General features: G+C 47.4%; 1 protein-coding gene across 16 annotated transcripts; it reads left to right on the top strand.

The window, feature by feature from the left end:
* Positions 1–33,692: 33,692 nt before the first annotated feature.
* SMCO4 (single-pass membrane protein with coiled-coil domains 4) lies at positions 33,693–104,331 on the top strand. 16 transcript variants are annotated; one of them, XR_006608729.1, is made up of 5 exons: positions 33,709–33,923; positions 35,712–35,922; positions 48,397–48,565; positions 72,918–72,993; positions 104,123–104,331. XR_006608729.1 is itself a non-coding variant. In XM_045087195.1 (4 exons), the coding sequence occupies exon 4, from the start codon at positions 92,482–92,484 to the stop codon at positions 92,659–92,661; it is 180 nt and encodes a 59-aa protein (XP_044943130.1). In that variant the 5' UTR covers positions 58,521–58,704; positions 72,918–72,993; positions 89,677–89,902; positions 92,398–92,481; the 3' UTR covers positions 92,662–93,194. The 16 variants fall into 16 exon arrangements, 4 of the variants coding, with proteins under 4 accessions (XP_044943130.1, XP_044943128.1, XP_044943129.1 ...); XR_006608726.1 differs by lacking the exon at positions 48,397–48,565 and adding an exon at positions 71,763–71,975; XR_006608730.1 differs by lacking the exons at positions 48,397–48,565; positions 104,123–104,331 and adding exons at positions 71,763–71,975; positions 92,398–92,471 and having other exon boundaries at positions 33,714–33,923.
* The last annotated feature ends 487 nt before the right edge of the window (positions 104,332–104,818 follow it).

Raw genomic sequence — 104,818 nt, forward strand, 5'->3', positions numbered from 1 at the left:
TAGCACAGAGAAATATGCCTCTGAGTAGCCAAGCAAAGATTAATTTCTGTCCAATGGACTCATGTTAAGGTGGGGAAAATATCTAAAACATCAAAATGTTTGGGAGTAGAGTTTCCACTACATTTAGGTTTTATTAATAAGGATCATTTTATTTGAGGCAGAGCCCAAAAAAGCACTGTTTTCCTCTTCTTTTATTTCATTATTTTTCTCAGTCACCTACTTGTTCATTATTAGCACCCATCCAACAAAATTTGGTGTGGCTGAGGTGTTACGATATTAAGACATTGAGGAAATACCGTCATTTTAGATGGCCTGATTTCTCATTGATTTTAACTCATTTATACAGGTCTAACAAATCTCAAGACCCAACTGAGATCAGGGGAAACGTTTTTTTGATGAGAGGGACATGAAGGGCTTCAGCGTGTCCATGAAAACTGAATCACAACCCAATGCAGTTCTTTGGAGAAATGTTGAATTGTAAGTGACTCAATGCTTCTTGTCCTTAATACAGCTCTTGTGCCTATAAACAGGAGGGAATATTATTGATTCAAAAGAATAAGAAGGAAAATAACAAAGAGGAAATACAGAAGAATGAAAAGAAAAGAAATAGATTAGAACAGGAGGATGAGGCTCCTGTCAGAGCATTGCAAGGACTTACCAACTCCTCCTCAGCTCAGGATAAAGTCAACTCTTCAAATGACCAGAATAACACACCAGCCCAAGAAGTGTGGATGACTAGCCTAAACCCCCTTATAAAGTTCACTTCCATGAGACACCTGGGTGGCTCAGTAGGTTAATCCACTGCCTTCGGCTCAGGTTGTGATCCCAGAATCCTGGGATCGAGTCCCACTTGGGGCTCCTTGCTCGGCCGGGAGCCTGCATCTCCCTCTGCCTGCTCTGCCTGCCTCTCCCCCTGCATGTGCTCACTTTCTCTCTCTCTCTCTGACAAACAAATAAAAACTATAAAAAAAAAAATAAAGCTCACTTCCGCAAACATATTCAGTTCTGTTCAGCTAGTTTACCAGACATTTATTGAGCCCTACAATAGGGCAAGCGTACTCAATCTATGTGATCTATTAGGACTATCCCTTACTAATTAGTTCCAAAACTCTTAGGACACACACACACACACGTTTTCATTACTTTTAGATAACATCAATCAAGTGTACTTTCCTCTGATCACTCTCTTTTCTCTTCCTGCACAACTGGAAACCAGAGAAGTCAAGTCTTACACAAACAGCCAAGAGTTATAACTGTGAAGATGGCTGACCTGATCTCCTTTGCCTTCACGAGGGGCCCTTTCTACAGCAGCATCATTTAATTTCCACATTTATTAAGCACTTGCTCTCTTTCAGACACTAGAAAACTTCCTTTTAGACATTTCAGACAATTCCTTTCAGACAATTCCTTGGCATTGCTTAATTATTCATTAATTTTCAAATGAATATACATATTCTTTAAAGTGTCAGGCTAGGTGTTGGTATTTCACCAATTAAAAAAATATATGTATATACACAGATATATGTATATACATAAATATGTATATATATGTGTGTGTGTTTATAGTCCAAAAGTACAGTCTGTAAGTCAATGTGTTGCCTTCCACAGGATATCTGCTTTTAAATTTTTTCAGCTCGCAGAATAAAAGACTTCGAAATGAGGGGAGGAAAAAAGTCAATTCCTCTGCTTTCTTAAGTTCCATAGTGGGGGCCTGTCGATTAAACTGAGAAAAGAGAAATTAACAGGAGAAAAGGAATACACATTTTTATTTGATGTTAATATTTTATTTTTTATGTGTGCAGACAGCATCATAGAAAAGAAATAAAGACCCAGAGAGGCATTAAAGACCTGGGGGCTCATATGCCATCTTAACAAGGATAATACATTTGAAGAGAAGTAGCAGGACAAAGGAAAAAGACTGCTGGGGGCAGTGCATTGAGGGGAGGTAAATATAAGGTTAAACATAATGGAAGATAAGGATTATTTTAGTGGGTTTGTGCAGACTCATCCCGGTGCCAACTTTCTGTCTCTAGGCATAAGGATTGTTCTCCTGGTACGGGAGACAGGAGGGAGAACGCCTTCACAAAGGGAAGTGCTTATCCGTTTTTAGGTAGACAGGGGAAGAGCAAAGAGCTCTTCTGTGTTTGCGGCTTCTTAATTGTCTTCAGTTCAAAATACTCTTTATGCTAAAGTGGCATCATTTTGGGGTCGTATATTCAGATCCCCGTCAGTACTTCACTGAAGGAGTCGGAGATAGCAGTTTCTATAGCGGGGGTTGGGGGGGGGGCTTCAAGACCAGATTGATGTGGACTAATTTCCCAGCAGGATGAGGGAGTTAGGAAGGCAGAGGCGTTGGAGGGCGGTCTTCCTGGAACCAGTTCCTGGTGGTCAACTGCACAGCGGACCCCTCGGGTGACCCTTTTGTGATGGTTTCCCGTGGGCCAGTGAATGTGCTTTTGGGCTTTCCTTTGGGCTCTTATTCTCGGAACTACCGTGGTTCCCAGGCTAGAGTTAGGCTCCTCCCTGTTCCCACCCCCACCCCCTTCCATCTCTGCCCCAACCCTGGACCCCACGCGGCCAATTTCCTGCATCCGTGAGCTCTCTCCGCCCGAGACTGCACTCCTCGGTTCCTACCCTGGCCGAGTGACCTCATCTTCTCAACCTCAGCTTCTTCAGCTGTCACGTGGGGCCTGTACCATTTGCTCCAAGCGTCTCGGGAAATTGTACGGATGTGAAACTTGCACGTGGTCACGACTAATGTTCCCTGGGCACTTTGGGGAAGGCCAGGCTCTTCGCTCAACACCCGACGCTTTTATGGCAGGAAATCGTTGAAAACAGATGTACAAGTAGGAGCCATGACTCCCCTCCTCCTTATAGAGTGGAGGGAAGGGGAAGGAGGGGAGGCAGGGGTGCCAGAGGTCAGTGTTTATTTAGTGCCAGAGTTGCGTGGAGCATGCAATCTGTCTCCAGAGCTCCAGTTGGTCACCAGGCCCCCCAGGTCCATTTATTCTTCTTTCCTTACAGAGCTCTCTAACGCCCCCTCCCGGCCGCTGCTTCCGGCCGGCAGTTTCTCTGGCGACCCCTACTGGAAGCCAACGTGATAGCACCGGCCGCTATGGGCCAAACGGAGGGCTCCCTCGAGTGAAAGCTTGCGGCTCTGCGGCTCTGGCGTGGGGGGGGGGGACGGGGAACGACCGGTAGGAACCCTGTCCTCAGGGGTCCCCCTCGGTCAGCCCCATCGCACCCCAGCAATCCTTGCCAGCTCCTGTTGAAGGTCTGACCATCTGGAGAAAGGCCTTTCGAGTCTCTGCAAAGCAAAAACCAAAGTGCGCAGTGGACTCTTCCAGTTGGACCGAACCCACAGCTTAGTCACCTTATACACCCAGCGTGGTGGGGGTGGGGGGGTAGTGGGAACTGGAGTGGGAGTGATTTCCAGGCTCTGGGTCTGTTATCCCTTCTGAGAGCATTTGCAGCTATCTGATTTACTTATTTGCGAGAGAGCACAAGCAGGGGGAGCAACAGAGGGACAGGGAGAGCAGGGTCCCGGCTTGTGGAGCCCGAAGTGGGGCTCGATTCCAGGATCCCAGGATCATGACCTGAGCCAAAGGCAGATACTTAACCGACTGAGCCACCCAGGTGCCCTGCCTCCTTTTTAAAAATAAAATTGTGGGATGCCTGGGTGGCTCAGTCGGTTAAGAATCTGCTTCAGCTCAGGTCATGGGCTCAGGCCCAGCGTTGGGTTCCCTGTTCAGCCAGGAGCCTGCTTATACTTTCTCTTGCAAATAAATAAATAAAATCTTTTAAAAAAAAATAAATAAATAAAATCTTTAAAAAAAAATAAAATCTCTTAAAAAAAAATAAAACTTGTTTCCATCTGTAGAATGGGGCACTAGAAGGATGAATTCTGTCTGTGAACGTGTGCAGGCCCCAGGAGTCTTCTCGTCAAGGGTGCTGGAATGTCATGGTTAACAGTAAGAGCAACACGGAGTTTGAAATCAAACTGAGTTTGGATCCAGCAATACCACATGCTAACAGTATGCACTGGACGAGTCCTGTCCTCTTGCTGACTTTCCTTGTGTAGGAAGCAGAGTAAGGGTCTGGAAGAGGGTTAAACATTGAGAAGTCTGTGCAGCAGTTCCATTGGTGTGTGCATCAACAAATGGGGTTTATTTCTTTAACTGACACTCATATGGGCCTTCTTATGTGTCAGATACTATTCCAAGGGCTTTGCAAATATGAACCCGTTAATTCCCACTACAGTCTTATGAGGTAGTGTTCTTATTGTATCTGCATGGATTATTAGATGCAGGGTGATTTCTAGACCCGCTTCCAACCTGGGATTCAATAACCAGGCTCCTGGGATGGCCGTGCTAGTAACAGACCTAGCCAGGCAGCTCTTGGTGAACAGAAACTGATGCCTGATGGACTGTCTGACTGTATTAGCTACTAGCTTTCTTGATCCTAAGGATTTAGGATTTAGGTGGTACACTCTTCAAGTCTCATGCAGCTTAGAGCCCCTGAAAATACCCTTAATCAAGTATTTTCTTCTGCACAGACATATGAATTAACAAATTCTTCCATTAACCTTGCAAGCATGTTTTGGCTGCCTGGAAAGTTCTCTCCTCCCCCACCAACCTTCCTCTCCTTCTTCTTGTATTTAATTGCTACTATGTATTTAATGCTTACCCATGCCAGGATCCAGGTTGGAGCCCATGCAGGCTCAAACCGTGTGTGTTTGAGCAGGAGAGTGACAGCATCCAGTTATGTTTTGGTAAGTCATTAAATATAGACCTCGCCTGATCCCATTCATGCCCTTGCTTATTTACATAGGTCGCTTTAATGTGCCCGGGATCTATTCCCATCACCGTCACTGAAGGTTCCCTTCCTCCCTGTCTGCAGGCCCCTGTGACAGCTAAGTAAATAGCAGAACTGAGGTTTTCCATGACAACAATTTCCCATTATTTAAAAGGAAAAAGAAAGTGCTTTATAATGAAAGGTGAGAAAAACAAGATTGAGGTAAAAGACAAGGCAATCAGAAGATAGAAATGAACATGGCATCTAAAGAATCAAAGAAGGTCAGGAGACAGCAGGTCAGTACCAGCTGGTAATTACGTGTTAAGACTGACGCCACGTAGCTGCATTTTTCAAAAGCTAACCTGCATGACAGATTTTTCTGTGAGTAAATGCTTGAGTCCTTTTCTGTTCTTACAGATTTTTTTTTGTTGGACCATGGAAACTCATAACCTAGATGGAAGGAGGGAAAAAAGGAGAATCATTCCTTGATTTATTCATTTACTTATTTAATAGCCCTATATTAAATTTTTATTATGGCTCGTTTGGGGTCCCACACTATAGGTAGCATTTGGAAAACTATAAAAACAAGCAAATTGGGTAGAGAAGGGTAGAGAAACGGGCTTTGCTTAGGAGCCAAAAAAAGTTGGTTGTTTGCTCAAGGAAAAAAAAAAATGGAACTGTATCAGTTCTACATTTAATTATATGGGGGTTATTATAAATGATAGTTCTTCTTTGCCAGGCAAAAACAAACAAACAAACAAACAAAACTAGTTTTCACCCATAGCAGGAAGAGTTTAGAGGCTAGAACGGAAGCTTATTACTGAATAATTAAAAGTCCACTTGACTGGGGTGCCTTAGCAAAGGGCATGGCCTGGGCAGGGCTTAGAGATAAGAGAGCTGGAGGCCTTCCTTCACACTAACCCTTACCCTCTCCATCTCAGTTTCAGTGAATCAGGTTATTGGAGCCTGATCAGCATTGCTGGGAAATCTTTACTCCGGGAGTCTAGATTTGATTGACAACAGCACAATTCCCAGGCCCGCACTGGGCCAGAGTTTTTCATCTTCAGTGTGGATGAGAACCTATACAATTTACTATTATTGTTGTTGCTATTATTATTATTATTTAGAGAGGGACTTGTTTAAAATCCAGTTCTCTATTCCCTTGTCTACATAAATTTGTATTTAATTAGCCTGTAGTGGGGGCATAGGACCCAAGATTCTGTTTCTTAGTTAAGTGTTCGATATGAGTGATCCCAGGCTAGTGTATCGGTCAGCTTGGGCTGCCAGAACGAAATAACGCAGGCTGGGTGGCTTACATAAGAGATTCATCTTCTCAAAGTTCTGTAGTGTAGAAGTTCAAGATCACAGGGTTGGGAGGCTTGGTCTCTCCTCAGACCTCTCTACTTGGCTTTCAGATGGCCACCCTCTCGCTGTGTGTTCACCGGGCCCTTCTGGGTGAGCATCCCCGAGGGCTATCCTTGATAGCAAGACTCATTTAAACAGAGAGAGCCCGAGGTATACAGTCACTGTGTATACTAGCTCTCAGAAGGACACCAGGCAGATTGGATCGGCACCCACCCTGAGATCCTCGTTTTAACTTAATCGCTCCTCTAAAGGTCCCTGTCTCTGAATACTGTCACATTCTGAGCTCCTGGGGTTTAGGGGGACATATGGATTCTGGGATGGGGATACGATTTAGCTCCTGACAGCTAATAATCTCTAAATTTCGGTGATCTCTAAAATTCTGGGCCCCCACGAAAGCTGGATTGTACCTCTTTCCAGGCCCAGGTTCCCCTTTGAAGCTTCTTATAGAAAGAAGTACCTTGGGGTGCCTGGGTGGCTCAGTGGGTTAAACCTCTGCCTTCAGCTAAGGTCATTATCTCAGGGTTCTGGGATCGAGCCCTACATCAGGCTCTCTGTTCAGCATGGAGCCTTCTTCCTCTCTCTCTGCCTGCCTCTCTGGCTACTTGTGATCTCTGTCTGTCAAATAAATAAATAAAATCTTTGTACCAAAAAAAAAAAAAAAAAAAAAGAAGAAGAAGAAGAAGTACCTTGCGGGTTGGGGTGGGGATTTGGTGCCTGGGTGGCACCAAGCCTTTGCCTTCAGCTCAGGTCATGATCCCAGGGGCCTGGGATCCAGCTCCACATCAGGTTCCCTGCTTAGTGAGGAGCCTGCTTCTTCTTCTTCCTCTGTCCTCCCCTTCTTGGGTTCTCTCGTTCTTGTAAATAAATAAAACCTTTTAAACAATTAAAAGAAAAAGAAGTACTGTGGGGTAGCTGAACTCTTATTTTTATAGTCTCTTCACTTCTCCAGCCAAAGTTTTCAGCTTTAATTTGGTGACATCTGATCCTAATCTCCAGGCCCTCACTGGTTTTACCACCCTTTCTAAGGTGCCTGCCACTTCTGACTGCCCCCACCCCCTACACTGGTTTCAGCTATGTTATTGGCTCATCTCCTTATTTGTCCCCTTATTTCCTGCCCTTCTCCCCTGTTAGACTGTACATTCCATCGAAGAGCTGAACTGTAGAGTACAGTGCCTGGCATACAGTAGGTGCTCATTAATTATTGATGCGTGAATGAAGATGAGTTGAGATGACCTTTAAGGTTCATCCAAACTCTCAGATTCAATCAGCTTTTCCCCTTTTCTTTTCTTCATAAATTTTATTTATTTATTTGACAGAGAGAGAGAGAGAGCAAGAGAGAGATCACAAGCAAGAGGTGTGGAAGAGGGAGAAGCAAGCACCCGTCTGAGCAGGGAGCCCGATGCAGAGCTCGATCCCAGGATTCTGGAATCAAGACCTGAGCCAAAGGCAGACGCTTAATGACTGAGCCACGCAGGCATCCCAGCTTTTCCCTCTTTATTCATCCATTGGGATGGTATGTAAGTGGCTTCTTCCCAGCTAGAGAGGATGAATAAATTGTGTGCAGTACTAACCCCAGCGATAGCTACCTAGACTCTCGGAAGAAGTAAGAAGTAGGCTCACTTATCATCCCCCCAAAGTCTTAGTAGTACCCTGAACGTCGGGGGTCTGGACTGTACCACCCAGAGGTAGGTCAGAGGACGGCAGTTAACCAAGAGCAAGTGTCACATACCACCCATGATGTCGGAAGCCCTGCACACGAGTCCACGTGCGCCCACAACTAGAGTCTGAGTGTGATCGTCAGGCTTCTTGCAGATGGTCAAAAACATTTATCTACTTTGGGCCTAAGACATTTGCTGGGACAACACAAACAGTTAAGCTTTTTAACTTCTTCTTTTAGTTTGATGGAAAGAAAGATGCTGGAATGTGTTCAATAAAAACAACAGTAAAAATGCAATAAAACTAATAATAATAAAGGAAAAAATTAAAATATCAAAAATAATTTAAACAGAGAGTCTGAGGTGCAGTGGCTAATTATAGTCTCTGATTGCATTGTATCTCCATATATGCAATCTTAAGTCTACAGAAGGCAATATTTTCAGAGAGCTTTCATGTACTTCTTTATTGAAGGCCTCAACCCCAGGCTGAATTGATTACTTTTTTCCATATACTTATTAAATCTGAGAGCAGATATTTGTTTCTATGTCTGTTCCCTCTCCTATAATGTGGTTCATCGAGAACAGTGATCACATCTTATTTATTTCTGCATCTCTTGCACCTGCTACTGGCCCGGGAAAATTATTTACTGAATGAATGACTAACCAGGAGATTTAAATTTTATTGATTAGTAGGTATTGCCAAAATGTTTTATGGCAAATTAGACCGAGACTCATTCATTCTGCTGTGATCATTTGGATGTGCCCTGCTCTCAGTGATTTTGTTTATAGAATTTTTAAAAACTGGTTTTTAGTCTAAGGTCAAAATATCTTAGAACGGGGAATGCCCAGCATGTTTGGGGAGGAACGGATGAGAGAGAAGGATGTCTACACAGCCCACTTCTAGGAATACAAGATGATTTTCAAATGATCTTATGTCACACATAATCAAGAAAGTAACTGTGTTGAAGGGGAGTCAAATACCTGTAACACAATGGGGAGCCTTAAAAAAAAATTGTCTTGTGCTCCAGATTATACACATTGTTGCTCCAGTCAATAGTGTATATAATAGCAAATTGATTTTAATTATTAATCCCAATAGTCCCATTCACTGAAATATCAGTTTATAATAAAGCTGTTACTTTGCTCCCAAGCTCTGGAGACCATAGCCAGGCACCTGCCAGAGAGGTAGTCAGGGGGGGATTATTATTAATTATCTGTCCAATTATTCCTCTCTCCCTTAGGAGCAGCAACATTATACGCTCCACATTGAATGAGGGCAGGAGGGATCCACTCATTCCCACCTCGCTATCTCAGGGTCCTTCTGACAGAGATCGGCCTGGCGTGCACCACAGGCTGCTCAGGGAGTAACAGCTGTCCTTCCAAGGTCCACAGAAATTTATGCCACTTGGGGAGATGGATAGAAGTTTTCTGCCCTAGAGAAGTTGTTTCCCTTTTCCTCAATCTCTTTCCCTTTTCCTGGCTCCCCTCTAACTCCCCCTCCCCCACACTGCCCCCCAAAGAAACCTTCCTTCAGCTCTACTCTCTTCGTGAGCTAATCTTTTTATCATTCTGGTTTTTGGGGGGACAGCTTGGGAAGATGGAGAAAGGGCTGTGAAGCATCTTTAAATTGAATAAGGCTCTCTTTTTTTTTTTTTTTTTTAAGATTTATTTATTCATTTTAGGGGGATGGGAGGCAGAGTAAGAGAATCCTCAAGCAGACTCCCCACTGAGCTCAGAGCCTGAGGTGGGGCTCGATCTTACAACCCAAGAGATGATGACCTGAATCAAAATCAAGAGTCTGACTCTTAAGCGACTGAGCCACCCAGGTACCTCCCCCCCGCCGTTTTTTTTATTGCAGTAAAATATACATAAAACAATTACACATATACATATACATTTAATACAAAACATATACAATTGAATGGCATTTTGTACATTCATAATGTTGTACAAACACCACCACCATCTAGTTCCAGAACATTTTATCACCCCAAAAGGAAACCCCACACCCATGAAGCAGTCACTCCTTATTCCCTCTTCCCTCCAGCCCCTGGCCACCATTAAGCTGTGTGTTGCCTCTAATCTACGTGTCCATTCTGAATATTTCCTATTCAGTTTGTGGCCTTGGTGGCTGGCTTCTTTCCCTTAGCTAGGTTCATCCAGTTCATATCAGCACCCCCATTCTTTTTTATGACTGTGTGGGTTTACCACATTTGGCTCATTAATCAACATTTGGGTTTTTTCCAAGCAAACTTTTAAAAAAGATTTTATTTATTTTTTTGAGAGAGAGAGCGAGAGAAAGAGAAAGAGCGCACAAGTGGGGTAGGGAGAGGGATGAGGAGACTTCCCACTGAGCACAGAGCCCTGCATCGGGGCTTGAACCTGGGACCCTGAGATCATGACCTGAGCCGAAATCAAGAGTCGGACACTTAACTGACTGAGCCACCCAGGCACCCCTCCACCAAGATTTTTAAGGATATGCTCCATGCATGATCCCCATTTCCTAAATCTAATGGGGGACCTGGTTTCTCCCCTAACAAGAATAACAACCACTAATGACAGCAATCAATGGTTAGAAAGAGCTCGCCTGTTCCAGGCATTGTGCACAGTGGTTTACAAACATAATCCTATTTAATCCTCATGGGGCCGGGGGCTCAAACCCAGCCAGGATCTACTGCCTGTTCCCATCTTGAGGGAGAGGTGCAGGGCTCTGCTGTGCACAAAAGCAGCCTTATCAGGGTGCCTGGGTGGCTCAGTGGGTTAAGCCTCTGCCTTTGACTCAGGTCATGATCTCAGGGTCCTGGGATTGAGCCCTGCGTCAGGCTTTCTGCTCGGTGGAGAGCCTGCTTCCTCCTCTCTCTCTGCCAGCTGCTCTGCCTATTTGTGATCTCTATCTCTCTGTCAAATAAATAAATAAATAAATTTTTTAAAAGCAGCCTTATCAACAGCACTTTGGGGTAAATATTCTCATGCTTCCCAATCTAATTTAAGGAAAAGGAGAATTAAAGAATTTCCATCATGTATTCAAGATTACACATCTAACAAGGAGGAAGAGACCAGATGAACCCAGATCTGACTAGGTCCGTATCCCTGGCCACTACCACCTACTCGATTCACATTGGCAAGGACCTCTGTGGCTTCCTTTCTTCTTCCAAGATTTTCTTTTCCATAATCCAAAGTGAAAGCTCTATTTTACACTCCACCCCAGTCTGTCATGCACACGTGTAACAAAACAGTTTCATGAAACGACACTTAACCTTAGTACCTGCAATCCACTTTCTCGTTCTATCTCGTGTTCTTTTTTAAGAGAAAGGGTAAAGCTCCACTAAATTGATTTCTAACAGATTGTCACCCACAGTTAAAGAGAAAAAAAAAAGCCATGGCTGAAATCTGACATCCTCCCCCCCACCCCCAGTCTTTACTCAACCTTTTTGTGATATTTGATGCTGTTGGATAGGTCTCTACTTCTCGAAACTCAGCATGTTTTTGGATTGCTCTCCTTTGGGCTTGAGAATGAGATTTCTGGCTCTCTTCCTGAATCTCAACCTAAATGTCTTATCTGTGTTTTCACTGTAGGGGCTCAAAGCGAACTGCCTTGTTCATGCATCCCTCTCCACCTTTTCAAAACTATTGTTTCTTTCCCCCCCCTCTCTACTCCCTGCCTTAATTAATGTTTGCTTCATCTTTCTCAAGACAGGTAAAGAACTCATAAACAAAAGGTTAAATGGACACGGAAAAGAATATATGCAAATGGCCAAGGACATGAAAGCATGCTTAACATCATCAGGGATCAGATAAATGCAAACCAACACTGCCAGAACCCATTACATACCCACAAAAATGTCTAAAATGCAAAAGCTTGACAATGCAAGTGTTGGCAAGGATGTGCAGTGACATCCATTGCTAGTGTGGCTCTAAAAGGATATAACCACTTCGGGGGAGAGCTTGGCAGGGTCTTATAAAGTTAAGTTTACATTTTCCACATCGTCTAGCAATTCCACCCCAGCTACTTCCACCATGAGAAATAAAAACACAATCCACAGGGAGACATGCACATAAACGTTCAGAACAGTTTTCTTTGTAATAGCCCCAACTTGAAGCCAACTCAAACATCCATCAATAGGAGGTAAAATAAATAAAATGTGGTACGTTCACGCAATATCTAGTACTCCGCCAAACAAAGGCACAGACCACTAATAGAGACAACATCCTTGTGGATTTCAAAATTAATACGCTGACTGAAAGCCACCAGACAAAAAAGAGTGTATATTGTAGGATTCTATTTATATGACATTCTAGAAAAAGAAAAGCTACTTTATTGGGACAGAAGGCATGTAAGTGGTTACCCAGGGTAGGCGGGGTGGGGGAGTTGTTTCCGGACTGCGGAAGGCATCAGACAACTTTTTGGATGATGGAAATACTCTGTCTTGTTTGTGGCTACATTTGGTTGTGGGTGTATACACTTGTCAAAACTTATCAAACTGTATCCTTCACATAGACACATTTTTATTTTATGAAAAGTGTATCTTTAGGAAGTTGATTCAACCAGCCTATGGGAATTAAAAAAAGGGGGCGTTTCTACCTCTTCCTTTCTGTTACCTTCTACAACAAATAAGTTACTCAATTCTCCTGACTCAGACTTTAAATATTTCTCCCAAATAACACTCTTCTCTCTCAGCTCTATTGCTCAGTCTTACTTCCGATCGCAGGAGCTATCACCCCCCCATCCCCCCACCCTCCACCAGTGTGAGAACTTCCTGTCTTTCTCCACCCTGGCTGGCTCCCCTCAATCCCAGCCAACCATTTCCCTTCATACCATTCCTCCTCATATTCCTCTCTTCCCTTGACAGCATGCTGTCATCAGCTGCCTTCTGTCTATAGGTCGACATACAGATCTGTCCCCTCTCCCTCCTGCAAAAATTTACTGGGAAGAGGCAGGCCTTCAGCCCTCCTTGCAGAACCATTCATACCCGGATCCTCTCCAGGCTCATTTGCAGTCATGTTGAGATTTTACAACTTTACACCTTTGTATATTCTGCTCCTGCCGCCTCTTTTGCTCTTCCTTTTCTCCCTTCCTGTGTATTTCTATTTCTTAGAGATATTCTTCTCTGTGAAGCTTTTCGCCACCTATCCAGGCAGACGTAGGTATTTCAGAACCTATTGCTCAACCCTAACACAGCACTGGCTGGTTATCACTTGGTTGTGTCTGTGAAGTCTGTTCCCTTTCTTGGCTGTGTACCCTTTGATGTTATGGGCTGTGCATAGTCACACCTGGGCCTCTAAGAGTAAAGTACCAGGCACACATACTGCCCACATTTCTACTGAAGAGTAAGTTAGCAACATAAATTCTCCTGCTAGAATCAATTTTTTTCCTTTCCAGTCCTCCCATAATCTTTTATCAATGTCTTTCTTGTAACACTTCTTGTTTCCCCACTAGACTGTGCACTTTAAACAAATTTGCAATATTTTAAGCACCTAGAAATCTTTGCCTTAATTTTAAGCAATCTTGTCAAATCTTAGCCGGCTTGCTGTGTTTGCTTCAGATGTTTTAAAAAAATAAATATGACATTTATAGATAACAGTGGGAGGCTCCCAAGTACCCCTTCCCAAAGCTATTCCCTTTTTTCCCTTTCATAGGCAATCATTTTCTTAAATTTGGTGTTTATCATCTATTTGCATATTCTTAAACCATGTATGTATGAATTCATAAATAATTCATAGTATTGTTTTACATATTTTAAAACTTTACACAAATAATATACTACTACACACATTCTGAAAGTTGTTTTTTGTTTTGTTCGAGATTATATTTTTACATTGATGTATGCTGATACATGTAACTCTAATTTAAATGGGTGACTTAAGGACTACGCCTGCAAAAACGTTCAACTAGATGTAGTCCAACTCTGGGTAAGCAGAGAACACATTCCGAAAATATGTATGTATCTTTTATATCAAATTTTTCTCTCCAAACTTCACTGTGGAAGCTGAGTCAGGCACCATCTTTAAAACCTCCTTCTCTCTCACGCTTACATCTGATCACATTTACCTGATGTATCTTTTCTCCTCGCCCTCCACTGCTGCTATCCCAAGCCACGGTCCCATCGGGTCTTGGTGGGACCACCATGACAGTCTCCCAGTTGGCCTTCCTACTTAATTGGCAGCCTCCCACCCTTCTCTCCTTTACACAGCTGTTGGGGCAGCTTTCCCATAAGTCTAACCATATCAGATATGACCTTGACCTTAGCCCCTTTGGAAACATCTGTTATTCTTGAGATAAGGATCAAATCCTTATCTCTGCCCAGCTCTCGGCCTCTCACCCAGCTGCCCCTGCTCTTCAGTTCCCCACCCCTCCTGCGTCCCCGCCTTCTCCTGAAATTTCCTCCTCACCCTCCTCGCACCTCACCCCTCAGTCTAGGTCAGCTTCCCTTATTATTCACTCTTAAAGAGCCTTATCCTCCTCCTGAGTCTATTAATTCCAATTCGGCATTCCGCATTCACGCGTGGGATTGATGGGATTGATTGGCTGGCTTTCAGCTGCACTCTATGCTTCCTGCAGGATTGAACCGTGTAGGTCTACGTTTGCTCTTCCATGCATCTGGACCTTTCTTACAGCAAGTCCTTCAATAAATATTTGTTAAAGAGTAACTGAACCCCTGGGAAATTGATATAAAGAAATAGACCATCAGATGATGCAAGCAAGCCTCGTCTCGAAGTGTTGGGTTAGATAATCATTTACTTCGAATGAACAAGAGTCAAGGACACTGTGAATTGTGGGGACATGTGCCCTGATAGGCCAGGGAACGTAGCCCTTCCTGAAGGCCGAGACTTGGCAATTCCCAATACCCTGTGTCAGAAGCCAGCTGGCCGCCCACACCTTTGAAAGCACAGTGATACATTAACCTCCAAGGCGAAGTCCAAGGGCACGACTTTGCTGTGGGGCTGTCTGCCTGACTGCAGCTTCAATAGCCTGTTCTCCAAATGTGCACTGACGTCAGTGGGAGTTTCTTGTGCTCAGTGTGCCTGCATCAGCCTCCGCAGCCAGGTTCCAGCAAAGAATCTGGCTTAAGGACATTTCACCGGCTACCTCTTTGGGGATTGAAGTGGAGTTCAGCCTTGATACTTTTTCTTTTCGTTCTTTTTTTTTTTTTTTGGCCCTAATGCAATTTAACCTTCAGCTGCTATTGGTATTTCCTCCCATTTTACTATTTATAAACTATTAGATAAAAATCTGAATGGGGTGCTAGAGTGGGGGGTGGGGCGTTGGGGTGGGGGGAGGTGGGAGGAGAACAATCAAGTTCTCCATCTTTTGTAGGAGAAACGTTCTGGCATTTCGGGATCCAAAAGAGGCTTCGGAATTTAAAGCGTTTTATGTCTTTTGTATTATTAAAAATGGTTTTCAATCTTTAAAATGTTTAAGCCTCTGGGATGTCAGAAAATCCTCACCGAATGAGTACTCGGAGGCTCCCGTTATATATAATACAAGAAATATGCTCTTAATGGAAAAGATTTCTTGTCAAGTGTTCATTAAAAGTAGAGACACGGAACCCTAAGTTTCATATAGGGTTCTTTAAAATACGGTATGGCAAGATACTACAATATTGTCTGAAATGTCCATCAAAATAAACTTCTCGGTCCCTAGTGCTCTCAGAGTATCCCAGTCACAGCTTGTATGGGGCTTCTCAGAGAGCATCGTAACTTAAATATCTCCTTGCTCAGACTATAAGCCCCTCTGTGAGCACATTTTTTAGCTGTTTGTGATAGACTTAGCTTCCATCAGGGTTTCTGGCCCATGGTAGGTGCAAAAGGAAAATGAACTGGGATCAGAGATGTGTTCGTGTTTTCAGACTCCAGGGCCTTGGCAAATACCTAACCTCCTCGATTCCATTGTCCTATAAAATGGGGAACCATACCTCCTCACAGGGCAGCTCTGAGAATGAAGTGAGGTGTGTGTCCTCCAAGTAGTCATCACGAATTTAAGAGCCAGGATGTTGGGCTTGCCTGTTGCTGGCTGTGTGACCTAGGGCAAGTCCACAACCTCTTTGAGTCTTGGCTTCTCATCTGTAAAATGGAAATGATAATATCTTCCCATCAGTTTTGTGACGAGGAACAGATTTCAGACTGCTGGTTTGAGTGGACCCAAACCAAAGTGTAGTGACTAACACAGTACTTTATTTTTCCAAGCAGGAATGTTCCAGAAAAGAAACTATCATTTACCCTCACCATAAAAGAAAGAGTATTTTAAGACTGAGAAAAGTGGGAAGTGTTAATTTCTTCAAATGAACGTATCTTTAAGAAAAATATGCTTTCCGCTGTCTTGACTTCAGACTGATGACAAGTTTAGTCTTGTGCCAGCAGGAGCCCATGTCCAACCTTTGGAAACTGGTAATTAGACAGATTAAATGAGGTGATACGTGTAAATGGCTGAGCAGAGAGCCCAGCACACGGGAAACTCTAAGTAAATATTAACTGCTATGTCGTAGTTTTCTATCATCATCATAAATTAAAACACTTAACAATTCCATTAAAAAGTCTGATGAAGGAACCAAATGTGTATTATGTTTGTATTGAGTGAAGCTAACAAAGGAAAGAGGTAATGACACGAGTAACTGACCAGAAACTTGGGGAATAGCGAGATTAACAGCAAACATTCACTGAGGGAGGATTTCCTTATGTTTCAGGCGCTCCTTCAAGTATTTTGCATGCGTGATCTCATTTGTGCTTCATGGACACCCCATTTTTCCACATCAGGCAACTGAGGCACGGAGAGGTCAGGGTCACCTGCTAGCAGGTGGGGGAGGCTGACCGTCCAATCCAGGCAGTCAGTCAGACTCCCTCGCTGTGATCTCCTGCCTCCGTACAATAAAGATAAAATATATGATAAATTCTAATGTAAATGAATGTGCTGTATAAATAGAAGAAGCAAAGAGAGGAGAGGAAGAGCAACAGACTGTGTCATTGAACTAGATACGGGGCAGCAAGGAGAGAAGCATTCAAAGATAGGCCGATAGCCCCATAATCACATCCGGTCTTATGTAAAAATGTCATGCTCTAGAAATGTGTCAGATACCGTTTTAAGTGCAGTTGAAGAATTTGATGTGTCAAGGGCTTGGCACATCACCTTTATTTTCGGCTGGGCTTCTCCAGTTGGGTTTTCTGAAGTGTGACATGCCTTTGATAGTGATGGTTGGGAGGGGGGAGGCGCGAGCAAGGGTGGGGAGAAGAGCCGTTTGGCTCCGAGTCTCGTTCCCAGCATTTTAAATCCACGCCATTGCCAAGGCAGCAGGGGAAAGTGCTGGGAGGGCATGGCGTTCCAGCTGGAGAGGGTGGAGCGGCCAGGTGGGCAGCGGGACCTGCCTGCCACTCAGCCACCTGCAAAGAACCCAGTCTCATGAATCAATCTCCCTTCCCTGCAAAAACGCCTCTGCTTCATTGCTCTGTACCAGCTCCCTGGCGGGGTCCAAAAGCCAGCTCTGGAAGCGGGCCTGGGCAGAATATAATAAAACAAGAGGTCACTGCCAGCCCGTGGCCAGCACTCCACTGAAATTGGCAGTAGTGGGCTCCCAAACCTCCCTCCAGCCCAGAGAGGACTTGCGGGCTGCTTGGAGATGGTTCAGCTCCAGCATGCCCTGAAATATTCCCAAGCTGACACTCCACAGCAGGGACCCGCGGAGGACCCAGCCAAGGTCCTAGGGTCATGGAGGGGGCTGCCAATGAGAGTTGCTCTTTTGAAGACAGGAGACCTTTCTTCTGGGTTGAGGCGAAGCCTCTGAGGTTCATGGATGCCAAGGCACACAGGCTTTCCATCATCTCATTATTAATCTTGTTTCTTATTAACCCAAACAGACACTGTAGCCCTACCCTGGTACTACTCAGCACCGAAATTATAACCTCTTCGGGGTTCAGATTGATGGTATTTGCTGATCCCAGGCTCTACTCTAAGTCCTTTATGTGGATTATCTACTTCTCAAGACCGCCCTTCGCAGAAAATGATGGGAAGGGGGAGGAGAGCAGTAACGCGCTGAGGGACACACAGTGTGTTTCCAGCCACACATCAGCAGCTTTATCTCACGAGGGTTACGAAAATAATTATTATTTAAGAGTTCATGTCTCTTTCCTTCCCAGATGCATTATAGGCACTGAGGGTTAGGATTCGAACTGGTGAACTGGGGGGAGAAGGCACAAATATTCAGTCCAGAACACAGATTTCATTTACTCATTTGGGATACATTTATTGAACACCTACTAAGTGCGGAGGACTGTGCTAAATGTATGCCTATACAAACACACACAAAGGTCACCCAGCCTGTTGTTTGGGAATGATTCCCATTGGGAATGGGTTTTGAGGGTAATGCACAGGAAAGTCAATGGGTTATTACAAAATGACAAGGTCTACCTGGCATGACATTTGCCATTCAGGAAGATCTTAGCTGTTAGTCATGTTTATGTTGCCCTCTCGAGAATTCCACTAGAAGTTAACCTATTTTATTTATTTATCCATATATTTTATTTTAGATGCAATAAATAAGAATGTCCTTTTCAGATAAAACACTTAAATTAGTCCAATGGTGGGTATGCATCATTAAAAATATATGTATTTGGTCTTTGTCCTTGGTTCCTGACACCGAGATCCTAAATCCCTTGGAATTTCTTGAGGGTGAGGGACACTAGGGATGTTTGTTGTGAAGAGGTCACTTGGGGCAGGCCCTCAGATAGCTTCAGAATGGGGGCATGTGACTAGAAAGACCAACCTTTGTTTAGAAGCCTGGAACTTTCAGCCCCTCCCCGCTCAGCCTGTGGGGAGGTAGGAGAGGCCTGGGTGTTGAGTGGATCAGGTCATTCAGAGAACTGGGGGTTGGCTGTGGAAAACAGGCTGTGGCATTCTTGAGGGAGCAACATCAATCAGTTTGTCCATCATTCGGCACAGACATCAGAAGATACACCTATCTTCTGTCAAAAGTATATTGCTGACTCAAAAGCACAATTTCATTTTTATGAATTGTATGAAGAGAAAAGATAAGTGTTTAAACATTTCATAGGATGTTCCTGTCCCAATTATTATTATTATTATTTTTAACTTAAATTTTGTTAGTTGACACACAGTGCAATATTGGTTTCTTGAGTAGAATTCAGTGATTCATCCCTTATATACAATACTCAGTGCTATCATGACAAATGCCCTCTTTAATACCCATCCCCCATCTAGCCCATTCCCCCTTCCACCTCCCTCCCCCAACCCTCTGTTTGTTCTCTATCGTTGAGTCACTTATGACTTGTTTCCCTTTCTCCTTTTTTTTTTTTCTCCCTTCCCATATGTTCATCTGGATTTTTTTCCTTAAATTCCCCATATGAGTGAGATCATATGGTATTTGTCTTTTTCTGACTCACTTATTTTGCTTAGCGTGATACACTTTAGCTCCGTCCACTTTGTTGCAAATGGCACAATTTCATTCTTTTTGACAGCTGAGTAATATTCCATTGTAGACACACACACACTTCTTTATCCATTCATCGGTTGATGACATTTGGGCTCCTCCCATATTTGGCTATTGTTGATAATGCTGCTATAAATGTACCCCTTCGAATCTGTAGTTTTGTATCCTTTTGGTAAATACCTATTAGTGCAACTGCTGGGTCATAGAGCAGCTCTATTTTCAACATTTTGGGGAACCTCCATGCTGCTTTCCCGAGTGGCTGCACCAGCTCGCATTCCCACCAACAGTGCAAGAGGGTTCCTCTTTCTCTACATCCTTGTCTACACCTATTGTCTCTTATGCTGTTAATTCTAGCCATTTTGGTTCCTATCCCAATTATTATAAAGGCCTCCTAGTTCCTCTCCCTGCTTCTCTTCTTGTCCTGCTCTGCCCACATCCCCTCCCCTGAGCATCCAGGGAAACAGTGCTAAGAGCCCATCAATGACTTGCAATTGTTTTTAGGTTAAAACCCAGATTTCTTACCATGGCTGAAGTGACCTACGCCATCTATCTTCTATCCTTCCAGGCTCCTAGGATGATGATGATGATTGACACACAGCTAGCATTTACTGAGCATCCACTCACACTCCACATACCCTACTTCTCCTCTTCTTGAACTTTCCCAGCAGCCACCCCCTGTTCCTTTCCCTTCCAAATACTCACAGAGCCCTTTTTCACCTCTGAACTTTTGCATTTGCTGTCCCCTTGGCTCAGGATGCTGTTGCCTCAGCTCTTCCATAAGAAGAGGACCATAAACTGGCCCACATCCCTTCATCAGGTGTCAGTGCAAACATGGCCTCTGTGGAGAGGCTGTCCTTGACCCCTCCCTCCAAGCAGCTCTCCACAATTACATCCTTTCCTGCCAAGGAATCCTTGCTGATGAGCACTTGCTCGAGCCTGTCAAGGTCATGTTTATTCTTTTCTCATGCCCATCTGTTTTCTCAACTACAATGTTCTGTAAGCTCCATGGTAGTGGTTTGCCAACCACTGCCTTGCTCACTGCTCTAGCACCAGTACCTAGTGTGCACACAGAACGGAGGAGGTGCTCAGTATGTATTTAGTGAATGAACTGATGAATAGGTCTTAAAAATGTTATGTAAAATGTTAAAAAAAAAAGTCCCTACACATTTCTTTGTAAGTAGTGACCACTTAACCCGTGTCAATGTTTATAGATTAACAGGCTGGGTTTTCATATGGTCGCTAGATCTGTGTGCACTTGTTGGCTGGCTGATCACATGAAAAGCAGCCCAGATGAGCCTTGGGGAAACATACCTAAGTGTTTCAGATACAGCCAGATGACTGGGGTTGTCCCGCCACTCAGTTAAGAGCAGAGAGCTGCAGGAAGAAGGAGGGAGTCTGGGGCTGTCCCAGAAGCAGCAGGTGCACATGCTTTGCATGGGGAACGGTTTAGTGTGGGCTGGAATTTGGGGTAGATGGGGTGAAGGTGGAGGGGTGATGAAGGTGGGAGATAGTGTGAGGGCTAGAGCACAAAGGATGGAGAAAGTTACTGAATGCCGTGCCAAAGAGGACAGGCTTTATGCAGTGGCTAGCCATGGGAATGAGGAAGAACCCAGGAAATCAGGGGGATTAGATTAACGCCCCACAGAAGGCAGGGCATAGACTGAAGAAAGCAGGGGCTGCAGGTAGGACACGAGGCTCTCTGTCTGTGATGGCCGTACAGTCGGAATGGAGAGGAGGCTGTGCACTGATTTAATGCTCAACATGTTGGCTCAGTAAATACCAGATATACCAATGTGCACATTGAAATATACCACACACCATATAAACTGGTTAAAGACAATTCAGGTCTTAGGATAGAGAGGTATATGCTTTCTTAAACCCCACTCTGATTGCTAATGTAGAAGTCACCATCACATGTCCTTAAATGAAGTACCGTAGATTTAATAGGTATTAGATTGCAGGACTAAGGGCTGGAAGGGCTGCAGGGTAGACCAGTGTCCTTAGCCTTCATTTTCAGAGTATGGCCTTGATCTTTACACCAGGGGCTTCTTCATGCCCCTGACCACACCACACACTCGGCCATCCCGAGTTTGGCTCTAGCTCTCAGCTCTCTGTTTCTTTCTCCTACCCCCACCAGGTGGGGTACTCATTCTTCTTGGCCAAGGTACGCAGTCACATCTGATGCCTTTCATAACTTTGTTCAGGTAAACTCAATTGCTGGGCTCTATGCTCCTGTGTCATTTGCATGGGGTCCTATCATGTAAATTACACATGGGGGCACAATCCTGTGGGGATCAACAGGGCAGGCTCTAAAGATAGACTGCTTCGGTGTGCCGTTGACCAGCCATGTGAATGACTAGACTGCTCTGAGCTTTAAGTTTTCTTATCAGTGAAATGAAGATAAAAATATCATCTCTAATAACACCATCCATCAACTACGGGTTTTGAAAGGGTATGATGGGGTAATACATGGGAAATGCACAACAGTCCCCCTGTTAAGTAAGGGGTTAAGTTTGTTAGCTATTTTCCTGCTTGACTGTGGGTTTCTGGGCAGAAGGAGTGTAGGTCTTATTCATCTCTGTAACCTTGGAGCCTGGCACAGTGCCTGGCACCTGGTGGTCCTTGGGATATGCTGCCGAATCAGAGGATTGCTCAGACGAGGAAACTGAGGCTCAGAGCAGTTAAGGGACATGTCTGTGGCCTCACGAGGCCATGCACACTGAACCTCATGAGCCCTCGGCCAACGCTCTCAGGTTTGGGCCTTGAATTGGTCACCTCTGAATACGGAATCAGCTATTCTGCCTGTGTGCCTTTAGCAAGGAAGACTCAGTGCATTTAAACTCACTTTTCAGGTTGCCTTTTATGACGACTTTGAGAGAGACATTTACAGTTACTGAACGTAAAAAAAAAAAAAAGAAGTGTAAACTTAGGAAATTACTGTGATTTAGGGAATGATAGGTGTTATTTTTTCACAAGTTTTATATCATGTGAGTGCGTGCTATGGAATAATTGGAACAAAAGTTGTAGATAAACCTGAAGAGGGCTTATTTTTAAGATCAGGCCGGATGGCAGTGCGTGCATTCTCTTTCAGACCTTTGCAAAATGGGTGGTATGTGTAACAAGTGAAATGTGAGCTATTTCCTTGCAGTATTTATTGGTCTCATGCACTGTGACACGGTGGTGTACTCATGCTCTGGGGCCCTGATTTAGAGCCTGAGTTTCCTGAGTGTGGGTGTCAGGGAGGTGGGGGAGGGCAAGGAAGGGTCCAGTTTCCTGCCCTCAGAACTGAGACGTCTTGTTCTCCACCTGCCACGACTCTGGGCCTGCTTCTGATTTGAGCTGGGAATTTTGGGATCCCGAATCCACTGCAGACTGGTTCTGCTGTTGGGCCCACTTTGACCTGGGTCCCCACTTATGGAAAGGAAACCAGTTTGTTGATTTACCTCTCTGCATCAGGCTTTTATGTGCTTTATCTCATTTAGTCCTTGTGAGAATTTCACAAGTGACGAAAGAGATATCCAGAGAGATTCGGTGACTTAATCAGGATTCAAAACATGGAAATAACCCAAATGCCCATCGACTGGCAAACAGATTCACAGAAATGCAGCATATCCATACAAGGGAATATTATTTGGCCCTTAAAAGGAATGAAGGGCTGATGCAAGTTACGTATTAGCCAGGCATCTTCAGAAAAAGCAGAAGCAATAGAAAATATGTACATATATCTCTCATATAGTAATATTACCTATTAATAAATATAAATACAGTATATACTAATATATGCCATGCATTAATATTACATTGTATATAATACGTCACTATTGCCCATGATTATGGAGGCCGGCAAGTCACTAGACTGTGGTCTGCAGGCTGGAAACTCAGAGAGATAATGATGTAGGTTCCAGGCTAGATCTGAGTCCCAAGGCAGGAAAGGCCTGATGCTCCAGCTTGAAAACAGTCAGGCAGAGAGAGAGAGAGAGAGAAACATATTCTCCCTTACTCAGCCTTTTCGTTCCTTTCCGCCCTTCATTGACTTGGGTGAGGCCCACCCACGCTGGGAAGAGCAATCTCCTTTTCTCAGTCTATTCACTCAAATGTTAATCTCAACCAGAAATACCTTTCCAGACATACTTAGATCATCTGACCAGATAGCGAGGCACCCTAGGACTCTGTCAAGTGGACACAGAAAATTCACCATCACATGCTCTATGACATAGATGCACCTCAAAAATGTGCTAAATGAAAGAAGGCAGACACAAAAGGTTACAGGTTGTATGGCTCCATTTACACAAAACACCCAGAATAGGCAAATCCATGGAAACGGAAAGCAACTGTGGTTGCCAGGAGCTGGTTGGGGGGGGGGCGGTGGCGGGGAATAGGGAGTGACTGCTTAATGGGTATGGGGTTTTCATTTGGGGTGATGAAAGTATTCTGGAACCAGATAGCAGTCACGGTCGCACAGCACTGTGAACGTACGTAATGCTGCTGAATTACAGTCTAAATTGGTTAAAATGGTACATCTTCTCTTGTGTTTTTTTGGCCGCAAAAATAATAATTTTTAAAACTCTGGTGCCTCTGTCTTTGAAGACCTTGTTCTCGCACAGCTCTATGTGCTTTTGCCTTGTTCCTGATTCTCAGGCCCTACCTTCCACCTGGCTCTCCTGTGAAGAAATGGCTCAGTCCGTCCGTCCCTCTGTGGCAGGGGCTGCTGGCTTTTCAAGGCCATCCTTCCACTTCCCTTCCCTCCCCCCAACGTTGGGCTGGGGCTTTGTCCTAAAGCAGGAAGCTATGACGTCACTCATTCCAACTTCCTGCCTGCTTGTGCTCTTGGCTGACTCCTCCTTCATCTCTCCGTAGCTCCACCTGGTCCCAGCTGCTTCTCTGAACTCTCATTTTCAGCCTGTCATTGTAGGGACTGGAGTTCCATGGGCTGCTGCCAGGCCAGTCTGGGCATGTCCATCTCAGGGAACCAGCCAGGCTGAGCTGTGTCAAGGGCTTTCAGTGTCCTCCCCACTCACCACCAGTCCTTTTCCTCTGCAGACTCTTCCTTATTCTCCTACCCTATTCTTGACTCCTTGTCCTGCATTCCTGACACCCTGTACCTGTCAAAGTATCCCCAAAGTGACAATTAGCCCTCTGCAGAAATGGGGTGAAGGCTATTCATTCTGGCCTACTTTGCCCTTCCCCAGCTGTGTGCATGTTCCTGGAAAACGTGGGTATCATCCACACCCCTTTACCACCACCTCTCCCAGTTAACCTTCCTGACCTGTACCTCTAGGAGAGATGGGACATCAGGAAAAGAGCCACATAATCCACAACAGAGAAGAACTGAAACACTAGGAATTCTGAATGCAAAAGGAGAGAAAAAACCATAACAAGCTCAGAGGAACATGGTTGGGGACCCTTGGGGGCCTCCCGACATCACTGAAATCACATGTTGTAGGCAGCTGTGTCTCCCCTCCATGTCCCTGGACCCAAGGCCCCTGTTCTGTCCTGTAGGTGCTTGATTCCATTACACCTCATCTTCCTGCCAATATGAACCACATACCGCACCCCTTCCCAGCCCCCAGCAGCCTTCAGACACCTGGAGACAGGGCACAACCTGCTCATTCTCTGAATAAGTGGCCATACTTCATTTGCAATGAATTTCCCAAAGTCCCTGCCTGAAAGGGATGATGTCATTCGACATGTAATGGGGGAAAAGAGCCCTTTTTATCTTCCAGCTACAAGGGGAAGCAGGCTGCATCTGGGAGAGATGGTATAGCAGGGAAAGAGCTCTGAGTGAGGCCTGGCTCACCTGTGCAGGGCAGGCAGGAGAGAAGGATTCAGAGCCTCATCAGACTTCTGGGGGGCAGAGGAAAGAGACACACAGGAGCTACGACAGAGGCGTAGGGCTCTGGCCTGAAAAAGCAAATTTCTTGCTGATTCAGAGAATCAAGCAGTTTCTATCCTGCTGGGTACTGCAGTAAAAGGGAAGAGGAAGAAGACACAGTCCCTGCCCTCAGGGTGGGGAGTAGAGGAGCCTGGCGGAATAGCCCGAAACAGCAGAGGAAAAATGGTTGGGAAGAGTGGCAGGGAAACCTGGTGCAGGCTAGACCAGTGTGACTCTAACTGACACTGCGCCTAGTTTCCTCAGCCCCTAAATGGTCATGAAGAAACAGTGGTGCTCTTCCTAAAGTAAAACGAGATACCTGATGTGAAGCCGTAACCCAGCACTGGGCACTGTCTGTGCCTCACAAAATGTCAGTTCTGGTTTTCCCTTTCTGAGCTGAGCTGCCTGGGCATCCTCTTGCAGGCTGTGGGCAGCCACAGGGTTCGGTGAGCAGGAAAAGAAGTTCAGAATCCTGGCAGAGAGGGAATTGGGAAGGCTATGAGAGGGGCTTGTGGAAAGTTAATTCAAGCCTGTTCTGACCACATCCTGGCAAAGACCAAAAGCTCTAATGGGATGCACTGAGGTCCCGGGGCCAGGTAAGTTACTGGAATAGGAAGGCTTGCAGTGATCCCCCTCATGCCCTGCTTGAGGCAATATCATGTCTGAAATCTCTTCCGGAAAGCTCTCTAGAGCTCTCAAGCAGTGGGGGCGGCCAATCCCTGGTCCCCCAAGCAGAAGCAGAATGTGTGGGATAGAGAGGGAGGGACTCTACCCTCCCTTATCAATCATCGTTGCCAGCCATTTTTCACTCCAGCGGAAATTTAGTAGGTATATTAAAATGCATCCAGGCACAATAAAACCTTGTTTGAAGTTTAAAATATAGCTTGTCAGATGAGTATTTAGTGGTGTGTTTTAATATGCAGAAGTGCAAACCAGAATTTAATGTGTAGGCTAAAGCACACATTAGCAATTTCATAAGTGATCGGAAATTGCAGTGTACATGAGCAACTTGGGGGGAGGGCGGGATGGGAGAAAGAGGGAAACAAAAGATCATAAAACCTTGGGATTCATTTTCTCTTTTTTTTTTTTATTCCCCTAAGTAGGACTTTGAATTCCCAGGTGAATTTGTAATGGCATTTCCTCTTATTTATTTATTACTTTATGTTATGTTTTATTGAGATGGAATTCACATAACATAAAATTAACCCTTTTACTCTGTATAATTCAATGGCGTTTAGTACACTTGCAGTACTGTGCTAAGTAACGTCACCTCTGTGGACTCCCCTAACAGTCCCATCACCCCCAAAGGAAACCCGGATCCATAAGGCAGTCCTGTTCCCCATTAAGCAGTCCCTCCTCAAGTCACCGCCCTCCAGCCCCTGGCCATGACTAATCAGCTTTCTGTCTCTATGGATTTGCCATTCTGGATCTCTCTCTCTTTCTCTTCCTTTAAAAAATGTATTTATTTATTTATTTATTTTGTTTCTTTCCTATGATGCATAGGAGCTTGTGTGTTTCTCTAGGCCACCAGCAATGCCTGCTGCCTTGGAAGAATTCAGAGGTTGTGGTGCTGGGAGCCAGTTTGTTGATGTATAAAAAGGAGAGGGACTGCAGGATAGAGCCTAGCTTTCTCGAATCACAATATATGTAGGGCTAGGAGACTGGCCTACTAAATTTCTCCCAAGGGGGCTGTTAAACTTTTTGTATCACTGACCCCTTGGCTGGACCTCTTCTCAGAACAATGATCTGAATAAAATAAAGCATATGGGATTTCAAAGGGAACCAATTATATTGAGATGCAGTTATAAAATACTGAAGTATTTGGTGGTCAAGTAATATATGCCTCTTTATTAACACATTCAATAGCAAGATCTAGCTGTGGGTCTAATAACACTGTAATTTTAAAGTAGGAAGAGGTGTAAATTATATTTTGAGATGTCTGCAACACTGTAATGTGATATGAAGATATCTGATTTCTACTGGTGGCAAAGTCACAGGTATTGCTAATAATACTGTAGCTTGTTGCTTGTGTTCATAATTAAACAGAACAAGAATGTATGTTTGTGAAAATAAAGATATAATTTTCCCCCCATCCCAGTTCACTCACAGACCTTAGTTAAGAACCTTTGCTCTAGGATTGATGGTTTTGAATCTGTTTTCAGGCAGGGGTCCCTCTGAAAATCTAACAAAAACTGTCCCCCCCCCCAAAAAAAAGCATTAGTCTATAAGTACAAGAATTATATCATGTTTGTGGACCCCCTTGTGTCCATCCATGGATAGTTTCCAAGCCACAGGACCCCAGGTTAAAAACGCCAGTTCCAGATGTATTAACGGTCAAGGGCACTGAATCATTTAGGATTCTTTGGCTATAAATAACAGAAACTAACTCTGGAACCGGGCAGTTTTAAAGGGTCTTTGTGGGAGAAGCTTCTGGACAGTCTCTGCATCTCACATCCGGGATGAGTAAGCTCCATCCCGTGGCCAGCCTTTTGACTCTCTGATCATTGTTCCATGTTCTGTTCAAGTCTGAGTGGCCTGAGTTGGGCTGGGCGCCCTTCCCTTCACTAAGGGAAGGCTAGTCCCCTTGTTGAAATATTTCAGCAGACTGTATCTAAAGAGGATGAATAATTTGTCAGAGGCAATCTAAGACATTATTGTGAAAAATAATTGTTTTTAAAGAAAAAGAAAAAGAAAAGATAAGGGTGTGGACAGGAGGCAAGCAAAAGAAAAGTTCACTTTGCATCTCATGAAAATAAGTGATGAGTACTGACACTGTTTTTGTTTTTTTTTTAAAGATTTTATTTATTTATTTGACAGACAGAGATCACAAGTAGGCAGAGAGGCAGGCAGAGAGAGAGGAGGAAGCAGGCTCCCCGCTGAGCAGAGAGCCTGATGTGGGGCTCGATCCCAGGCCCCTGGGATCATGACCTGAGCTGAAGGAAGAGGCTTTAACCCCCTGAGCCACCCAGGTGCCCCAAGTACTGACACTGTTTTAAAGATTGTATTTATATAGTTGAGAGAGAGCAATCAAGCATGGGTAGTGGGAGGGCCAGAGGGAGAGGGAGAAGCAGATTCTCCAATGAGTGGGGAGCCAGATGTGGGGCTCAATCCCAGGATCCTGAGATCGTGACCTGAGCTGAAGCAGATGCTTCACCAATGGAGTCACCCAGGCACCCCTAAATTCCCCCCCTTAATTCTAAGACATACCTTCTGGGAACATTCTGATGCTTTTGAAACCATAACACGGCTCTCAGTATGTACATATGTTGAAAGCAGCCCTGCCTTCCTTCCCATTCTCAGGAAGGTAAACTGTTGTTAAATCTGGGTTGCATCCTACTGTGGAGGAGTCTTAGAACCGGAGGAAGTATGGCCAGACGGAGTCAAAGCCATTCACGCTGATGCCTTGAAGCATCAGGGAGCACACCCCAACCTATGCACTCCAGGCCAGCTTCTTTTCATCTTTACCAACGCATACTTTACCTAATTCGGCTGTGATTTCAAATCAGATGTTTGTGGTATTACTGATTGTGGAGCTAGAACTCAATCCCATTGAATGGGTGTTCATGGAGCCGTAGCTACAAGTCAAGCTCTCTTCCAGGCACTGCGGGTGTTACAGCAGGAGGTGAACACAGAGCCTTCTGCTCTCCGAGCGCTTACAGCTAGGATGTTGAGACTGCACACACATGCCTGCACTGCTAACCTATGTCATATTTACTTGGAAGGCCTACCTTAGTGCTGCGAAGGGAAACCAGGAGTTCAGAGAGCTGAGTGGAGGAGACAGATCCTGGGGCAGTCCCTGCTCTGAACTTGTGTGGAGAGAGGGCTCCTAGGACTCTTCTTGGAGGGGAAGAAGGCTCTGAGAAGTTGCACACCTCATCTTGGTCATTATCTAAGAGATACAGAAGCATTGGGTGAAGAGAGCCATGGACCCAATGGGCTTCTCATGAGGCCAATACCCATTCACCTCTCAAGTCTCTTTTTAATGGTCACTTCCAAAAAGGTCTTCCCAGACCCCTCAATTTAAAAGTAGGTCTTGCTATCAAACTGAGAGTTCCTTGTTCTCCTCCCAAACTCTTAGCAGAATTTGTAATTCTATGTTTATTTTTCTCTCCGTCGGTCTGTGACCTTCTCTAGGGAGGGGAAGGACTGTGTGTTTTTGCTTGTCTCAGTACCCACAAGTTTTAGTAAATGGCCTGCACATACAAGGTGCTCAGCGAATATGTGTGGACTGATTGAAAAGTTAAGTATCTGCTAGAAGCCATACCAGGGCTTTCTGTTAATGGGGAAGTGCAACTGGGGACAAGGACGCAGTTTTCCGGAAACACCTTTTGGTGTCAGAAGTGTGCCAGACAAAAAGGACGGCTGTTACAGAAGTCATTGATGAAGATCTGGAGATTATGGATCTGAGAGCTAAGATGACTAACAAGTGCTGCTTTTGTGGGTGGAATTTAAACCTGAAGTAGATTATTTACAACCTATGGAACAAAGGTGGAGCTTCCATCCTACCCACGTGGGCTGTTCTGTCTTTAATGGGACTGGGGTGGGGGGAGGGGACGGTGTTGTTAGTGTGGTCCTTTTTTCCCAAGCCAAACCCACAACAAAACAAACCAAAAAATAAAAAAATGAAACTCTAAAGGACTTAGAGAAGCCTGAAGACAGGCAAGTTAATGAAGCTCTTATTTCTCCTTGAAATAGAAATTTAACATTTGCCAGCAGGGAGAAAGTTGTGAAGAAACTGAATTGAAAGAATCCACTGGGGTTCTTGGCTTGAGAGTGTGCTTTGGTTGCTGGCAGCAGGGAAGGCATAGGGATTCCTTTCCCCTCCTTTAGCTGCAGACTTAAATTTCACAGAACCAGAGGCAGTGAGCGTGAAGATCTTGGTTGAACTTTCCATGCGTGCTTCGGTGCCTCTGTACAAATGAAAGCAGAGATCTTTAAATGTTTCCTTCGATAGGATTTTATATCTTTCTGGAAGTCGGAAAGGCTACCTTTACCATAGAATTAAGTATAATTGTGTTCAAAGTCTCTGTTTTAAAAAAAAATACATTTGACATTATTACCAGTAAGAAAAAGACATTTTTATTGTAATACTTGAGACTTAGTAGTTTTCTCTGGGGAATTCAAATTCTAGCTAAGTGGTTGGAATGGGTAGGCTAGTTTCTGGTGGAAATACAAATGTCTGGGGACTTAATGCCCTCCTACCCCTCAAGTATATGAAGTTGTTTATTTTCCCCTCGAGGATTAGGGAAGATAAATGTCACCCCTTGTCTAGTTCTAAAAAAAAAAAAAAAGTCCTTCTATAAAGTCAGGCTTCTGGGAATTTGTATCAGATTGAAGTTCAACTTCAACTGAAGGGGTTAATTGTTTGACCTCTGTATTCAGCTCTGCCTGACTTAAATGTTTGAGGTGTCAGTTTTACCCTTTGTTAACAGGGACTAAAACCAGTACCTCTTCTTAGGGTAAGTGGCTTCCCTTCGGTAGAACAGTGTTTGGTGACCTAGGAAAGACTCGTCCTGATACACATGTGCATGTGAGTGTGAGGACAGACACGCGTGCACGTACATGCACACACGGTCACTGACTAGACCTCGAACCCAGGGTTTCATTCCCAGCAGGACATCTCCAGAACCTTGGGCACAGATGCAGTCCTGGGAGTGAAGCCTTGTTAGCCCCATGTTCTGACCAGGGGAGCTATATGACTGCCAAGTGGACGTGAGGCAGAAAGGGAAACAGAGGCTTCTGGGTGCTTGAGACTAAACAATAGTGGACTGAGTGACAAGCTACCGAGTCAGCTGAGAACTTGCAGGACTTTGTCCAGGGGCCCGAGATGGAACACAGGTCATTTCTGAGGCGTTCGAGTTGCATGGACCAGTACGGATACAAAAAACGGCTGGGAGGAAACTGAGGCTGCCAACTTCTCATTTTGCCAAAAAAAAAAAAAAAAGACCAAATCAAAACCCCCCAACTATCACAAATACAATATTCACTTATACAAGAAAGGAAATCATTTAGCTTTGCATTGCTCTTATGACTCTCAGGTTGCCCCTGAATGGCCAAAACCGCTCCACAGACCAGCTGCCCCCACACAACCAAGGATAAGCCTGCGAACCCTGTAGAGACCACTCGGCAGGCACACACAGGGGCCCAGGGAGCACGTTTATGAATACACGCTGCCAGCCTCTGCCCCTGGCAGCTGAACCCAATTTCAGGTCTCAGGGTTGTTATTTCTGCAAATGCTCTGAGGCACTTAGACTTCCCCATTGGAGACCTCCCCTCTGGCTTTGCTGCTGATAAAATTTATCCCCAGCCCAGCACAGTACAACAGGGCGCATCCCTGATGCACCAGGCAGTGTTTTCTCATTTATCCTGAGTGTGAGTCCTTGTCTCGTTCCCAGCATCGCACACCGACCCAGCATGGCATGTCTTCTACAGATCTGTGTCTTCACTTCCTTCATGACATTCCAAGACAGCGAGCCCAAGGCACAAGTGCTCATCAGTCCTCTCTGCTTTTTCCATGTTTGCTTACATCCCATTGGCCCACGAACGTCATGTAACCTAGTCCAAAGTCAGCGTGGGAGGGGGCTGCAGCAAGGCCACGGACACTGAGCATGATTCCTTAGAGGTCATTAGTGCAACAATGTGTGAACTTCCCTTCTTCGACATGCATTGCAAGATACAGAGCCTTAACTTATAAATTATGGTGCTTTCACAAAGACGCAATAGAGATGTTATTACCAGTATAAGGAAGCATTTGGAGTCACCTTATTAACGGACTGAATCCTACATCAAATGGCTCTGCTTGCCTCATAAAATTATTCATTAATTTTTAGCAGTGGCTTTGGGAAGTTATGTACATAATATTTAGAGGAAAATGGCATTTACAATTATAATGAATTCAAGCAAGCCATACAGCAATACCACTGCCCCAGTTTGGAACTTGAGGCTTGCTAATTTCATATTTAAGGGCACACATGTCTCCCTCCCCCATTCCTTCCCCCTAGTATGTGTGGCTGAACGAAGGTGCCTGTCTCATCTCCTAGAACTCAATCTCCTTGGAAGGTAGGCATCTCACCTCCTCCAGGCTTATTTCCCTCACTTATACCACTCAGTAGATGCTCCCTAAATGCTTGTTGAAATGATCATTGCCTTTTACTGAACACTTCTCTGTTCCAGGGACTTCACTCAGAGACTGGGTCACCAATTCTCTCTCAATGCCCCAGATAAGGGTCATTCTCTACAGTTCACCCCTGAGGGAACTGAGGTGCCCAAAGCCCAAGGGGGATGGGCTGGCCAACCCAGTCCCACCTGAGGGCAGGACACTTTCCTCACAGCTGCCTTAAGTGAGGAGCAGGAAGCGGACAGTCAAAAGTGAAAAGTTGGCCTCCAGTGCGGAGAGAGGGGCCAAGGGAAGAGGAAGAGGGAGTAGATTGCCATGACCCTCAAACTGGTCACTACCTTTGCAATAAAATAAACACTTGTTAATGAAGACATTGGCCAGCCAAAGGCTGCTTGAAAACCCTGTAAGAGAGCCAGTTCTTGGGCTCTTTAAACAATCAACACCAGAGAATTCTTGGTGGTGAGGAGGGACTGGAGAGGCCTTTTGGGCGGGTGACAGTCCCACAGGTACAGGATATTAAGCCTGTCCTCAGGTGAAAGGTAGCCTTTTTTTTTTTTAAACGTTTCGTCTATAGTTTTTATTACCTACTAGATCAGTAATAATCGTAAAAATCGTGACCATTTTAGACACTACTGTTACGTGGCGCGCGTGTGTGTGTGTGTGTGTGTGTGTGTGTGGCAGGGCAGCTGGGCAAAGAGCTTTGCATACAAGCCATGACCTCATCTAATCCTCACAACAACGCGTTGGACGTAGATTTTATTATTCTTAATTTATAGATGAGGTAACTGTGCCCACGGAGACCGGCTTCCCAGAGATTTCCTGGCTTCTGAGTGGTAGAGCCAAAACCCTCAGTCTGTTCGACTAAATGCCCCGTATAACATTTAGCTGTGGGCTTTGCACGGCTTTGGTGCTGGTCTGAGGTGGGAAATCGGGAATCCCATTTATTCAAGCTACGCGACACACGTGTCTGTGTAATTTACGAAAACAAATCCAGGTCAAGATATCCGTCCGCTGGAGGTTGAAAGGCCTCCTGTGGCGAGCTGCACGAATCTCTACTCTCATTCACTCTTTCGTTCCCTCAGCAAGTTATTTACTGCGCACTTCGGTTTTCCAAGCAGGGCGCAAACCCAGCCCTAGCGGAGAGAATGGCGAGCGCGAGAGCCGTGGTGTTTGGCTCCCCGACACCCACCCCCGTCCGCCCGCTCTCCGACTGTAGTACCTCGTGGGCGACGCAGTCGGAGAAGCAGGAAATGTGTCAGCCCGAGGATGACCTGTACCGGCGGCGCCAAGTGGCTGGGTGGTCACGGCAGCCTCCCTGGAGGCGGCGGCGGCCCGGGCGCGGTACGCGACACTGGTCCCGAGGCCCAGCGGAACCCGCTCTGAGGCGAGAGTCTGGTCCGGGCCGGGCCGGGCCGGGGGGCAGGGCGGGGCGGGGGCCGGGGGCGGGGTGAAGGCGGGGAGCTGGGGCCCAGGTCCGGGCGGGGGGCGGCCGGCGAGTTAGGGTTAGGGCGAGAGGATTCGGCTTCCTGGCGGCAGAGGGCGCCTGGCGCTGCGGTCCGGCGCGCCGGAGCCGCCCGCGCGGGCGCCGAGAGGAGAGGCGAGGCGAGGCGGGGAGCGCGAGCGGCGGCGGCCACTGCCACGTATTCCCGGCAGTGGCGGCGGCGGCGGCGGCGGCGCGGGAGGAGGTGAGCGGCGGCGGCGCCCGCGGGCAGGTGGGCAGGGAGCGGCGCGGCGGCGCAGCGGGCGGGCGCAGGGATCGGGCGCCGGGCACGGGGCGGGGGTGCCCGCGCCGGGACAGCGCGGTTCCCGCCACTCCGGCTCCGCCTCCGCGCCCGGTTGCCGGCCGAGGCCCGGGCACCGAGCCGGTCCCGAACGCAACTCGTGCCGGCGGGGCGGGCGGGGGCCGAGGGGCCGCGAGCCCGCCCGCCAGTCGCGGGTCCGGACGGGAATCCCCGCCGCTGCGGGAACGGGGCCGCGGCCGGAAAAGTTGGGGCGGACCGCTAGCCCGCGTGGGCCGGGCGGGAAGTGCGGGTGCGGGGCGGACCCCGGGGGGCGCAGGGACGCGGTGAGGGGCGGTCCCGGGCCGGAGGCGCGGCGGCGGGGAGGGCCCCTTTTGGGAAGGCGGGAGCCGCGCGGCTCCTCCGCGGGCGGGGAAAAAGGAGGTGCGCGCTGGGTCTCCGGGCTGCCATGGGCAAGTGTCCGGCCGTGGCGGGGGGAGGGCGTCCCTCCCTGCGGGTGAGGGAAGGAGGGAGCGAGGCCCTCCATGGGGGGGCGAGCACGGTGGGGGCGCGGAGGCGAGCGGGTGGCTGGGTAGAGCGATGAGGAGAGGGCTTTCCCTACTTTCCGCCTCCTTTGGGTCAGACCCCGAGACAGGGGTCAGGCTTAGAGAGTTGGGGACACCTCTGGCGTCTGAAGACCGGATGGGGAGTTCTTTTAAGGGGTGCGAGAGGGAGCTAAGCGTTGTTTCCTCCAGCGCTTGGGGCAGGTACCTCCCCTCCCTGTTTGTCAGGTTCACCTCCCACACCGCCGTGCTTTTGTCCGGGGGAAGTTGAGGAGGGATCCCCGAGTGGGCGAGATACTTAGGGTTCCAAGGTGAGCAGGATTGGACTGTGTGAAATCCCGACTACTACGGCAGCGCGCTGTCTGAAAGCACAACTCCGACTTGCACCCATACCCACCCACCTCGTTCCCTCTGCATAGGAAATGTCAGGGATTCCCGGGGCTGGGCCAGCAGGTCCGTAAAGGCCAGCGGCTCCGCTGCTCGAGGGGTCCGGGGCATCCTTCAGGGGAGTAAGACATGGCCCTTCATTCCCTGGCTGAGGCTGGTTATTTCAGAAACAAGTGGTTCTGGAGACGCTGGATGCTTTATTAGAACAGCCTGTGTGGTGCCCCTTGACAACAGCGATGACTCATGTCGCTTTTCTCTCTCTCTCTCTCTTTTTTTTTTTTTTTCAAATAAACTTGGTATTCAGGACACAAGTATGCCAGGTCATTTGTGACTTCGGTAGAACTGGAGACCCACACCTTGGGCCTTCTGAACCCTAGTTGTAGTTCTAGATCTGTCAGCAAGGAGGATGACCTTGGATGGGCCCTCTCTGAACCTCAGTTTCCTTTTCTCTGAAATGGGGTATAAAAACAGAACTAGACAGGAGTCAGCTTCTGAGGGAGACTGAAATCTTTTTCCTTGTGAGACTAGAACAGACGCACGACCTCAGCATCAGCAGATGATAGGGATATCAGGAGGCACTTAAAAACAGATAAGATGCAAGAAAGACCGCAAACAGCAAAACAAAATAAACAACTAATAATAATTGGTACAAGATTTATAGAATGAATACTGTTCTTATGCAGGCCATTAGCATATGTGGCTGTCCAGCTGTTTTGACTCTACAGTTGTTAAAAATGCTTTGAAAAAAACTATGTCTATCTTATCTGCGGACCTGAATTTTTTTTCTTTCGTTTTAACCTTCAAGCCTGCAGTGGAGGCTCGGTTGGGTTGGTCTTGGTGCACTTTACTCGAAGAACACCCCCAGGATCTCTCATTGCCATTGTACTAAAGATTTCCTTCTGACTGATACTGGGATCCTTGTACCAACACACTTCCATCGTCTTTTTCACTGTGGTTTGAGAAGTCGTGTGCCGATTCCTGTTGCATCCGGCATTTCTTCCCTGGTCTCCTTTCAAGTGAGTGTCATTCCTCTGCAAACAGTTCATTGGATGCAGCACGTTAAAAATAACTTGGAGTCATAATGTGTCCACTCCACTTCCCCCCAGACCCCAGACCCGCTGGGCAACCTTGGGCTAGAACTTCTAGGTCATCTGCTGACTCTCCTGTTTGGGTACTGAGGGGCACCCCAGAGTTGAAATGACATGGCCAGGCCAAATGGCACATTAATGAGGAAGCCATGACGCTGGAAGGGGAGGAGGATTTTTTTTTTTTCTTTCTTTCCGTTTTTTATCACAACTTGAATGCTCCTATCCTTTTGTTCTCTTCCATTAGCTTTCAAAATCCGTATTGGGTTTGACCACATCATTTTCAGTAATCCTTTTTTGTCAGTTTCTTGGAGGCTGAAGTTAGTGGTTATCTCTGAGTCCGAAGTGGTAATATTAAGTCCTCTCCCAATATGTAAATGTGTAACTAATTATATTGAATCTTTAGAATATCTATAGTGTTTATGTATGTGTGCTTGTCTGTGTGTGTAAGTTTTATTTTCACTAAGGGCTATAAAATTAGTGAAAATTATGAAGCTAATAATAGTTACTATTTGAGGCTCTACCACTTACTAGACACTGAAGAAACAAACTGTAAGTGTTACAGCTGGCTTGTGCAACTTGCTGATGATCTTTGAAACCAGATAGCCTTTGTGTAATAGTGGAAAAAGAATTCTTAGCTCTCCTACAGGGTGGTGGTAGGAAATGACATAATGTATATGAAAAGCAATGTGTAAGCTGTAAAGGATCTTGTAGCCCAGGCAATATTTTAATGAAAGCACTTGGTACTGGAAGCTTGAGTCTGTGAGTCTTGGTATCCGATAGGCCTCATCGTACCTCCTGAGCCCATCCCCTAACCTCTCTGAGCCTGTTCTCATACATAAAATCAGGATCACTGCCTTATATTAACTGAGATCTAAGTGTGTGCTCAGTGAAGGTTGGCGTTCACCCCTTTCTCTCCCCTTGCTCACAGGCCCTCGGGATAATGGGATTGATGAAGTCTTGCTATAGTAATTGTCCTCAAGGGAAAAAAAAAGGCTTTTGGGGTACATCTTTGTACTTATGAATAGTTCTTTCAGCTTTTGCCCTCCTGCTCCAATGCTCAGTGCACATGGTAAATATTCTAGGTCCTGCCATCATCTAAAAGGAGGGAGAGCAAAACCAGGAGCTAGAAAGGACAGTCTTTGATAGAAAGTTGAAGATGGGTGACGCTGGTTTCCCTTTGCGCATTTGGTGCCCTGTCTCCTTTTCATTCATTTTGTTGGGCAGGGAGAAAGATACTGAGTTTGGGAGCATTTCTAGCTGGAAGGAGGCACTGGAAGAGCCGCAGTGTAAGGTGGGAGGGCAGGGTGGGCTGAGGACAGGGTGGTCTAAGGGCTGGACAGGAGATGGAAGAGTGGAATCTGACAGTACAAGCCAGAAAGGTTGGTGTGAGGAAATCCTGGTTAGGTGTAGGATCTGGCTGAGTTTGGGGCCAGTTTCCATCCCATCCTATAAGGCTCTCTTGCGGGGCTTTGAAGTTTTTGTGCTCCAGGCAGATTTTGACTGGTTGTGGTGGCATCATAAATGGGTTTCCATAGTAAGTTGTATGCTGGAAAGGAAATTAAATTCCAAGAGGGTGTTTGTTGTGACTGATGCCAGAATTTCTCGGAGAATTTTATTAAGATTCCGTCAGCCTATAAAAGTACTTCTTAGTTCTCTGAAGATATTAATTAAGAAAGAGTTTTCAAAAAAATGAAAGTGTCTCCTTTGGGAGCTTTTGAAATGTAATCTTTCTAATCTTTGGAACAAATGATGTCCAGAAAATCATAGAACTATATGTTTTAGAAACATTTCCTCCCCAGAGTAATGTTTTCCTTCTTTTCCAATTCCTTCCCTCTTCTTGCATTGTTTTGATAGTGAGTTAATTTTGTTTTTTTTCCCATTTTGGTAGCTTAATCTTTAGGTCAGTGACCTTTCGTGTGTAGATCTCTAAGAGTCTTCTTTGCCCTTGAGTTCATGGCTAGTCATTCATTATGAAGAGGTGGCAAAGCATAGGCTCCAGGACCCAGGTGGGGGGACAAGTAGTCATCTCCATCATGGTTCTTGAGGAGCAAGGCTGTCTACAGCTTGGATGTAATCCTGCCAGCAGCTCTGGTTGGTCATGCTATCCTCGACGCACGGCTGCGGATGTGGGCACCTGAACACATGTGCGTCCACGTAGCCAGCCAAAGGTTAGTCTGAGTGTCCACTGTGACCCGTGTGACTCCAGTACCCACACAGGTAGAGACCTTGCCTGCTCCGTGGGGGCTGGACTCTGTCCTGTAGGCTGGGGGTTCTTCATTAGGGAGAGGGGGTCAGGTCTGTGTTTTAGAATGGGTGGTGTGGGATAGGAAGTTGGGACTGGAAAATGAGTCCATTGGAGTTCCTGGTACTGTGGAAGGGTGATGAGGGCTTGAACCGGAGACACTGACTGTGGCAGTGGTGATGGTGAATGGGGACATGTCAGGATGGATGGCGTTTTGTCCCTTTGGATGTGGGAGCTCAGAGAAGGAGGAACAAAATCCAGCCCATGCTTGTCTCTCCTCACCCCTCCCACTGTAGCTCTGATCTCCATGCAGACTCTCAGTAGACCAAAATTGTCCCTTTGGTTTCTTTCAATGGCTAGAGGAAGGTGCCCAAGTCCAACCTGAGAGTGCCTTCCCTCTCTTTGCCCGTCTCCTAGCCTTATCCTTTCTGCTTTTCCAGGAGCATCTCAAGGGATGGAATCCAGGTTCCTCCAAGCTCATTTTCAGAAATGCTGGTTCAAGCACTGAGGCCAAGGGAAAGGTGTCAAAGGGAAAAGTCCCCAGAGAATGAAGCCTTCCTGGGTTGGATTTTAGACTCCACGGCTCCCTGGTAGACTCAGTGGACCCACCAGGGGTGTGTGGTCCTTAGTGTGGTTCTTCCCCAAGAGGTGATCTGTCTCTAGGTCGGGGTGACTTGAAGCCCCCAGTATGCACGGGATAGGGGGAGGGTTGGTCAGGAAATGGGAGTGGTGGTGGGTGAGCTTACAGAGCTTGCCCTGGGAGGAGATGGGGCCACCCTCTCATGAAGGGTGCAGACTCCTCACGGGGCAGTGGGGTGGGGGGGATGGGACACCAAACTCAAGTGAAGCAGAGTCAGGGCCAGGGGACACAATCAGTCCTGGTGGCTGGGATGTCCACATGTCCTCTTCATAGGATGCTCTTTTGCCACCTCAGGGCTCTGCTGGTCTCATGCCCTGTCCCTCCTTCAGTGCTGGCCTCTGTAATAAACTTGCCTGGGCTTCTGTCTTCTCTCTTCCAGACTGCATAATACCCATGCCCTTTAGATGGTTTCTCCTCGCTCGGCTGAGCCGGTTGATCAGGTTCTAGCTTTATTTGGGCTTTATCCTCATCTCGAGGCCCTTTATCGGACCGTCTGCTTCTGTCTTCTGCAGTCAGCTGTCTCTGCTGCGAGTCACTGCAGAAGACTCCATGCCCCCACTTTCTGCTGGATGGTCACCCTTTCCTTTCAAGATGTAAGCACTTTTCAGTGCCCTGAGAGCAACTTTCTCGGCCTTGCCCTCGCTGTGCACACAGGGCCTGTCGAGTTTGGCTGCTGTACTAACAGGGTGCCTGGTTCCTGGGAACACATCGGTGCCTGGGGGGTTAGTGTCTTGCCTGCTTCTCAAATGTTATGCCCTAAGCCAAGCCCGTCTGTTGGTTCTCCCTTTGCTCTGTGTTTAGTGGAGTGTGTATATTTGTTTTAATTATTACTGGGAAGCAAACAAGATCTCTATCAAATATTTGAATCTACAGAAGAGCTGCTGCTGGCAAGCAGAAGGAAGAAATATATATTTAGGCAGGCTACCATTGATTTCTCTCTCCTTTTCCCACGTGGTTGCTGCTTTGTTGGCAGAACATTTGATTTGTATACTGGTTCAGTCTGGATTTCAGTCCCGAGCTAGAGAAGATGCTTGGGCCCTCTGCCTAAGTGGGGGGGGGGGGGGTGCTCCAGGGAATGGCCTGGGGCTGCGGCGGGTGATGGTGGTGGTGGTCTTACCCTCCCTGTGCCCCCCGCCCCCTCCGGGAGCCTGGTGCCTGGGGCCGTTGTAGGGAGGCTGGAGCTTGGCCAGGCCGCTGCTTTGGGTTCCCTGGGAGCAGCTCTGCTGGCCTCCACTCTGCTGTTGGAAGAAGGGAGTTCTCTCAAATTTGGGTATTCTGTTATTTTCTTGTCCTGTGGTGCTAATGGGGAGGAAGGCGTTAGCATAGTGAAGTTTGGGGCCCAGCAGGTTTGGCGTGAGTTCAGCTTCCGCAGAACTTTCACAGAAGTTTTTCTTGGCTCCCCGTCCCCCAGCATTGCTCTTATTCCCTGCCCTGCTCCCAATCCAGTCTTTCTTCTGTGACTTTGAAATTGAACTTGGGGAGACCTTGGAGTGTGGCACCAACACTTGTGCAGATGGGTGGGGCAGTTTCATACCAGAGAAAACCCGGCGTTGTTGTCGCAGCTGCTGCTTTTGTATTAGGAGTTCGGTTGCTTTTCTCCGCAAGAGTATAGGTAATATGTCAGTATATGAAGCTGCTGTACCCCACCCTCCTGTTCAAGCAGCATGGAAGATCCTCTCTCCCTCAGCACCCTTATCCCACCCGCGGCAGCCCTGCTGGGGCCTCCGAAGGAACCAATTTTTGCAGTTTGTTGCCTAGCCTGCAACCATCCATCAGCCCATCCAGATGCAGATATGTGTCGTTTTGTTTCTTTCGTAAGCAGAAACTGATTCCACACTATGTCCCTGTTCACTGTTTCGTCTTTTTGCCCAATATATTGTATAGAATTTTCGTGCATGTAGCTCTTTTCTCTTAATTTGTCCCGTATTTGGCTACAAAGTATTGTATAGAATAGATCATAGTTTATGAGAGTTCGCCCGCTTTTTGCTTTTCATAGACGCGTAAACCAACTCATTGGTTTTGCTATTATGTTTTCATACATGGACATGGCTATGGACGTACACATGTGGATCTCTAGGAGTGTAACTGCTGTGTCAGAGGTCGTACACATACATACATACATACATTTATTTTTTCATTCATTCATTCGTTCATTCATTCATTCATTCATTCATTTTTTTGACAGAGAGAGGAGAGAATCTTAAGGCAGGCTCCATGCTGAGGGTGGAGCCCAACACGGGGCTCCATCTCACAACCATGAGAGCATGACCTGAACTGAAATCAAGAGTCGGACGCTTAACCAATGGAGTAGCGTAGGTGCCCCAGGGTGCTACATGTTTCAGGGGTTTCCCTGACGTGTGCTCGCAAGGACCATACTGGTTTAAATTACCAGTGGCCTATGAGGCTGCCCATTGTTCCATGGATTCGCATTCTTCTGGTGAAAGACGTGAATAGGGTTAGTAAGCCTTTGATTGATTATTGGATGAGGCCTTGAGACTCATCATTTAGTGTCTAGATCTCAGTGGCCAAGTTCGTCGTAATCTTGGAGGATGAAGGAGATAAGCTCTCGAGGTCTGAGACTCTGCTTCAGGCGGCGTGAGGGTCCTACTACCAGGGGTATCAATGTGTCACTGGAAGCAGAGGCCTGTGGTTTCACTTTCTTCCTGCTTTTCCCCAGAGGCTATATACTGTAACAGAACACTTGAATTTTGGCGTAACCTGCCAGAGTATTTCTGTGAACCTCTCCCTGAGGAGGCAAGCATGTGTAAGCAGCCTCTGGAGACTGGTGGGTCCTGGATTGTTGACGCAGGGATTCAAGGCTGGACGGCTGAATTGGGAGGACATTTAAAGATGGTGGGCTGGAAAATCAGACGTTCTTGTGTCTGGAAGAGCCTCCGGGAATATGGTAAAGCAAGATTCTTTTCCTCCACGGTGTGGTGGTCTCCCTCCATCCTGGCTTGTTGCGGGACTATTATGATGGGTTGTCTCTTAGTTGGGTGCCTTGGGGAGAAGCCATGGTTTCTTAGAAGGTGTTCTGGGGGGCTGACCTGGTAGAGGAGGCTTCTAGAGGCCCCCATGATTGGGCTCACCTGGGCCAACTCTGCAGGCTGAACAGTCCAGTGGGCTTTGGGTAGCTCTGGATTCCTGCCTGACCATGTTCTTTACCTGCCAGAGGGTAAATGGGGCCAGAGAGGAGTGATGGAGGAGTCAGCCCAGGGTGGTGTGGAAGCTCTAGGGACAGGCCAAGCCAGATTCCTGCCTGTGCTTAGCCATTTATGGCTGTGTGACTTAAGCAAAGTTCTGTTTTCTGCCTGGGTCTCAGTTTCCTCATCTGTAAACTGGGATCATATCAGTACCTACCTGACATGGTTGTTGTTAGGATATGGACAGTAATGTTTGTAAAGCTCTCAGCATATTACCCAGTAAGTACTTGGTAAGTATGCTCTGTGTCCCTTTTCCTTAATAAATGTTTATAAATCCATAGTGTGTATTACATGAGCTAAATATCAAAATACAAATAGTGTGGTTATTAAAGAGGGGTATCAGGAGATCAGTAGGTGACTAGAGCCAGCTTAGGATCAGTTGGAGTTGTGGGACTAAAGAAGGGGAGAAGACAGAAGGTTTTGGTGGGGAACGTTTGCAGGGGCAGGGGAGCAGGTGTTACGTTCTCTGCTCTCACCAAACCTCCTGCTGTGAAACCCCAAAGTCCCCATGATGCCGAGAAATTTTTGTTTTGTTTTTTTTTTTTTTTTTTTTAGATAGACTGAGTGTTAGGGGATCCTTAGTACAACTTCTCCCCTCTGTTTCTGGGGAGGATGAGTGAGGGCCTGAGAGGTGAAGTGTCTTCCCCGTGCCACACGGCTGGCTGTTTCAGAGGGGAGATGGGGTCCAGCTCTCCTTCTCCATGGGGTTGAGACTTTTCTCAGCCGCGCTCCCTCCCCACGTGCCACATACTGCCTGTTTCCAGGGGCAGGGATAGAGAACCTCAGAGTGTTGGTGCTCTGCCAGCGGCCCCTCCTGAGGCCCTTGTGAGGTGAGATCACTGACATTCAGAGAGATAAAGTCAGGTACAGGTCAAGATGAGGCAGGGCTGGGATTCTGACTCAGGTCGGCCTGGCTCCAGTGCTCGTGCTTTACCTGCCTGGTGACATTGCTGGTGGCACTGGCCCCCAGCTGATGTCTGTGCTGGTTTGTACCCCTGCTTACCTGTAATTGCACTGCTCTCGGGTGATGTCCACACACGTGTGTGCACGCGTTCTTATGAGTACGGCAAGTTCACCCGAAGTCCCTCATTTGTTCGCTGCTGGTTGGTTCCACAAACCGGAGGTCTGCCGACCACAGGTTGAGCATGAAGAAAGTTACACCTGTGCCCTCCAAAGCAGGCCGGGCCTCTGAGGTTCAGAGGGGACAAGGGCAACTTCACTCGTGGGAGCCAAGCTTCGTGCGTGAGCTTGTCTGGGGGCCTCTCAGCAGCCAGCCAGCAGGGACGTGGATGGGACCTGGGCAGAAGGTGTGGGTTGTGGAGCTCAGGATACAGAGCCCTGTGACAAGGGGCTAAATCGTGTGTGTGAAAATGAACTCTGCGAACAAGACGTGGCCTGTGGTGGGAAGGATTTCAAAGCAGTGTGCGATAGGTGCCAAACGTCCAGCCCCAAATGTAGAGGCAGCAGAACGGAGATTTCCTCTGGGCTCTGCAGGTCTGAGAAGTAGCACAAATGAAAACAAGGCTTGCCTACCCCTTAGAGAGCCGGTCGGCCTGTCTTCTATCCACCCTTCAGGTTGCCAGTGAGGACACTGAGACCAAGAGTGATAGTCCTCACTGGGGGCCGGCTGAGCCAGGGGCCCACCCTTCTTGCCCCTCCACCCACACGTGCAGGTGGCGATCGCTGCATGTGACAGCTCTCCCAAGGGCTAGCGTAACACTTCGTACCTGGAGGAGCTCAGTGTCATTTGTCAGATGAACAAACAAGGTCCCAATGCAGTTCTCACCCTGGCTTCTCTGTCTCTGAGCAAAGTTAGAGCATTTGCCTCTCAGTTTTGTCCTCTGCAGGATGGGTACAATACCCCTGCTTCCCTTCTAAGCTTGTCTTCATTCACTCAGAATGGGCCAGACACTTTTCTGTGTCTAGGCATTTGGTACTGAACCAAAGAAGCTAAAATCCTGTTCTTCCGGGGTTTATTCTCTAGTGGGGGATGGGGCAGGGAATCAGTAGTTACAATTCATGGTCCATCCATGTATTATGAGTTTCCTGGGCCTGCTGTGACAAGCACCACAGACTGGCTGGCTGATGGTTCTGGAAGCTCCAAGGCGGCCCTGGTGGCTGCGGGCAGGCCTTCGTGTCCTTCATTGATGGGAGCATAGCTCTGCTCTCTGCCTTGGTCCCCACATGGACTTCTCCCTGTGTCTGTGTCTCCTGTGTTCTTATAAGAACACCAAGGTCATTGCCCTAAGGGCTGCCATCTTCCAGTTGCCAACTGTGGTCATGTTCTGAGGTCCCAGGTGGACATGGATTTTTGGGGGGACACTCTTTAGCCCAGAACAGTATCTGGATGGTGATGACTGCTGAAAAGCAGGGGGTGTGCAGAGGATAGAAGGTAGGGTGGGGAGGTGTGGATCAGGCAGGGCTTGTTGAAAGGGCAGGGTTTGAGCCTCCCTGTGGAGAAGTGGGGGGCAGGAGCTGTGGCCTGGAGGGGCAGCAAAGGCTTTGAGGTGGACGTGTGCTCCTGCCAGGATAGCTTGGGGCCCATGTGGCTAAAGTCCTGTGCGTGCACGTGCATGTGAGATCAGGAGAGCCTGAGGGCTGGGAGCTAAATGAGGGCATCTGGGATGGCCTGGTAGCTCTTTGCCAGCTTTTATGAGGACTCTGGACTTTTGCTCTGTTGGGGTGGGAGCTGCCCTCGTGGCTGTGAGCTTGAACCGAAGCGGGTCTGGCAGTGCTCTGCTCAGCTTGGGATCTTTCCAGATTCAGACGGCCGTCACAGGACGGTCTGTGTGCACCCAGAGAGGAGCCCCTCTTTCTCTGTGCTTTCTTTTTGAAGTGTGAGTGCTCTGGTGACCCTTGATCCACTGCCCTTTCCTGTCCTCGGTCCTTTGAGATGTCTCCACCCACCCACTTCCCCACCCTCTAACCACAAGCATATTAGAAGAGAAAGTAGCCAGACCAAGCTCGGGGTGGCTGGGAGTGCCAGGAAACTCGTGTGTGTCAGGCCTGCTGGGAGCTGCTTTTTCTCCTCTAGCCCGAGGCCTGCCTGGTGCCTGCTAGGCCTCCGTGAAGGTGTTTATCACCCCGCAGATTTAGAAAATGCTGAGGTCAGTGTGTGAGCTCAGTGTGTTTAGCTCCCCTGATCCTTCCATGGATAAAGTCACTATGCTGTGAAAAGAGTCGAGTCAGCTCCCTTGGGCATTAGGCCGCATTTGGCCTTGAAAATATAGGGCAGGGAGGCATGCCCAGAAGGACCTGTGGAGAGCCCGAGGGAGCTATGCCCTTGTCAGGGGCCTGGGGCCGGTGGTCTCCGCTGCCCGAGCTGTGACTGGCCTGCAGAGTTTTCCACGCTGTTCTTTTTGCCCTAGAACCAGTGAGGCCTGCCATCTGAATATCACTGAAGAGGAACTCCAGGCAGTGGCGAGTCTTCAACACGCCCAGCCTTGGGGCCCGAGGCCTGTGCCGAATCTGTTTGCTGGGTGGCTGGGGGAATCGTACTTCCGGATTCTTGGCGTCAGAGCTGAAGGGAAATCTCTTTATCTGGCTGACATTTAATTTTTCTTTGGGCCTCAGGAGGAAAGGGCCAGGCACATTTGTGATTAGGGCCCCAGAGAAGTGGGCTGTGGGTGGGCTTGCTGTCAGGCCCTCCTCCCTGCCTCCACCTGGTCAGGGAGTACCAGGAGCGGCCCACTCAGGGAGGTTATCTGGGAGGCCACTGGCCCCGTCACCCCCCTGCGAAAGCAGCACTTGTGAAGAGAATTCTGTGTGAGCAGAGATGGAAATAGAATCCCCCAGGGCCGGGAGCAGCTGCTCTCCTGGAGGATTCCAGAAGTTGCCTTTGGGCACCACTCACGTGTTTCCCCTGTCGCCCCCCCACCTCAACAAAATGTACACCCAGACACAATCAAAGTTGTGAGGTCTATTCTTGGCCAGAAAATGAACACTAACAAGGTGTTCGGTGAGATTATAATTCTTCCTTCAGAGTTATTTCTGGGGGAGCTTCCCCTCACACATCAAAAGCACTTCCTGAGAGGAGCTGCCTTTTAAACGGTGCAGCCGTCTTGCCAGACGCTACAGGAAGTTTTGACTCAGGTAGCACCCCCAGAGAGTCTAGAGTCTGGCCTTGTGAGAGGCAGAAGCCTTGCAGGAGAGTGGGAGCCACACAGGCTGCTGCCACGGAAGAGCTTCCTTGTCCTGTGGCCCTGGGATGGGGGTGGGGGGCTTTTTCTCTGCTCTGACTTGTGTCAAGCATGCAGTCAATAAATATTTGTTGACGGGCAGGATCTACTGGATGCAGGCCCTGACCTCTTTTGATGGGCCCTGAGCAGGCAGCAGCAATGCTGTGAGTTTGCCCATGGCCCTGAGACCTCGGTCTCCTAGGACTGGTCTCCTTGCTATGGCCTTGGGAACATCACTGGCTTCCTTGGGCCTCACTTGTCTCATCTTTTGCTCTGACGTTAGATGAAATGTTTGGAATGAGTGTCACCCTTCTTGGTTCTCCTCCCCGGATGCCTTCCACCTTGCCTGCCCCCTGGGGTGATTGGCCCGCACCATCTCTCCTGGTCACAGTAAGAGCTCCTTGGGGGCACCAAGAACAGGAGCTCTTTATCCCTCTGAGCCTGACACATGCGGGCCTTCCACAGAGCTCCTGCGTGGCCTTGGGCTGCTTGGCCAGCACCCCGTCCCCCTGAGTGCGGACTTTCTGGGTGAACTTTGATGGAGAGAGGAAGAACAGGTGGCAGGGGATTTGGCATACATGTCTCTCCTGGCTCGGGAAGAAGGCGTCTCCAGTCATTCAATGTGAGTTCCTCGTTCCTGTCTCAAGTTTTATGCAACTTTGCAGCCCTGCCTTGAACAAAGCCCCTTTATTTCTGGATATCGTGGTGAGAATTATTTTTGTGATTACTGATAAGGCAGAAAAGAATGGGTCCTGACTATAGAATTCTGTAAATTTTACATTCCAAATTTAAGAAATGTCCATGCATAGGAGAAATACTATAAAGAACTTTATCTTGGAGATTATCACTGGAGTTCGGAATAACTGGAAAATTTTCGAATGTATTGTCTTTATAATAGAAACTATTAAAATTATTGTAAATAATAAATAGGCTAGGATTTAATATGTGATAGACACTGTAAGAAGTTGCCACTCTATCTTATTTAATCCTCATTAGGAATCTATAAGATTCTTTTTTAAAAAAACAAATGTTAACCTGTTTTTTAAATTGTGGCAGATTATATATAACATGAAATTTACCTTTCTACCAACTTTTAAATATATAGTCCTGTGGTGTTAAGTACACTCTCCGAGGGATCCCTTTTTTTAGCTCCTCAATTTTATAAATGAGGAAGCTAAAACTAGAAAAACAAAGTTGCTTGCCTCAAATCACAGAGACTGTAGTTTCAGAGACAGGATTTGAACTTAGGACCTGGAGACTCAGTGCTCTGGGATTTCTGGCTAGTGGTTGTTGGGATCTGTGGTCATTTACTTACCCTGCCCCGTGCTCACCACTTGACTGCAGAAAGCCAGCTCACTCATGTTGATCTCTCTGGAAGTCCTAGGGTTGAGTTCTGTGTGTCCGTCATGGAGGTGGCTGGTCAGCTTGGCTCAGCATACATGTGGCTGACTCAGGTGCCAGGGCTGATGAAGGCTGAAGCAGTGGGCCACTGTATTGGGTAGTGCTGGGTGTTAGACTTCTTCCAGAAGGTGCGCAGAGCGGGATGCTCTGGAAAGAGCAGTGGCTTGGGGCTCAGCTGCCTGGTTCATCCAGTCTGCACTTGGAGTTCGAAGGTCTGTGCCTTAGGACTAATGTCACCCTGTGGTCGACATGCCTTGACCTCAGTTTCCTCATTTCTAAGTGGGTAGTAAAAATGCTTGTTCTGCTTGCCTTCCACGATCGTCGATGGTGACAGGTTGGGATGTGGGGAAAGTGCTAAGTCAAGTAGAGCACTATCAGGCAAGTTTCGAGGATGGGAATTTTGGTCGTGATGTGGCAGAGAGGGGTGGCTGGGGCTGACCGCGGAGATCTGAGGAGGACAGACATGAAGGTGAAGAGTAGCGGGTTTCGCTTTGACCATCACCTTGTTTCCAGTTGGTGAAGAATCATATTCCATTGTTGGCTTAGTACTGTAGGTTGGGATGCTCTGAGATTTTCTAGAATGTGTGTCTCTCTCAAGATCCTTGGATTCGCCCTCCCCAAGACTCACATCTCCCTGCAGTGAACTGTCCTGCTGGAGATCATTTTGTAGCCATGTGATCATTGAAAGTACACAGCAGCTTTCTCTGGGCTTGTCTGTCTTCCTTGTCTTTATACCAGACACCGAGTCTGTGACCGTGAGCGGCCCAGCATATGAGCAGGCTATGATCCCGAGGCCGCACTGGTGATGAAGGGGAAGGAGCTCATCTTCTCATGGTGGATGGAGTGCTCGTTCTCCCCATGTGAAGACACTGTGCAGGACCCTGGACACAATCTCAAGATAAAGCAGGTGGGGACTTACTCCCCCCAAAGCCCCTGTTTATGGGAAAGATGCACATAGTCAGGACAGTTATGAGGGCAAAGATATGTGGCTTGACAAGTGACTGTTGGGAGAAATGTAGCCTTTGGTCTAAACTAAATGAAAATGCATTGCTGGTGCTGGCCAGAGTTGAGGAGTTGTTAGTGGGACGTCTTGACTAGCAATTTCTGTCTCGTCACCCCCCAGATGGTCTTTTGAGTCATTGCTCTTTCTGTGCACATTTCATGTGACAGGAAAGCCAGGGGGTTGTGCAGGGTCTGCTAAGTCAGTGGCCTTGTCTCTCCCTCCACTTATTTCTGGCTTTCAGCACAGTACTCGAAGACTAAGTAGGTCATGGGTATCTATTTTGAACCGTGTGTGGCCGGGCTGTATGGCCATTTAATTTCCGGATCAAATCCTGTTGGACTTGTTTGTCCAGGAGGTTGGCAGCGAGCGCTCTCTGGTTGGTCGTGTGGTGTATTTATAACGTGTGAAGAGTCTGGAGGTAACGAGATCTTCCACTTCTCTATTCCTGCAGGAGAGTCATTGGTGAAGAGGTTTCAAAAACCTTCAGAGGCCGCGGGCGTGCAGTTGTTTTCCACCCCGCTTCTTTGAATTTTCTGAAAATCGTTGATCCTCACTAACTTCATGTAAACCTTTTTCTGTTAAGAAATCCAATTTAATTGGGGGCACGTGGGTGGGTGAAGTGGCTGCCTTCGGCTTGGGCCATGATCTCAGAGTCCTGGGATCGAGCCCTGCATCAGGCTCCCTGCTCCCTGCTTCTCCCTCTGCCTCTGCCCCTCCCCCTGCTATGCTCTCCTTCTTTCTCTCTCACACACAAATAAATAAATAAAATCTTTAAAAAAAAAATCCAAAATAATTTTTCCCCAGTGTTAGTTGACTTCTGCTTATGTTACTAATGGCAGCCAGTTGCCAATTCAATGTGTGCTGAACCTTTGGCGTACATTTACCTCAATGAATCCTCATCACCACCTTGAAAAATGGACATTATTGTGTCCCTTCCCCAGGTGAAGGAAGAATCAAAGCGGCGCTGTAATTTGCGCACAGCCCAACCATGTAAGTAGCAAGGCCAGAGACTTGCCCTCCATGTCTCCTGACCCGAGTCTGGCCCTTGGTACCACACCATCCTGGTCTTGGGAGCCCTGTGGCCAGAAGACATCCCCAGCTGGGGGCAGGGCGGGAGGTTCTGCGCCTGTTCAGAGGCGAGGTGTGCCCTCCCAGCTGCGGGTGTTGGGGATACAGGCCCCCCCAACCCAAAACCACTTCCATGCGGAACTGGAGTTCTGTGTTAGGTTGTTACTCGGATGTCACTGGACCCCAGAATTCTCAGATTTTACTTTTCATTGTTCCTGTTTCCCTCTTTTTCTCGGGTGTTCTTGCCTGAGGCCTTGGGTGAGTGCGGCGAGATGGTGAGCTCCACTAGGTCACGCAGGTGGTAACGGAGTCTTCTAACCTCCTCATCTATGTGTCCCAGCTGTGGACTCAAATATTTCTCCATCTTCAGTATTCCACGCTTTCTCTATGTTCTGGAGGAGTAAACACAAGCTTTTGGAGGGAGTATTTGCTGTGTCTTACTCTCTGGCCCCTCTAAGCTCCTCGCAGAGTTCTGGCAATAATGCTGCTGCCCATGGCCATTTCTCTTTGCCGGCATGTAAATATATATGTTTAGTTGCTTTGCAGAGGCATCGCCTCCCTGAGTATCCCCAGCAGGACATTGTCCCCCCCACTTTATGGACAGGGATTCTCAAGGGATGCCATAGCCCTGAGACTTTCAGGCAGCACACCCCATAGCTTCCTCTGAAAGTTTCTTAGAAAACGCCAGAGGAGGTGTTTATTTAAAATCAGGAGTGGGGGTGCCTGGGTGGCTCCGTTGTTAAGCGTCTGCCTTCAGTGCAGCGCTTGGTCCCAGCGTCCTGGGATTGAGCCCCACATCAGGTTCCCTGCTTGGCAGGAAGCCTGCTTCTCCCTCTCCCACTTCTGCTTGTGTTCCTGCTCTTGCTGTGTCTCTCTCTGTTAAGTAGATACATAAAATCTTTAAAAAAAAAAATCAGATGTGTTTGGAAAGTGAGAGAACCCCCTCTTGCAGTGCTGTCCCCGCAAGCTGGTTCCCAGTGGGTCTCCCTGTCAGGAGTGTCTGCACCCATCCTGGTGTCCCTCCCAGCCTTTCTCTGGATTTTCACTTCATCTGAGTCTGTATCATAGAAATCGGGGTGGACTGACACCAAAAAGATGTAAATGAGACAGTGTACATAAAAATCCCTCGGACTCAGTGAATGGATTATTACTTTCTATCTTTAACCTACTGTGATCGGGAGCTGCCACAGATCCCAGCTCCAGAAGCAGAGGCCTGAGAAACTCTCCTCCCCACTCCCCACCACCTCAGAGCTGTAGTAATTGACCTTTCCTGCAAGCAATCACCCCCCCCCCAAAGTGAGGAGAGGACAAAGCATAAGGAACCATAAAGAACCCTTATTTTGAATCTTTCCAAGGTTTTCCCTTTCTTTTTGGTTTTGGGGAATGGTAGTGGCGTGTGGTTCATTTTCTGGGAACCAGAGCTCTGGGAAGTCCATGTTAACTACAGAGCCACTCTCGAGTGCCCAGGCTCATTTAAAAAAAATGAAGAAGTGCGGAAACAGGATTTTAGAAACAAGTATTTTAGCTGTGCGCATTGCACACATCAGTACTTTTAGTATACACGCATATAGTGATTATATGATTATCTAAATTTGACGCCTTCTGGCTTTGCCTCTTAGAAGGCCTATGTAGGCACCTAGCGGACTCAGCCTTAACCTTTCTGAAGACCTCATGGGAGGCCTTCCATCCTCCCCACCCACTCCTTGTGTGAGTCTAGGCAAGTATAGGGCAAATTCCAGAGGAACGAGGCAGGCAACTCGTGATTTTCGATCTTTGGGGATTCTAATTCTGCGTATTCGCCGTGTGACGTGGAGCAATTGTGGAGCAATTCACCTGCCTTCCAGCCTCCGGGAGCTGCATCCCTGTCAGGGAGACAGACCCAGAGTTTTAGTGGTTCTAGCATTGATGTGCGTGCCCAAGAGGACGTGTGGGCCGTTGATTTTGCAGAGTTGGCCCTGAACCACCAGGGGGCGCTGGGAGCCGCGAGGGGCGAGGGAGGCTCAAAGTCCGGGATAGGCGCTTTGTAATAAGCTCCCAGTGAGTGGTGGTCTCTCCTGAGGCCAAGATCTGGAGGAGTCACCCAGCTGACCGGCAGGCAAGTCAGCTCAGGTTCCTGGCCCTCCACTAATCTGATAGAAGGCTACCTCTGCCCAATGACATAGCCAGCCATACAAACTTAATTAACCTGACAGTCCTAGAAACTTAAATTAGATCTAAGGAAGAACTTCCTCACTTTTTTTTTTTTTTTAAATTAGAGCTAAAATGGGGCATTCTAGAACAGGGCTTTTCAAGCTGTCATTCAGGATCCTTAGTCACACAATCAATTTAGTGGGTTGACACATAAAGAAAAGGAAAGGGGCAGAGTAAAAACTATCAGTACATCACAGATGGTAAGGCTGATAATGCGTGTTTGCCCTCGATCACGATGGAAATACATTTCTGCCTGTGGGTCATGGTAAAAAATGTCCTAGAAACACAGGGATTATAGTTTAGATCATTATAGTTTAGATTGTAAGGTGTTAGGGGGCAGGGGTCTGTTTTCTCTTTCTTTTTGTGTTCCCTGCATCTTTTTAAAATTTTATTTTATTTATTTGTTTGACAGAGAGCACAAGTAGGGGGAGCAGCAGAGGGAGAGGGAGAAGTAGGGTCCTCGCTGAGCAGGGAGCCCAACGTGGGACTTGATCCGAGCACGCTGGGATTATGACCTGAGCCAAAGGCAGCCTGTTAACAGACTGAGCCACCCAGGTGCCCATGTTCCCTGCATCCTTAACCCAGTGCTGAGTATGTGGTTGGTCCATCAGTCTGTCTGAGAGCACTTACTATATTTCTCCCTCCTTCTTCAGGCTGGAAGAAGTCAGAACCCACCCTACACTGTCCACTGTTCTCACCAGGAGACAAGGGAGGTGGTATTTCTGTCGTGCTTTGCATGTGAAGAAAAAGGCAGACACCAGGCATGGGATAGTTGACAGCTTGACTCTGAAGTCTGAGGAAGCTGGGTTTGCATTCTGGATGTGCAGTGTCCAGGCACGTGGCTTTGGACAATTTCTTTAACCTTCCTTAGCTTCACTGTCTCCATCTTTAAGCTTGGTGTGATCAGGCACCTGCCTCCGAGGTCTCGTGAGGATGAAGCGAGAGAACGCAAGTTCGCAGCCTCTAACACAGGGCTTGACATCTGATAAGTGGTTTGGAAGCATTGTCACTGCTCTTGTTCTTACAGTGACTGTTAAGAGAGACACAGTGACTCACATCGGGTCCACTGTGGGAAGCCGCTGCTGGAGCCGCAGTTCTGTGATGGCTATAGATCTTGAACTGCACTGGAAGGCTGAGCCCGTGGCTGTCGTGTGGGGAAGGGAAGTGGCTGGTGCAGGGCGAGCCGGTGTCTGAGTGCAGGGAAATGGTCTGGTTTCGTGATTTAGAGAAAACAGAGCATTTTCCAGGTGCAACGAGCTAGGACTATCCCTGTGGCATCTGAGAATGGAAATGGCACTGTTTAGAAAAAGCTGGGTGCTTTTTATTTAATCAGCAACAGTTTCAATGTAATGTCACAGGTCTTTGTTGTTGTTTGTTGTAACTACGTGTACGCATGTGTGCTCCCACACGTGTGCGCGCGCACTTGCGCTCGTGCGCGCACACACACACACACAGAGAAGGAACTATTCTCTGCAGTGGAACGTAGCCATGTATAGGATTAAATTGGTGCTCTTGGGTCTAGTAGTCATGACAGTTTTCAGTGAAAGCACCAAGATCTGAATAAATCCTGATTTCTGAAACTGCCACCAGGGCCCAGCAGTGCCACTGCCCAGTCAGAATTAACTGTAGGAAAGTAAATACGTGATGTTTTGAAGACACTGGGCAAAACCCCAGGGGGCCTTGGTTGGAGCATTAGCCCTGCTTTTCAAGTCCAAGTCTGTTCACTACCATCGTGTAGCCTGGGGAGCTGTGACCTCTCTTTCTGCCCCAGAGTTAAAAATTTTTGTCCTTTGTGTCCCTTAGTGCTGATTTTGAATCTTGGGAGGGAAGGGTAGTAGACGCTAAGTATTATTCAATGGTAGGAAGCTTTAGGTGTATATTTTAGTCAGAAATGTGACTTTCTCCCTGGTTTGGAGACAGTCAAGTACATAGTTAAGAGCACAGACTTCATTCAGCTAGACCTACATTTCCAGCCATGCTTTGCTGCTCTTCCCCCCCCTTTATTTTTCCCAGCTTTATTGAGATAGAATTAACAAATCAAGAGCATGTCTCTCGGGGATCCAGTGTGAAGATTTCACTACATTGTGAAGTGATTACCACAATCCAGTTAAGTAGCACCCATCGGCTCACCTATAGTTACTACTTTTTGTGTGTGTGGTGAGAACACTTATGAGCCACTCCTGGCAGATTTCAACTATACTATACAGTATTATTAACTATAGTCACCGGGCTGTACTTTAGACCCCTAGAATCATTCATCTTAAATTGTTCTCTTTCACATCATCTCCCCATTCAGCCTGCCCCTCAGGTCCTGGCCAGTGCCATTCTACCCTCCACTTTCTATGAGTTTGACGTTTTTTAGATCCCACGTGTAAGTGAGATCGTACGGTATGTCTCTTTCTGTGTCTGGCTTCTTTCACTTGGTATAATACCCTCCAGCTTCATCCCTGTTGTCCCAGATCTGCCTGTGCTGTGTGATTTCAGGCAAGTAGCTTCACCTGTCTGCATTCCATCTATGAAATGGGCTAATAACAGTGCCAGTGCCTGCAAGTCTATGGAATGTTTGCGTGTGAACTCTAAAGCACGTGGGAACCATCGTTATGGACACGAGCACTAATATTATCAGTGGAAGGTCTTCCAGGAGGCCTGGCTTGGCCAGTTTTAATAACTGGTCTTGGGTATGTTGCCAAACCTAAGTATTATTTTCTCTGAAACAAGGGAAAAGCCCAGATGCTTTAGACTCCTTCTAGTTCGACTGCTCTGCATTGTGTGTTTTCTTTCTTCTGAGAATAGGACATGTGTTGTTGGCTGTCAGAGGTCCAGGAAGGGGGGCGCAGGGGTCACGGTGGTGGGGAGATCCCACTTTCTGTTAAGGACCCATAGCCCTCGGCCTGATCGCTGTTGGTTGTTGTAACCTTTGTTTTTCTTTCTTTGATTTTATATTCTCCGTGGACCTCCCTTTCCCCAGCCTCTGCCAAACAACTCCGGGCTTTTCTATGCTCTTTCTAGTGGATTCAGAGCAGAGGTATGCCTGGTAGGCTTGAGTGAAATCTCAGTTTGGCAGAGCCTCACACGGAATGGAGGCTACAAATAAGGGTGATCGCTTCCCTTCGCCGTTGGTTTTGAAGTCTGTGCTAGTCCTTTCCACATTCCCCAACCCACGTGCTGGGGCTGCCTGCGTCTGAGGTTGACCAGGAAATGCTGCTTGTGACAAAAAGGGATGACTTTTTTTTTTTTTTTTTTTTTTGTCATAAACTGTTTGCTCGCTTGGTTTCCTATCTGGGCTTCAGCTTCCGCGGGAATTTTAAAGGATTTACTGGAGCTAATCTCAGGGTAATTTATATTTTGCACGTGTATCTTTGCTAGCAAAATGCGAAGCTTTGTAGTTCATCTCTGGCCTGCCACTGGTATTTGAGGTTTGTCTCCTTGTTCTCCGGGACAAGCATGCACAATGAATTAATTGAGCTGTTTTCAGCCCACTTCCTGCCTAATTGAACACCTGCACAGCAGACGCCACCGGCACGCCTTCCTGGTACCTGAGCTGCCAGCCGTCCCCTTCCTGGCAGCGTCTTGCTTGTATCAGAAGACTCGCTTTTGTCATTTGCAGTTAACGGACTCGGTCCTTCAGAGAACTGCTTTGTTCTTCACTTAATTTAAAGGTGCCAAGTGTCCTCGATGGGTACAGTCCCTCTGCGTTGCCGTCTTGCCACAGTCCTCCCAGTTAACATCACTGCCGATTCCCCGCCTCAGGAAAGCTGCTCAAAGACCAGATGTGGGGAGGGGGGCGTGTGCGGCCTGGGTTGATTCTCATGCTCACCTCGCCCTCCCTTGGGCCCCGGATGAAGTTTTCAGCAAGTCATTCTTAATGTAGTGCTCCTGGTTTAGAGCTGATGAGAAATATTCTTGGAAGGGAAGGGACCTGGTTTCTTCTTCACTTAAGACTTTGCTTTTTTAGAGCAGTGTTAGATCGCAGCAATATCGAGCCAGAGGTGCAGAGATTCATACCCCCTGCCCCTCGGCCCCCATGCATGGCCTCCCTCATTATCAGCAATCCCCACCGGAGTGCTACACTTGTTACAACTGGTGAACGTACATTGATGTATCATCATCACTATAGTTTATCTTAATATATGCACTCGGGGTGTTGTACGTTCTCAGGATTTGGACAATGCATAACGACTTGCATTCAACCAGTGACCTGTACCTAGTATTTTCACTGCCCTAAAAATCTTCTGCCTGTTCATCTCACCACCCCCCACCCCGCAACCACTGATCTTTTAATTATCTCTATAGATTTGCCTTTTCCGCAGTGTCCTAGAGTTGTAATTACAGCAAGAGGCCTTCTCTGACTTCTTTCATGTAGTAATATGCATTTAAAGTCCCTCCATGTCTTTCCATAGCTTGATAGGTCATTTCTTTGTAGTGCTGAATAATCCATGGTTCGGAATCCCACTGTTTCTTTATCCATTCACCTGCTGAAGGACGTTTTGGTTGCTTCCAAGTTCTGACAATTATGAATAAAGCTGCTGTAACTATCCACGTGCTGGCTTTTGTGTGGATATAAGTTTTCATATCTTTTGGATAAATACCAAGGAGTGTGATGGCTGTATCATATGGTGAAAATATGTTTAGTTTTGTAGGAAACTGTCAAACTGTCTTCTGTCTTCTAGTGCCAAACGATTTCGCATCTCCACTGGCCATGAGCGCAAGTTCCTGTTGTTCCACATCCTTGCCAGCATTTGGTATTGTCAGTGGTCTGGATTTTGGCCGTTTTTAATGGGTGTGTAGTAATGTCTCATTGTTGCTCTAATTTACATTGTCCCAAAGACCTGTGATGTGGCAAGACTGATTTTTTAAAGAATGCTGACTTTTTGTCACAAGGGGCTTATGTCTTTACAAAAAGAAAAGTAGTTTTACTAAAAATGAGAGCCAGAACAGAGAATCCAGTCTTCCCCGATAACAGAAAGCCTTCCTGGTTCACGGCCTATGTTGGGTCTTCTCAACTGTTCTCTTTGGTTCAAAAATGTCATAACCAGCAACATGGTTTTGGAGCCCTGGTTTGGGGGTGCTTTTTCTGTTAAAAATATTGTGAAGAGACAGCGACCCTTGTTAATTACACGGTAGAATTGTAAATCTTAATTACCTTCTCCTAGTATTCTTGGGCTTTCAAAAGGAAGTATACTGTTGGGGTTCCTTCTGCCCAGGTTTGAACTTATTCAAAAATGGGGTGAGACTAGAAAAACATTTATGTTTCAGATTCTTTGATCTCATTGTGGTTTTGCATTTGCTTTCAGTTTCTTTTTGGTATTCCTTTGTAGAATTTCATATTTTACAAATATTTTAGAGGGTTCTTCAAAAAGTTACATGTAGAATTACCGTAGGAGCCAGCAATTCCACCATAGGTAAGTTTGTGGAAGAATTGAAAACAGGGACTTGGGTCTTTACAAGTCTTCATAGCAGCACTGTTCATAGTACCCAAATGGAAACAACCCAAATGTTCATCAACAGATGAATGGATAAACAAAGTGTGGTATATTCATGCAGTGGAATACTATTCAGCCAAAGAAAGGAATGGATTATAGATACCCTACAATGTGAGGAGAGACCTCAAAAGCATTATGCTCTAAGTCAAAGAAGCCAAATGATAAATGGAATCATTTATGTGAAATATCTAGAGTAGGCAACTCCATAGAGATAACAGATGGGGGTTTCCAGGGGGTGGGGGAAGGGTATGGGGGACCGACCACCTAGGATACGAGTTTTCTTTTGGGGTGATGAAAATATTTGGAACTAGGTAGAGGCAAGTGTACAGCATTATGAATGTCCTTAATTCCCCTGAATTGAATGCTTTACCATAAATGGTGAATTTATGTTATGTAAAATTTGCCTCAAGTTTAAAAAAAAAAAGCATTTGGAGGGTCATCCCCTGTGTGTTCTTGCCAGGGGTGGGTTTTCTAGCGACACCACACAAGAGGGGCACTCCAGTGAGGCCTTTAGCAAGGGCTGGAGCAGGGAGCACTGTCCCATGTCGCCGCAGTCCCCCAGCTGCCAGTCCAGTGACCTGCTGGGACAGAGGCCCTGAGGGTTTCCTCTGCTCTCTCGGCTTCTTCTCTCTTCTATAAAGCAGGCTGAAAAGCAGGCCTCACCTCATAGGATCACTGTGAGAGCTAGGGAAGATAAGGGACAGAAAGTGCTTGGCACACAGTCAGCTCTTAATAGATAGGGACTCTTCATTAATTTAACGCCAGACTTGGGGCCTGAAGAGCAGTTTCTGTGGAAGGAGAGAATGACGTGGACTCAGGAGAGACGGAAAAAGCTGGAAGCAGAGAAATAAGCTGTGACTCAAACCTTGACTCAAGCCGTCTAGGTTTCAGTTTGATTTTTGACCAAAGGAGGGTTAAAAATCCTGTTTCCTGGATTCCTTTTAGGAGTCCCCATAAGCCCTTGTGAAGTTGGTGAAGGTTCACCTCCACCAGCTGAAACAAGGGGTGTTTCTGAAGCACTTGGAAGAGCACCTGGCCAGCCCCAGCTGGGGAAGTACCCCCTGCCCACTTGTCTTCCCACCCCTGCTTCCTCAGACGTGAGCACTCGCTGTGCCCGCCTCCAGTCTCCGCAGAGCACGGGGCCACTGGGCACGTCTTCATAAGCCAGGGTTTGTGTTTCTGAGTCCTGCTTTCTTCCTCAGAAGAAGGGACTTTACGCATCACCTGGGCCCGGATGAACCTTCCAGCAGCACAGAGGGGCAAGGATACCCGGACCTAAGGAGAGGCTCTCATCACTCAGCTGTAAGGGGCAGAGGGAACTGGGGGACGGGGCGGGGGAGCCAGTCTTTCGCCAATGAAGAAATACAGTTTTCAGCTCTCCTAGCATGAAACTGTGGCACGGAGAGCTCGAATTTTAGACTATTACTCGATGGAAATGGGTACGTTGATCTCTCTCTAAATCTGTTTGCACTAAACGTCTTCACTACACAATTAGCACTTTGTTATGTAGTGTTCTTTTCTGTTGTCACTTTATAGTTTAGTAGCCAAATACTGTCAGCCCTGGTGTAGAAGTGGCTTATTAGCAGCGTGTGTACAGGATTTCGAATTAGTTGTAATATTTAATCTGTTTAACTCTCTTCTTTTGGAAGAGGCACCTCACCCCTCCCCACCCCTTGTGGAGAACTGCTTCACCTCTCTCCACCTCGGGGCCTGCCGTGTGTCCTTCCTGGTTGGTCTCCTGTGCTGTTGGTGGACCGTTGACTGACCTGACTAGGCCAGTCAGGCTCTCTTGGAATTTTTTTTTTTTTAAAGGGCAGAATTTATTTCAAAGCCGGGATCTCAGAGACGCCCAAGACAGTAATTGCAGCCATGTCATAGGATGTTAAAATGGGGCTTTTCCACAGAACCCCCAAGACAGGGGTATCCTATACCAAAGTGAATACAAGGCATCCTCTGTGGCAAATACGAAGAAATACCATAGAACTGGGTTTAGCACTCTGGGACCCCTCAGCCAGATCAAAGATATTGGGGGCTGGGAGTCAGACTATGGAGAAGGGAGAGGATTTAATGGCGAGATGTCTTTGGAGAAGATGCTGTCTCTCCCTAGGACGGCAGAGAGGCCTTGACTTGACTTAGCTATTTGTAGGCAGCAAGTAATGGGTCTTGATAAGTTAGGGCCTTTTCAAGCCCATGTCCCAGAAGTTTGGAACTGGAGGCCCAAGGGCCTTTCCCCTCTGAGGTGATGAGGCCAGAATGGGGTTCTGGAACGCTGGTGGCCCTGGTTTCCTGTCCGGAGGGGAAAGCTGGCCTGCCAGCGGGTAGGAGGAAGCTGTAGGCAGAGAGAAGCAGAGAGAGGGTCTGTGTTCATCTGGGAACCTACAGCTGCCCGACCGCCCTTCCTGTGGTGAAGTTTCTCTTTTGCCGGGGCTCATGGGAGGTGCTTTGCTTAGTTGGTTACAACCAGGGGTCCCACATAATAGAATTGTGGTCCTCAGCAGCCACTGAACTTTGCTTAGCTCAGCTTTTTTCTCATGTACGGTGGAAACAAGGGTAACACTTACTGGAATTTCAGATGAAGTAACACATCTGTGAAAACTTTTGGGGGGTGGTCATAACATGGGCAGGGAGACTGACAGGCTTTGTGGATTTTTTTTAACTATTTGACACCAATGAGTTGATCGTTCTAAATGCTGTTTGTTTCTTCATTTAACCTAAACATTTTTTTAGAAATGTAAATGCCGATAGCCTGTTCCTTTTTTTTTTTAAGATTTATTTATTTATTTGAGACAGCGTGAGCACTAGTGGGGGTGGAGGGTAGAGGGGGAAAGAAAGAGAGAATCTTGAGCAGACTCCATGCCCAGCACAGGGCTTAACCTCACGACCCAGAGATCATGACTCGGGCTGAAACCAAGTATCAGACACTCAACTGACTTCACCACCCAGGTGCCCACATGTTCCTTTTTTTAAATCACAGAATTAAAACAACCTTGACCTGACTTAGCTATTCATAGGCAGTAAGTGAGTGCGTCTTGTTAAGTTAGGGCCTTTTCAAGCCTAAAAAAAAGCATTCTCTGAGGTGAGCTCTAATTATGTTTTGGTGAGCACTGAGAATGGACTGTGTATCAGATGGCTTGTTCCTGAACTTCTGTGCTAGAGAAACCTATGCTGAAATTCTAGAATGATTACCCATCTACCTGGCTTTGAAGTGAAATAGCCTCAGGTTTGAATCCCCATGTTGACACTTACTAGCCTATGTTTTAGTCTTTGAGCCTCAGTCTTGTCATCTGTAGAATGGGAATATAATCTCAACCCTGCAGATTGAGAATTATAGGAGATGATGTATTTAAAGTCCTCGACCGTGTCTTGTATGTGGTAGGTGCTGAGTAAATGCAGCTGTTACTATTAAAAATGATAGTTTTCGTAAGAGTGGCAACCGAAGAGGGTGGGACTAGAAAATACGAATCTGATTTTGGCATTTAATGACAAAATCAAATAATCAGTATAAAAATCAATTTATCAACCACTGCTGGGTTGCTCATCTGTGCCAGGGGCAGGGGTGTAGTGGATCAGAATGTGTGTACCATCGTTCCTGTGTCTTGGGGAAGAAATCATGAACTTGTAGAAAAAAACAGGTAGCATACAGGGTGTTGGGCTGTGGAAGATTGGAAACAGGGAGGTATCGCCAGAAGGTCTAGAGCTGATGGAAAGAAGAAGCAAGAGAAGTGACGTAAAGAACTAAACATTTTGGGTGATCTTTGGAAGAGGCCAAGTGATACATACACACGATGTCTCCTTTTCCATTTTCTTTTTCCTTTGTCTTTGTGGTTTGATCCCAGACCTGGTTCTCTGTTTCTGGTCTTGATGATGAAAATCCGTACCCATAGCACATTCCAGAGTTTAACATTTTCTTGAAGACTCATTTTCTCTGTGAACAGTTGGCTTTTTGTTGGCCTACACCCTTCTGTGATCAGAATTCTCCTAGCAGAGTCTGCCTGCCCCCCACCCCCACCCCGTTTGCTTTGCCTTCTTGGGAATTTTATCCTATGGAATCATGGGCATTCATTCAGCAGATGTTTGCTGAACACCTACTACAGGCAGCAGGCGGAGCAGTGTGCCAGGGAGGCCTGGGGAGGAAAGATGGATGAGACGGGGTGGTCCCTGCCACGCAGTGGCTTGCTTAGTAGAGAAAACGGATGGGCAGATGGACACTAATTAAATGTGATTAGTGTTTTATGTTGGTCAGATAAGGAAAGACATATGGCAGGAACCCCAAGTCTCCCAAGTCCTCTGTCTGCCGCTGGCTGCTATGCTCGGGTCATGAAGGCTGCCTACCTCCCTGAGCACAATCTGCAGAAATGCCTTCTTTATCAGCATCTGTAGTCCTGATGTGAAATTTCTTGGCATGGGTCCCTGCTCTGCGAAGTGTTTCACTGAAGGTTCCTTTGGTCACCCACACCCAAATCCTCCTTCAGGCACAGAAAAGTCTACATGGAAAGAGAACATCTAGACTCACGAGTCTGATCTCTTCCTGTTCTCCAGATACTTATAACCTGCACACTGCCCCCCCCCCGCCCCTAGGCTTCCCTGTCTCAAAAATGCCATCATCATCAACCCCGAGGCCTGAGATCCCCTGCGCCACCTCCCTGTGTCTCACCCCTCTGTCTGTTAGTTGCCAAATCCCCTTGGTTCTGTCTCCTCCTAGATTTCTACCACCCTAGCCCCAGCCACCAACTCTGACTGGGGCTCATGACTCCAGTTACTGGTTACTGGGTTCTGAAAGTGATTTAGAGGACTTGACCAGCCTTGAAATAAAGAAAGAAGGAAAGGGAAAGAAAGAGAGAGAAAAGAAAGAGAGGAAGAAAGAAAAAAGAAAAAGAGGAAAAGAAAGGAAGGAACGAGGAAAAAGAGAAAGGAAGGAAGGAGAAGGGAAACCATTAGAGTGGAGTGCATGTAGTAAGGTTGAGTTTTATTCTGTGAGACGTGCATAATAATAGGTGTACAGAAGAAGATGACGAAAAGTTGCTGAGTTTTACCTATATTGACTAGTTTATCTCCCACAACAATCTATGCCGCTGGCATCATCATTATTATTCCTGTTTTTCAGATAAGGAAACAGTCTCAGGGAATTTGAGAAACCGTCAGAGGGTGGCTGAGAATGTCAGGGCTCTAGCCCAGACTGGCTTGCCTTGTATAGCCCGTGCGTGTGTGTGTATGTGTGTGCGCGCGCACACGTGTGCCCTGGGTTGCAAAGTATAGTGTCTTATTCTGTAAGTTATGATAAAAAAGAAGTTGGAAAGTTTCTGTTTGACAAACATCTGTACTTTCACTCTGAGCTGCAGGCACAATAAATAACTTCTTATGATGCAAATTGGTTGATGCTTCTCTTTAGCCGGGTTACATGCTCTTAGGAGAGATACAGTTTGTGTACCCACAGGGCCTGTATGGCCTGGTCCCTGCTGGCCTTTTGAGCCTTATAGCTCTTTCTGTCTCGTGGGATATGAGACCCCTTGGGGTTTCTCTATGTGCTCCCCTGATCTTTCAGACTCAGTCAGGCCCTTCATGACCTGCCCCCTGGCACTCTGGATGGCAAGTTCACAGCACTTCCTGTGTTCATGAAGAAACAGTTCCTTGTTTGCTAGGTGTCTCTCTGGCGCAGGGTCACCTAGGACTGACTCCCGTCCCCAGTCCCGAGGGCAGGGTCTGGCATGTCAGTTGGTGGATGCTTACTGGGTATTCTTTTAGCTATGGATAGTAGAGAAATCCAGGCCTCTCATTTTTTGCTGCATTGACTGTATCTATCAAAATATTCCTTATTCTCGGGGCACCTGGGTGGCTCAGTGGGTTAAAGCTTCTGCCTTAGGCTCAGGTCATGATCCAGGAACCAGGGTCCTGGGATTGAGTCCCGCATTGGGCTCTCTGCTCAGCAGGGAGCCTGCTCCCCCTGCCCCCCCCACACCCCCCCTCCTGCCTCTCTGCCTACTTGTGATCTCTATAAATAAGTACATTTAAAAAAATATATATATATCTATAATTCCTTATTCTCTTTCTCCTACCTACCCTTTCTAGAAAGCATTTCTTTCTTTCTCTTCCTTCCTTCCTTTTCTTTCTTTCTTTCTTTTCTTCCTTCCTTCCTGCCTTCCAAGATTTTATTTATTTGAGAGAAAGAGTGAGCAGGCACAAGTAGAGTGGCTGGCAGAGGGAGAAGCAGGCTCCCTGCTGAGCAGTAAGCCTCAATGCAGGGTTTGATCCAAGGACCCAGGGATCATGATCTGAACTTAACTGACTGAGTCACCCAGGTGCCCTTAGATTGCCTTTTAATCTAGTGGATTCCCAATGTTCAGTTCTAACTGAATGAAGAGCTGCTGGCTCATATCTGTGGGGCAGGCCCTCCAACCCCTGTGGGGGATGGGCAGTGTGGTCTAGTGAAAGTTCTAGACCCCCAGGTCAAGAGATAGAAGCCTTGGCTACATGTTTCTTTGCAATCCAGCCATGGGACAGCTCCCTGGCTCATAAAATGTGGGTGATGACAGCATACCCACCTCCAACCGGGCTGATTCTGGTGGTCAGGGGAGAGAAACTGTGTGAAAGGTACATGACATAGCAGTGCTGGCTGTTCTGGATGATGGGGTTTTTGTTTTGTTTTGTTTTGTTTTTCTTCCCCTCCCTTTTTTTTTTTTTTTTTTTTTAAGATTTTATTTATTTATTTGACAGACAGAGATCACAAGTAGGCAGAGAGGCAGGCAGAGAGAGAGGAGGAAGCAGGCTCTCTGCTTGGCAGGGCTCAATCGCAGGGCCCTGTGATCATGACCTGAGCTGAAGGCAGAGGTTTTAACCCACTGAGCCACCCAGGCGCCCCATCTTCCCCTCCCTTCTTACTTGGATCTCCTTATGTTTGACATTGTTCCTCTGTTACTGGAGAGACCCTGTGGGCCCAGTGGTATCAGGCCCAACCCAGGTCAAGGGCAGTTCTCTGATCTGTTGAATGAGTGCAGCCTGGGCCAAAGCCATTCAGATTCTTTCTCTGTGTTTATATACTGGCAATTTTTTAAAACCTTGATATTTGACCTCGGGGACTTTGTGGCCGAGCGGAGTGTAATGGCCGGCCTGCATTCCCCTTTGGCCCTCATATCATAACCAAAGTGTTAATAATTACAGCTTTTGCTGAGTGAGTATCTACCATATGTCAGATGTGTGCTTTCACAGCGCCTGTGATGTGTTGCTTCTCCTCTCCCCCACTTTGGGGAGAAGGTGGCAGACACCTCATTTTGCAGAAGAGGAAACTGAGATCCCCTGAGTTCAAGAAACTTGCCCAGATCTTCTAGTTGGAGTTCTGTGTAGGACACTGTCCTCATCTTAGCTCCTTGAGAGCAACTTGGTCTAGCTGTGTTCTGTCTGTTTTCTATGGTCTCTGCTCTGGATTGGTGTCCCCCAGGTTTTCCTGGGTGAGCTACTTGTTCAAGATGCCTGGTTGTCCAGGCCAGCCTCCCCATGCCTATGGTGGGTGCTGCAGGGCCCTGCTTTGCTCTGGAGGTGCTTCCTGCACCCCAGCCCCCCACTGGTGGAGTGCACACACCAGAAATAGGAGCTGGTTTCCCTTCTTGCCTCCTTCTTTTTATGTCTAAACGCTTCTGTTTGTCTTCTCTGGGCTGCATTCATTTCCCCCTCTTTACTGCTGCAGTTTATTGCTCTTTGCTGGCTTCTTTATTTTTATTTTCTAAACTTGCCTGAAATGCATCTTGATTTTGGCATCTTTAGATGTTTAGAGCCTTGCACTTTGTTACTGATGATTTCCCTCATTTTGCAGAACTTCATTTGGTTGCAAGTCTGTTTTGTAAGACTCCGTTTCTTTCCTTTCCATCATTAAATTTTGATATTTTTTCTGTTCCTATTTGCTTACAGAAACTTGCCTTTTGTTTTTGAGATTGTCATTGTGGACCTTCAGTGTGCTGTGGTTTGACCTCCCATCAGACTGACTTGGTTTTGGAATTGTGTGTTCATGGAGTAGAGGGCCCCTTTATGGTGTCCCTGCTCTTTCTGAAGGGCAGATCTGTCCAGATCATGTTGGGGGTTCTGCACTTTTCACTGGTTCTTGTAAGATCAGTTTGGAACACCTCATCACTGTGCGGGACACCCTCCATGTCCTTCCCTGCTGCCTCTTCACCCACACCACACCTGCCATGACTTCCTGCCTCCCTTATGCGAGACCAGTAGTTCTTAAACTTTTTTTTCAGAGTGCCTTTACAAATTCCTTTTTTTTTTTAAGATTTTATTTACTTGAGAGGGAAAGTGAGAGAGAGCACTGAGAGAGAGAGACAGAGAGAGAGAGAGAGCAGAGGGAGAGGAAGAAGCAGACTCTCCACTGAGCAGGGAGCCCAATATGGGGCTGGATCCCAGGACCCTTGGATCATGACCAGAGCTGAAGGCAGACCCTTAACCAAATGAGCCACCCAGGTGCCTTTGTCTTTAAAAATTCTTAAAAATTAATGAGTTCCCCAAAGAACTTTCAATAATGTGGATTATATTTAGCAATCTTTATTCAAAATTAAAATGGGAAAGGTTTAAAAATACTTATTAGTTTACCTATAGCAATAATAAACCCATTACATGATAACATAACATTTCTATTGAAAAATAACAATTTCTAAGAGAAAAACACTTAATGGGAAGAATGACTTTGTTTCACATTTGTCCAGATCTTTGATGTCTACATTCACCGCAGACAGATGGATTCTCATAAACGCTTCTGCATTCATCATTCTGTTGCAATATGTTGCGTTGGTTGAACTGTAAGAAGACAATGCAGCCTCACCCAGATATGTAGTTAGGGAAGGGAGGAGTATTTTAATGACCTTTTCAGTTAATTGTGGGTAGTGTTTGAAACTACAACAGAGCTTGACAAGTGGTAGGTATTTTTTTTTTTTGAGATTATTTATTTTTTGTATTTGATAGAGAGAGAGAGAAAGCACAAGCAGGGGGAGCAGGGAAGGGAGAGGGAGAAGCAGGCTCCCCAATGTAGGGGGGCTCCATCCCGGGACCCTGAGATCATGACCCAAGCCGCTGACAGACCCTTAACCCACTGAGCCACCCGGGCGCCCCCAAGTGGTAGTTTTCTAAAGGTTTGTTGTAGCCGAGAATCAGAAACCCCGTGAGTGGACTTTTCATACTTTATTCCATTAAAATCTGTTGGTCCACTTTGCACTTTGGAAAGCTCTTCCATCTTGAAACAAAACACGTGAGCCATTTGGAAAACAGCACTTTTGTTAAGGGTACTACTATACCACTGTCGTCTGGAAAGGCCAAGTATGGGGAGGACCCACAGCTCACCATGGCTGATGCAAGTTTTTCCGCAATTTTAGTTTTTGCTTGAAAACTCACACTTTTTTTTTTTTTTTTGTAAAGCAACAGATATAATCGGTTTTTTCTTGACATCACTAGCTTCCTTTATTCACTTTTGAGAGAATTTCCACAATACCCGAGTCTGAATGACCCGCAGTTTTTCTGCCATCCTTTCAAGTAGAAATGGTGGCGCCTGAAGAGCGGCTGATGCAGCTCGCGGCCTCGTCACACAAGTGCTCCGCCCCACAGCCCACGCGCTTCACCTGGCCCCGGAAGTGCTTTCTGAGAGCTTCCGGTTTCCTCAGCTGGGATATTAAAAAGATGTGTAGTTCAGGGTCGATATGTAATACAATGGATACTTTCTTATTGCTTCATCAAGGATGTTTTTAGGTGAAATTGACTTTTTTTTTTAAATGGTGAGGACGTGGCCGTGGGGAATACAGGGGCGACTAATAGAGTCACATGCCACTCCTGGATTGTGGCGAAGGCACCAGTAATGTTACGCGGCGTTGCTTTTGCAGAGTCTGGCCAGTGCCATTATGGGTGAAGGTAGCTTTGGCCTTGCAGCAGCCACCGACAGAGTCTGGGAACATACTTTGAAAACTATGTTGTCTTCATTCATCCACACTCACTGGACTGCCTTGCTTTAAATCTGCTGGGAACCCTTGTCCTCACCAGCTCTCCATCTTTGTGTGCAAATGTGCGCGCGCCTGCACACACACACAAACACATACACCCGGGTTTTTATATATACTGCTCTTACTGATCATGTGTTCTCAAGTCTCTTCCAGGGGACTGGAGACTGTGAACCGGGTTTCATACTTATCTTGGTGGCAGTAGCCTGGAAGCAATCTGCCTGTTAAATGCTAACTTGTTAGTGTTGGCTGTTTTCATTATCATCATCATCATATCATTATTGCAAGGGCTTCATACAGGTTTTTTGAACCAGTGAAGAGTTTGAGTTAGCATTTTTCAGAATTTCCTTACGACAGTTCTCCGTGATGTCAGTAAGTGTTAAGCAGCAGGGGCGTCTGTGCTTAACTGGATTTGAGGATGGTCAGCAGGTTTTGAATGGAAGGATTTCTCAGATCCTTCATCATATAATGTGCATTGTGAATCCTGAAGGGGGATGGGAGGCTATAGGGTGTGGTATTCCCAAAGTTGAATAGCATGGGAATCTCCTCTTCTTGGCATATCTCATAGAATTAGGGTTCTTGGGATTTCCCTTGGGAAATAATTGTGTAGCCTGGCTTTTCTACTTTTACAGATGAGGAAACATTACATGTGTTCGTTCGTGCATGGATTTATATCTGAGCTATTTTATAAGTCCCTCCTAAGGATAGGTGCTAGTAGATTTAGACATGCAGTGCAAGCAAAAAAAAAAAAAAAAAAAAAAGGATTTGTAGAAAATGCTAATGAACCATTTGTGTAGAGTAGATAGTCAAGTGGGAGATTCAAGTGTGCATCAACTGATCACCCAAAATTACAAGCTGTATGTAGGAAGGTACACAGTGCTAAACCATCTGCTTTCTGTTTTTCCCATTTTCAAGGCTCTGTGTGGTCTGTTTAGGTACTCCTCCCAAAACTTTGCCACTGCCTTTATCCTTATGATCCAAACAACTGATGAAGATCATTAAGATGTGGTCTGTTTGCCCAGTCATTTCATCTGCGAGGGTGGTGTGGCAGAGATAAAATCTTTCAGAATGTGAGCCAACTTCGACTTAGTACCTGGCACGTAGTAGGTGTGTGTCTATATTGCTTGGCTGAGCAAAGAATGAAGAAGCGTACTCTGAAAAATCTGAGGCTAAAGGACAGATTCCACATGATGGTCTCCAATCAGCCCAGTGCCCGAACTTGCTGTACTCTACAGGGTGGGCTGAATAAAACCTCATTATGTGCTTTTCACGCCCCACTGTTCTGACCTTGTGCATTCTGGAGAGGACCAGTGACCTTCCCTTCTCTTCCACTCAAAACAAAATACAACACATCCTATCTTCTATTTTGATCTGGTAGCACCTGTACATGGCGGGGGTGGGGAATGTTAATACATTCTTTACATGAATATATTTCACCAAAGGACATGATGTCGATATGGTAAAATTGGCCTTTGGTCCTCTGCCCGTCTGTACAGATGATGGCAGGAGGGTTTTGTATTGGAACAGCCTTGGAGTCAGTACTTCGCTTAGAAGATTAACCTAGTGTTTAATTTGATGTTTCAGTCTGTGAAGTCACCTACAGAGAAATCAAACATTTACATGTTTATTAACCAGTGCTTTTGGTTCTTGGCATGTGGCCCAAACCACTTTGGGCCGGATGAGCTCCGGGAGTATGCAGAAATCTCCCACGGCCCCTCTCCCCACACTCCCTCATATGGATAGACAAACAGGAAAACATTTACCGGCTTCAATTATCCTTTTGTTTCAAAGCCTGAAACTTTTTTAGCCACTTCATGTTCCTGCCAGAGTCTGAAAATTAATAGGCTTTAGAGAGGCCGAGGGTTGAGTAGAGTCACTTCGAGAACAGCGTGCATCTGGATGCCTGATTTTTCAGGTGTTGCTCTGAGACTGAATTAAGAAGTCTTATTCTCAGGGAGTTTGGGCCCTCTTGATTTCTAATTTTTGTGATTGAGTTAGAGTTGCAAGAATATCATGATTTGGCTAATTTAAAAAAAAATAATTTTCTTCCCTTTGTAAAAGTAATACACACTAATTGTAGAAACTTGGAAACATATCAAAATGTATAATGCTGAAAATTACCCATAATTCTAGTACTCAGAGATAATCACTGCAAACCATTTTGTTGTATTTGCATGCATTTGTGTATGCATAATTAAGATCATTGTGTTTAAATTTCGATTTCTACTTTTCCTATTTCACATAAGAATATTTTCTCTTGCAATGAGAGCTATGTGCCATAGGAGTTTCTGTTAGTTTCTGGGGGCTGCTGTAACAGATTCCCACACATGGGGAGGCTTAAAACAACAGAAACAGATTCTTTCCCCATTCTGGAGGCCGTTAAGTTGGAATCAAGATAGAGGAAGGGCTATGATGCCTCTGGAGGCTCTGCGGAGAAGCCATTGCTTTTCCCACCCAGTTTCCAGGGGCTGCTGGCATTCCTTGGGATGTGGCCTCATCTTTCCCATGTCTGCCTTTGTTCTTATGAGTAATCACGTGTGTGTGCGCGCGCGTGCGCACGCATGTATGTAATCTCTGCCTCTAGGGGTAGGCCTCTAGGATCCACCCAGATAATCAAGGATATCTATTCACCTTAAGATGCTTATCTTTTTTATTTTTAAGTTTTGTTTTTTTATGATTTATTTATTTATTTGAGAGAGCATGTGTACATGCAGGGGGAAGGGGAAGAGAGTCTTAAGCTGGCTCTGCGCTAGGCCCAGAGCCCCATGTGGTGTTGGAACTCACCTCCCTGAGCTCCTGACTGGAACCAAGACCAAGAGTCAGAAGTTTAGCCGACTGTACCACCTAAGCACTCTTAAGATGCTTAAGACATCCTAATCACATCTGTAGAGACCCCTTTTCTGTATGAAGTAACACGGACAGGTCCCAGGGTTGGGTCATAATGTCTTTGGGGCCAGTTTTTAGCCCCATAAGCCATAGGACTTAACAGTGGACTTTTGGAGCCAGACTGCATGGGCTCAAATCCCCGTGCTGTCTCCTACTAGCAGGATGACTTTGGGCAAGTGTCTTAATTCTTGCTCCCTCCATTTTCTGGTCTGTAACATGGGAATACTAAGCTTAGTATAGTGCCTGGCCCTTGTAAGGATTAGCTGTTATTATTGAAATTATTATTTTCATGAGAAATTCTTTGTAAAATGTTATTTTAATGGCTGCATAAAACCATAATTGTGAATTACCATAATTTATTACATTGCATCACTTCCTTTTGTGGGCTATTTATTCCAGTTTTTTATCTCATGTATAATACTTCCGCAGATACCTTTGAGCATTAAGTTTTGTCCCCACTTCTGATTCATTCTCTAATATAAGGTTCTGAAAATGGAATTATAATGTCAAAAGGTATGTGTGAGTTAAGCCATTTAATAAGAATTTGTCAAATTGCTTTCCAGAAAGATTGTGCCTGTTATATAACTCCTACTAGTAGCTGGATAATGAGAGTGCCCATTTTACTGTGGCCATACCTGCATTGAGTGTTATCATTTTAAACATTCTCAGCTACTTTTAACATCATCCACCCTTTTTAGGCTGACCTATTACATAGCAAAGCGACTCAATGTAGTGGTTCCTTTAGCAAAGAATAGTCTCACGAGGCAAGAAAACTTCAAATGAAGTGATATCCTTGCTTTGTCAAGAGGTCAAGTGCTTTCTCCATTTTGTTATGAAACCTGAGTGTTTTCAAGGTTACCAGGGAGGGGTGTTGGGGAGAGGACGTTTGAGTGCCAGGACAGTGCTACGTGTATAAGCATTTTAGTAAATCAGTTTTATTTCTGTTCTCAAGCTTATCTGTTGAAAACTCTGAACATTGAAAACTGTTTTAAACACTTGAACAGAAAACAGATCAATTTAACTACTTTTCTTTTTTCAGTTTAACTACTTTTCAACTAAAACTGCTTGAGGCACAGAAGGATGGAGTAAGGAAGGGACAGCTCCTCTACTGGCTGCCAAAGATGGTGGGAGACCAGCTTGGGAAGGGCAGAGGGAGAGTTTGCACCTGTTCCTTACCTGTTAACCTTTCCTTTCCTGGGGGTGCTAATTGCAGTCTGAACCTGTCCAGTCCAGGCTCCACTGGTGCAGAGGAAAAGCAGGGGTCCTAGCTGCGTGAAAGACAGGGTGATGGTCTTTTTCCCCCCGGTTGTGCTCTGATATGGGTGTACAGTACATACTGGTACAACTGGTCACACACAAATTGGGCAGTACCTGTATCAGTTATTGTGGGCTTAATGGTCGCCCCAAAGATGTTTCCCAATAATGTTGCCCTGTTTAGAGAAAGGGTCTTTTAGGTGCGATTAAGATAAGGATTTTGAGAGGAGATCATCTTGGATTATCCAGGTGGGCCTTCAGTGCCATCCCAAGTGTCGTTAGAAGAGAGGGGAAGAGGGTGATGTCACATGCACAGAGATGGCAGAGAAGCAGAAGAGAGATGTGGCCACAAGCAAAGGAGTGCCGATAGCTGGAAAAGGCAAGATGCACCTTCTCCAGAGCCCCTGCAGGGATCGTGGCCCTTACGTACACTATGATTTCAGCCTTCTGGACCCGAGAACTGTGAGGGAATAGATTGGTGTTGTTTTCTGCCATCTAACTTGCGATAACTTGTTGTGGCAGCTGCAGGAGACTTACCTATGCTTCGTTCCACAAGACTGTTCTGCTGATTGCATGTTGGGCTATGTGACAATCTTATATGCTATAACAGCTTCTCAGCTTCTCAATTTCTGTACTTATCTTCTCATGAACCAGCAGTGAAGAGTTTGGTGGATGACTTTTGTGTACCAGTGGTCTAGTCTCCCACCCTTATTTTATGTATGAGGAGACTGAGGCCCAGAGAGGAGGTGGTAGGACTGAGCTGAGAGCACAGGTAGCTCTCCTGGTCAGAGTGCAGAGACAGGGGGGCCAGGTCTGGAGACCCAGGTCTGGAGAGAGCAGACTGGAGTACTGCCCTTTAGCCTGTCCTGCAGGTCAGCTGGTGTCCTGGGGCTATTCTGTGACTTGCTGAGTGAAAGCCCCTGGAGCACGAGGCTGCTTAGAAGGCCCAGAAGCCAGGGGAATCTTGTAAAGCCTTTGCTTCTGATAGCCAGCAGCAGGCAAATCATCCTGTCAAGGGTGAATGTCTTGGCTTGCTCTTGACTTCAGTCTCTGTGGTATGACCCAACGACAGAGCCTATGGGGAGCTAGAGGGGGAAGGCCCCTTAATTCAGGGCCTGCACAGTGCATGGTCAGCTCACATACACACACACACACCCCGTGTGTGTGTTTATGTGTGTGTGTCTTTCTCTGAATAAGGACCCACCGCTGCTTGCCTACATTTTTACATCTTCATCCTCAAATGGGGGAGGGAGGCAGCATCCATCTCCAAGCTAATCAGTTTGGGGAGGGAAGCCATGGGCCTGCCTGCTCAGCCTGGACTGCGGGGACTGTCCCAAAAAAAGGGGTCTGTGGAGGGGTAGTTCCCCAAAACCTATTACACCTCTTTTTCTGATTTCTCAACAGGAATAACTCAAGTTACCTTTACTGGAAGTCAGTTTGCTGAAAGTACTGAAACTGCAGTTCTTACGTTGAAGAAAAGGTAAATGGAAGTAAATTTGTACCTACTAAAATTCCCTATCAGGGAAGCCAGTGTTTGGGGCAAGATTATTGTTCCCGGCATTCCTCAAACATGCCCAGTCCTATGTGTGCTCTTTCCTCTCCTCTTGGCCTGGCCAGGTTCCTCTTGATCCCTGAAGGTCTTTACTTCCCTGGAAATCAAGCCTTTTATGTACGTATTTTTTAAAGATTTAATTTATTTAGACAGCACGAGGGGTTGGGGGGCAGAGACCGGGTGAGAGAGCACTTTAGGTAGGCTCCCCGCTGAGTGTGGAGCCAGACCCCTGGCTTGGCTCCATCTCAGGACCACTGAGACTGCTGAGGCTTCTTGTCTCATGGACTCGAGAGATGAATCTCGTGGGCAAAACGGTGAAGTGAAGTGAAAGTTGATTAAGTGAAGGTGAGAACAGAAAGGAAGGGAAAGGAGCTCTCTTAAGAGTGACAGGGGTCCGGAGCGGGTGGCCACTGAGGGCTTTTATGGTGGGTCTTTTTTAGAAAATTGACCAGGGAACTTGGTAAATATTTTGTCTGTGACTTTTAAGACAAAAAAGGTGGATTTGTAAATATTAGGAAAACATCTCCTCTATATTTAGAACAAACAAGGCAGATTTGTTAATGTTCCCTTCTCTCTGGTTAGTATCTTGCCTATAACATTTCTCCACATCTGGGATTGCCGTGAGCCTGGTCACGTAGCCCCCCACCCGTCTCTCCCTACCTCGCCTCGCCCACCCCTCACTCAAGACCATGACCTGAGCCGAAATTAAGAGTCGGATGCTTCACTGACTGAGCCACCCAGACATCCTGGAAATCCAGCCTTTTTATTCCCTCCTGGCGGGTAGTGACTTTTCCTGCTTTGGAAGCCCTGTCATACTGTCTCCTTCTCACTGACATGTGTCGTAATGAGCTTGACATGACTGTTCGTGCCCCCCACCCCTGGTCGCTCTTCTGCCAATGCTCCTTCTCTGTGAGCCTTCCCCCACCACAATCCTGGTATTTCCACACTTGATCGTAGTAGCCTGTTTGCACCTTGTCTGTTATAAGCTCCTTGAGAGCGTATCTGAATGTGCCTGGACATGCTCCATAAACATACATGTATTGGATGAACAGGGGATCAGGCTTCCCCACTAGACAGTCAGCTGCTGGAGGACCCACTTTGTTCCTCTACCACTATCATTCTCAAATCGATTCTGTTTTTCGAGCATTCATCAGAAATTGCTGATCTCTAGATGTCCTTTGTTTTGGGGCTTTGGTGGAACAGAGCAAATAGGAAGGCTTTTCTATCTGACTTTTATTTTTGGGGGGCAATATGGGCCCATGTTAAGAGCAGTAGCCCAGCAACTGAAAGGGAAGGGAGGTGACAGGCAAGTCAGAACAGCAGTGACTGGGAGCATGGCCTCCCGCTGGTCAGTGTTGAATGGAGGTTGCCAGAGTTGGGGTTTTGGTCATGCTGTGATTGGGGGCCCTCCTGTCTGCTGGTCGGCAGACCCCCTCCTCCATCCATCTGCATGATCTTCTGAGCCGCTCCAGTCAACAGACAGTGGCGTCTTCACCACCTCCCTGCTCCAAACCCTTTTGCTTTAAATGAATGAGTGCTCAGGTTCCTTTTTTTCAAGCTGTGTACTGCACTGCTAAATGTCTCAAAGAAGTTTCTTATCGATCCCGGTTTTGTGGGTCCCCATCGACTGAGAGTCTTTGCCTTAACCCTTCCTATCTCCCAGTAACCAGTAGTTGTCTCTTACCTTTGCATTATAGGGTGCTTCTGCACCCCCCGCCCCCCAGCTTGCGTTCACCTGCCAGTCCCAGGAGATGGGCATTCAGGCTCAGAGCAGTTAGATGTTTTCCATGAGGTCATGGGACCAATGTGAATGGAGTTCGGCTTTTCTCCCTGCCGCACTGTTTTGGTCCTTCCCCTTGGAAGCCACTGCTGCCATCACAAAACCTGGGGGCCCTGTCTCCTACCTACCCACTGTGTTCCCTCTGGAGAGAGGACCCTTGACCTTAACCTTCTGTTAAGAGATGCAGTTTGGGGATGCCTGGGTGGCTCCACCGGTTAGGCATCTGTCTTTGGCTGGGATCGAGTCCCTTGTCAGGCTCCTTGCCCCACAGGGAGCCTCCTCCTCCTTCTGCCCGCCACTCCCCCTGCTTGTGCTCTTGTGCTTTCTTATGCTCTCTCCCTCTGTCAAATGAATAGATAAAACCTTTTCTAAAAAAAAGAAGGGGGATACAGCCTGACAATTGTGTTACCCCCCACTCCAGCTTTCTTGACAAAGTAGTTCTCTTTCTTCTAGGACCCTCTGGTCAATCCTCTAAGTTTTCTTTTTGTTAGGGCTTATTTAAATGCAGGAAATTTAATTAGTTTACATTAATACTGTGCTGTCTTACCCAATGAGTAAACTGAAAGACACTAATGGGGGTTTAATCTAGCTGTTTCTAATGATGGTTTCTCTCTCTCTTCTCCTTTAAATAACTGCAAATGTTTCTATTAATCAGGGCCGCAGAGCACAGTGCTTTATTGCCATGTGGAATTGTGTAGTTAAATGTGATTTCTAAAAAATGGCTCACATTTTAATTAGAAAGCAGATTGTTAAATGGCATTTTGATTTGTCCTTTGATGGGGAATTGGAAGTAGACCCATCACGGTAGGAAACCAGGTTCTAGTCCAGAAGGAGGCATATTAACTTAAGAACAGGGTGTGATTTCAGTGAGTCATTGTTTTCCTAAAATAGGCTGTCTTCTCTGGTCTTCTGGTGAGGGAGAGAGACCTTCCCCTGCATCTGATGCCACCTGAGATTGGCATTTCCCCTGGAGACAGTCCTACTTGGAATCCCCCATCCAGGCTGGTGCTCCCAGTGGTCTGATCATCAGGGCACAGGACTAGGTACCCAGGCTCTTCTGCTGGGACTCCTTAAAAACATCAATATCAAGAAATTGACAAACCTATGATGATACTTGTAACTGGAGAAAATGTTGGGCTCCATATTTCCCATTGTGCCATGATGCAAATATCATTTTATTGCTAAAATGACTGCCTTCCTGGCCCCAACGCTGGTATCCGCATCACTACTGAGGGTCGTCATTGAGGCAGCCTGTGCATGGTCGGCTGAGTCTGTCCCCATAAGCTCCTTCTATGGTGCCTCCGCCTTGAGGTGACCCAGTGGCAGGACATTCAAGCACCCAGGAGGAAGGTGGGAAGGGTCACTGGTGAGAAGATGCAGGCATTTGTCATTCCACGTGACTTCTCTGTGCTTTATAGGACATTTTATACCTATTATGGTAGCCAGCAAACTTGAATGTCTCGCAGGTGCTTCACAGTCACAGGGTCCAATTTTTAATCTCATGGTCTCTTTCTACCACAGCCCCTTTGCACACCTCCCTTCCCTCCATCTCATTAGGATGTGCAGCTCTTAACTCACTTTTTCCAGCCAGAAACTGGGAAGTCATCTCTTAAACACTCACCTTTGTCTTCCTCCAGATCCCCCAGTCCTTGCAATGCTCCTAAAGTAGATCTTGAATTCGTCTCCTGCCCTCCCATATCCATCCCCCAAGTCCAGTGACACCAGTAGCTGCTGGGTTCCTGCAAAGGCTTTTGAACTGCTTGCCCTATTTCCACCACCCCCCTCCACCCATTCTGCTCATCACTTTGGACTCAGGGTGACCTTTAAAATACTTGTCATGTCATTTCACTCCTCGCCCACACCTGTCCGTGACCTCTTTCTGTGCTTGGATGAATCAGCATGGCCCACGGAGAGGACTGCATGGCCTGGGCTCCAGACCTGGCTAGAGGTCTCACAGCACTCTTGACGTCATGTTCAAGTGGCTTGTGAAACACTTTAACCTTTCACTCTTGACTTCCTTGGCAGGCTGCAATGATTTTGATTTTCCAAGGACAGTAAAATCACTGTCAGCCTGATAAAGGTGTACTTAGAATGGATGTCCTGTTCTGGAAAATGGTATTGGGGGCAGGGTTGTTCTTCTAAACCCCAGAAATCAACTCATAGGACACAGAGGGGGACCACTATTTCGTGTGGAACTTTAATAAGCAATTAACCAATATGTAATCTGCTAAAATGTTAATACCCCTGCTGCTCTCCAAGTAGCCTCCCTTCCAGATACTTCACTGTGTAAGAACATGCATAGCCTTTAGCTCCAGAAATCATGACTGAAGCTTGGTTCCAGGTCAGTACAAGACAAGATTGACATTCTACAGGGAAAAAAAGAAACACACTAAATATTAGTGCACAACTTTCGTTTTTTAAACCTTTTTCTCCTACCCTGAAGCCCACTTGTGCTCCTCACCTTAACCTTGAGCTTTTCCTCTTGTGTGTCTGTGGCACCACACACACAAACACTTGAGCAGGGAAATCTGGCTCAGCTGAGTGACCTTCTCCGTTCTCCTTGGGCCTTCGGTTCAAGGTTCAAACGATCTCAAAGGAGGAGTTTGCCAAGCAGGGCAGGAGTGACTAGGAGAAAAGAGGTGGAAAAGGGCATTTCAGATAGCTGCATGGACGGAGGCCTGGGAGGTCAGCAAGGGCGTGGCACACCCTGAGAGCTATGTGGGGTGGTTGTGGCTGCTGCAAGTGAAGACTTTGGCTGGGGACTGACCGGTGGGCTTGGGGCCCGATCATGTCGTGGAGTGTCCCCATGCGATTCTATGAGGGGGGTTCCTGGGTCAGATTTGTTTTTTGCAGCAGGGGTTCTGCAGGCTTGGCCTCTTTTCAAGACTTTTTAATGGCATTGACCCAATTCAGACACACAGGGCCTCTTATTAGGTTTTGTGGGCATGGGACTCAAAACGCCAGACTTCCAAGTTTAAGGTACATCCATAGGCTGTCTACCAAGAATCCCAGAGACATTTTAGAAGTCACTGAACTGCAGTTGGTATTAAATTACTACCCTGCTGGAGTTTATGAATGGGGTTTGTCTGCTTTGCCATGCTTGGAAGTGGTGCGTTTGAGGCTCCTGTGAAGTGCAGACCCACAGGCTGTTGGAATTCCTGTAGATGTTGGAGACGGCGCTGTAACCATGTCGTAGCAAGGCCATCTTGAATTCATGGCAATTTGTAATTTCTCAGAATCTAGATGTTGAATTATCGATTACTCTTAGCTTAGCTTTCTCACTGTTAGTCTAGCACGATTTGGTTGATGGTTAACCATAACCTATCAAATAATGTATATTTATACCAGGAATGTGTTTTGGCTCACGCGTTTCCCACAGTAAGAGTTTAAAACCTATTGAGGTTTAAATGAGTCTGTCAAGGGCGGCTGGGGGGCTCTGTGGGTTAAGCGTCTGCCTTTGGCTCAGGTCATAATCTTGGTATCCTGGAGTCGAGCTCTGTGTGGGGCTCCCTGCTCAGTGGGGAGCCTGCTTCTCCCTCTGCCCCTGTACCCCGCCACGCTCTCTCTCTCTCTCTCTCTCTCAGATAAATAAATAAATGACATCTTTAAAAATAAATAAATGAATGAGTCTTCCATATGTCTTTGCCAGAGAGGAAGCATACCTCTCCTGCATATGGGGATGGGCAAGTCGTAGTGTTCTTTGCCCACAGCCACCGGCAGTGATCTTAGAAGGATTTAGAAGCATTTGCACTCTTTAGGGCTCAAACAAGCAGGAAGTTCAGACAGGAAAACTCAAGTTAGGAGGCTGTTGTGGAACTCCTCACGAGCAAAGGTGAGGGCCTGACCTGGTGGTAGTGGGGATGGAAGAGTGGGGAGACGTTTGAGAGATGTCTAGCATGAAGTACTGGTCATACTCGGGGGAGAATGTGATACAGGAATAGGGGAGAAGGTGTGCGTCCTGGAAAACCTCAAACCTCTGACTTCATACCATGAGTTAAGAGGAGCAGGCTTCTATCATTCAGCAAATATTAGTAAACCTCTGGTGGGAGAGGGGAGGTAGACAGAGAATTACTAACTCTTTGAAGAGGCAGAGCAAAAGAAGGGCCACTTTATTTATTTATTTATTTTTTATTTTTTATTCTTTTTTTTTCTTTTTTTATAAGATTTTATTTATTTATTTGACAGACAGAGATGACAAGTAGGCAGAAAGGCAGGCAGGGAGAGAGGAGGAAGCAGATTCCCTGCTGAGCAGAGAGCCTGATGTGGGGCTCGATCCCAAGACCCTGAGATCATGACCTGAGCTGAAGGCAGAGGCTTTAACCCACTGAGCCACCCAGGTGCCCCGAAGGGCCACTTTATATATTTATTTATTGAAGATTTATTTATTTCAGAGAGAGAGAGAGCGAGTGCACAAGCACATAGGGGAGGGGCAGAGGGAGAGAGAGTCTCAGGCAGACTCCATACTGAGCGCAGAGCCCCATGCAGGGCTCGATCTCATGCCCCTGAGATCAGACTTGAGCTGAAACCAAGAGCTGGATGCTTGGCCACCTGCCACCCAGGTGCCCCAGGAAGGGCCATTTTAAAGGCATAAGAGTAGGCAAAAGGCAACTGATTTTGACTAGGGGATCAAGGATGTTTTCTCAGCAGCAAGAACATTACATGAAGCAGGCCAAGATGAAGAGCCCTGAGACTGGGCACGTGTTGGCCTGTTTTGCCTCTACGTTCAGAGGGACAGGAGTGTGACTGCTCTATATAATGTTGGGGACAGGCTTGGGCTCAGCACCCAGGGCCTAGAAGGCCAGGCCAAATCTACATTGTGCTTTGTTGACCCCGGGGGCCGCTGCAGGCTTTGTAGCTAGAGGACTAAGATGGGAGCTGGGATTAAGTGAAATCGTCCTGTCCGAAGACTGAGGAATCAGGGGCTGGAGGCAGGCACTTTGCCGGCCGGGGGATCCTCGTGGGGTCTGCAGACAGGCCGCTGGCAAATCAGTCAGCCTCATCCTCAGCACTCGAAAGCCTCTGGTCCTCTGACCTTTGCCCGGACCATCCCCATTGACTGTTCAGTTTGGCAAAACAGCTTAAGGTACAGCAAGAAAAGGTGGCATTTAAACTAAAGACCAAATATTGATTGCTTTGTTAGTGACGAACTGCACTTCAGCAGCCCGAGGTCACTGTCTGATGGGGTCATTCTCCTTCTCCTATCCTCGAAATTGACCCTCCTGCAGACTCCTGGGAAGGCGGACATGCCACCGTGTCAGTATTTGAGAGCAGCTTAGCATGTGGACTCCCTTCTGCAGAGTATTTGAATTTGGGCAGCAGCAATCAGGGCCTGCAGCAGAGCACAAATAATAGGCTTTGAGACATTGGCCGGGGGGTTGTAGAGTCCTTTCTGGATTGATCTTCTCGCCCCTCATCTCTGGCTCATGCTCCGCGGACCTCTGCTGCCTGCTCCTGCGCCCGCACACCTTTCAGGTAGGCTCCTGCCTCCAGGCCTCTGCCCTCCCGTTCCCTGCCCGGCCCCTTCCTCCCCTCCTTGTACTCAAGGCCGGCTGCACTTTTTCTCTTCAGGCTTCTGCTGTCTGCTCAGACGCCGTCCCTTGTAACACTCCTGCATTACTGCACGTCCCCGACGCTCTGTCACACACATCTCTCCTCCATTGCCTCCTGTCAGAGCGTGCGCTTTGTCTTGCTCATCGCTCAGTCCCCACTGCCAAGTGCACGCCTGGCACGTGGACGTGGCCTTGTATCTGGGGTATTGGTGGCCCATCACTCAGCACATATAATTGGTGCCGGGCATATGGTAGGCACTCAGGAAGTGTGTGAGTGAATGAATCGGTGGGTGAGCCACTCTGTGTGTGATTAGCTAGTCCCCTGCGCCTCGCTGCTCACCAGGGATGCGTTGAATAAATGAATGGATCCGAGGCTGAATCCCTCGTTGGTGTGAGCCCTCAGTCTTCTCCCCAGGGGAAGGCCCCGACGTGGCATGGCATCCCCGGGCGCATGCGAGGGCGGTTGCCGTTTGCACTTGAAAATCCAGTCGATACCTCACTCTCTCTCAGTTTGTCTGCCATCAGCCAGGCTCTGTAATTAACTTGCTGTAATTTAGCTTCGAGATGAATTTTTCATTTTAAAGAGGCCACAAACAACAGGCACTTCTGATGTCTCGGTTGTTAATGAAGCTCCCGTCTACCAGATCATGAGGAGCGTAGCGCGCTGAGGGCTGTTGTTTAGCTCACTCCTGCCCATAGGAGCGAGGGTACAAGCTGACGAGTCCCGGCAGGTTGTGGGCCTGTGTTCCTGGGGTGCTGCAGAGTATGCCAGTGTGCGGGCACAGCCCCGGGGTAGGGGGCATGTGGGCCATCTTCCTTGGGGTCACGCTTTACACAAAGATGTGGGGGAAATAACATTTAAAGATCATTGAGAGGTGCCTCAGTGGCTCACTCGGTCAAGTGTCTGACTCTTGGTTTTTGCTTAGTTCCTGATCTCCTGGGTCACGAGATCGAGCCCTGTGTTGGGCTCTGTGCTTAGTGGGAGACTGCTTGGCCCTTCTCCCTTTGCCCCTTCTCCCGCTCTCTCTCTCTTCCTCTCTGTCTCTTCCTCTCTAAAATAAATAAATAAATCCTTAAAGAAAAAAACAGATCCCAAAACAAATATGGATACCTGCTGGAGGAGAATTCAACATGGCATGGCTTAGTGGGTAAGAGCAGGGCTCTGGAACCTGACTGTCAGGGTTTGAATCTGTCCCACCAACTTAATTGCTTTGTGGTCCTGGGAAAGGGACATAATGGCCCCAGACCTCAGTTCCCGCCTCTCAGGTGGGAGGCTGTGACGCAGTAGAACCTCCCTCTCATGGGGACACAGTCAGCATTCAGTGACAGCCACCACAGGCTCTGGCCCAGCTCTGGCCTCCACGGACTGATGTTCACTTGCGTCTGTTGTATTTGAGACGCACAAGTCAGTGGAGCGCTGCCTTAAAAAACCAAAACCAAAACCAAAAGAAACGGTGCATACAATTGGCTGGTCACATGTTTTATGTATTTTCCCCCAACCTTGCCTGAGTCTTGCACTGTCACAGAGTTGAACTGTCATTAACAAAGGGCAAAATTAGCGACGCTTACTGCTAATACCTGCTGGCTTCCAGCACCTTAAGTGAGCAGCACATGAAGCTGGGGAGCCTACAGGTTTGGACATGGAACTGCCATTTAAGGAGTGACGTTCTCCGAGGAGCCGCAGCCTTACTAAGTGCTTGCAGACGTGACCTGGGGCTTGCCTTTCATTCCGCAACAGCCTGGGACTCATCAAGGTTGGAGAAGTCTTGTAGCAGCAGAACCCAGGTCCATCTCTTCCATCTGATTTCTGAATCGCGTCCCATTCTTCTCTTGGATTCCCCTAGAGATTGAGAGCTCCCTCCTCCCAAAGTAGGAGTCTTCTGCCATCCGTTCAGGCTCTGCCTTCCAGAGCACAACTGAACCAGGATTTTTCAGTGCACAGCTTAGGTTCTCTGACCTTTGGACCCCATGTTGGCACAACTCCACTGGGAAACGTGATTTACCTGTTTAGTGGCCCTCACTGTTGGGGAGGTCTTCTCAAACCAGTGTTTATCAGCTGCTGCTCACAACCAGTGAACTGACTGGGAGATTAGTGGATCTCAGTGGATGTCTTTTCTAATGACATGAAACAAGATGGCTGCTTGTCATAAGCCTCCGTGTTCCCTTGTAGAACTTCGGTCTCAGGCTGTGTGGTGTGCACTGCTGTTAACGAGGTTGCTTTCTCTGCACCTCAAAAGCCACTGTCCTCAACCCTCTTGCAGGAATTTCAAATTACTTCTTTTCTCTTGAGGAGGAGGAGGAGGAGGAGGAGTTTTGTCTTCTCTGTGGTTCGCTTTGCTTCAGGTCAGCTGGTTTTAAACCAAGTTGCTGTGCTGGAGCACAGTTGCTGGTCACTGTGCATGTCTCTCTGACTCCCCGGTAAAGAAGGACAGTGGGCTGTCCCCGTTGAGATGACAGGAACCATCAAAGGCCCTGCCTCCTGTCTGGCTGCCTCTGTGGGCTGTGTGAGAAGGGCATGGTCTCGGGGCTGGAAGAGCCTCTTCTGTCACTGGTTCTTGGGAAGAGCCTGTGGGACTGGCCTGCCTGCCCACATGGGGGCATCTTTTCTTCCCTGGAGGCCAGCAGGAGAGGTCTCATCTTGTCACATGTTGTCCTGAGAAACATGACCATCACTTGAACAGAAAAGAGGGACACAGCTGCAAAGACGTGGATTAGAGCATCCTCAGGGCCCCCAGGACCTCAGCTGTGTGTGTTGGGGGCGGAGGGGAGGCGGGTGTGGCAGGGAGGAGGCACCTAAGCCCACTGAGTAGCAATGGGGTTTGGGGTGCCAGGGCTGATGCCAAGCGCTTTGCTTTTGTGATTTCATGTGGCCCCCACGTCCTTCTCTCACTTGGTCACACGGGCCTGACAAGACCCTCGCCCTGCTTCAGCCTCATGTCCCCCATCCTATCCCTTGTTCTCAGTTGGTGCCCTCTGACTCTTCACACTTTTATTTTATTTTATTTTATTAATTTTATTTATTTATTTGAGAGAGAGAGGACTCATGAGAGGGGAGAAGTCAGAGGGAGAAGCAGACCCCATGCTGAGCAGGGAGCCCGATGTGGGACTTGACCCTGGGACTCCAGGATTATGACCTAAGCTGAAGGCAGTTGCTCAACCAACTGAGTCACCCAGGTGCCCCAGACTCTTCTTGCTTTAAGGTCTGTGGCCTGTGGCTGCAGGTATGCTATGTGCTGCTGTGGTCTCACAATAGTCCTCCGTGCCCTTTGTCCCTCTTGGGGACAACTGTCATAGCTTCTCACTCTTCAAATGTCTAAACATCTCCTCCACCTTCCTGCCTCCTAAGGTGATGACCTTTTTCCCGTTTCATGCACAATCAGTGGCAGACGTGTGAGAACTTAGGCTTGCTTCTGGGACCATGCTGGTGGCTCCAGACCTGCTCTGTCTGCCCCAGGGCTACTTCCCTCAGTTCTTTTTCTTTCCTTGTCCTGGTGCGCTTCCCCCACGATAACGAACATTCTGTAACTGCCTTAACTACCTAACATACAGAGCAAAACTCTTGTCCTCATAGCCCCGAATTCTGACCCTCTTTTAATAATAGACAGTGGTATTGCTGGCGCTTCTAACCTTCCGTAGTTTGTAAGGACGTACCAGGCGTTATTCTCATGAGTTCATGAGGTGGGATTTTTATCCCCATTTCTCAGATGAGAAATTAGAGGCCCGGGAAGATGGAGCACCTTGCCCGAGGTCCCATGCTTAGCCCCCGCGCCCTGTCCTGAGAGGAGCAGCCTACTAGAGGTCTCCATCCTCTCTGCCCCTTCCCCTCTGGAACCTACTCCTATCACTGCCCCCTCCTCACCTCTCCCCCCAAAACCTACTCATAACCAAATTTTGGAGCACTTTCTGCACTTGCTTCCCAGGACACCTTACTCTTCCTGGTCTTCCTTCTTTCACACGTTTTCAGTCTGACCTGCCGATTCCTCTGCTATTCTCCCAGATCTCAGCATTACATTACCCCAGGACTGTGGCCCTCGCTCGTGTCTCTGTCTGTGCTCAGTCACCAGCCTCACGGCTTTCAGTGCCGACAGCTCCACGTTCCTGCCCCAGCCCGGCTCGCACCCCTGCCAGCCTCCTCCATCCCACTACCTGCTCGCTGACTCCACTAGGATCTCCAGTGTGATGCGTCCCAGCTTCCCGCACCCCCACTCAGCCCTCCTGGCCTCGTCCCCACATGTCTCAGCGGCCCCTCCATTCTTCCACATCCTTGGGCTTTAGGCTGTTTCTTTTTTCACACTCCAGTTCCAGTGTGCTGCTAAATCACGTGGACTCTACCTTCCGAGCGCACTCAGGGTCTGACCATTTTTCACCACAGCTGCCCCCTCCCTGGACCTTGCCACCACATCTCACCTGAATGACGCCCAAGCACCTTCACCAGTCTCCTTGCCTCAGCCCCCTACCCTGCAGCCAGTTGTCCAGAGGTGCTTTTTTTAATTCTTGGCCAAGCCCCCATCTCACCTCTCCCACTTCCCTCTCTGGCCTCACCTCTGCACACTCTCTTCTGCCCTCTCCAGCCCTGCCAACCACTGTGCTGCCTCTCAGACGTGCTGGCAGTAGGGTGGGCGCTACCCTCGGGCCTTTGCACATGCTCTGCCTTGTCTGGAATGTCTTCCCTAGAATCTGCATGGATCACATCTGCACTTCCTAGAGTCTCTGATCCAAAGTCACTTTCTCAGGAAGGCTTCCTTGATGTGTTACTTTGTGTGCTGCCTCCGTACCACCCCTCCCCTTTCTGTTCTCTACAACACAGAGCATCATCTGACCCAGATTCTGTTCATCTGTTGGTTGCCCGTCTCCCCGTGTCCTCATCAACTACCCAGAGGCAGCATTCTGCCTGTCTTGTTCCTAGCTGTATCCCCATTCTATCCCCTGACATACACTAGGTGCTCAAAACATATTTGAATGACAGGTACTTTTATCCCTGGTTTTTAGTTAGAATAATTGGAAGTCTGAGAGTTACTTGCCCAGGGCCACAGACCCTAGAAGTGCCAGGACAAGGGAGGAAATGCTGACATGAGCTTCACTGCTCCATGTGCTCCTTGTCCTTGTTAAATAAGGACCGTAACATGTCAAGTGCACAGTTATCGTGGGGATGAAACAGGTCATGCACAGGAAGGCACTTGTAAACCCCAGTGTGCTGGAGGGACAGGGCTTAGCTAGTTTAGCAAGAACTGTAGCTTTTCACATCTGTGTTATTTAGCAAGCTGCCTGAAGGCTCTTTTGCCTTCTTGGGTTTTTGTTCAGGAATAGGTGATATCGTCTCCACCAAATTACCTACCTTCTCCCTTCTGTATCTGGTGAGAGAACTACGTGCATGTGTGTGTGTGTGTCCATTGGCTTCTGTCTGTCAGTAGCTCTGATCTCCCCCTCCGCCCGCCATCAGGTGGAAAAGCTCCCCCTCTGACCTCTGTGGCCCATCAGCAGCTGGGGGAACGGGCGGGAGGGGACAGCTGGAGCCTGTGGGCCCGTGGCTGTCACTGTGTGTTCATGTCTGTGTTCCCGGGGAAGACGCTCACGTTATCAGCAGGTGCTTAGCGGGTGTCAGGAGGCCCATCTTGCACAATTCTCTTGGCAGCCTGCCCACCCCCTACCCCCATTCTGCGGCAGACATGAGTGAAGTAATCACAGGCCCGTTACGGCTAAATACCAGGGACATAAAATGAAGCAGGCACACTTGAAGCACAGAGCTGAGGCTCTCAGGCACACAATTTGTGATTCCCTGAACCCAGGGCAGCTTTCCTGGTCTCAGAGCATGGGGCACGAAGTGGTTCAGCCCTCCAAGTGCCTCCTGTTAGGGTAATGACACAGCCACAGGGAGAGGGTGGTAGACATCCCCCCACGAACGTCCTTCAAACGTGTTGTTCATTCATTGTCATGCCTGGTTTTCAAGGAGGACAAAGATGCAGCCATTTACTCCATGATCACCTGATGGGGCTGCCTTTTCTAGAGAAGGAGGACCATGGCACCTGAGAAAAGGCGACCAGCATGGAAACTAGGCTGGGGGGGCTGTCTTTCGTGGGGAGCCACTGCCAGGGCCCGATTTTCCTACTCCCCTTGATTGTGTGGGGATATGTGGGTATCATTGACACAGCTCAAAACTGCTTAACACTGTTACCAGGCCAGGCTATGCTGTCCTGAGCTGAGGCTCGGACCTGGTTTCCCACCCTGGTTCTTACCTCTGCTCCTGGCTCTTTCTCTATTAGGGTTCAATGCTGTATGTACACTATGTTTTCTAACCTGAGAAAGATACCCATTAAGAACTTAATAAGCATATATCCACAGGCGTATATGTGTGCGCACGCGCGTGTGTGTGTGTGTGTGTTTATAAATATATATATAAAAATCACTGGAAGGTTATCCCCAGAGAAAAACTGTAAACTTAAAACGATTCTGTACAAAAGGGCTGTGTCCCCACCCCTTGCCTCTCTGCCTCCCTGCCTCCCACTGGGGACCAGTCCGGAATGTTGCAGTGCTGACCAGTTGCCGGGGACTGGCCTTGGTGGGGGAGGGGCAGAGCAGGTGGAGTTTCATTAGAACCGGGTGGGACTCAAGTGTTTGTGAAGTCTTCCGTTTCCCGGGTTAGGGGAGCTAGAACCAGCAGGGGGGACCAGGTGGCAGTCGCAGTCATAAGGCTGGAATGGTGCTAGTGGCTTCTCCTTCCTGCCTGCGTGACTTGCTGGGAAGAAGCCAGTGTGAGCTTCGTCTTCGGTTTCCTCTCTGTGAGGGGCTGGTAAGCGACGATGTGGCCCCAGAGTGGGGAGTGGGTCAGGGAGATGGGGGTGGGGGGTGCACAGGGGGACAGCGACTGTTCAGGCTTTGGAGTCAGATGTGGGATTCACCTTGGACTCTGCCACTCACAGAGACAGGACTTTGGACTCGTCATAGCTGTGGCTGAAGCTGGAACAGTTACTATAGCCAGGGCTCTTTCTGCTAAAGCTAGCACAGGGAAAATAGGTATTGACAACCAGAAGATGGAAACATGCCAGTTTACTGGAAGGATGAGAGCCTTGTAGCGCCGGGCCGTAGAGGAACTCCATGAGAAGGACAGGAGAGCAGTGCCCTCTTGCCCCTGTCTGCTCTCCCCAGCCCGACTTTCTCTGGTGTCTTCTGCACATGGCATCAGACGGCTCCCCAGGCATCAGACATCTGTGTGATTGTCCAACGTCAGTGTCTCCTAATGTTTCTTAGCATAGATTTCTGAACTAGAGTCTGATTGACCCAGCTCTTTTTTTTTTTTTTTTTTTTGAGGCAAGCCACACACTTTAGAGGTCCTGGCCAAGCCTTGGTGAGCCAGCCATGCCCTGTGGGCTGCCTCGCCTGGTTTAGTGAGCTGAGGCCAGAGCATGTGGTGAGGTAGTCCTCAGATGGTCCAGAAGGAGGCAGCGCCCAGACATGAAGCATATACGAACTTCAGCCAGAAGGGCTCATGTGCTTCTGCTAAGTTGGCTTTTCTAACCGTCTCCCCCCCAAGATGGTTATTTCATGCTTGCTCTTTCCTCAAGCTTACCTCCCAGCTCCACAGACTTTCCTGTTTCCTGGAGAAAGTCCAAGCCTCTCATTTCTGCCACACGGCACAGACCTGCCTCCTCCTGTCCCTGTCTTCCTTGCCTGCCTCCCATTGGATTTGAAGTTGTGCCTTGGCATCTCTCAAGGGTCATGCTGCCCTTCCGGGCCCTCAGCTTGCTCCCACAGGTGTCCCCCACGTTTTCAGCACCAGGGTTCTCCCCAATCTGCTGGAGCCCTCCAGTGCCTGTCCTGGCTGCACACATGCTTCCTGCCGGACTTCAGACCCCAGCTGTCCGGGCGTGTGCTGGTCAGGGTGCCGGCGTGGGAAGCATTAATCACGAGTCGGTCTGGGATTTGGGAGCTTGTTCCAGAACGCCCGTCTGCTGGGCACGATGCCTGATTTAGTCTTGCTGACTTTTGTTCATGCCAAAACTTTGTCAATGAAGGAAGCATAGTGTTCATTTGCAGCTGAGCACAGACTCCTCTCTTCTCAGATGAGCAACCGTTTGTGGACGACGCTGTAGTCGCCCTGGTCTGAACCCTCCCCTCTCGCTCCACCGAAGTCACTTGTCAGATCTTCGTGTTCTCACAGGTGTTCAGAAACAGTGCCCTTCTTGACTGTCGTGGTCCCCAGGACTTTCTATTCTGTTTCTCCCCTTCACTTGCTCTCCCCAGGCTTCTTTGCTCGCTCCTCCCTGCCCTGCCTGCCCTCTGGCTGGTGCTGCGGGGCCCCAGGCTGGGCCCATTTCTCCATCTCCCTTGCCTTCAGTGAGCTCACCTTGTCCGATAGCTGATCACTTCTGAATATAGATCTGCAGCCCAGACTAAGCTCCTGACTCGTGGCTCCCAGCTGCCTCCTTGGGATTTCCATGACAATGTCCAGTAGGCATCCTCGCCCATAGTTAGGTGTAAACAGAGCACCTACTGTTTTTTCTCACATCCACCCCTTCCCCCTAGCTCTGCGCCTTCTCCCTCAGCAGGATCTCCAGCCAGCCAGTTGCTCAAGCTCCAAACTTTAGTTTCACCTGTGCTTTTACCCCCTTTTCCTCTCAGGTGACATCCAGTGTACAAGTAGGGCCTGACAGTTGTGCCCCCAATGTATGGCCTGACTCCACCCTCCTCCCTGTCGCCACACTGTCCCCCGGGCACAGCCATCCCCCTCCCACCCTGGCCCATTCCAGGGGCCTCCTTTATTTATTTATTTATTTATGTTACTTAGAATATAAATAAATACTTTTTATTTATATAAATATATAAAATAAATTTATATTATTTATTATTTATCGCAGACCAGCCAGAGGGAGCTTTTTAAAAGCCCGCGCCTCCTTGTGTGAGGCCCTTCAGGGCCTTGTGCTGTTCTTGGGATGAAAACGTGGCTCCTTCCTGTGGCCCGTGAGGCCCTGGATGACCAGGCCTCGGCCGCCTTCTCCTGGTCTGTCTGCCACTCTCTTCCCTGTTCCTTCCCCTCCTTCTGCTATCATACCCGCTTTCAACCTGGCTGGTCCCCTTCCCTCTCCTCTGGTGTATCTCAGAGATGTTTTCCCTGATTCTTGGCCCCAGAATGAACATGGGCCTGTGGTTTGACGCTCACAGACAGCATCAGTGAGTGAAATCAGGGAGGCTGCCCGCTGGAGAGCCCAGAGTCCAGACCTGCGTGTTTGTCCTTAAAATCCTGACTAGACTATACTGTTCCTGGCAACTTGAGGCCTTTTTTCTAAGCCTCCAGGAACTTCTGAATGCATCTCACAGATGTCAAGAGCCGGTCACCACGGAGGCTGCTGCCTGTGAAGGCTGATGTGGAAGGGCGCAGACAGCCGCTAACAGAGGAGGACCAAAGTGAGGGCCCTGCCGTCAGCCAGAGCAGCCAGGGCCCTTGTGAACACTGGACTCCCGGAGCTGCCTGCCCGTGGCCCGGCCCAGGAGGGGTCCTGTGAGCGGCAACCAGGTCCTTCGTTTCTCATTGACCCGACAGGCCATTGACTCCACGGGGGGAATAGCTGTGCTTCGGAGGACTGCTAATGGCTTGTGTCTTTTTAAACAGTTCCATGAAGCCAGGATGAGGAGGGAGCAACTACGGTTTCCCAGCCGACAGGGGAAGCTGCCCCCGATGATGCTGTTCCCACGAACTGGGCGACCAGTGACAGCACAGTTTTTCTCTTGCTCCTTGGTCTCCTCACCTCTCGAATGGGGGCACCGAGCCTGTTCCATCTGACTCCCAGGCTATTGGGGTCAGCCCTAGTCCCCTCAGCTAATGGGCATTGAGTGCCTTCTCCACGCCACACACCCTGTTACAGGTTCTCATCTTGTCCTCACTAGGCCCTGTGAGGGCACACCACCATTCTTAGCCTCTCCTTGGGGTGGTGGGGGTAGTGGGGACATAGAGACGCTCAGGAAGGCTGCCCGGGGTGGCAGGCAGGTGAGTTGTGGGGAGAGGAAGCTGCTCTGTCTGGCTCGTGGCCTGTTTTGCGCCCCTTCGGTGGCCAGAGCACCATGGTCATATGCCTTTTCTGGTCCTCACGGTCAGAAGCTGCTCAGATTGTTCAGCCCGTGACAGTGAGGCCCAGTGAGGCGAAGGGACTTGCCTGCAGCTGTTTCATACATCAGTGGTACATCCTGTGTTTGACCTGGGTCTGTCTGAATGTTCTGGAAAAGACTTGAAAAGGAGAACTGGTAAACCCAGGGGTTCTTACACTTGTCAGGTGTTCAGAGAGTACTAGTGAGTACTTTTAGAAGCCTAATAGAAATTGGGCTGCCCCGAACTTTAATATTTGCCGTTGGCTGGCCTTATGTCATCCCAGTACATGAAAATTAGTCACCTTGCACCATAAGAAACTCTGCCCAAAGTGGGTAATCCAGACAAAAATCCCAGGGCCCATATGTGATGAGAGGAGTGGTGGGACACGAGGATCCCTCAGCCAACAGTTAGGTCTCCATATGAGGCCTCTTCTGTCTCAGGGTTCCCCTTCCAGATTCTGCCATTTAACATGGTCGCTTAGGTGTAAGCGCCATCTTCCTCGTTAGCGTGGTGACAGACCACCCATTGCCCTGGGACAAAACCGCACACACGAGATCGTGTTACATAAGTCCCTTTGTCAGAGGAGTCATGGCAGGAACCTCCCTTCTGCCTTCAAGAGCCTCTAACCATGCTACTCCCAGGATACCACGATGGACAGATGTCTCCTTTGGTGCCTAGCCTCTACCTCTTTGTCGAGTTTAGAGAACATTCTACCTACTGTAGAGACTCAAAGGCTGGGCTGGGAGTATATTGGGCCTCAGCTTGGCGAGTCTGATGCGCCGGGGAGCTGGTGGCACAGAGAACCCACACGCCCGACAGTTCATCCTGAACAGCGACAGTGGCTTTGCCTGGTCTCCAGGGACAGCGGCGGTGGCCTCAGCATCTCTTGCTCCAGTGGCAGTGCCCTGGTGGTGACCTGGTGTGAGTTGGCCTCTGGTTATGGCCGCACTGGCTCCCTTGTCCTGTTCATTTCCTGAGCCTGGTGCCCTGGCCTTTCTGGGGACCCTGAGAGGTGCCAGCCGTCTTCGCGATCTCGTCGTCAGCCAAAGGAGTGCTGTTGCTCGAAGCTAAGCATCCAACTTGTCGGATGCTATTGCTCTTTAGTTGCCCATGGGTTTGTAATTCATCCCTAGGCCACTGATAGCACGGCTTCATTCCCCTGAGGACCTCCTTGGGGCATGGAATGTACCAGAATCCTAGTCTGAGTGGGCAGCCGGCCCGCAGGCTCAGCTGGCCTCTGTTGTCTGTCTGACCAGTAGCTCCACTCTGCCTGCAAGCCATGGGGCACTCCCAGACCATGCATGCCATGAGGGTTTAATAGTGTCCTCCACCTCGTCCCCAGCTCCTCGAGCAGTCGCTGGCACAGAGGAGGTGCTCGGGGAGATGACAGATGAGTGAACCAGGCCAGAGATGGAGAAGCCTGTGCCTCTGGGCTCTCTGCAGCCGCCGGGAGGCCGAGCTGGCCTATGATCAGGCCCATGGCTTGGGCAGGAGGGAGCCACGGCCTATGATCAGGCCCATGGCTTGGGCAGGAGGGAGCCACGTGCCTGGAGTCTGCAGGTGGCCAGCAGCTCGCCACTACAGCTTGGCTAGGGAGGCTGTGGTCCTTGGAACAGTGAGGAAAGCAGGTGCTGCCTCTCCTCTGAGTGGAGACCACATGCTTTCCAGGCCTTCCATGTCACACATGTGCAGAGACCCTGTATGAGCAGGCGGGAGACCCACTCTGGAATTCACCCAGGGGCCTGGGACCCCAGGGTATATCCAGCTCACCCCCACACCTGCTATGCAGAGTGGCTGACTACTGTTGCGTAGCCCTCCTGTTCCTCCCAACCTTATCTTCTGAGCTGCAGGCTAGCAGTTGCCTTTCCCTTTATAGTTTCTTTTCCCTCCCCACCATTTATTTACAATCATCGTTCTCTCCCCAGAAGGTTCAGTGCCTTGACCAGAGGAGCGTGGCCTTTCCTTCCAAAGCCTCTCCAGACGCACCCTCCCAGCATTGCCCAGGAAAGATGCGGCAGCTCAAAGGGAAGCCCAAGAAGGAGACGTCCAAGGACAAGAAGGAGCGGAAGCAGGCCATGCAGGAGGCCCGACAGCAGATCACCACGGTGGTGCTGCCCACGCTGGCCGTGGTCGTGCTCCTGATCGTGGTGTTCGTGTACGTGGCCACGCGTCCCACCATCACCGAGTGAGCGCGTGGGGTGAACTCCCCCAGCAGGGAGCCGAAGCCCGGGAGGGGGAAAACGAAAGAGAAATGGCTTTGGTATTCAGAGATTTTCCTGATGCTGAGCTCCAGGCTGGAGCACCCTGTCTTCTCTGGTCTTTGACTTGATTAAAGTTTCTCCAATTTCCCTGGGAGGGAATAGGGAACGTTTTATCAGTGAACGTGCCATACACCTTATGGTCCACTTCATGTGCCTTTCAGACTTCAAAGCAGTGTGTGTGTGTGTGTGTGTGTGTGTGTGTGTGTGTGTGTGTGTGTTTCTTTCTTGCTCCTGAAATCAATATGTAGCTCAACCTGGTGAGAGGAGGAATCTTCTGGGTCATGAATCAGTTGGAATCAGTGCTTACCCCATCCCCATTGTTTAGAACATGACTCTTTGCCTACATGTGTTCACAATTTCCAAAGGGACTGTATTTCTTCTCTGTGCTTAATGTGATTTGAAATATGTCGACTCAAAAGTGAAATATTTATTTTTTGAATAAAGGAGATAATAGCCTTAAACTGGATGTTTATCTTGCTTTGCCAGGAGGTGGCCTTGCTCTCAGGGAAGGGGCAGGAGGTGCTGTGTGTCTCCAGGGGGCACCGTCTCTGGGAGGCAGTGTCCTCCTTCTCTCCCCCCTCCCCCCACAGCCTTCTCCACCTCCCCATCGCTCCCTGCTTGAATCATTTCCAGGATGGCTTCTGCTTTTTGTCTGGATCGGTTGAAGATCGAGAGACTCTTGAGAGGGGGCAGACAGGGTGCCATTAATTGGTCTGTTTGAGCAAAGGAAGATTTCTAATTGGCATATGACTACAAGTGCTTTTTATACTGGTTAGCAACAGCGACGGGAAGGTGGACCTGGAGGGAAAGGTCAGACTCCGTTCTGTTCCCACCGAAAGGATGCAAATTGTTTGCAGTCCAGCTGAGTTTTTGATGCAAATTGGCCCTGCTAGAAAGGTTCTGCATTGTATTCTGAGGGCATTGTGCACCCAGACCTGTTCCCGATGGAGTGACCCCTTTTTGGAAGTCAGATTCGTGATGACTATTGTAAGGGTGTCAGGCCGCCCATCGTTGCTGATTACAGAGTGGTTTGTGGGGAGAGAAGTGCTTTTCTAATCATGGTGACTACATGACTTGCTCACTGATGGCTCAGGCGGTTACTGGGGACTTGGGGCCCCTTGGAGCGAGTTCCTCAGGAAGACGAGACAGCCACTGAAAGGAAGGACCCCAGCTGATGTCCTGCGTTCCTGGGCCTCAGAAGGGCTGACAGAGCTCCGTGGGCCCCTCTATGAGAACTGGCCTCGGGGAGATGCTGTGTGGCCTGCGGCCCGCTCAGGTGCCCATGGCCTTGGGAAGAGATTTACTGAAATATTTATCAAATGCAGAGGCGGCTAGCCTATGGTGTTTCTTAGGTTTCTATTTTTTTCTCCCTTGTTTGGTTCTCTTCCGAGCCCCAGTGCTTGTGGTCTGGGAAAGGCTGAAGGCCACAGCCTAGGGTCCTGCTCATTCAGGTGCAGAGGAAAGAGGAGGCCTCCTTGGGGCACCTGGGTGGCTCAGTGGGTTAAGCCTCTGCCTTCGGCTCAGGTCATGATCTCAGGGTCCTGGGATTGAGCCGCATATCAGGCTCTCTGCTCAGTGGGGAGCCTGCTTCCCCCTCCCTCTCTGCCTGCATCTCTGCCTACTTGCGATCTCTCCCTCTCTGTCAAATAAATAAATTTAAAAAGACCTTAAAAAAAAAAATAAAGGCATCCTTGTTCCTCACAGTGGCCACAGAGCCATGGAGACGCAGAGCTGTGCCCGCTCCTGCCCCAAGAGGGGGTGTGGAGGCTGCTGCAAGGACAGCCCACCCACTCTGCTAGAAAGAGCCCAGGCCATGTGTCACATGATCGCCTGGTCTGTGTTTAGTCCCAGCCTATCCTCAGAACTCAGGAAGCCTACCACGTCTCAGTTTCCCTGTCTTTAATAACTGGTCAAGTTACTTCTCAGAAAGTGGGCCGGTCTGGCAGAAAACAAGGCTTATCCAGCAAACCTGGGTCTTAACGCAGGTTTTATTGTCAGAACCCTCTGAGTCCACTTCCTCTTGTGAAAGTGGAGGTTATCTTGCCTCGTGGGGTGGATGGGAGGAATCAGTTGGAAATAGTAAATTTGTAAGGCCAGGTCTGGCTCCTGGGGCGTAGTGGTTCCTCTATAAATAGTAATAGTAGTCAGCATTTTACATGCATTAACTCCTATTTCTCATGCAGCCCTAGGAGGCAGGGACATCAGTACCCAGTTTTACAGATGAGTAAACTGAGGCAGGCCAAGAAACTTGTCAGTATCTGACAACAAGTGGGTGGAGAAGCCTGGGTGTGTTTGTTTTTATGCTTTAGTTATGGGCTGTTTCCAAATACACAAAAATGGAATAATCCGTGCACCTCATGGAGCTATTGGCCAGTTTTGGCACGCCAGCAAATGGCCACCCCCACCCATCCGTCTCTGCCACCCCCGTGCCAGCCACCCTCTTAGGCACACATGCTCGGTCATTTTGCGGCAAGACAGCACATGAGATTAAGGCCCAGACAGTCCAGCTCCAGCGTCTGTGCTCTTCGTCATTAAGATCCATTGCCTCTTAATAAATACTGATTTCCTTCTTGTCATTCTCCGCGTCTAAAGAAACCTTTCCTGCCCAGGTGTGTGTGAACAGCCCTTATCGGTCACAGTTGTCTCGAACATCTGCAGACGCCATCTTTAGACCAACAGGCCATGAGATCAGCTTTGGCCACTGTGTATCTAACAGCCCGCTCAGTCTCTCGTCTGTTGCTTGCCGGGCTAGGACCCTCACCCCCGGAGCAATCCAGGAGAAACATCTGTCTTGTGGGTCTCGTATCACAACATTTTGGCGTTCTTGCCTAGGACATTTGGGGGTATGGTGTGAGAAGGGCACGCACTATGGGAACGCCTCACTCAGCCACTTTCTCACCAGATGACCTCAGTCAGGTCCCATAGCCTGAGCTGCAGGTGACCCATGATCAAGTCAATCAAGGAACGTTCATTTTACTATGTGGAGGATGTTGGGAGGGTAAATAGGAAAAGGGCCTGACGTCGCACCTGGAACGTTGTAGATGCTCAGTAAGTGGCCATTCCCTTCCTCCCCGTCAAACCTCACAGAACGTACATCGAGGCCTGCCCCCCGAGGCTCTCCATGCTGGCCGACACCCCACCAGCCACCACGTAACAGATCCTTTAGGTGCAATTGGCTCTCATTTCCACTCACTGTTTTCCTCTTTGTTGTCTGTCAGGGGGCCTAGTGGATTTGATCTGGATTTTCAAGAGAAGGCAATTACCAGACAGGCTTGGTGAAAGCAGGCTGAAAATGGACTTTTAAAAGTTAACACAACTTTGATGTGAACCACCTCCTGGCCGGGAGGAGATGCCAATGTATGGCAGCTGGGATTTAATGATTCCCAGGATAAACAGTACTCCCGGGTGGGTGGCCCGGTAATGATTTGAGACACCAGCTTTCACATTATTCCAAGCTATTCAGCGGCTTCAAGGCAAAACTGAATGATTTATTAGGAGTTTCACAGAAAGTCATGCTGGGTGTGTGCAGCGGGATCTGAGCTCCTGGCTCTCAGGGCCCTCATTACCCGGCCTACCGTTTCTTGAAGAGCAAATTCCCAAAGAAGAATCAGGGTAGAAATGGGAATAGAAACGAAACCACTGTCATTGGTTTAAAAGCTGTCACTCGATGTGGTTTAAAAAATCATGATACCAAGATGTATTTGTGTGTCTCCTGGTTCTGAAGCTACCAGCTTTCATTCCTTGCCTGAGCAGCCCACTCTCTTTCCTCCGTGCGTCCTTTAGGAGATACGAAGTGTATGTAAGACTCACCTGTACTTTGGAGCTGCAGGCCCTGCCTTAGGGCTGTTTGGAAGATGGGGAAGGGATGATCGTCCTTCTCTTCCCCCGCACAAAGGATCTCATATCATTACTTACCTGTTGGAGGTAGGAGGAGAAGGAAATCGCTTGAAAGCGTGGCTCTTAGATTCTTTTTTGGAAGTCTACCATCATATTATATGTGCGTGTATGTATTTGTGTGTGTGTGTGTGTGTGTTCCTTTATAGCCTCATACTGAAAATGTCCCACATGGCCTGTCTACCTGAAGATGTCTGCCTTACTTTGAATGCAATCCACCCGCCCCCCCCCCCGCCCGCCCCGGAGCCATCTCTAATTCTATGTTCTCTACAGTCTACTTGCCACAGACTTGGGGAAGCATGAAAAAAGAGATACAGAATCTTAAGATCAAGGAAATATATGAGTAGTTTCCTTTTGACCCTTTCAGGATATTTGTACTCGAACTGGCTGAGGGTTTGCCCGTCCTCTGGATTCTTGTCCCATTACCCCCAGGCTTCCAAGATCAAGGAAGAGCAGTTACGTATGTGGGATTTGCTTCACGCACTGCGTCAGGCCTAATTTTCCTTAGGAGGCTCTGTGCAGATTAGTATCCAGTCTGTCCTCTTCTATTCTGAGTATTTTCTCATTATTCCACAAGGAAAATGTCTCCGACTTTAGTTTATTTGGATTGGGTCATCTGTATTAGGTCCCAGCCTGCCAGTCCTCTGGAAAGGAGCCAGTCTTTTCAAAAAGCTTTTAATCCCTTAAGCTCTTGAGTAATAACCTAAGGAAAGTAGACCAGAGTGAGCTTTGGGATGCGCAGTATTGCCATGGGTAAGGATCTCTCACCTTCCCTCACTGTGGGCCTCCCCGTTGTTATATGAAGCTATCTATCTTTGAACCTTCCTAGGAAAGACACCTGTCTCCACCTGGGCATACTCCTTTTCCAACTGAAATAAAGCACAGCCGCCTACATGCTGATCACCTCTTTGAGAAAGCATGTTAAGCTTTTGGGATTAGGCCTGACTCGCAAGTCATCAGCTCACGTGGACTGGAGTGAATGCATAGAACCATTGTGGACTCCTGCAAGCCCCGGCACCTTGAGATACCACTGCCTCTAACTGCCTTACAGGCTCAGCTGAAATTCTTCCCACCCATTCATCCACCCAGATTTTCTAGAAACATTGAAATTCCCTGTCTCACACAGTCTCTCAGACTGGCCATGGCAATAATTTTAACATCAGCAAAACAATTATAAAATGAGCATGCCATAAGGGGCAAAGGATGACATATACTAGTATCATAATAATAAATGATATTTTGATCATAGATATGTATGTTTCTAGCAATATAGCTTCAAAATAGATAAAGTGACCATGGACATACTAGAAATAGATAAAAAGTTTTCATGGGAGATTTTAAGAGACACCTTTCAGGAAGGGCTAAATCAGCTGCAAAGATAGAAGATATAAATGATAAAATTAATCAACTTGATCTAGTAGATAAATACAGATCTTTTTACTCAACAGAGAATGAATATTTTTTAAGAGCACACATGGAACATTAATAAAAATTGGCTTAAAATTTTTCAAATTTGATGAAAAATATAAACCCACGGATTCAAGAAGTTCAATAATTCCAAGCAAGGTACACACACACACACACACACACACACACACCCCACACCTAGGCACCTCAAGGTCAGATTGCTGAGAACCAAAAGTAGATTGTTATGGAGGTGGAAATCAGGACTCAGTTGTCTCCTCTTTTGCATTTAGCACTAGAAGATTGATGCTGACAAAATGCTCAAGAGGCAAAAGCTCAAACCAAGACCACTTTCGTGTTTTTCCTTTGTACATTCATTTAACAAATATTTATAGTGCAAGGTGCTGGGTGCTGGGTACGGTCCTGGGCATTGAAATATACCAATGAACGAAACAGACACCTATTCCTGACAAGTGTCCATTCCAGTAAAGGAATGTATCAATCCGACTACCACTTCTGTGTGAATGTAATGCACACAAACATGGGAAAATTAAGGAATAGATCTCTCATGAGCGTTTTGTGAAGAAGCTACAGGAGGATCAAGTCTAAACAGGAGATTAAATGGAGGAACTAAGAGCAGAAGAATTGCTCTAAGACGAAGAAGGATTGAGGGTGGAAGTTACAGATACAAACGCTTTGTAACAGAAGTTGGAGGGAGGGAGGAGAAGATAAGAAGTGGCCTAAGAGTTCTAGTTTCCTGCCATCGTTATTAGGAGTAAAAATTATTTGAAGTTTAGAATTTGAAGTATAAGGGTAAGTACTGAAAGATTAAGTAGAAATAATACAACCAGCTAATTTAGTGGAAGGGAGAGTATGAAGAAGTAAAAGCATACTGTTTTGTCATTGTTTTTATTTTATTTTATTTTATTTTATTTTATTTTTGAGAGAGAAGCATGAGCAGGCAAGGGGCAGCCGGAGAGGGAGAGAGAGTCTCAAGCAGGCCCCAGAGACCGCACAGACACTGACCCAGGGCTCGATCTCATGACCCTGAGATGACTTCAGTCAAAATCAAAAGTCAGACGCCTAACCAACTGAGCCACCCAGGTGCCCTGTCGTCGTTTTTATATGGTGCTATTAGACCAATACTAATGAAAAGGGAATTAATAAATTAAGGTAACCACTTAAAGGTAAGACAAAATAAAAACCTTTAAAATGATCAGAACACCTACATGAGCAAAGGAAGTAAGTCCCATCTTGGAAATTATTTTAAAGCGATGGAATATAAAATGGATCGGTGGGATTGATGGAAAGAAAAAGTGTAAAATGACGGCAGAGACAAAACCAAAGAGCTGTCTTTCCTCTAAAGGTAAGGGGCCTGGATATACTTATTTAAAGAAATAGCCTCAGGTAGGATTATAAGGAAAACCCAAGTGCACATCATAGAAAGAAGATACCTTTTAAAGTGATTTGAGACCGCTGAAACTAAAAGGATGGGCAAAAGGTAGATCAGTGGTACAGGCAGAAAATGACAGTACAGTTAACAGTGCTGGGAGGAGAATTTATAGCCTTAAATATTTGTATCAAGAAATAGGAGAACATGAAATTGGCAAACAAGAAGAAAGCAGTATTCGCAACCTCACTGTGAAGCTGAATGGGAACAAAAAGCATAAAAAAGATAGAGTATATAATTCAAGATGGAGATGTAAAAGTTATGAATATGTATGAAATGATCAAATTTTTATAATAATTTGAATATATATGTGTATGTATATGTGTGTGTGTGTGTGTGTGTGTATGTTTTAAAATTGTAGTTAGCATACAGTGTAATATTAGTTCCAGGAGTACAATTGAGTGATTCATCCCTTCCATACATCACAGGTGCTCATCACCATAAGGCCTCTACTTAACACCCATCCTCATCTAGCCCCTCCCCCCACACCTCCCTCCCTCCATAAACCCTCAGTTTGTTTCCCATCATTCACCGTCTCATGGTTTGCTTCCCTCTCTTTTTTCCCCCCTTCCTCTATGTTCATCTGTTTTGTCTTAAACTCCACATATGAGTGAAATCATATGGTATTTGTCTTTCTCTAACTTCGCTTCACATAATTCCCTCTAGTTCCATCCATGTCATTGCAAATGGCAAGATTTCATCTTTTTTGATGGCTGAATATTATTCCATTGTATATACACACCACTTCTTCTTTATCTATTCATCAGCAGATGGACATTTGGGTTCTTTCCATAGTTTGGCCATGGGTGATAATGTTGCCAGAAAAATCAGGGTGCAAGTACCCCTTCGAATCAGTATTTTTGTTTCTCTTGGATAAATAACTATGAGTGCAATTGCTGGGTCATATGGTAGTTTTGTTTTTAACTTTTTGAGAACCTCCATACTCTCTTCCACAGTGCCTACACCAGGTAAAATGATCAAGTTTTTCTTAACAGAAATTAGAAAAAGTACCAGGGGTGACAGAGAGAAACAAACTAGTAAGTGGAGTTTTTTTTTTTTTCCCCCAGCCCAGGACAGAGCAAGTGCATAAAAGATAAAGGTTTAGAAGACCCGCACATAATAAAATAACTTGACTCTTCTATATCAAATTCTTGGCTTTTTTTAAGTTTCAGAAACATTTACCAAGATTATGTTACTTACTCACTTATTTAATGTTTGTCTACTTCCACTAAATCATGAGCTCAACGAAATGGGAAAGGAACTTGTCTTGTTAACCCTATTTTCTCAGGAACTAACAGAGGTGACCAGAAAACATTTTCAAATAGGTGAGAGAACACTTGATTCACAAAAGAAAAATACAAATGTCTAGCAAGTCCATGGGGAGGAAAAGCACAACTTTATAAACAAAGGTACTTCTGTTGAAGTAACATTAGAATCCCATCTTACCTGTCAAATTGGCACAACTTAAAAAACATGCTGTAAGTCCTTGCTTCACTTATAAATGCATACCTCAATAATGTGTTGATCCTGCAAAATGTCAAGCAGAACAGATAACACGAAGTAGTTCTTTGCAGTTCCTAATCCCCTCATTCGAACATCCAAGGTGAGCTGTGACCTTGAGGAAATGTACTACTCCTGTAAGGGTGTAAGGTCATATCCCAACTTTCCCCTTATTTCAGTGGGTGGCCTGGCCTGAGGCAGGTTGCATATCTGTCCTGACAGGCCCCAAACAGAGGCCAAGCTCCTCCCCAACAGCTCCCAGGAGCTCTGTACTTAGCTGTCTTTGCCCCCACATCGTCAGTCTGCCCCATCGGAAGCTCTCGCTCCACAGAGCATCTCCCCAGGCTGGTGTTTATCTTGCTGCTGACATTTAAATTTGCTACCTGGAACTCAGAGGACATTTCCATAAAACTATAAATGTGCATATTTCTAGAAAGGTCTACAGAGGTTACTGGTTCACTCGCCTACCTCTTCCTGCAGCACAGCACCCTCACAGATTCTGATTAAGTGGCTAAGATCAGGACTCCAGCCTGCACCTGGGAATGGGCCCCAAATGTTGGTATTAGCAAAACAGAACAGAAAGCAGGAGAAAAAGGATTTTGAAGAAAATTCCACATCCAAATAAGGATGTCTTACTGTACTTCCTCCTTCAAGTTCATCTGGGGATTTGACCCCCTCTGCCTTCTAGTCTTACCACCTGCAGTAATGATAAGAACTCATCTAAGCTACATCCAGCGGGACGATTTGAGTCCCCGTCCATGAAGGAACCACGGGTTGGGGCATATGCCTACATCCCTGTTCTTCTGGGTAAGAATGATGTCAAGGCCAGCTGTCATGCTAAAACCCTTACAACTGCATGTGTCCCTGATGTGTGGGCTCCCACTATGATTATTTGAGTAAAGACCTCTGGTTAATGACAGTGAGCTGAGCACATGCTCCCTCCTAATGGTGAAACCATGAACCAGGATGAAGAGAAAGTGAGCGGAATTAAGAGGAAGGACATTTGGGAAGATGGGGAAGCAAACAGATTCATGGTAACTGGCTTAGCAGACCCGAGCTCAGGATGCTGATAGGAAAGCAAGAACAGAGGCGTTTGAACACCAAGTCCAGAGGAGGCTGCAGACCCGCTGTTTGTATCCCTTTCAAGTCAGGAGTGCGAATGGACATCTCCCTCTAGAAATCCACTACAGTAAGTATAAGAATAACAACTGACAGCATATAGCATCTCAAACACCATTAAATGAACGCATAGTGTTTCTAGGTGTTTGCATTAAACTCAATAAACTACTACAGCCTGTGGGTCAAATCCAGCCTACCATCTGTTTTCGAACAGATGGAGAGCTCAGAATAGCTACCTTTTTTTAAAAATTAGACTTTCTATTGTGAGATAATTGTAGATTCAAATGTGGTTGTAATACAGAGAGATCCTATGTACACTTTGCCTAGTTCCCCCAACATTAACTTTTTCAGACCTGTACTGCAGCCTCCTAGGACACCCAGGATGTTGACGTTGACACAGTCAAGGTACAGGTCATCACCAGGATGATCACGGTCTCCGTGTATGGCCACACCCACCCCGCTTCTACCCTTGATCCCTCCTTGTCCCAGGGCAACCTCTAACTTGGTTTTGTCATTTTGTCATTTCAAGAAAGTTTTGCTGTATAACGAAGTGTAACTATTTGGGATTGGCTTTTTTCGCTCAGCATAATTCCCAGGAGGGTCCTCTAGGTTTTGTATGAATTGGTTGGTTTATTTTATTGCTGACTACTATTCCATGGTTTGGATGTGCCCTGTTTTCTTTAGAATTGTTTCTAATAGTGTTTAGTCACATGATTTATAGCAGCATAGTTTTATAGAAGATGTTTAAGATTGCTTGGTAACTTAGTCTTGGATTTTCTTTTAAAATTGAGAATAGGAGAAACAGTTACGAGTTAATATTTCAGAGGGCATCTGGGTGGCTCAGTCGATTAAGCATCTGCCTTCAGTTCAGGTCATGATCCTGGGGTCCTGAGATCGAGCCCCTGTATTGGGCTGCTCAGTGGGGAGCCTGCTTCTCCCTCTCCCTGCCTGCTGCTCCCCCTGCTCGTGCTCTCTGTCAAATAAATGAATAAAATCTTAAAAAAAAAATATTTTGGGATAACTCAGAAGCTACACTGATACCAATTATAAACAGCAAATATGAATGTAACTTATTTAAGCCTATTCACGTTTTGAAAAAGCACTGTCATTTTTAAAAACTGAGTACTATAAATGGTTCTTGAAAGTCTGTAGTGGACATGATATGCTGAGTCCAACTAGTGGGGGCTTTAGGGTGAATTTATGTGACCATCTAATTTTAGAGTTAAAAATCAAACTGTGCTTACAAAAAGAATTACAGGGGGCACCTGGGTGACTCAGTCAGTTAGGTGTCTGCCTTCAGTTCAGGTCATGATATCAGGGTCCTGAGATCGTCCCTAATCCGACTCTCTGCTCAGCGGAGAGTCTACTTCTCCCACTCCCTCTGCCAGTCGCCTTGCTCGGGCGCTCGCTCTCTCTCTCAAATAAATAAAATCTTAAACAATGGCAACAGCAACACAGTTACAGTCAAGGGTAGCATCATCGGTTCCTCAGAGAACCCAACTCCCAAAGCTCTCATCATCCCATTATCCCCCCGTTCTGCTTTCACTTACACATACCCTTCTTTGGAAAAAGCACAAAATACAAAAGTTCACCAAAATTCTGAAAAGTCTTTTGACTTTTGCTGTCTACCAAAAGTCTTTTGACTTGCAGAAAGCACTGAATGATAGGAGCGTTGACATTTGACATTACAAAGTCACTTTTCAGTAACATACTTTCCCGACTCCGGGTCCCCGCGAGGGAAAACCGGAAGAATAAGATGCCCACCCAGTCTGGAGCTGCGAGGTGCCCTGGACAAGGGTGAGCGTGCGCGCTGCTGCCCAGCGCCCTCCGGGACGTCTTTATTAAGAGAGGCTCTGCGGAGTGCAGTGCCCACTCCGCTCCAGATGTGGTGTTGGAGATGAGCTCTGCATTAGCGATTGTCTTTCCTCTCTGCCCAGTTCTGCCAAGACCCGTTAGTAATTTTCTCTTTGTCCCGTTCTGCAAAGGTTCCGACTCTGGTTTTGCTTTGAAAATCTCTTCCAGGTTCTAGAAGCTGCCTGAGTTCCTGGGCTCTGTGGTCCCCCTTCTCCACCTTCTCAGCCAACGACAGGCATCTCTTCGATCCTGCTGCGGGGACCATTTCTCTCTCTGAACTTCGTTTTGTGCTTATTTTTGTAATCACTCACCGGGAAAGGACATCTGTGTTGTTTCCAGTTTGGGGCTATTATGAATAAAGCTGCTATGAACATTCATGGCTAGGTTTGTGTGTGTGTGAACATAAGTCTCCACTTCTCTGGGATGGATGCCAGCGAGTGCAATTGCTACATCGAATACGGTAGCTGCCAAACTGTTTTCCAAAGCAGAGGCACACTTTACATTCCTACCAGCCGTGTGATCCAATTTCTCTGCGTTCTTGCCAGCATTTCATATTGTCACTATTTTTTAATTTTTAGCTGTTCTGATAGATGTGTAGTGATACCTTATTGTGGTTTTTAATTTGCATTTCCCTAATGGCCAGAGATGTTGAACATCTTTTTATGTGCCTATTTGTAGTCTGTATATTCTCTTCACTGAAATGTGTCTTCATGTCTTTTACCCATATTCTAATTGGATTTTTTTTTTGCTGTTGAGTTTGGAGAACTTTTCACACATTCTAGATGCTAGTTCTTTTTCAGATAGGTGGTTTGCAAATATTTTCTCCCAGTAGGTTTTTTTTTTTCCTTTTCTTTAAACATTTAT

This window comes from Mustela putorius, unplaced genomic scaffold (genome assembly GCF_011764305.1).
Source record: "Mustela putorius furo isolate JIRA1106 unplaced genomic scaffold, ASM1176430v1.1 tig00001069_pilon_pilon_pilon, whole genome shotgun sequence".
Taxonomy (NCBI): Eukaryota; Metazoa; Chordata; class Mammalia; order Carnivora; family Mustelidae; genus Mustela; species Mustela putorius.

Excerpts from the sequence above, each read along its gene's own strand:
- SMCO4 (XM_013061945.2), top strand. The coding sequence starts at position 87,089 with ATGGTGCTAGTGGCTTCTCCTTCCTGCCTGCGTGACTTGCTGGGAAGA. Across the intron at positions 87,182-92,397 it reads TTCCTCTCTGTGAGGGGCTG|AAGGTTCAGTGCCTTGACCA; the intron begins GTAAGCGACGAT and ends TTCTCTCCCCAG.